General features: G+C 45.3%; 1 protein-coding gene across 2 annotated transcripts; it reads right to left on the bottom strand.

Annotated features, from left to right (window-relative positions):
- Positions 1-39,029: 39,029 nt before the first annotated feature.
- KAT6A (lysine acetyltransferase 6A) lies at positions 39,030-116,626 on the bottom strand. Of its 2 annotated transcripts, XM_065399808.1 has the most exons (18): positions 116,536-116,626; positions 114,903-114,951; positions 114,018-114,787; positions 82,015-82,123; positions 79,460-79,575; positions 79,176-79,257; positions 78,198-78,333; positions 75,975-76,291; positions 72,972-73,090; positions 65,587-65,702; positions 63,975-64,116; positions 63,351-63,512; positions 62,169-62,262; positions 59,882-60,113; positions 57,263-57,458; positions 55,441-56,130; positions 54,152-54,452; positions 39,030-44,207 (listed from the first exon to the last, which is right to left on the bottom strand). In XM_065399808.1, the coding sequence occupies exons 3-18, from the start codon at positions 114,618-114,620 to the stop codon at positions 41,608-41,610; spliced, it is 6,015 nt and encodes a 2,004-aa protein (XP_065255880.1). In that variant the 5' UTR covers positions 114,621-114,787; positions 114,903-114,951; positions 116,536-116,626; the 3' UTR covers positions 39,030-41,607. The 2 variants fall into 2 exon arrangements, with proteins under 2 accessions (XP_065255880.1, XP_065255879.1); XM_065399807.1 differs by having other exon boundaries at positions 114,018-114,951.
- Between the last annotated feature and the right edge of the window lie 27,553 nt (positions 116,627-144,179).

The following is a 144,179-nucleotide window of genomic DNA, read 5'->3' as shown; positions in this document are numbered from 1 at the left end:
CCAGACAACGAGCTCCTTCGCTGACTTCCGTGAGAATGCTCAGTGCCTCCCATGAGGCACTGGGCAGTTTTCAGGCTCAGGCGCTGACCCCGTCAGTGTCATATACAGAGAGCAGTGCGCCACACGTGGCCTACTCTGCATGGAACTCCTGGCCCAGGCCTGCTGCAAAACTCCCATTGATCTCGCCATGGCCGCAGGATGTTTGTGGTAAAGCACCAGCCCTTCTCTCTGCACACTCGACAGTGCACAGACTGCTGGGAGCAGCATGAGACACGTGTGGAACCAGGCAGCTGCCAGCCCCAGGTGGCAAGAGGAGAGCGAGTCTGCTCCGAAGGAACGTGCATTGCACGTGTCTAGTGCCTCCAGCATAAGGCAAAGGGAATGCCAATTACACTGGCAGCTTCTGAGCACTCCGCAGCTGCCCTCAGACTGACATCACCCAGGTCTGAACTCAGGTGCTTGGAGCAATGCTAGATTGTGGCTGCCCAGAGCTCCCAGAACATGACTCTGCTTTGACCGAGATTCTGTCTCTCTGAGTCACGTGCTTGAGCTGCCTGGCCCTGTTCTCTTTTAGAGGTAGGTTATTTTGCTGTCATAGCTGCTGCTCAAGCTAGCTTGTCCCTTCAGCTCCTGTCCAGTCCTCTCTCTCCAGGATGAGTGTAGTGCTAGCAAATGATACCTAGCATCCTCCCTGAAATCCTCTATTACCCATAGAGCAGGTAGCAGCACTGGGAGTGGCAGAATCAGTTCCCTCACTCTGCCCCATGTACTGCTGACCTAAGATCCCTTGGCAGGTGCTGGTAGAAAGATGGTGAGAACACCTGCCACCATGCTGCTGTGCTAACAGCACTGGCTGGGGGGAATCCTTGTTCATTCCATGTTCCAGAAATGAAAAAAAAGCAGGTAACCATATTAAAGTCAAACGTCTTAGCAATAAGGTGGGTTGCTCCCTTGCTTACATGCCTTTGAACCTGCCCTTCCCTATCAAGTCGCTGCTGTCTTGAAGGCACTGGTTTGGTACATTTGAGAAGCGTACTCTTGCTGTTCATGGGGATAAGTCCCAGGTGTATCTGGGTTCCAATGCCCAGCAGGCATTTTACACCTTCCCTCATCCTGCGATACTGCAGCTGTTCTTCCTACAAACTCAGTGCTGCAGAAGTCTGAAAGTGGTGGTAACAATCTGCATGTTCCACCAGCCCACACAGAAAACAGCTCACTCTGTTGACCACCATGTTGTTGCTTTATGGGAATGCTGTGTTATGGGCCAGCCTGGAGAGGAGTCCAATCAGCTTGTGGAGAAAGCAGCCACACCAGGCATCAGTGAGAAGTTATGGCTTGAACCAGCAAGCCAGTGTCACCGCTGGCCGGACTGAGCCGACTAGGAAGAATCTGAAAGACTTGCTTAGGGGATTACGGACCATGGGCCAAATCCAGTCCTGATGCAGGCAGCATGACTCCTACTTGTTCTCTTGAGCCACTTACTCCAGAGCTCCATTAAGACCCACGTCAAAGATGCTAACACAGAGACAGCTCAGTATGGAGGGCTGGGAAGCAGAGCACAGTCCTGGCCAATATCTCCACTGGATCTAAGCAAAGGCCTGCTTACATTGGGCATTTGGGCTACCCCTCATCAGCTACACAGGATGCCCTTCCAGCATCAGCAGCACGGAAAGGCAGGAGCTCAGACTAGTGCTTGCTGCAGCTCCTGTTCTGCAAGGATGTCCTCTAGGGAACCAGGAGAGTTCAGTCTCTGTGGCCAATGAAGCATCTGGCCTATGTGTGGCAATTAGTGCCAGTTGTTTGGATGCTGGTGCCGTGGTCACTGGCACGAGAGGGGATTCTTGTCTGTGCAACAGCCTACATGGAGCCCCTCTTCCTTATGGTCTGGCAGGATGGGCAGTGACGCTGCAGTTCACTCACTTATTTCTCTTTATCACATCCCCATCTGTAAGAACATCTCCCCATGATTTTGACAGGCTTCGTAGCCATCCAAACTCTGCAGCCCACCCGTACAGCCCCAAACTTACCTATCCACTATAGAAAACGTTCCTCTAACCCCCTTTCTCTCCGAGGGAAAGCCTGGGAAGATGAGCCTTGCAAAAGGGACTGATGGGCAGAAAGACTAGCTCTGTCGCCCCATGGGAGCTCTCTCTAGAGTGGCACTAGAGTGACCAGACAGCAAGTGTGAAAAATCGGGATGGGGGTGGGGGGTAATAGGCACCTATATAAGAGAGAGACCCAAATATCAGGACTGTCCCTATAAAATCGGGACATCTGGTCACTCTAAGTGGCACCCTGCCACTGGCCCCACCCAGTTAAACTGGAGTACTTTGCCTTACCATGAGGTTCATCAGGCAGAGACAAGAATGAGCAGACGGGGAGAAACTGAATGACGGAGTTCTGCAAGCTCAGCTAACAGTACTGTTCAAGTTTTGCACCCCAACTAAACCCATGGAACTCACTGCAGAAGGATATTACTGAGGCAAATAATACAGCATGAACCTAGAAAGGGCTTAGATGTGTATAAGCACAAGACTCTGCAATGCCCTTAGCCTGAATACAGCCAGAGCTTTCAGTCACCAGGCGGCAGGCACCACTGATCCCCAGCGAGGCTGAGAAAGTACACTCCCCATACACTCATAAATAGATGGGTTATAGGGTTTTCCCTGCTCTCTTCAGAAGCATCTGACAAAAACTACTGATAGACGTATGACACAGCCCAGGCCAGCCCATTAGTCTGCCCCATCATTGTAATCCCTATGTCAGATCTGCAAGAGGAAGCACATCTCAGTTGTAGGAATTTGCCTCATGTTGGAACCTGTTCTCACTGTCTTAGCCTGGTGGAAATTGTGTTTCTAGACATCATTTCCCCCAACCAGTTTAGTCTCTCTCAGGTGTCCAAAAGACTAGTCATTTCTGAGACTTTGGAACTTGAGTAATTCAGAAACAGCTTCATTTTGCACACTGTTGTAAAGGACAACAGGACCAAATGGGAACTAGCGCATGTTCAGGGCTCTGCATTTTAAACATCTGTGTGATGCTGGCAGACCAGGCGCCAGCTCATGACAAGGCCCCTAGGCCTCACTGAACACTGACACATGCACAGCTGGAAGCCAGTCTGGCTCACGTGTGTGTTAGTATTGGTAAAATAGGGATCAGAGTTAGATAGATGTGTTCAGTGTTTGGACTTTAGGAAATCTTTGTGAGTTGCTGCTGGCATCAATCACACTTATAATTTCTGTGCCCCATGTGATAAGGTGTTTAAGTGTTTGCGATAAAACTGGCAATCCCCACAGTCAGGAGAGAAGCATTGCCAAGTGTGGAATCCTACTTTACCACAAGAGCTGTCATTTCCTGCCCAACAAAAGAAGGCCTATAGACTCCTGACAAACCATTGTGCAACATAAATGGAAAAAAGACTTTGTTGATTGTTTTCCCCACGCCCCCACAGCTTGAAGTCTGGGGGAAGGGAATAAAAATCCCTGTGAAGAAGAAATTGTCATCACTATGCTACTTGGAATCTGGAGAGGGAAGTACTTCTAAGCATAAGCAAGGGATCCCCAGACGCTTAACTTGGGTTAGCCCTAAAGACATATACAGCTTGCTCATTACAGAAGCTTCTGTTGTCTTTTAGAACCTCAGACTGTCTCTCATTGGTTAGTGAATCTTTAGTTATTACAGGATTGGCTACAAACACTGTCTTTGGTGTGTGATATGAAGTGCAATTGACCTGGGGTAAGTGACTGGTCCTTTGGATTGGGAGTTACCTGAATAGCACCGTGATTTTTGGTGTAAGGGACCATCTGTCGAAAAGGCAGGCTCACCTGGGTGGAAAGACAGTGCCCAAGGGGCCTGTCTGTAACGCCATATTAAGGCTGTTCTAGTGCGTGAGGAGTTCACACTTGACACTTGGCTGGTGAAATCTAATTAAAGAACAACAGCCAGTTTGGAGTTTGTGCCCTCATTTGTAACAGTCTGCCCTAAAGTTGGCACCCATGTGCGTGAGCCACTCCAGACAGCCTGGCAAGCTGAGTCAGTCAAGTTTTATATATGGCCACAGCAGCCCCCCAAGAACGTATTTCTATGCAAACACCAATATTGCCACGAGAACAGGCCATGCTGCAGAGCAATAGGCTGCCTGTTCCAGTAGCACGGCCAAGGGTTAGCTCGGAAAGTGATAACACAGTCACTCCAAGAGTGCCTCACTAGAGCGTTACCTGATCGTTCAGAAGGAGCCAGCATCATCTTGCAGGTGAACAACACACTTTAAAAACTGTCCAGCGCCTCCTGCGTTAGCACAATGGACTCCAAAGGCTCCATCCCACCAGGCAAATAACAGGACTCAGAGCAACACACTAGCAAGGGAAGGACCCAGTGTGCCTCATGAACCACCAATCCTCCTTCCCCTCCCCTTCCCGCTCCCAGCACAGCACACTGGCTCGAGGCCATCACTGGACAGACTGCAGCACTTCTGAAGAAGGACAGCTTGCTGCAGGCTGTTTGTTTTAAACAGCAATGCATGTGGGCTCAGACTATTATCCTCAACCTCTGAAGAGCGCACTGCTATCAGCAGAGCCCTCCAGGTCTGCCTCTTCTAGGCCAAGATGTCAGGAGACCTTGTGTGGTGATAGGAGGTGTCAGCCAGTATGGGAGCTAGGGAGAACCACAGGGCCTGCGTGTCTACACAACTTCCCTGAAGTGAGAATGCAGAGGGGATCCCACCCTAGTGAATCACCCAGATAGCTGGCCATGCCTGGGGCCACATCCCATAGAAGGACACACTGAATCCAGGCATTTGTTCTGCTGGGTTGAAGGCCTCAAATACCATGGAACACCCAGATACCATGGGATAAATGTGGTATAAGAACCTAGAGATACTAATCACAAAACTCTCTGATGTCCAGAGCCATTAGTGACACGTGCATGGCAGAGGGAAGCTGTGCTGCCTCACAGCATGTATGTCACACAAAGTTCTTAGGGAAGGACGATATATTTTCTTTATAGATCTCCACCATGTCCTTAGCTCACCCCACCATGCCTGCCAACAGATTTGCACTGGGATTTATCCTATTCTTCATTGCTTGTTCTAATCTGCAGGTGCTGAGAAAGATGCATTGTGCTCCTACCCAGACGTGGCTGCATGAAAGAAATAAAATGACCCCTGGATACACAAATTATCTGAAAAATACCTTAGGGTCCCATTCTTCTGGATGAGAGCCACTGAATAGATGCAAGATTATTTCTTCTTATTATTATATTGTAGGAACTGCAGAGCAGTGGGCAACCTAACACAGCCCATACAGCAATACGCAAGCACAGGAGGTTTCAGCCTTCTGCACTCTGCATTTCCTGGCTAGCATGCGCGTGCAACCCCTCCCCCGCCAGGTCCTGTGCAAGGCCTGTCACCACACTGCAGCAAAGGACAGAACCTGCATGCCCACTCACTGCCTTGCTGCAGTACCTTTCTGCTGAAACAGGAGCCTTTTCAATGACCTGGACACATACGTGCGCACACACACACTCACTCTCCCCCCCCCCCCCCCCCCAATCTCTCTGTATAAATATAGAAACCTTGGCTGTTGTCTAAAGGTTCCCCTGCTGCTAAGTTCTCTCCCTCCACCTCCCAAGACTCTTTGCTCAATACCTGGTGTTTTGGTTCTATTGTCGATTGTGTTTCACTAACAATCCCAGGAACTGGACTGTTCGGAAACCCCAAATTTACTAGGTCGTTCCCCTACTCTCCCAGCCTCTGCACAGGCAGAGACAATGAGATTTATGGGTCTTGCATGCATATTTCTGCCACTCAGCAAAATCCACCAGCATCCTGGCCCCTGAATGGAAAGGGAGTTAGAATTCTGCTGCTCCCAGCTGCATTATGGCTGAAAACACTATGTGGCTTAGCGGCAGAAAGGGAGCGTGAATCTGCACAAGGTTCTGGAGCTTTGTGCAGTCCCATTATACCGAGGTGTTTGTCAGACACTCCCCAGCCCTCAGGATGCCGTGAGCTCCATGGCGAGCGTTGAAGCGCTGCAGCTCTGTGCCCACATGAGCTTCTCACATCAATGATCTTCTTACCCAGGGCAGGACGTTATCAGGGTCTTGTCAAGAGCTGCAGGCAAGGGCTGCTGCCTAGATGTAAATGGGGCAGTGAGCCCAGAAGCCTGTCTAATAACTGACCCATTCCTGCACCAAGCTCTCTGTGGGGCTCCAGGCTGGCAGAGCGGGTCGGTTTCTGAAGAACCTTGACATACTTAGGCAATTAAACCAAAGTAGCATAATTCAAACAAAACTTCTAATTTTAGCATTCTGTAAATGCTTCCTCTGAGCTGTACTCCGGCTGCTGTGTCTCTGCAGCAGCAGCAGTGACCTGCAGCCAGCTTTCTACGGCAAACGCAGAGCCCTGCACATGCACACATGGGTCCTTCAGAGCCCAGCATTTCCCTTTGTCCCCCTTGCAGCATGAGACACCAGGGTCTGCGGGTAGGGCTGGGCTGGTATCCTGGCCCTGCTGACTGGTGTGCAGGATAGGGGCAATCACCTGGCTGGGATGGGTGCTGCGCAGGGACCAGGAGTTACTCCGCAATCAGATTCCTGAACTCTGCAAGGTTTTAGACATTTCCCCCCTCGCTGTCCAATCCCCTCATCTCTGGCAGGCTCACCAGGCGCATACTGGAGCCCAGTATTACCTGAATAATTGAACAGCCTGCATAGCAGCAATGCAGATTGGCATCACTACCCCTCCTTGGGCCCCCTCCTCCCAAACACTGGCTAAGTCCCGCAGGGTGGGGGTCAGGTGTGAGCCGACATCCCTCCCAGCCAGACCACCTATTTTCTGCTCCGGCTTTACCCACCAGCTGGTTCCTCTCTCCCCTCACACCATCCTGTGCACTCTGGCTCACTGCTGACTGAAAATGTCAGGATGAAAAGGGCAAAGAAGCAGGCTCCTAGTCCGTTACTGCTCTCAAATGCCTGGCGAGCGAAGCACGGGACAAGCTGCTCTCCACTCAGAACACACCTCAGCATTTGCAGACAACTGGTTACAAGGAGAGAGACTGAGCTCCTGAGTAAAACGTAGCCCTTATACCTGTAGTTTGCATTGTGAGAGAGGTGATGGCTCCAATGGGAACTTCCCAGGCACCACCCGTGCTCTGAAGAGCAGGGAAAGGATGGAGGAGAAAGCAGGCAAACAGCAGTGAGGTTTTTGCTACTACGTAATTGTCCAGAAGCTGTGTTAATCTTCTGAACAAACGGAGTCTCTGAAAGAGGCCAGTGTCCCATGCGCAGTGCAATATTCACAGCACCACGCACGTGTCCTGAATACCTACGAGCCTCCTTAACCAACGGCTGCCGAGGAGGACCGAGCGTGGTCTAGTTTCTGCACTGCTCTCCCGCCCTGCAATCCCATTCTTGGCCATCCACCCCCCACCCCCGTACTTAACGCAGTCACTGGATATAATACAGACCTTGGGAGCACAGATGCTTCCATTATAACCAGCATTGCAGCCTAATGGGAATGGCCAGAGGGTGACTGTGAACAGCAGTGTGTGAAATCGGACAAAGAGTTTAGTTGAGGGTGAGTTTGAATGAGTCTCCTCCTGCAAGCCCTGCATGCTAGAGAGAGAGCTGGAGACCAGCTGGCTTGGGGAGGCAGGAACCCTTTATAGGCCCCAGCCTGCAGTGGCAGGTAATAAAACTGAGCACTGATGCTAGCTTTACTCCTGACAGAGTAAAGACAGAGTACAGGACTCGGCAGATAAACTGCATCACAGCAAGTCGTCATTCCTCACAGAACACAGAGCCCCTTCGCGCCCCAGCCCAGCCTGAAACGTAGACTGCATATTTACTGAGCCTCCCCAGTCAGAGGGGCTGACCCTTCCTGCTGTGCACCAGCCTACGTCATCCTCAGGAACCCTGATGGGACTCACTTCATCCGGCAGTGTAAGAGAGGAGCCTGGAGTGTTACCATCACCTTGCATTACTCCTTTGCGTGCCCTGTCCACCTGAGACAAGGGCTCACTTCTCCCCGCAGCCCCTCCACCTCTGCATAGCAGCAAGCTCATCCCGCTGCAGCACATGCACTACGGCTCACACCCCCTCACCCCTGTTCACCAACACTCCTGTGGTTGAAGCGACAGTCAGTCACCTACAGCCAAGTGCTCACCATTCCAGGGACTGCGTGGTGCTAGCAGCAGGTTGCACTGCTTGGTGCTGGTGCTCACACCTAGGTTAGCCAGAAATGATTAAGGATTTGCAAAGTCCTTTTGAGAATCCAGCTAATGCCTGCGCTCTATCCAAGCTTACCCATGATCCCTACTCTGCACAGGGTCTGAGCAAGATCTGGTCTGGCAGGTTCTGTGCTAGCCCGTGCTGCATCTCCCCCAGCCCCGCCTCTCCACAGCAGGGTCGTGGCAGACACCTCATCCTGCCCTCAGAGGTTACCAGGTCCCTCTGTGATATAGAGCTTGCCACGTCCCCGACACTCGTCACGTCGCACTCACACACAGCTGACACCAGGAGCCTTTCTGGGAATGCACCGAGCCCAGAGTGCCCAGCTCAGTCCCCTCCTCGCATCACACTAGCAGGTGCCCATCACAGAACTACCCCTTTCCACAGCCATGGCCGCTGGTGCTGCCTCAGAAGATATGGTATCAACCCCGCCCTGAGCCTGGGCTGCACTTAGCACCTCCCAGGCCCATGCCTAGCTCTCACTGGGGTTGTCTCAAGAAGCAGCCCCCAGCCCTGCCCTCCCTGGGGCAGCCAGCTGGTCCCACTCCCCTTCCAGCTTGCTCTCAGAAGCCAGGCTGCTCTCAAGTGCATGCCAGGAAGGCCTCAACCTCAGCTGCAGGCACATGCTGATCCCTGTGCCAAAGGAGGCAGCCGAACCCAAGAGCCAAGGTGGGAAGAACCAGCAAAGGGGAGGCGAAGTGCTAGGCCTTGGTGCAGGCAGGGGTCTCTTTCCAGCAGCCCTGGACCCACTACCTTCTCCAGCACCTTATCCTCCTGGGTGCTTGCTAGTTTCTAATTCCTAAGGAAACAAGGACTGTAGCCCTTAGTCTTGTATTTGCTGACAGCAGAGCAATCACGGGAGCTGTGCTGCTCCCCAGGTGGAAATCACTTTCCTCCAGGGATGGAGGCAGAAGCTGCTTAATTCACCAGGTAACTGTAGACCAGGGCCAAGAACAGCCCTTCCACTAGGTCTTTGTCTGGAGCATCTGCAGCTGAGCAACCCCACAGTAGTGAGTGAATGCCATCGGTGCCCCAGAGTGGCTGAATACTGAGCCACATCCACTCCCTCCTCACGCCGCTGCTTATCCCACTTGGCTCCTGCTCACCTAGGTTTGGATCACTCCATGTGCCCTGCTTTGCCCCCCAGTACTGTAGTTTAAACCCTTTGAAAGAAATGTTACTTAAAACAAACCCAAGACTCTTGCAGTTACCTGCCAGGACCGGAACGTTCACCCTGCTGCAGGTGACTGGCCTCACTAGCACCTGCAGTACAAAGACGCCTTGACCTGTTTGGGAAACATCGCGCCACGGCACTGCCACGGGTGGAGCAAAGTCTAGTGCCTCCTGGGCACCGGCTGCTCCCAGACGGGGAAATACATAGCCCTGAGCATGGGTCTCGGCAGGGAAAAGCCTTTTCACAGCAACCGTCAAAGAAGGAAGGATGAAGCAAAAAGTAAATATCCAGCCAGTCGGTTACTGCCACCATCCACAAAGGCAGCTTAGGGAACAGTGGCTCATTCGTTCACTGGCTGCCACAGTACTTCTTGCACTGTCTTCAGATTCCTCCACTACAGACACAAGTCAGAGCGAGGAGACTGGGAAGACAGGCTGCTGTTTGGATCCAGCGTGGCAGCTCCTGTTCACCTCAGGAACATACAGCCCTCGTCAGGTCGTAGACATGTCAAGAAACTGCAACCCCGGCAGCAGCCGGAGACTGGCCCTGGGCGATGCTCAGTCCGCTCAGGCCTGCAGAGCCTGGGGCAGGTCATCCTTCCTGTCCCCCGCTCAGAGTCAGGCTGACTGTTCTCCTATGGGGTCGAGCACGGAGGAGTTTGACTGGCAGCTGGACAGAGGGGAAAGGCAGGGTGGGAGGAAACAGGAGAAAGTGTAAGAAGTTCAGTTCTTTGGACTATTTGCTGTGCGTGTCAGTCTTGTCTAGCCCCAAGTGGCAGGGCACATCCTGTCCTGTGCCGGTACAGCGCCTAGCACACGGGAGCCTGTAATACAATGAATGACAACAATACCGCTACACTCCCCTCTGCCCTCCTGAGTGCCCTCTGCCTCCGGTGGGGCATTTCACAGAGAACAGAAAATCTCTCCTACCTCTCCGGTGCATAAGCAGAGTTAAAAGCCAGAGTTGGCATCTGTCCTCACAGCCGCCACGCAGCTGCAGTTCACAAGAGGCCTTGTGCATGGAGGGAGTGTTGTGGTTTTGCAGGGCCAGGCACAGGGACTCCAGAGCTGGGTCCCAGTCTGGGCCCTGGCTCTGCACTGGGGGAGTGCTCCTGAATAGTACGTTTGTTGTGTGGTGGCGGTGGGGGTTGCTGGCAGGAACCCCAGGGCCCTGGCACCCACACTGCTACATCATCATCTCAGAGAGGCCTCTCCTGACCTCATCTGCCTCACTATCTGCAGCATTCGATGGTGTCCCATTGGTGCCAGGCCAGAACGAGTGCAGGAAGGAGTTTAGCTGATGGGAATCTGCAGATCTCAGCCATGGCCCCATGGCAGGAGCAGAGGAGAAGGAAGCAAAGCAGCTGCACTCTCTGAAACACACCAGGGAAAGCAGCCCCGCCAACCATCACAGCCCCAAACCTGGCATCAGCACCAGGTGCCTGCAAATAAGGTCTTCTTCGTGGCAGGATCCGCTGCCACTCAGCGCAAGAACCCAGCCCAGGGGCCGTCTTCACTAGGCCCAACATCCACTGAGGAACATGTAAACTGTTGAAGGCCCAGCCGCGCTCTGGGACAGCAGGGTGTGTTCTGAGCAGGCTGCAACCCCAGCTTGGCCATTCCCTCTGGCTTTGGCCACTGCAGATGCTTCCTCCACGGCTTTCTCAGCCCCAGCACACGCTGACTGCCCTGGGAGATGTCAATCCAGGCACACACAGGAACAGGTCCAATGTCATTTTATTGGCAGAGCTCCAGCTGCCAGCTTCACGCTCCAGCAGCTCGTGCACTCACCAAGTGATCCTGTCGGGGTGTCTGGCTTCTCCTGTTACAGCTGTATGATGGCCTGAAAGGACACCCCCCGCCCCCCGCAGCTTCTTACATATGCAAAGAATGAGCACTTCTGCCTCCCCCTTGGCCTCACAGCTCTGAACTACTGCCTACACCCCTGGCCTCGTCCCAACTTACCTCTCACACCGTTTGACCCCTCGGGGCTTTAACAGCGTCACTACACAAGAGGAAAACCATCAGCCCAGTCTCTCTCCCCTCTGCCCTTTTCACTTCATTCATCGAAGACTGGGCTCTGTTCCTTCCCATAGTCTCATCCTTGGTTGTGGAAGAGGCTTCTCCTCCCACATGGAACAGACTCTATCTCTGCCGATTTCAGATCCCAGCTGACAATCTCTCGTCCCCCTTTTCCGCTGCGTCCCTCTTTGTTTCTCCTGCTGTGATTTCTTCCAGGTTGTAACTGCATCAGCCACTCTTGAAAGCATTTATTGCTGCAGCCTGGACAAAGGACATGACACAAAATATGGGGCGAGCGTAGCGTGTGCTCAGAAGGCGGCCCCAGGCCCCCAAGCTGCACTGCTTGTCTCCAGGAAGCAGAAAAGTAGGAGCGTGGGTGCCGTAGAATTTTGTGCAGTGAGCTTCTTTGGGGGATTTATTAGTAGTAGCTTGACCTTTGCATCTAGAGCTGCACTGAGACCCCATTGGACTGGGGGCTGTACAAATCCCTGGTCACAGACAGACACTCCCTGCACTGAAGAATTTACCATCTAAGTAGATAAGACAAAGAGCGGGAGGAGAAACAGAGGCAGAGAGGAGAAGTGACTGGCCCAAGGTCACACAGCAGGTTAGTGGCCAATATAGGAACAGAACCCAGGGCAATGTCCTATCCATTGGCCCATGCTGCGTCCCTTTATGTTCTAAGGGTGGTGTATCTAGCAGCGATTCCTGGGAATTGCCCGTTTCAAAACAGGCAGAAGAGTCTCAGATACCAAGGAGGAATTGTTTGTGTTAACTATCAACTCCTCGCTAACTGGGGGCAAACTTGAAAGCAAACGGGAGAGACAGGGCTGAGGGAATTGCAGGTACAGGATCTTAAATAGAAACTAGGCCAAGCGGGGCAAAATGCAGCCGGATGTTACTGAAGTTCCACGGACTTCAAGAGAGCTGTGAGTGCTCAGCACCTCTAAAAAGCAGTCCACTTAGTTAGGGGCCTAGTTTTAGGCACCCACGTTTTAAAGCCTCTTTCTAGTTGGAAAAGAAGGTGGGTTGTGTTGCAGAAAGACTCACAGAGGAACAGGTGATAAAATCAGGGTTTGGATAAGGAGGAAATTACAAAATCCCTTTCTGGAGCCCTTGCTCAGGAGCATATTTTACTGCCCAGTATCAGAGTGTATGCAGGATACTGGCCAGTAATGGCTAGCCTAATCTTTGTTTCCCACTTTAAGAAAAAAAATTGAGTCAGTTCCACGTTCGGAGAGATTTCAGAATTCCCTCAGCTCCCTCTGCTTGACCTCAATAACCTTGTTGAGCACTTACTGTTACTTGACTGGTAAAGAAAGGCTCACGAGGGGGACCTGGGAGTCAAAAGGGATCGCTCTTAAATATAGTGATTAAAACAATAATATTTTCTTTGATCTTGTACATTTTACGTAGACACTTCGATCAGAATTTTTGTCTCTGAGGGTGTCATTTCTTTTTCTAGCTACATTTTCTGTGGCTACTGAGCAGAAAGTCATCCTTGAAACATTTTGGCAGCACTAAATTCTCTGTAGACTTATTTTAACATAGTAAGGGGAATAGATGTGGTAACATGTCAACTTCAAACAAGCAAAAATTCACTCTGAACGTACTGGGTGAATGAAGAAGGTCTTTTACAGTCACCTCCCAGCTGCTAATAATGGAGATCATTTAAATGTTGATAAAGATTCTCTGGGCAATTCTGTTTTTCCTGATTTCTCCTAGTACAGGGGTTTTCTGCACGTTATTGGCATTGCTGCCCTTACTTTGAAGTGCTATGATTATTCGTTATTTTATAACACTCAGATGGGCACCAGGTGCTTCACGGAAACTGCATCAAGGGCAGGTTCCTGCCCCAAGGAGCTTACAGGCTCAGCAGCACAATTACTCTCCGTCTTCAGACAAAGCCGCTTCTTTTTGCTCTTTGGATTGAGGCCTCGGCTCCCTCCCCTCAGCAATATGGGACTCTGGTGCCAGCAGCATCAGGAACTTTTAATGGGGAGAACAATTTGTTGAAAATTTAAATGGAATATTTTAAAAACGAGTCTCAGTCCAAGAAACCCAGAACCATTTAACCATCGGCATGAGGTGCAGGCGAAGCTGGCCCTCCGCCTCCCTGTCATGTGTTTGATCACATCACAGCTCATTCGCAGAGACACACTTAGATAAAGGGCTGACATGCACATCTGGGTCCCAATCTGATTGGAAGAGTTAGTGCAGGAGTCATATTACATCATTTGTACCTTTTTACGCACCTAGTTTGCTGAGCACCACATCACCTCTGGGGTGCCCTTGAAAAGGGGGCCTGCTCCATTTGTTCTCTTTTTGACATACAGCCACAATAATAAGCCATGCTTGATAACAGTCTGTCGGTACTACGGGTATGGACTCAACCCACAGAGATACCAGACTCTGACTTACCAACCATTTCAAAACATTACATTGATTCCACTCTTACAAATGGGTGATTTAAAACGGGCTGCCTTTGGGTCATGAGCTATCTCCCACGAGTCACTGGCAGAGGCAGGAGATCTACAAGAGCTATCCCGTATCTCCTAAATGCTGTGGTGATTCCATATTTAGAGCTGTTTACCTCTCACGGCATCTCTCCCCGCTGGACACAGTGAAAATGCCATGAAAGGAAGGGGTCTTTCCATTCACCTTTACCATGGCCCACTCAGAACCCTTGAAAATCACTTGTAGAACTGAGTGCATTGCTGAGAATGCAAATCTGCCTGTTAACCCCTTGCCCCATGGCGATAGCCACCCAAATACAGAAAACACCCACACGGCCCAGCCACCAGAATCTGACAGACATTTATCTCGATATTCCAGCCCTCCCAATGAGTTTTTCAAATACAGAATTGTCGGAAATCTGGAGCTGGGGTACAATGACAGGAGCAGTAGAAAGCTGTCCCAACCCGCCTGATCAATCAGTGCTTGGTGACTTCTCCAATGGCGATTGATATTTAATTGGTACCTTCCCTTGCTCACAGTCGCTCTGTGTCACACCTGGCTGGCTGTCAGCAAAGCCGGCAGAAAAGCCACTGGCACATTGGCTGGACATCAACATGCCTTGTGGTTCAACACGTCAGCTAAATGTGTGAATGGAACAGGGTGCTTGGAAATCCAGCTCCCCAGGGCCATACTCAGACTCCCACGAAGATACCAACCTAAATCCCAAGTCACCAGCTCTGGAATCACCCTCTCAGAGCAGCCGAGCTGTTTAGCAGACAGCTCAGCTAAAACCTCTGCTCAGTGCACAGCGGTGGTCAGGGTGTATACAGAATGGGACAGAGAATAATAGTGAGAACGTTAGAATGCCATTGTATAAATCCCTGGTACACCCTCCACAGGAATCACGTGCTCGGAAATAGTCACCCTAACTCCAAAAGGATGTGGAGAGGAGAGGAGGGAGGGAATCCAGGCGGGGTGACAACATTATTAGAGTTCTGGAGCGACTTCGTCATGAGAAGAAATTTAAAACATTGGTGGGGCTTTTGGCTTATTGAGGAGATGAATGAGGGGGTGACACAAGAGAGGTATCCAAAATGATGAATGGGATAGAGCAGATCAGTTGGGCACGCCTATTTGCCCTCTCATAATACAAAAAGCAAGGAGATAGACAATGAAACTGAAAGGAAACAAATGTACTGAGAAAAGGAAAAGCTTTTTTCAGACAATGCATGATTGGCTTGTGGAACTCATTGCCACTGGATATCAGTGAGGCCAAGACCTTAGCAGGATTCAAACAGGATTAGACACTCATATGGCTAATGAAAATATTCACCAATACATCAGAGAAGGTAAAGAAATTCTAAAGGATTTAAAACCCTCCTGGCCCCAGAGCTTAAAGCAACTTCTGAGAGGGGATCGGAAGAAACTTCTCCATGGGACATCTGCACCTTCCTCTGAAGTATCAAATGCTTGTCGCTGTCAGAACAGTACTGAAATAGACAAACTATTGGTCTGCTCCGCTTTGTCAGTTCCTGTGTTTCCAGTTTGGCCTCTCAATTACTAATGCTAACATTAATAACCATGTGTGTATCATGGGAGCCAGAGACTAAGGCACCACTGCTAGGCCCTGTACAAACACAGAACAAGACAGTCCCCACCCCAAAGGGCTTATAACGCCAGAGACAAGTGGATACAGAGACCGGTGAGCAAAAGGACATCAAGAGATGATACTGGTCAGCATAACTGGCTCTGGTCACAGGACATCCAGTTGTCAACTGTTTTGTAGGCATAGCTGCAGAAGTGAGTTTGAAGGAGGGCAATGAGGTGGCCTTGCAGAGCGAGAGGCTGGAATCCAAGACTCCCAGAAAGCAGGGCCGGCTTTAGGAAGTGCGGGGCCCAATTCGAATAGTTTCGACGGGGCCCCGGCAGGGATGACTAAAAAAAAAAAAACACGTAAAAAAACACGTGCGGCTTGTACTCACCGGGCGGCGCTCCTAGTCTTCGGCGGTGGGTCCTTCACTCGCTCCGGGTCTTCGGCGGCACTGAAGGATCTGCCACCGAAGTGCCGCCGAAGACCTGGAGCGCCGCCGGGTGAGTAAAAATTAAAAAGGAGCCTCTAGCCAGGGAAGGGATTCTCGGCCACTTCTTCCCCCCTGCCCCCTGGCAGCCCTGCCACTGGGTGCGGGGCCCTCTTAGGCGCGAGGCCCGATTCGGGGGAATTGGTGGAATTGGCCTAAAGCCGGCCCTGCCAGAAAGCCCAGTACAGACTCAAAAGGCAGGAACCTGACACCCAGACAGACACTGCAAAAACCCCAAGCACAAACCAGAAACCCAGAATGACCCCAGGAGCCTCCAGCCCAGCTCCACAGAGCAGGAATCGGACACCAGGACCTGTGTCTCTGTTCACGCTGCTGCTACAAGAGGCACAGTCCTAGTGATGGGGCTGATGGAGGTGGTAACAACTGTTATATCAGAATCACCTGGCTCCAATTCTCATTTGCACCAAGGCCCCCCTCACAGCCCTCCAGCAACGTAAACTGCACTGCCATCGTGCCATAGAGACCTTGCTGCAAATGAGACTCAGGCCTCCTGTCTATGCACCAAGCAGTTACCACTTAAAAGGGCACAGTCCCAGAGAGACACCCCCTACCAACCATAGGGCCCTCGGGTCTCCAGACTGCAAAGATCACTGCTATAAAATCCTCCATTGACCTCGTAAAAGCCAAGTGCTCCCAGCAGAGAGACAGCTGCCCAGGGCTGCCATTCACTGCTTGGCAGATGGACTTGCATTAAGTCCTGCACAGAGAACATCCTTGCACCTGGCCTGGTCTCCAAGGGGACCTAGTGAAGGGAACCAGGGAAGCCATTCAGAGGCCTAGCACAGGACTGTAATCACAGATCCGCAGGCCAAGCAGTTCCCACCCGCCCGACAGGCATGCACTAGAACTACTGCCTATAGACTGGTACTTGGAGAGCCCTTTAGCTTCCTGGGCAATGCCAGCTGCTGCAGGGAGCCTCTCCCATGATGCTCCAGTACCAGGACTCTGCTGCTTACTCAGAGTGGACCCTGCTCGCTGCTTCCCGGGCTGCGCAGGTCTCAAGCAGCCCATTACAAGGCTCTTTTGGAGCCATAGGATCTGGCCTGCCCATGGAGCAGAGCTCCTCTGCCTACACCTTGCTTGTGTTTATCTAGCAACCTGCTCCAGCTCCTCACCCCACTCCCACAGTCTCTCCCTGCAGCCAGGGAGCTCGTCTCTCTCACAGGGAACTAACAACAAGGGTGCTTTGCTCTCGGCTGGCACCTGAGGAGCCCCAGGCATTTTACCGACCTGAGCAGCCCCTGCTGAATCCGTCAGGCAGGGCCAAGCAACTTGCCCCATTACAATGGGCAGTGCACGGGGGAAGCGCACAATTTACCCAAAGCCACAAGTGAGTCAGTGGCAGATGCAGAAGCAGAACCCAGGAGTCCCAATTCCCAGCTCCCTGCGCTAGCCCCTAGGCAACCCCATGCTGCTCATCCAGAGTGGGATGTAGGCTGCCCAGCTGGGAGGCCTTTGAAGTCAAGCAGCAGCGCAGCGGAGAGCAGGTTAGCCCAGGCTGCCCCTTTCATCTCAGCAGGATAATGGTCAGGAACTGTTGCCTTTCTGGGAGCAGCTATTGACAAGCTGCCAGCTGTGGCTCCTCTCAAGGGGGGCACAGGGACGTCTCTGAGCCCCGACCTCACACGGCACAGGAACTCTCCCTGGGATTCCCCGCCTCGGTTTACCTCTCTCCACACTGCTGCTCTCTGCGGTTGTGCAGTGTGGACACCCCAGGGCCCTGCTTTAAAAGCTCTGTGCGGCCCCCGAAGTATCCCATTTAAATACACTTCCAAGGGGCAGCACAGTGCTCGGGCCACATTCCCTCTCCCGCAAGAGGCAGGCAGCAAGCAGATTCAGGCAGGCAACTTTTCAAAGAGAAGCTGCATCCAGGCACATCTCCAGGGCGTGCCTGGTGGAGGCAAAGCTAGATAGTCTGCACTGATCTATGGTCCCATGCACCCCATTGTGCCTGAGGCCAGCGGGTGATGGACCCTTGGTGTGGGATTCCCCCTCCCTCCCCTCGGGTGGTGCGAGAAGGAACCCAGCCATACGTGTCACCATCCCTCTCCATCCTTTTCTCCTGGTTTTAGCCATGGCCCCCTTTTGTTTCTGTCTGGTTGCAGAATGCTGGCAGCACCCGGAGAACGGGGGGAAGGTGGGGATTGGCAGGTTATACATACAGTGCTTACATTGGGAGGGGTGCACGTCTCCAGCTCTCTCTGTTCTGCCAACAGACAGCAGTTTTCAGGCACCTGCATGAAGCTACAAGCCAGAGTTTCTGCCCTGGAGAGTAAATCTGTCACTGGCAGATCATGAAAGCCTTGACTTGGAATGAGACTGAGTGTAAACCCCCTGAATTCTCAGGGCAAACAGCAAATACCTGCCCTTGAAAGTTGCTCTGTGTCTTGGCTGCTGACAACACAGGGATCTGTGCAGAGAGCTGCTTACCCCAGCCCCACTCACCTTTTTCTTCCGGTCCCGGGAGCGATTCCTGCGCTTGCGGTTGGATTCTTCCTTCTCCTTTTGCTCCTGCTGAGCCTGAGCCTCGATATCTTTAATCTTCTTCAGCTGCTTGGCTGCCTGAGCCATGGTGGGTCACGGCTGGAATCCTCCCCAGCGCTCACACCGGCCCTTCCTGCCAGACACCCTCCACTCCCGGACAGAGAAAGTCCCTTCACCTGGCTGGAATGCTGACGACCCAGATGAGAGCAGCACCAGTAATGACGGGAAGGTGAAGAGCAGACTGCAAGCCCCAAAGGGCAGCTGATGCCTCCAGCTAGTTGCTAGATGAAGTCCAGGGCACCTTTATGAAGCATTAATAATCCTAAATCCAGCTGTTCCAGAGGTTCTGTGCACCATTGCAGCAGAGCCTGACTGTACTGGCACATCATTCATAGTCCTTCTTGTGGGACAGGAAACCTGGCTGGTGCTGTGCTCTCTCCCCCCTCACAGTCTCTCCTGCAGCACAAGGGGAGATGCAGACAGCTGGCTACAGGAAGGAAAATAACTCTCAGCAATTAATGCATGATGACAATAGAAAGGCAGTGAGAAGAGGAGGCTGGTGCGTTTCATCTTGACTCCTCGGCTCCCTGGAGCAGTGCATTGCGAGCACTAACATGCATATAGCCAGTCGATGGCTTTACCACTGCAATGCTGCTGATGCAGGCACATTTTCCCATCTCTCCCATTCTCTCCCTCTCAGTCACTCTCTGTGCAGCAGCAGCATTGCTCACTCTCTAGGTTAGATTCTAGCTCTTTTCAAGGAGAGCAATGGGGAAATCACTGCACACGCTCAGGAGACAGGCAGCATCTCTGCCTGGAAAACAGAGGAGACTGCAAGGGACGTGCCAAGTACCGGAGCAGAGTGCGGCTCAGCAGCATCCTTCTTGAGCGGCAAGGGGAGGGGAGGGATCTTGGCTGTGAATGGAAGAGAGAAACCATGGTTTCTATCTGCCTTTGGTTACACAGCCTCAGAAAAGTAAAACGCAGTCCCCGGCTGGCTCCTGCCCTGCCAGGTGCCACCCAGCAGAGCATGAGCCCTGGCAATAAGTGCCGCTGGGAATTTTCCGGGATCCCCATTGAGCGCCAAATGGGTCAGCCCCCTTCACACCATTCATAGATTCCAAGGCCAGGAAGGTCCATTGTGACCAGCGAGGAGTTTGACCTCCCGCACAACACAGGCCAGAGAACTGCCCCATAATAATTCCTGCAGCAGACCTTTGAGATAAACATCCACTCGTGACTTCAAAATGATCAGTGAGGGAGAATCCACCGCGGCTCTCGGGAAAATGTTCCGTGTGCAGGTTTCATCTCTGTTCACCTGCGAAAGCTCGCAGCTGCGAGCATCCCCATGTAGGGAGCTGGGTCCCCAAACCAATCAGCCCCAGGACCTGGGAGCCCCTTAACTCAAGGCCTTGCAAACTTTTCCACAGTCTGGACTCACTTCTTAACAGAGAAAGTGTCTCACGGACACCTCTGCTCCCAGTCACCTGTCACTCCTCCACTCAAAGCTTCCCCATCAGCTCCCCCTTGCTTCTCTACCGGTTCCGCCATTGCCTCCCCCTCCCTCTATCTCCCCATCCATCATGTGCCACCCACCCCACTCCTGGCCTCTGCACCCCATTGCCTGGGCCCCCCCACTACCACTTCTCCTCCTGTTCTCATCTGCCTGCCTGCCCTCTGTTCACTATCACGCGGGTCATGGAAGAGTTGATGGAATGGAAAGATGCATAGCTAGGAGTTTTCCAGATGGTCTCTGCACTGCATGGGTATCTAGAGTGCACCCACTGACCTCCCAAAGTCCTGCCCCAGCCTGCACAAGGATCAGTGTAAAACTTGGGATGGACCTTTTGGGGCAGCCTCTTGGGTTACAAACATGGCGGTGATATTGCGATTAAACCAGGGGCCAGCTTCTATCTTTGTCCATCCAGCAGGGGCTTTTCAGGGTCCCTGCTCATTAACCAAGGTAAAAGTGACAAATTAACCCTTCCCGGAACAGATCCTTCGCTGCGACTCCTGGACTCGAGCCCCTTTATCCAGTAGGCCTGGGCTCCGCTCTTCAGAAGCAGCTCCCCCTCCTGGCTGCTCCCCATGTAGTCGATGCCTGTTTGCATGCCCCCTCCCCATGCTCTGGGATGCAGAGGGGCATCGTGGAATGCTCTGAGCCACGGGGTCTGCATGTACTGCGCTGAGAGAGGAGGGATCAAGCCCTGCAGTCCCTGCACCTGTCTCCTCATTACACTTGGGCACTTCACAGACAAATGACAGGCCCCAGCCCAACCAGGAAACCTCATTCCTGGAGCCCACTGCCACCAGAGCCAGAGAAAATCCACTGTTCCCCAGGCTAACCCTCCCTCCAACCTGGGTGTTGCCTGGCACCTTTCCCTACCGTCAGGGCACGGGTCACGTGTCCGCAACCTCACAGCCACTGCCCATGGAGTAGGGTTACCAGACAGCAACTGTGAAAAAATGGGACAGGGGTGGGGGGTAATAGGCGCCTATATAAGAAAAAGCCCCCAAAACAGGACTGTGCCTTTAAAAATGGGAAATCTGGTCACCCTACCCCGGTGCAGTCCTGGCCTCTGCAAGCCAGGAACCCATTCACCAGGATGGGTAGAGTGGAGCCTCCATAGCAGCAGTGAAATCACCATGCAGGGCTCAAGCTCAGAGAGGGGAAACATCTGCATGTGACTGTAGCTACTAGCAGCTGCAGGAGCAGGATGCTGCAAAGGATGATTTAGGAGCCTTCTGAAGAAGGCAAAGCAGAGCTGATCAATCCCAGACTGATTCACAGCTTCTGTGTGTGCTGCAAATGGGCTCTGGCACTGTCCCTGCATTAGCAGCGGCCGCTTTCTGATAACTGTTTTAATGAGAGAGAAAGTGAAATTGCCGCTGCAGCAGTCACCATCCCCTAGGCCCTGCAGCGTGAAGCTGGAGCAGCAGCTGCACCATTTAGCTGCATTCTCACTTGCTCCCATCTCCTGCAGCAGCTGCCGTTAGCCTATACAGAGCCCAGGACAGGACTCCCTGAGCAGACAGATGTTAACAGCGTGGCTGCAAAAGGACAAATGGCCCCAGTGAGGCACCTGCAAGGCTGAATTCCACAGTCCCTCTTCCCCATTAAACGCAAGCTGCAATTTGGAGGGTTGCATTGGTTACAGAACAATCCCACAATGCATCATTCCACAATAACAGAAAGAGAAAGTCACCTGAGGCCAGTTCAGGTGGAAACCTCTGAATGCTGGCACTGGGGGCTGGGCTCTTTGCACGTTCAGAGGTGGCCGGGTGAATCGGGGCAGTGGGGGGTTGAGACTGGACAAGGACAGAAATAGAATTCTGGAGACTCAGCAGGCGTCAGGGCTCAAACTGCTGAGGTCAGATGCCTGAAACTCAAGATTTGTTCTCTGTAGCGCTTGCCCTAGGTTTTTCCTTAACTGGCAAATAGCCAACGAATGATGTGCGGCCTGCCTGCTGCTCCCTCGTTCACACTCAGAGCCTCTCCTGGGGCTGGCTCATTATGCACACTCATCACATCCCAACAGCTGCAGAACTGGCTCCCCTGTCTTGTGATGTGCTCCCTGGGCTGCTCCAGAGGAAAAGCCCAATGAAGAAGAGCACCCTCGCCCCTTAACTTGGGACAGAATGGGAAGGAGGCCCCCAGCTCCAGACATGGGCTGCAGGCTCTGTATAACCGTGAGAATGGGATCAAAGCGAAACCGGGCTCAGCTTGATGCTCCTGCCACAGCGAGATGGCCGAGCCTCAGAGAAAGTTGCAGCAGGAGAGCTGAGAACAACCCTGGTCACAAGCCGTTTGCTGAGACTGGAAAATGTCCCGAAACACTTTTTATGTTTGCGTTTTGTAAGTCTGCTGGCCCCTGGCTGGCTCTTGCACCTCGTCCCTGGGGCACCAGAACTGTCTTGCTCCCTCAGTCTGTGTCACAACAGATGTTTGTATGGGAAAGCCACCCTGCTCCTCAGCCAGTCCGCTGCTCTGCTCCCCGCTCAGCAGTCACACCACGCTCGCTGCAGGATCCAGAACGCTCACGGCATTGCAATTAGCGTTATAGCAACCCAGCATGACCCGAGAGGTGCTGAGCACCTGGAGCTCTCTTACACCTTCCCAGCCCCAGGGCTCAGCTCCGGTAAACCTGCCTCTCTCTCTTCTCTGTCCCACCAGAACTCCGGCTCTTGACTCCCTGCCCCTTCATACTGCCCCCACCCCATCACCCGCCTGCCTCTCTGCCAATTGGCCTGTTAGAGACAGCTCTTAGCCTCCCTCTCTTCCTGTTCTTGGCATCCTACTGCCTGCCTAAGGTGCCAGCCACCTTCTCCCAGCACAGCCCACAGCTTCTTCTCCAACCCTGTTCTTCCCACTCCCCCTGCTGTATTCAGTGCTGACAGGTCTCCTCCCCAATTCCCATGACTCCAGGAGCTCCTGATTCTCACCCCCACCATGCTGTCTTCTTCCTGAGGGGCTCCTCACCTCCACTCACTCAGAGCCCCGTCCCTCTTCACTCTCTGCCTTGGCAGCTTTATGCATGCCTCGGGCACCAGCAACCGGCTCTGTGTAGCGAACATCAAACCCTGCCTCTCAGCCCAGCCTGAGATGAGTGGGGCTGTTCGGTGCATCGATGTGACAGAGGTACAGAGAATAGGCACTGGGCCAGGGAAGGTCTCATGATAGATGAACAACAGGGACAGCTAATGCACTTAACACTGAACTTCAAAGGCAACACATTTAAAACAGATTAAAGGAAGCATTTTAAACTCACCAGTTACTCTGTGGAACTCATTGCCACAAAATACCACGGAGGCCCAGAGCTCTGTAGGTTCAAGAGCGGACTGGATGTTCATATGGACAATGAGATCACCCTGGGGGGACATAACAGGATATTTTATAGAACAGATTAAAAAGCCTCTTGCTTCAGGGCAGGATTAAATCACTAAGTGACATGGGCTACTGACCTTATGGGCAGGTTCCACCAGCATTCAGAGCGTGGGGCATCTTGCACCTGCTCCTGGCCACGGTTAGAGACAAGACCGGCCTGGATGCATCCCTGGTCTGACTGGGATAGCAGCTCCTATATTTTTGTGCACCTCTGCCCTTTCTCCAGTGTTTCACCTGCAGAGGCCGCCGGCCACCTCTTCCTTCGAGGCTCAGCTTCCATCACACTGTCCAAAGGAGAATAAAACATTAACCAAAATAGAAAACAGGAAAGAATTAAACAAATTAAAAGAGAGTTAAAATAGAGCCAGGCAAGGGAAGCCCCCACACACACACACACGTAGGGGCTAACACACGGGTACACATGGGATGAGGCCTATAAGCCAATATGAGATAACGTACTGAAAGGCAAAGGATAATAAAAATAAATGGGAAAAACAGGCATGAAAAGGGGAGAAAGCAGCACTGGAGCAGCTGGAAGCCTGACTGAGGAGGTACAGGAATACAGCCGCAGCTCACAGGGCACCACCCCGCACCCTGGCAGCTGAGCAAGGGGCGCAGGTTAAGGAGCTGTCCCCTGACCAGCAGTGTCATCAGAACCCTACCTACTTCTGTCAATGGGCTGAAGCCTTGGGCATGCCCAAGCATGTGAATGCACAAACCACCGCGTACATCTACACTGCAGAAAGAGGGATGCTCATAACTTGGGTCATAAATGGCAATGAAGACACAGCAGCTCAGCTTTTACTTTGGGTTAGCCCCTTGAGTTCAACCCCAGGCCCAAGTAGGCCTTAACTGGAGCCCCTAACTCAAGTCAAAAGCTGAGCTGCTGTGTCTTCCTTGATACCTTAACCTGAGCTAGCTAAGCTGAGTTGGGAACACACCTTTTTTTGCAGGGAGACGTATCCACGGCAGGGTTTCCATCCACTGTGCATTTCAACCACGCTGTCCTTGCCTTTGTCCTGGAGTCAGCCATGTTGTAGCCAGTGCCCCCCCCCAGCTGCAGTGGTAGGATGCACTTGGATCAGCGATTAGCACCGGCCAAGCCATTGCTAGCAAAAGAGTGAAGCAGCTAGAGCATCTCATTTGCTCCGTGTCCGGATCCTGACAGTCCCTGCTGGGAAGGAGAGAGACTCAGGGGCCCTGCTGGGAGCTTTTCAACAGCACTGATTAACCTGAATATGAAAGAGAAGGTGCCACAGGTGGGGAAGCATTATAGAAATCTTCCTGAGTGTGCACCATGGGGACAGGCCTGGTGTTAGAGGAAGCATGTGGGTGAGAGTTAGAATGCTGGAGCAGAAGTTGTGAGATCAGGTTTCTCGGCTCTTGATTGCGCTATGTGATCTGGGCTAACTTACTTTCCCCTTTCTGTGCCTCAGTTTCCCATCTGTGAACTGGTAACAGCACTGGTCCACCCCACTGAGGTGGCAGGGAGAGGGGGATTGGATACATATTTATTAGATGTTTGTAAAGTGCTTTGAGCTTGCTCCTCACAGGGGCAAGGTTAGCAAAGGGTGACGTATTTATGGTTAGTTATTGTCCCAGAGGGACCCCTTGAGGCTGGTAGGTCCCCAGCTGAGCTCACGTAGAAGGCGGATTACTCTAATGCAACTGACTGAGAGGAGTCTTCTTCCTTACCAGCCCCAAGGTCTCTGACACCCAAAGCCCCAACCAGGAACATCATCAACTAATTTGAGGGGAGGAAAATCAGTCTGTCCAGATTCACCCCAGCAAACTAGGCATGACCAAGAGAGGGCAGATTCCTCTGGTGGCACTTGACTGTAAAAGCCATTAGCATTGCACGGTTCCTTATGAAGGTCTGTGTGACCCACACTAGGAAACCAGGGGCTTGCACACTACAGCAGCCAGCCATTTGCTTATGAGCATTCAGAGACGTGGCCTGCAGGGTGACGCTGGATCAGCCAAGCACCTGTCATTTCCCATAGGAGAGAGACCAGGTGGGTGAGGCAATATCATGCATTGCACCCACCTCTGCTGGTGGGCGAGAGGAGCTTTCGCACTGCACAGCACTCTCCTTCAGACGCCTGCTCCCTGGGGGAGCCAGAAAGAGAGAGCAGTGGAACCAGCAGCCGGAGAAGCCCACGCTCTCAGAACCATGATGTCAGTGGAACTGTTAATTGCACCCAATAGCGACCTGGCCTGGGGGATTGGGAGCAGCAGCCTGGGCGCATGCGGTGCGGAAGAGGGAGGTAACAGGAATCAACACGCTCGCTGGTGCTGATGAAATGAGGGAGGGGGGTAGGGCACAAGGGGGCATGTGAGGTCAGTTGCAAAGATCTGACCTTGCAGATGTGCCGTCTGTCCGGCCAGCATATTTAAATTGTAGGTTCCTCCAGGCTGGAGCCACGTCTCCCTGTGCATTAGTGCCATGTGGTGCCTGATTGAGCCTATGGCACTGCTGGAATAAAAATGACAAACCACCCCTGCTCCCGGCCTGCTCCAAAAGCAGGTGTCAAGACTCCCATGGAGCCAAGCCTGAGCTGGCATCTAGTGAGGCCCCAGGTAGAGACAGAGAATGCACCAGCTAATGGCAGTGCACAGACTCTCGCACTGGCCCTGCCCTATTGGGGGATTCTGGGAAGGTGCAAGCTGGCTCTCCCTGATCTGGCTGGCTCTACAGGGCCATGGTACCTCCTGCGCCTTGGGCAGGACTCACCTCATGAGCCCCAGGAGGCTTCACTCCCTGGGCACAGAGACAGCTGTTGTGCCTGGTCCTTGTGTGGCATGTGCAAAATGTGAGCGAGAGGGGTTCCTCGTGCTCCTACAAAGACCTCCTGCCCCTGGGGCCTGGTCCAGTTGGGCCCCTCCCCCAAAAGATTCCCCCCACCTCCACCCAGCCCAGTCAGGCTCCTCCCCAAAGAGACCCACTCTGCAGCTGAGCCCAGGACCAGACTCAAACCCCTACCCCCAGAATCCCCCCGCGGGGGCACAGACCCAGTCAGGCCCTTCACTGTTAAATTAAGAGGAGAAATATCTCAAGGCCCAGCGTCCCCCTTGCATGCTGGTTTGTCAGCGCTGAGGACAGAGTATTGACCTCATACCCCTGCTGGATTGCAGCTGTGGGTATAGGGACTATGAGGCCATCTAGGCAGCCTGTCTCTCTGCCTGAGCCTCACCTGCTCTGGGGGCAGGGACCGTGTCCTTCCCTTGTGCGACATGCCCGGCCTTGCATGCGAGAGCAGAGACACTGTCCCGACAGTGCAGCGCTGGCTTCGTTCCTCCCTCCCATGGGCTCTGCCCTCTCTCTCAAGGCGCTTCCTGGAGGCCGCGTTCTCCGTGATCCTAAGCGTTCCCTGACACAAGCACAAGCCCCTGGGGGGGACGCTCGCTGTGGTAACCGGCTCTCCTCGGGGCTCAGGATCCGTGGCCCCATGCAGCCGCGAGACCTCCTTGCCAACCCCCTCCTGGCGCTGGCTAAGGTGGCCGGCCATTGCACAGGAGAGAGGCTGGACGCGGAGGTGCTCTGCGATTGTGGGCCCATTTTGCTGCTCCCTTCGCTCACGCGGCCGGGCCGAGCACCTCTAGGCCACAGCCGCTGGCTCCCTAGACACCTTGCAGCAGCAGTGGGCGCAGCCGGGGTTCTCTGCTCGTTGTCCCCATTGGGGCCCCTGATTCGGCCTCTGACCTCATGCCTGTCCCTGTTCTTCCTCTGTTGTCCCTTGAACTCGCTTGAGCTGCAGGTCCAGTAGCTCCTCCCGTTTAGCTGGGGGAGGGGCCCTGAGATGTGGGCGGGCTTGTGCCCCCTCCCGCCCCGCCCCCGGATGTCAATGGGGCCTGGCTCAGTGTCAAAAAACAAACTGTGAAGCTAAGAGGCTGCAAAGTGGCAGGCAACAGGTGACGGGCGACACTTTCTGTCCCACCAGCCCTATTCTCCTGTGGCCAGACAGTCCTGCTCCCACGGGGGGTAGCTGGGCTTGGAAATGGGCCATCAGGCATTCCCTCACACAAGCCCCAGAAGGACAGCGGGGCTCAGACCATGCCAGAGACGCCTGTATCCGCCGGCGAAGCCATGGTGGCTTGGAACAGCCGTTCTGCTGGGGAACCGGCCCCTCGCGGGCACAGTGGGCTGGAGCTCCAGGTGAGGAAATCGGCCGAGTGTTCACAGCTTAGCCCCTCTCAGGTAGAGCTGAGCAGGGTTTCAAGTATGTACAACTGCAGCGCTCTGGGGCCAACGGGCCCACACACGCACCCCACCCCTCCCAGTGCTCTGAGTCCAACGGGCCCACGCAGGTGCCCTCCTCCCTCCCAACGCTCTGGGTCCACACATGCGACCCCGCCCGGGTGCTCCGAGTCCAACGGGCCTGCACACACACACACCCAGCACTACAGGTCCAACTGGCCAGGGTATGTGCGCGTCTCCACAATACTCCGGGTCCAACAGGCTCACGCACATGCCCCCCCAATGCTCCAGGTCCAGCAGGCCTGTGCACGCACATGCCTGCAGTGCTCCAGGTCCAACGGGCCCAAACAAACACACACGTGTGCCCCCACAGTGCTCCAGGTCCAACAGGCCCGCACATCCACGTCCCCGCAGCACTCTGGGCCCACACACAGTCCCACAGGGCTCCAGGTTCAACAAGCCCGTGCACGTGCCCCCATAGCGCTCTGGGTCCAACAGGCCTGTGCTGTGGAGCTTGGAGGCCAGTGATGCATTTGCCGATGGCTCTTTTGGGTCACAGACACTGAAGTGTGTTTCTGGAACATCAGGTTTGCATTTTCACACCAAGACTCAAGTGTCTGTTGTTAGGTGTATCTCTCCATGTCACTGGACAGGGCATTTCCAGACTCTCTGATGCTGAGGGTTTATGAAATGCAACACCCCGACATGAAGTAGTGGATAACTGAAATTGGGTTTCTTTTGTGCTTCGGCCTCCTGGTCTGGGAGAAGTGGGCCACAGGGGCTGCTGTATGTGAGGGAAAAGAAACCTCCGCAGTCCTTACTACAACAGCATGGCAAGGATTGAGGAGGGAAAAGGGGTAGGACTTGCAAAGTGTGCTTCCTAAGAGTTCTGTTTGTCAGTCAGCTCACCTTCCTGTGCCCTGCCCTGCCCCAGTAACTCCTCTGCTCAGAAGGCATTTAGACTGATGAAAAGCAGGCTGGAGTAAGGACTTAGGCAGTGGATGGCTCATAGCTTTTTGCTGCTTGCTGTGACACAGAGACCCCTTGGCAAAGGACCCCCTGTTCTTTGCAAACAACTCTCATCTCATAAAGAATACCATGTAAGTATATCTACAGAAAGCTAATCACTTGTCAAACTTGACAATCATTGCGAGATGTATGTACAGGTAATATCTCAGGAATAATGTATTTACATTGAGAGTACGCTACATGGATTTGGAAGTAAAAAGTAAAGATTAGTCAGCAGGAGGTCTCAATAATGGGACATTCAGGCAACGGGAGTTGTCACTCGGCCCTGTCGGGCCTGTGATGCAGAGCAGGGCACAGTTGTTTGGCCTGGGACACTACAAAAACTTTGAATGGGAAACCAACAGAGGCAACAACAAACAGTCAAAACCACGTAAAGTAAAAAATAAACTGTACAACAGGACAGTTGTTTGCCTCATCTATAATCAAAACCAAAGACTGTTTTCAGTGTAACAGTGTGGGGAATGATGCTGCGCCCCGTCACAGAGGAGACCCCGGGAGGAGCAGGGGAGCATTCATGAATGCTTGGATCCTAGTTAGTCTGAACCCAACCAGTTCTTCAAGAGACTGAACTTTTGGTGAAAAAGATCTACTCCATTAGACAAGAAAAGTAACCATCAATAAGTGTCCACCCAGGTTTGCATGTTAGATTTTCTTTTGTATAATAACCATTTGCTTCCACCACTCTCGCTCTTCTAGTCAGTCATTTTTCTTTCTTAAATAAACCTATTTTTGCTGTATCATAAGTGCTCACAAAGGGCTGTGGAGTTTACGGTAGAATTGGTAAGTTGGGGTACACTGCACTTTTGGGTGCAGAGGCTCTGGAAATGTTGTGAGAAGCAGTGCCAGGGGCTGGATACCACAGGCAGGGAGCTCAAGGATCAGGGTGCACCTACTGTTAACCTACAAAGCATAAGAGGAGATTGTTTGAGTGGCCAAAGGGCTGGCAGTGTCTGGGAGTTGGCACCCAGCCACCACAAGAATGAATCTCTCTTGCTGGAGGTAGGAGGTAACAGTTCTCACCGTCCTGGGTACCCTGAGACCCATCACACCTGTTTCCTAGTGAGCAGAGATAAGAGCAGGCTAAAGTGCAGGCTGGAGGGAGGGGAGTTCGGAGAAATGAGGCAAACGTGCTTCTCTCCCTGGCCCAAACACACAATGTGCAAAAAAAGCAACCTGTGGGTGGCAGTAGGAAATTGTTATTTTACAGGAACATTTTGGGCTCTAATTCAGAATAAAAAACTTTTACCGTTTCCCCCCCAAAATACAAAGTTTTAGGATTTGTATTGCAGTGACACCTAGGGACCCTAATCAGAGGTCACCAGGATCTCAGTGTGCCAGGCCCGGGACAAAGACAAGACAATGGTGTAAGCAGCTCCACTCACTGCTGTAGCACTTCTGTGCCCTGTGCTAAACCTCTCTCTAGCTACATCTTGGGTGGCCCAGCCCTTCATCCAGGTCTCCCTTTTTGTTCAGTCCCCTTTTGGAGTAACGATTCCAACTAAAGAATCCACACCAACGTCCAAACAGAGGAACCTTCTGCCCCTGGGGAGCTACATGGAAATTCCCTGCTCTTCACCACTACTCCCAGGGACTGTAGCATTCCTTCTTTGCTCCTTCTGCTCAGCACTGCCTCCCTGCTTCTTACAGCCTCTATCCCAGAGCCTCCCACAGGAGCCTATCCTACTCCCTGTGGTTCTCTCCAGCCTGCCTCAGCTCCGGCCCTTCTCAGAGAGCAGAAACTCACCTTGTCCCACGCTCATGGGTCTCCCCCTCACAGAGTTCTCGCCCCTCCCCACTGATCTTTCTGACCCTTTCACAGCTGGGAACTGTAACTGTAACTGAGTGCAGATCAGGATCAACAGGGTTTAGCTGCAGGGTCACAGGCAAGGCTGAGCGCATCTCCCCTTAAAGAGCCAGCCAGCCTGGGATGGATGGCCTTGAATAGAAATAGACAAGGGAGTACAAAGAAACACAGACAAAAATGAGAAAGCCCAACGGGTGCTGCCACATACACTGATCTCCTCTGTGGACAAGAGCTCCTCTACTGGAAGAGGGAGAGGAGGAGGAAATTGTGCTTTGTGTGTTCAAGGTGCTGTGCAAATATTTAATTAATTTTGCAACTTGTGAGAGGGAAGCTGTAGCCTTAGCCCTGCCCTACCCGGGAGGGAGCTAGCTCATTCAATTAAATTGCTAGGGTGCCCTGTGTCAGGGCAAGAGGCTTTTACAGTCTAAAGCTCAATTTCAAGCTGTTATTTTTAGCCTAAATTATTCTGGCTGACATGTTCTGAAGATAAAAGATGCTGCAGGCCAAACCTTAGCTGCTGTAGGCTTAGCCGGCCTCGATCTGTCTGCATTGCCCAATTACTGCAGTGGCAGGACCTTGGTGAGGAGAGCTCTCTCCCTGAGTTGGGAACCTAATTAAGATGGTTCTATTCTTTTTAGCCTTTCCATAATTATCTCACTGATGAGATTTGAGAGCTGTCAGCCCCCTTTAAGATCATTCTTCCTTTCTATTAGCCTCTTTCAAAGCCACACTATTGATATCCTGGGTGGAAGTTCATACATTGCTGCCGGGTTGCACTGCAGCTCCTCCCTGCATATTGAAAGAGTTGAGTGGTGATGGTTTTGGTCCATGTATCAAAGTGATTGAGAGAAAACCTGCTGACATCAAAGACCCCCCACAGAGTGCACGTTTTAAACGCACAGCAATACACAGACTGCAGTGGCAGCTGATCAGGCCAATGCTGCAAGATACTTACAGTCTTTTACTTTATTGCTGTCCAGTTTCAGCTCCAGTGCAGCTCTGGGTCCTGTGTGCAGTTCTGAAAAGCCTCCTTGATCTTGCTCTCACTGAAAGGTTTGATAATAGTTTGTACAATAAGATTCTAAAAGAAAAGGTCACCTGATAGAATCATAGAAATGTGGGATTGGAAGGTACCTCAATAGGTCATCTAGGCCAGTCCCCTGCAGTGAGGCAGGACTAAGTGTTATCTAGACCAGTGCTTCTCAAGCTATCTGATGTGGGGGACCGGCAATTTTTTCCCCCAGTGTGCCAGGGACCGGTGCCATATTATTATCCTATTCGACGCTCTTATGAGGAAACTCGCCGCGGACCGGCAGCCGATGGCTCGTGGACCGGCACCGGACTGCGGACCACCACTTTGAGAAGCACTGATCTAGACCATCCCTGACAGGTGTTTGTCTAACCTGTTCTTAAAAATCCCCAATGATGGAGATTCCACAGCATCCCTACAACACAGCCATTTGTTCCAGTGCTTAGCCACCCTGACAGTTAGGAAGTTTTTCCTAACGTCTCACCTAAATCTCCCTAGCTGCAATTTAAGCCCATTGCTTCTTGTCCTGGCCTCAGAGATTAAAGAGAACAATTCATCACTCTCCTCTCTGTAACAATCTTTTATGTACTTGAAGACTGTTATCATGTCCTCCCCTTAGTCTTCTCTCCTTCAAACTAAACAAACCCCGTTTTTTTCAATCTTTCCACATAGGTCGTTTTCTAGACCTTTATTAAAGTTTGTTGCTCTCCTGTTGACATTCTCCAATTTGTCCACATCTTTCCTGAAGTATGGTGCCCAGAACTGGACACAATACTCCAGCTGAGGCCTCATCAGTGCTGTGTCGAGTTGAAGAATTATTTCTCATGTCTTGCTTACAACATTCCTGCTAATACATCCCAGAATGATGTTCGCTCTTTTTGCAGCAGGTTTATATTGTTGACTCATATTTAGTTTGTGATTCACTATACCCTCACATCCTTTGATGCAGTACTCCTTCCTAGGCAGTCATTTCCCATTTTGTATTTGTGCAGCTGATTATTCCTTCCCAGGTGTAGTATTTTGCATTTGTCCTTATTGAATTTCCTCCTGTTTATTTCAGACCAGTTCTCCAGTTTAAGATAATTTTGAATTCTAATTCTGTCCTCCAAAGGCTTGCAACCCCTCCCAGTTTGGTATTGTCCACACACTTTATAGGTAAAAAGCAACAGAGGGTCCTGTGGCACCTTTAAGACTAACAGAAGAATTGGGAGCATAAGCTTTCGTGGGTAAGAACCTCACTTGCATCTGAAGAAGTGAGGTTCTTACCCACGAAAGCTTATGCTCCCAATACTTCTGTTAGTCTTAAAGGTGCCACAGGACCCTCTGTTGCTTTTTACAGATTCAGACTAACACGGCTACCCCTCTGATACTTGACACTTTATAGGTGTAATCTCTATGCCATTATCCAAATAATGTATGAAGATATTTAATAAAATTGGACCCAGGCCAGATCCTTGTGGGACCCATTCACTATGCCCTTCCAGCTTGACTGTGAACCATTGGTAACTACTCTATGAATATGGTTTTCCAACCTACCTTATAGTAGGCTCATCTAGGGTATATTTCCCTAGTTTGCTTATGAGGTCCTGTTAGACTAGATAATACTTAGGCCTGCCATGAGTGCAGGGGACTGGACTAGATGATCTCTCGAGGTTCCTTCCAGTCCTACGATATGATAGGTTTCTATGAAGACAATATCAAAAGCCTTGGGAAGCCTCCAGTCCTTGCTCCCAGGATCACCCACTCCCATGCCCCTGAATGTGGAAATCATCAAGTTAACAAGAAGCAGCCCCCTCAACTGAGGGTCCATTATAACAACAGATTGACAGAGCCAGAAGGGTACCCAGAAGTCACCTACTACAAGACAGGCCCAACAAAGAAAGTAACAGAACGCCACTAGCCGTCACCTACAGCTCCCAACTAAAACCTCTCCAGCGCATCATCAAGGATCTACAACCTATCCTGAAGGACGATCCCTCACTCTCACAGACCTTGGGAGACAGGCCAGTCCTTGCTTCCAGACAGGCCCCCAACCTGAAGCAAATACTCACCAGCAACTACATACCACACAAGAAAAACACCAACCCAGGAACCAAACCCTGCAACAAACCCCGGTGCCAACTCTGTCCGCATATTTATTCAAGGGGCACCATCATGGGACCTAACCACATCAGCCACACCCTCAGGGGCTCGTTCACCTGCACATTTACCAATGTGATATATGCCATCATGTGCCGGCATTGCCCCTCTGCCGTGTACATTGGCCAAACTGGACAGTCTCCACGCAAAAGAATAAATGGACACAAATCTGACATCAGGAATTATAACATTCAAAAACCAGTAGAAGAACACTTCAGTCTCCCTGGTCACTCAATAACAGACCTAAAAGTGGCAATTCTTCAACAAAAAACCTTCAAAAACAGACTCCAACGTGAAACTGCAGAACTGAAATTAATTTGCAAACTGGACACCATCAAATTAGGCCTAAATAAAGACTGGGAGTGGATGGGTCATTACAAAACCTAATTTCCCCCTACTGCTACTTACGCCTTCTTGTCAACTGTTTGAAATGGGCCACTCTCATTACCACTACAGAAGTGATTTTTCCTCCCTTGGGATCCTACTGAATTGTCTTAATTGAATTGTCTCATTAGACTGACTTCATACTTGGTAAGGCAACTCCCATCTTTTCATGTATTTATACCTGCTCCTGTATTTTCCACTCCATGCATCTGATGAAGTGGGCTGTAGCCCATGAAAGCTTATGCCCAAATAAATTTGTTAGTCTCTAAGGTGCCACAAGGACTCCTTGTTTTTATTATAACAACTGACACTGCTGTTTATAGAAAGAAGCCACTGCAGCCTATTGGAGCAAAGAATGCCCTTTTAAAACATTTCAAAGTAGGAGTTATTGTTATCAGCTCATTAACTCTGGAAATACAAATTTCTATAATCCAATACAAAGATATCCATAAACACTTATTTTTTGTATTGGGGGCCCACAAAGCTGGAGGGGAAGTTGTTACAAACTATTATGTCAAATACAGAGATTTGCTTTTCTTTTTAGAATTGATTGAACCACCTGGAGAACTGGGAAAACACAGAAGCAGCTGAATTTAAATTCACCATTAGCAGTGACTCTACTCATTTCTGACCTGTTTCTGATTAAGTACTGAACGGATCTCATAAAATGAGGTGAGAGGTGTTGTGTACCAGTGCATGTAGTAATACACCTAGACACAAGGAAAGTAGGGAAGGACTTGGAATGTCTTTACGCTTATCGTTTTTCGTTACAAACTTGTTACTTAAAAGTAACTGCACATCTGACTTGCAAAAAGTGATGACTTTACAAAGGAGACGCTAATCTTGGCCATTTTAATTTAAAATACCCACAGCAATTGGACCATGTTTTGGCCTAATCGCTCATCATATTTAATTATTGAAGAAAAAGCCATTGAGAGTCGCTGGAAGGCAGGTAAGTGTCCTCAATTGATAATTATTTTATTTTTAGATTTTATATTGTACCTTTAAAATGAATGATGGCTTTGAAAATTGATAAATAAAAGAGCTCCCAGGCAGTTATTTGCAAACAACCGTTCAACCCAAAACACATTTTAATGGTCAAATTATAAACCCTATGAATTCACATGATGCTTGGTACACAATGCAAAAACATGCAACCAAATAAACAAACATTTTTAAAAACAGTCTTGTGTGCTTCTCTCAAAAGGTCCTGAACCAGTTTTGTTTAAAAAATGGGGCTGAGACAAAGACCGAGAAGTTTTCTATAAGGAACATTTTTTGAGAAAGTGATGAACAGAGGCGTAGTGAGCGCCCTCCGTACCCTCCGACCGGAGGGGGCCCCGCAAGGAAGGGGGCCCCTAAAAATGGCAAAATAAATACTGCATTCCAGTTTCTGCATTGTAAGGGGCCCCGCCCGGACATATGTTCGGAGGGGGCCACCGTTCGGAGGGGGCCACGTTCTTTGTTGCTACGGCCCTGGTGATGAAAGACAGAAAAGATTGCTTGATAATATAATGGCTCTTTCAACCTGAACGCTTGCATTGATACTGGGACACTAAATATATAGCTGTATAGGCGCACACACAATATCAGTAGAAATCCTGACAGCCGTTAGCTGTTACATTACTGGAGCACCTTGCTAAGTACAAGCAGTTACTGAAAGCTGCAGTGAGAACCTTTAACTCAGGTTACCCTATTTCTCTCAAATCTACTTCATGTTTGACTAACCTAAAAAGAGTCTGGAAAAAATTGAACAAATCTGTGTCCTGTAAGATTAATTTTTAATCTAGATCTTTATTAATGTGTATTTTACAATCATAGTAACAAGTTTAAGGAGACAGTCTGTGACTTCAAGGGCTAGCAGCACCCTGTGTAATTCAGTGTTTGTTCTTATCAGATCTTCGCAGACACTGGAAAGTTTTATTTGAACAGTTTGAATAAAACTCACAAAATCACTTTACTGACCCTCCAAGTCCTTTTTGTTAATGTTCCACAAATATTCACAAGAGGTTTTGTTTTTTGTTTTGGGTTGTGGAAAAATCATTCAAATACTTGTGCAAATGTGTCTGTGGAAAGGTTGGGGGTGGAAGTGTCTGAACTTTCAGATTTCCCTCTACTTCCTATTTATGAAAGATTGGCATCCAATTAGGGCACAGAATCCATAAATCATGCCATACATGACCAGTCACACAAGTAATTAATAGCAGAGCACTGCAGTACTGTAAATAGCGAACAGCTCATCAGAAATCTGTTCACATAGGATGTTCCAACAATTTGGAGTAATGAATAAAAGTTTGTGGATAAAATTAACAAATATAAAAAGAGGCCTAAATTAATAAAATTATTTTCTACAAAATTTGCACCTGGGTGAAATTTTCATTATAATCACAAAGACGGTTATTGAAACTTTGCCTCCATCTAGTGTAGGGGTCTCAAACTCAATTTATTTTAGGGCCAGTGCCAGTCTTCAAATCCTCCCAGCGGGCCAATAATGTCACTTATGCTACCCAGAACCCGCCCCCCCAAACTCTGCCCCCCACCTGCCTAAGGCTCTGGGAGGGAGTTTGGGTGGGGGAGGAGGTCTGGGGTAGGGGATTGGGGTGCAGGCTCTGGGAGGGAGTTTGGGTGCTGGGTGCAGGCTCTGGGCTGGGGCAGAAGGTGGGGGTGCGGGAGAAGGGGGAGGGGTTGCGGGCTTTGGGAGGAAGGAAGGGGAGGGGTGCAGGCTCTCGGAGGGAGTTTGGGAGTGGGAGGGGGTGTGGGTGAAGAGGGAGGGGATGCAGGCTCTGGGAGGCGGGGGCAGGAGTTTGGGGGTGGGAAGGGGTATGTGGGGAGGGGATGGGGGTGCAGTCTCTAGGAAGGGGTTGGGGGGTGAGGTGCTTACCTGGGGCTCCAAGGCACCTCCGTGCGCTTCTGCCCCCAAGCACCACCCCCGCAGCTTCCCATTGGCCGCAGGGGGCCTCAGGGTGGGGGCAGCGCGCGGAGGCACAGCCCCGTCCCGGGGCCGAAGGGAGGGGCCAGCAGCCATGTTTAGCGAGCAAGCAGGAAGCCGCTCAGCTCTGCTGCGCTGCCAGTGGTGGGCAGGGCCCCGGGCCATTTAAAATCACCCAGGGGATGCACGGGGGGTGGCAGGCAGGGCCAAGGGAGAAACCCAGCCCCAAAATTGCTGGAGCCCCACGGGCCACATTGGGGAGGTTACCGGGCTGCAGATGGCCCCTGGGCTGGGCGTTTGAGACCCCTGATCTAGTGCTTTAAAAGCTCTTTAGGTCTGCAGGATGCTCATGCCCAGAGCTCTTCTTATATGGCCACCAAATCTAGTAATAGGCAAGCAGGGACAGACACTTGTTGAAGGCTCAGCACTCTTGAACTGATCTAATTCTGTCTTAATGTGTTAGGGTCTTTGTGCACAGCACATGTACAGTGCCAGTGATTGCTTGGACAGGATTTCTGGTTTTCATATCCAAATATTGTCTGTTTTTAATCACCAAAGGAAACGTGGAACTTCATGAAAAGCTTGGATCACAGGAATTAAATTATTTCTCTCTATACTGAGACTATTTTTCTTTTTTCCTCTTTTCTTTAAGCACAAATCAAACACCTCAAGATGATTTTACCATTGAAAACTGATCCTTGACCTCATTTTTAAACCCATTATATGCAAGCTTGTTTGTATCCTCAACAAAATCTGCTTGTTCTTACAAAACCCCAACAAAGCTCTGAGTTTAAAATCAACAGTACCCAGGGAGCTGAGAGGGGAGTCAGTCAAGAACCAGGGACTGTTAATTGAATGTTGCATTACAGCTCAGGCCAGAAACTGGGTTCCTACTGATACACTAATTTTTAACTTGTTAACTTTTAGTAATGGTCTGAAAATCCCAGAGGCCATCATTATAGTGGAGGTACCTTCCCCATCTTTCCAGAGTTTACCAAGGTCTCACTGCAGTGCTGACCAGAGACAGAAAGCATTTCCCAAGCTGTAAAAAGGTCTAAACACAAAGTACAAAAACTGGCAAAGTGTCAGTCAGGAGGTTGTTCTCTCCAGATAACCTTCCTGAAGAGGGAGCACTAGGCCCAGTCTGCACAAGAGAGTCAGATTTAATACACTTGTAAAAATATGGTCAAGTGGCAGAAGAGTATGGTCTTGTGGCTAAGACACCGTAGGGTGATCTGATAGCTAGTGTGAAAAATTGGGACAGGGTGATAGGCGCCTATATATGATAAAGCCCCATATATCAGGGCTGTCCCTATAAAATCAGGACATCTGGTCACTCTAAGGCACTGGGCTGTGACTCGGCTGATTTGGGTTCAGCTCTTGGCTCTGTTTCAGATGCCCTGTGTATAATCTCTGTGCTTCAACTCCCACTTCTGCAAAATGGGGGATAAACAAAGCAGGGAAGTGTTACCCCCATTTTGCAGAAGTGCTCAGATACTCTGCTGATGGGGGCTATGGAAGCAGAGATAGGTCTGACTGGTTTATAATTAGTTCATATATTTGGACAGAAAAAACATTATAGAGTTAAAACATGGTTTCCAACATTGGTTTTTCTGTTCACACAGGCAACAGAAAACATGTTGTAACTCAGAGGGGCCACACCCATATTTTCAAACTGTGTGTAATCATTGGTATTTTGTAGCTGAGACATACCAATACCAGGCAGCTTGCAGTGCCAGGGAACCAACAGGCAGTTTTGTTCTCAATTTTATCACCTGTAGTGAAGCAAGTGATTGTGGCTGACAACAAATATTTCTCCACCCCTCTCCTGATTTTTCATGCTTGCTGTCTGGTCACCCTACTCCAAACCATCCCTTTGGGCAGGAAGAAAGAAGCTGACGATTTAGTCAAATGATTTTCTAGAGCAGGCCTTACACTCTTGAGAGAAAGGTTCAGTTTTCTTTGGTGTGCAGCTTCTACTCAGAGGAGGTAACATTATGGGCAGAGATTGTTCTTGGATTTAGGTGCACAGTCTCCCTAAGGTACTGTACCTCTTCTGGATCAACAGTCATACAAGAGGGAATTAAATCCACAGACCCCTGGCAACAGTTACAGGATTAAATTCTCAAATGCTCTGGAGGAAGAAAATTCCACATGCACAACAGACATCCAAAATGGCTCAACATAATTTATTTTTTTATGTTAAAATGTACAGAGTTCTTTTGAAAGTACTTGCTAGAAAGGGAAAAAAAAGTGATATTACATACAAGGAGAGGAAGGGAGGCCAGCGGGCCAGGAGCGCATGACATGGAGAATTACAAAGGCATCTAGGCCCCCCTTCCCCTTAGCTTACAAGTCACCATGAACAAAGTACAAAGAGGTTACAAAACAGGAAAAGCAAATATAAACAGACAGGAATAGACTTAGCTTCATTTGTACATGCGGCTTTTAGAGGCATCTGGAGCTCTATTCACACACTCTAGAGATCTCTTTAAAGAGAATTTTTATCTTTCTTAAAATAGTTTTTAATATTCTACAACAAAGATAAAAAATTTTAAAGATGGAATGAAATGAAAAAGCTCTTATTTTAAAAGGCATCAAAGTCACTAACAGTGATTTTTTTTAAATTTCTTTTAGAAGATTACCCAAGTTATCTTGCTAAAAATACATTTTTTTTAAACAGAAGTGAAAAAATGGTAGGTACCAATATTACTTGTGTTGGATAATTTCTTTTTATAATATAGAAAAGAACTTTTTTTTTCTACAATAGTTCTACAGTCACAAAGGCTTGTGGAAAAGGGAGCTGCCCAATTGATTAAAAAAACATACAAAAACCAAACCAAACATAACAGCAAACAAACTAAATTCACAGCCCTCATTTCAACAGTTTCTCCTCCTGTCTTTAACCCTCTCTCTCCCTGCTCCCCTGCCCTCCCTCCCGCAACCACGAAGCAATGACACAGCTGAAGATCTAGGAAGGAGAGGGCAGCACAGTGCGCTTTCTACATGGATGAGTTAAAACCGGAATAGTATATACAGAGAAACGGGATCCTACACAGCCTCGCACATGCTCAAAACAAAGAAATAAGGAGTGGAAGTCCTTGGAATTCTGCCTTTTTATATTTGGCAGTTATTGAAGAAAGGTCCGTTTTAGTGCATCTGAAGAAACCTCAAATCTTCATTTGGATGTTTTTGTTTTGTTTTGTTTACAACTAATTGTTTTTATTATTGTCTGTATCTCTACAGAATATACAATAAAAGAGAGAGTTTTACACTAAAGGGTAAATAATGGCCCTTCTTTGTATATTTGATGGCATGCCAACAGGTGCAGTCACTCTCTTTTATGATACACAGTTGAGTAGCAGAAAGAGAATAGGAACAGTGGGAATAGCGTGGAACAAGCACACTACAAAATCCTGCTGACTAGGTCCCACTGCTGTTGCTGACTGTCCCACTCCCATTTTCTCCCTTGAGAGGAGCTGAAATTTCCTTCACTTCCCACACACAGACTCAAAGGTGATGAATTTCTTAGGCAATGATCTCAAAAGAAACTGGGAAAGCAGGAATGTGCCTGTTTTAACACCATGACTCCCCTGGAAGAAGGACACACCCAGCAGTTTCCCCCCACATGCAGAGGAATGGAATAGTGACAAAGACTCTGTAGGTTTCTTGTCAAGTCACTTAAACGTACGCTTCATCTTCCAAGATTATGTGAGTAAAGGAACATAGACGCAGATCACTGGCAATGGCTGCTCGTGAGCTCAGTCAGACTCCAAGGCTCAGAACCAAGACCCTTAGCATTTCAAAGCAGATATTAAAGAGGAGTTTGGGATCTCAGAGTTATGGCTGATTTGCAGGTTGTCAAAACAAGACCCTGTAGCCATTTTCTTCTCTTTCTGATGCACAGTAACCATCTCTTATCCTTCTAGTGGCTGCATTAGGGTTCCATACAGTTCTCCTTTGAGATGCTAATGCTAATTCAGACTGACAGTGTGTGTGTGCTGGAGAACATTTTAAAGTGACATTATACTTTCAGAATGAAACATACAGACTGTATTTCAATTAATCAATCTATGGAGACATCAGTGTGAGAAGAATTTATGTTTACATATAATTCCAAATTGTACTGAGGGGTGAGAGGGTCAGAAAGGGTTAAGAGGAGAAATTTTCCTGCCTCATTGGAATAAAGAGTTAGTTTGTCCTCCATGTCTGGTTCTGAGTCTCCCATAAGTGCCTCCTGCTGGACTTAAGTAGGAAATGCAAGGTGGGGACTAGAGGGATGGGTTTTGTTGCTCTTGGAGATGTCTGACATTTTAATGACTGCAGCATTGGGAGCTGCACACAGAGGGACATACGGGAGGAAGAGGAAGGGGTGGGGAACATACACTTGAAAATAAAATTTAAAAAGATGATTCACTGTTAAAGATATTCTGTCTGTGTGGTCAGCAAAGTAAGGCTCTTTTTAAATTATGAAAAGATTTTTGTGCACGTTTTCCCCCTAAAACCATTTTAAAATGACTTCAGCTGTAAAATGTTTCAGGATTCTGAAGGAAACAAAAACCCAAAATGAACGAACGAAAAAAGAATAAAGACCAGGCTTCCTAAAAAATAAAATAAACCAAAGAAAAACCCTCTAAATCTACAGCAATATTTTTAACTGGAAAAAGGTCCATTTTCTCTGGTTCGTCAGTATAAAAGGTTCCTTTATTTATATATATTTAAGTTTTTAGGTTGCAAGTTCATCTCGCTCATCTTCTCATGTATGGTCCGTTGAGCGACTGCTTGGGCACCCCAGCAGCATTCATGTAACTGTGATGGGAGGGGCCAGTATACATCATGTTTCCATGAGGGTTTGGCTGCATAGGCTGCTGGGTATAGGCCTGGCTCCCCATCATTCCCATCTGCATCTGCATAGGATACTGTGCTGTCTGGTTCATGTATGCAGGGTTACTATGGTAACTGCTGTTCATCATGGGCTGTGTCATTCTGTAGCTGTTCATGGCATTCAGAGTGTTCATATTCATGGAATTGACATTGTAGGGGGGAGTTGGCATCAAGTTAACCCCCATGTTCATACCTCGCTGAACAGCTAGTGCACGAGGGCCAGCCTGCATGGCAACTGCCGGTGGGCTGCGGCCATAGAGCTGCTGCTGGTGTGCAGTTGCAGAGGGCAGTGGTGCTGATTTAGAACGAATGGAAATATGCCCCTTAACGGGCATTTGCCCCTGCAACCTTTGTGTGTGGGGGATACCAATGTTGGTAGCAGACATGTTACATTGAAGCAGAGGTGATGTGAGGTTCATGGTGGTGGATGCCAAGTTTGGTGGGGGTGTCATGGTGGCTTGTGCTTGCGGTGTCCCAGCTAATGGATGAGATGGAGCTAGCTGAGCCAATCCTGTGTTGGACAGAGAAACACTGGTTGCATAGGACGTCACAGCAGGAGAATGGCTATAAGGCATGGCATGAGGGTCCATAATGGTGTTTGTCAGCTGCTGCAACTTGGCTAAACTGAATGTGGCTGATGGCTGAGAGTAGCTCCCAGCACCAAAATCTCCCGGAATCCTCTCATAGATACTTATGTTGCCAGTGCCTCCTGATTCAGGTATTTCCATGATCATAGGTGCTGGGGTGAAACTATTATTCATGCTACACTGAGACAGTGGAGGTTGCTGCTGGGGTGGAGGTGGGGGTTGAGGCTGTTGTGACTGAGGCTGCTGCTGTTGCTGCTGCTGCGGCTGTGTTGCTGGTTGCTGGTTGCTTGGAGGCCTTTCTACCACACAGCTCTGAGGTGACTTAATGTTGCAGTTTGCAGCAGGCTGGACAGTGCTCTGTTGCATCATGCTGCAGCTGTTGCCAATGTTTGCCATTTGCTGAGTGACAACACAACTGTTCTGAGTTAGGCTACTAGAGGAGGACAATCCCCCATAGGAGCAGCTGCTCTGGGAAGAGTTATTTCCACAAATGCTGCCTCCCATAGTGGAGTCATAACTGCTGGGGTTTTCGTAGTTCTCTGTGGTGCTCTCAATGCTGCCAAGGTCACTGAAGCCACTATCCACCACCTGCTGAGAGTGGTCTGATACAGAAGGCACATCCATCATGGGGCTGGTCTCCATGTTCTGCATAGAAGGTGCGGACAGGGATCCTTGTTCAGGGCTTATCTGGGTGTAACCACTCTCCAGAGCAGGCACGTTGGGACTGCTGACAGAACGCACAGATTGGCTAGGATGGGACTGAACAGAGGATATTGGACTGTTGTGTTCTGAGGCATGGCAATCTTCAACCATTGATATTTGAGGGTCCTCATCAGCTTGAGTGTAACTCTGCAGAGTCTGACAAGCTGCAAGAGTTTCCTCACAGTCCTGGTACGCTACATCATGTTCATTACTTTCCTCCTGCGTCAAGGACTGGACTGCTTGGACAGTTTCTAGATCTAGTTCACTATGAGGAATCTCTTCCTCTTCTTTTAATTCAATTAACCTTTCTTTAGTATTTTGCTCTTCTTCATGATCGTCTTCAGAGCCAGGGACATGTTCTGAGCCCACTGATGTCTCATGGGAAGCCTGCTCTTCCTCAGAATCTGCCTCTGCTTCATTTTTGCCCTTTACCTCTTCTCTACTGCTCTGTATACTTGTTTCTAAAAAAGACTCCTGGACATCAGGCTCCTCCTTTACTTCTTCTCTAATTGGCAGTTCCTCCATTTCTTTCTTCTTTGCAGATTCCAGATGACCATCATCTTCATCATCTGCATCATGGTCTTCATTTTGGTTTATAACTACTGCAACCTCATCCTCTTCTTCCTCATGGTCATGCTCAGGTTCTTCTAATTCTTGCTGTTCTTCTTCTGATTGCCTTTGCTCTTCTAATACCCGTGGCTTCTCCTCTACTTCCTCCTCTACCTCAGGCTCCTTAACATCTGCTGCTGGACTGCTGCTGCTGTCCATAGGAGAAACTGCTCTCACTTCACTGCTGGTTGTATCTTCCTCTTCTCCCTCTCCCACCTCCTCTGTTTCCATTTGCACATCTTCCTCCTTCTTTTCCTCAGCGAGGGGCTGCTCTTCTTTCTTCTCAAGAGGCTCTTCTTTCTCCTGCATTTTGGGTTTACGCCCTGGTTTTGAATTAGTTACCATGGCATCAACTCCCTCATCCTGAGCAGATACTGGCACCTTTTCCCGGTTCAGTTTAAACCCTGGTTTTCTACCAGGTCTTTTCTTCCAGTGGATTGGTTTGCGACTTTTGCCTTTTGGCCATCCCTTTTTCTTTTTCATGGGTGTGGAAGTATCTGGCTCAAATGGAGAAACCTTTGCTTCACATTTTCTGAGCACAGACACTGGCTTCAAGGTAGGGGTGCCTGGAAACACAAAACAAAAATATTGCTTAAACTTTTCATAATTACTTGAATGTTTCCTTCTCCCTGCCTTCAAAGGAATCCTCCCCGCATTTCAAAGTCCCAAGCATTCCACCCCATTTATTAATTCAATGTTTATGAACAATAAAACAGAACAGATAATTTTTAACCCTTTCCCTCATTTTAATATTTTCTCATTAATAACACATGAAATGAATTGCATTTGCAAAGAACATATTTTTAGAGTTTTGAGCCTTTAATATAGAATCCAAATTCAGTGACATACTATACGTTGGAAGAACTAGAAAGGACCACCATAACTTTGCAAGTACAATTAATGTAATGTGTTTTTAATAGGAAAATATTCCACTTGAGCAAGATACTTCCCACACCTATGAACATACATTGCACATGTGTTTACATTTAGTTCTGTTCTTCAGAAGAGATCTAAGATCCAGAACTATTTCCCTTTCCAGTCATTTCTAAAATTGATTAAAAATCGAAGTAATTATATAGATCCAGTAGAACACCAGAGTTACGAATTCACCAGTCAACCACACACCTCATTTGGAACCGGAAGTCAGCAATCAGGCAGCAGAGACAAAAAAAGCAAATACTATACAGTACAGTACTGTGTTAAACATAAAGTACTAAAAAAAAATAAAGGGAAAGTCTAAAAAAAAAAAAAAAAAATTTGACAAGGTAAGGAAACTGTTTCTGTGCTTGTTTCATTTAAATTAAGATGGTTAAAAAAGCAGCATTTTTCTTCTGCAAAATAAAATTTAAAAGCTGTATTAAGTCAATGTTCAGTTGTAAACTTTTGAAAAAACAACCATAACATTTTTTCTGAGTTACAAACAACCTCCATTCCCAAGGTGTTCATAACTCTGAGATTCTACTGTAATTTAATTTGGCAGCTGAAGAACACTTTGTTTCTGCATAAATAATAAAAGGAAGCCAATTTTTTCTCTCTTTTGTCTATTTTTTGGTGGATCAATTTTCACATTTAAGCTACTTTCCAAATGTTATTATAGATTCATCGATATAAGGCCAGAAAGGACCATTGTGATCATCTAGTCTGACCACTGGTATAGCACAGGCCCTAGGACTTCCTTGAATTAATTCTTGTTTGAACTAGAGCATTTCTCTTACAAAAATATCCAGTCCTGATTTAAAGTTTTGAGTGATGAAGAATCCAACACAGCCCTTGATAAATTGTTCCAATAGTTACAAATTTGCATCTTATTTCTAGTTTGAATGTATCAAGCTTCAACTTCCAGCTACTGGATCGCATTATACCTTTCTCTGCTAGACTGAAGAGCCCTCTATTTCTGCTCCCTATGTTGGTACTTATAAATTGAGATCACGTCACTCTTAACCTTCTCTTTATTAACTTAAACAGTCTAAGCTCCTTGAGTCTCACCATGAGGCATGTTTTCCAATCCTTTAATAATTCTTGTCTAACTGAGCACCGTATTTGAGGTCGGGAAGGAATTTTCCCCCGGGTCAGATTGGCGGAGACCTTGGGTTTTTTTTGCCTGCCTCTGCAGCATGGGGCACGAATCACTTGAAGGTTTTAACTAGAGTAAATGGTGAATTATCTGTAACTTGAAGTCTTTAAACCATGATTTGAGGACTTCAGTAACTCAGCCAGAGGTTAGGGGTCTAATACAGGAGTGGGTGGGTGAGGTTCTGTGGCCTGCAATGTGCAGGTGGTCACACTAGATGATCATGATGGTCCCTTCTGACATTAAGGTCTATAAATCTTGTGGACATCAGACCTGGACAGAATACTCCAGTAGTGGTCGCAGTACCAAATACAGAGGTAATGTAACCTGCCTATTCCTACTCAAGACTCCCCTGTCTATACATACCAGGATCACATTAGCTCTTTTTGCCACAGCATCACACTGGGAGCTCATGTTCAGGTGATTATCTACCTGAAGTACTTTTCAGTCACAGCTTTCCACGACAGACTTCCCCATGCTGGAACTATGGCCTACATTTTTTGTTCCTACAGCATAATTTTATATTTGGCTGTATTAGCACACATATTGTTAGCTTAAACGCAGCTAACCCAGAGATCTAGATTGCTCTGTATCAGTAGCCTGTAGTCTTCATCGTTTACCACAGACATTCTTGCTCTTTATGGACCTGTTCCTACAAGATGCTGAGCACTGTCAAGTAGAGTTTGTGAAGTCAAGGGGAAGTTGGAAGTTTATGACACTTCTATTAGTCTCTCAGCACCGTGTAGGACTCAGTCCTACCCGCAGTAAATCGTTGAAAAATTATTAGTTCCTATATGTTTTCATACTTTGAGTTTAAACCAATGGAGTCACTCTAAACAATTTCTCTCTCTCTCTTTAGTGTTAAATACTACAAAATTATTTGAAAGGTGTTGTCCTACTTCCCATTCAATTGACATTTAGTCATGCTGCCCCATTTGGTTCTTTAAAAAAACGGTTACTAACCTTCCATAACTACTGTTCTTCGAGATGTGTTGTTCATGTCCATTCCATGTTAGGTGTGTGTGTTTGCCACATGCACTGGTGCCAGAAGTTTTTCCTGTAGTGGTATCCATAGGGGACTGGCTCTGGTGCCCTCAGGAATGGTGTGCATATGCGCTGATATAAGGGGCACCGCCGGCTCCCCCCTTCCTCAGTTCCTTCTTGCCGAAACTCCAACAGAGGAGAAGGAGGGCGGTTCATGGAATGGACATGAGCAACATATCTCGAAGAACAACAGTCACGGTGATGAGTAACCGTTTTTTCTTCTTCTTCAAGTGCTTGCTCATGTCCATTCCATGTCAGGTGACTCCCAAGCAGTATCTGTGGAGGTGGGTAGGAGTTCATAGACGTGTTGATTGCAACACAGCTCTGCCAAAGCCAGTGTCATCTTTGGCCTGCTGGGTGATGGTGTAGTGGATTGTGAAGGTGTGCACCAAATACCACATTGCGGCCCTGCAGATATCCTTGATAGGGACTTGTGCTAGGAAGGCTGCTGACGATGCCTGAGCTCTCATTGAATGTGCCATCACTATCGGTGGAGGTACAACCTGCGCCAAATCGTAGCAAGTACAGATGCAGGTAGTAATCCAAGACGAAAGCCTTTAAGAAGACACTGGGAGGCCTTTCATCCTGCCAGCCACCGCAACAGAGTTGAGTCGATCTACAGAAGGGGTTGGTATGCTCTAAGTAGAAAGCCAGAGCCCGCCTGACATCTAGAGTGTGCAAACGCCTCTCCTCGTTGGACGCATGAGGCTTTGGGCAGAACATCGGGAGGAAAATGTCCTGGTTAACATGAAAAGGCAACACCACCTTTGGAAGGAAAGTAGGATGGGGACGCAACTGAGCCTTGTTCTTGTAGAACACAGTGTATAGGGGCTCCGAGGTGAGGGCTTTAATCTCGGAGACTCACCTCGCTGAAGTGATAGCCACAAGGAAAGCAACCTTCCACGACAGATGCGCAAGAGAACAGAAGGCTAGAGGTTCGAAGAGAGGGCCAGTGAGCCTAGAGAGGACTAGGTTGAGGTCCCATTGGGGCACCAGGTCCCGGACTGGGGGAAAAAGCCTTTCAAGGCCCTTAAGAAACCTGATCGTCATTTCATGTGAGAACACCAATCTGCCCCAGACGTGGGGATGGAAAGCCAAAATGGCTGCCAGGTGCACCTTGATCGAGGAGAAGGCGGGGCCTTGATGTTTTAGGTGAAGCAGATAGTTCAGAATGGACTGCAGAGAAGACTGGGTCAGGGAGATCCTCTGCGCCGACGGCCAGCAGGAGAAGCACTTCCACTATGCCAGGTAAGTTGTTCTAGTGAAGGGTTTTCTACTCTCCAACAGAATGTGCTGGACTTGACTAGAGCAGGCCTGCTCCTTTGGGTTCAGCCACACAGCATCCACACTGTGAGGTGGAGAGAGGCGAGGTTCGGGTGCAGCAACCTCCCGTGATCATGAGAGCAGGTCTGGGCAGTTGGGAAGCGTCCATGGGGACTCTGTTGCCAAATCCACGAGCATGCCGAACCAATGCTGGGGCGATCATGATGACTTTGGCCCGGTCCCTCTTGATTGTCAGGAGAGTCCTGCTGAGAAGCGGGATCAGCAGGAAGGTGTACATCAGGTCATTTGTCCAAGACAGGAGGAAAGCATCTGAGAGCGATCCGCTGTCAAGCCCTTGAAGGGAGCAGAACTGGTGGGACTTCCTGTTCCGCCTGGTGGCAAACAGGTCCACTTGGGGAGTTCCCCAGCTCTGTAAAATCATTCTGATGACCTCCGAGTGGAGGGACCACTCGTGGTGAGAAAAAAACGACCTGCTAAGGCAACCAGCCAGCATGTTTCGGACACCAGGAGATGTAGAGCCTTGATTTATATGGGGTGCCAGATAAAGAAATCCCACAGCCGGAGGGCTTCTTGACAGAGGACCAAGCTCCTCCTTGCCTGTTGACATAAAACATGGAGGCCATATTGTCCGTCAACACCTGTGCCACCTGATGGGATAATTGGGGAAGAAACAATTTGCAAGCCAAACGGATGGCCCTGAACTCCCTGACACTGACGTGCAATACCAGCTCTTCCTGGGATCACAACCTCTGGGTCTTTAGTGATCCAAATTGGCTTCCCACGTGTCCAACACTAGCACCATTGTGGGTTTCGGGGTCGCGAAGGGTACTTCTTCGGGCATATTTACTGGGTTGGACCACCATTCCAGAGCACTAAGTACTCATTGTGAAATTGTGAGGACTCTGTCCAGGTGGTGCCTGGCTGGGGTGTAGACTTACGCCAGCCACATCTGGAGGGGTCTGAGATGTAGTTGTGCATGTCGAATTGCATACATGCATGCCGCCATGTGCCCTAGCAACCTGATGCATACCATGGCCGTGGTGATTGCGTGACTGGTGAGTTGAGTGATTAGGCCTGACATTGCCTTGAATCTGGGTTCTGGGAGAAAGGCCCTGGCTCAGATAAGAGTCCAGAACTGCCCCAATGAAATCTATTCTCTGCACTGGAACCAATGTGGATTTTTGTTCGTTTATCAATAGACCCAAGGCTCAGCAAGTGACTTGGACCAACTCGATGCTGCGATGAACTTGTACCCTCGAACGACCCTTGATGAGCCAACTGTCGAGGTAAGGGTAGATTTGAACGCCCTGGCGCCTCAGATAAGCTGCGACCACCCATGCATTTTGTGACCACCGTTGGCGCTGTAGCCAGGCCAAATGGAAGCACTACCAACTGGTAGCGAGCTCGTCCCACTACAAACCGCAGGAACCTTCTGTGTCCGTGGAAAACTGAAATATGAAAATACGTGTCCTTCAAGTCGAGAGCGGTGTACCAGTCTCCAGGATCCATGGAGGGGATAATGGAGGCCAAGGAGACCATGCAGAACTTCAACTTTTTGAGATATTTGTTGAGGCCTCACAGGTCCAATACGGGACACAGACCCCTTTTGGCCTTCGGTATCAGAAAGTACTGAAAGTAGAAACTTTTCCTTCTTAGATGCATGGGGTCTTCCTCTACGGCCCCTACTCACAGGAGGGCTTGCACCTCTTGAGTGAGAAGTTGCTTGTGAGAAGGGTCCCTGAAGAGGGATGAGGTTGCCGTTAGGCGCACCCTCAAAATACCCGCTTGCTTCCTGGCGGGTAGTGGGGAAGAGCCCAAGTGGGAGGAAGGAGCTAATTGTTGGCCTTGACGGTGCTTGTAGCCCTCGCCCTTCTTACCGTAGGGCTCCGGTCAGGCCTGACCACTTGGTCTTTGAGGTTGCTGCGGCTTAAACCTCTTTCTAGCAGAGGCCGGTGTATAGAGACCAAGGGAACGTAGAGTAGACCATGAGTCCTTAAGCCCATGTAACCATGTCTGTTTGTTCTGCAAATAGGGTTAGGCCATCGAAAGGGAGGTCCTGAATTGACTGTTGAGCCTCTGTCGACAGCTGTAGTGATGGACCTGGCCGCTGAGTCCACCATGTCAGAGGCGGCCTGAAGGGAGGACTTTGCCACATTTCTCCCTTCATCTAAAATGGCCAGGAACTCCTGCCTGGAGTCCTCTGGCAGTGAGTCTGCGAAGTTGGCCACAGACTGCCACACATCAAAATCATACCTACCGAGTAAGGCCTGATGGTTTGCCACTCATAATTGGAGGCTGGCAGATGAATAAACTTTTCTGCCAAATAAGTCTAGCCTCTTGCCGTCTTTGTTTTTGGGAGTTGGCCCAGGTTGTCCCTGCCTGTCTCTCTCGTTGGCCGCAAAGACCACTAGAGAGTTCGGAGCCGGGTGGGAATATAAATACTCAAAGCCCTTCGCAAGGAGATAATACTTCCTCTCTGCCCATTTGGAGATAGGCGGGAGAGAGGACGGGGTCTGCCATAAAGCTTTTACCAGCTTTACCACTCCTTCATGGATTGGGAATGCAACCCTAGACAGGGCCACCGGGGCCAAAATGTCAAATAAAGTATCAGAGGGTTCTGCCAGCTCCTCTGCTTCCCATTCCTGGTTTGCAGCCACCTGCTTTAGCAGCTCCTGGTGTGCCTTGGCATTGTCCTGTGGCACTGTTTGGGACGGTCCCGCCACTGCCTTGTCAGGCGAGGGTGGGAGGAGGGGCTGGCTCAGCGTCCCCCGCACTGCATGGGTGGCCTCCACCAAGGTCAGAGGATGCTCCTGGGCACCTTGCTCAGACCCTTCCTCTGAGTCCGGAGGGGGGTGGGAGACTGCCACTGACCTCCTCTCTGACGCCCCCGACACTGAACGCTGCATCTGGGTTTAAATAAATAAATAAATATATGGAGATATTCCTATCTCATAGAACTGGAAGGGACCTTGAAAGGTCATTGAGTCCAGTCCCCTGCCTTCACTAGCAGGACCAAGTACTGTCCCTGACAGATTCCATCCCTCCCATCCTTAAATGGCCCCCTCAAGGATTGAACTCACAACCCTGGGTTTAGCAGGCCAATGCTCAAACCACTGAGTTATTCCTCCCCCACAATGCCATGAGTTCCAAAAGTGCCACGAGGTAGGCCACTGGCCCTGGGGCCATGCACCGGCTGGTAGCCCTGTTGGAACCCCCCCAGATATGGCTGGGTGTGCCTGGCTTGAGGAACCCACCATCTCCTCAGCTTCCGAGCCTGAGGAAGAAAGTTCCTCCCTTGGGGACCGGGCGGCACTGACACCACGTCCATGTCCCCTCCGCGCCTACCATCCCGGCATCTGCGGCTGGGGCAGAAGTTCTGGGGCTCAGGGTCCAAGTGCTGCCTGTCCAGAGACCGGTGGCAGAGCTCGGCGGATCGGCAACGGTACACCAGCGACTGACGCCTTGTGCTCTGGGAACGACACCAGGAGTCTGGCGATCGACAATCGGGCAACAGAGAACAAAGTCTCGACTCCAGAGATTGGTGCAGCAAGTCTGGCAATCTGCGTCTCAGCTCCAGGGACCATTCACGTGGTTCTGGGGATCGGCGTTGTGGTCCTGATGATCTCCGTTGCCCCGAGGAGTGGGTGGGACCGGTGCCATGATCCCGGGGACCAGTGGCATGCTTCGACTCTGCGTCGACTGTTCGGTGAGTGATGCCACACCTCGGGGGACCAATGCCAATAGTCCGGCAAATGGTGCCAGGAGCTCCGGTTATGGGCAGGTTGGAAGTGCGTCCCCGGGAATCGCTGCTTCAACGCCGACCGCCGTGGTGCCAGGGAATGATGCTGTGCTGATGGAGACCGTTGGCCAGGCTTCAGTGCCGGCTTCCCTCTGGAGATGACGACGTCTTGACGGGGCATTGGTGGCACCAGCAAAGACATGATGTCTTTTGCAGCCTGAAAGGCTTCTGGCCTGGATGGAATCTCCTGGTGGCGGGGACCTCTGCCACTACCTGGGGTGGCTGGTGGGTCCCTAGGAAGGCTGGATAGCCTAGCCAGCGATGCAGGTGCCTGGCTGAGCTCCGGAGATGTGCCGTCCCGCATGGGCCTATGCTCCTCTCCGGACTTTCCCTTCCCAGTACAGGATGTCGAGGAGCGCCCTCTCCTGGGGTGCTTTCTCTGCTTTTTAGCAGGTACTGGGGACCAGTGCTGGCAGTGCACTTCGCACGGATGCCACGGTGCTTGGTGAGGAGTCCAATCTTGGTGGCTCAGAGACCAGTGCAAGGGCCAACTCCATGAGGAGCGCTCTTAGTCTTATGTTCCACTCTATTTTAGTTCTTGGCTTGAAACTTTTGCTGATGGGACACTTTTCAGTAATGTGAGTTTCCCCCAAACGCATCAAGCAGCTTTGATGAGGGTCACTGACGAGCATCGGCTTTTTGCGGTGACCACAAGGCTTGAAGCCCGGGACCGGGGCATGCCACATCCCTGGGCTAAGTCCCTTAGGGGATTATCTAACTTATCTACAGTATTATTTAGCTAACTATTAAGAGAACAATGAAAACTACTTATCTAAGAATTATTTACACAATGAGTGATAGGGAAAAAAAACACTTCCCAAAGCAAGGAGACCCTCCAGCACCATCACTGGTGGTAAGAAAGAGCTGAGGGGGGGGGAGCCGGTGGCATACCTTGTACCGGCGCATATGCGCACCACTCCAGAAGGCGCCAGAGCCGGTCCCCTACAGATACCACTGAGGGAAAAACTTCTTGCACCAGTGCATGTGGTGAGCACACACCCCTAACATGGAATGGACATGAGCAACCGCTCTAAGAAGAACTTAAATTTTCCATAACTAGGAGACGTGATAAAATTAAGAGAAGAAAAATGTAGGTCAAACATCAGGGAAAACCTGGAAATGTGATGTATTAGTTTATATAATAGTTTCCCAGGGAAAGTACTGGAAGTCTCATAGCTTAAAATGGACCGGATAGATCTTTTCTCATCTCTAATTTCTACCATCACAAAACAATGTTCAAGCTGTAAAATGAATTCCCTAAAACATATGTGATGTGCAACATGCTCAAGTTATTTTTTTCAATCTTAACTATTGCATGTTATGACATTTTGTTATTCTTTCTGCCCAATCCATGTTGCATTAACACTTTTTTTCGCATTTAATTTTAATGTAAGTGGGGATTAACACCATAGGAACACAATGGTGATTGGTGCTATATAAATAGCAAAGATAGACAGAATTGCATCATTACCTCTTCAGCATTTAAGTCCTTTAGGGATGATTCTCCTCTGCTAATGAGAGGCCAGTTGAGTACTATGAATTACTTAGGAAGTTCCAGTAAGAATCATTGAAGGTGGGATGAGAACAGCAAACATCTCTTTCTTATGGTCCTTTATTTTTATTTGGCTGTTTGCCCTCATATAATGTAGGCAATCAAAGAGCTCCCACAGGGTACATGCAATGTATTAGGCAATAATGGAGCATATAACAACTGTGAATTAGGTTATTAGTGAAATACTTGAATGAGAGATGCTACGTCTATAGTGTTACAGCACACTAAATGCCACAGTTCAGACCAAATTTATTTTTCTTGTCTGTATTAAAGGTTTAGGACCAGAGCACTTTGGGGAAGGATGAGAAATTGAGGGCAAGTATACCCAATATAAATGAGGAATAGATCCCAAATAGACCCTTTACTGTCTATTCCTCCTACTTTATTTAGTCACTGTAAGGGGATGCTGAGTAAGAGGTCGCTGAGATTTGCTTTGCTTTTATTTCTCTAAGTGACACCTTTGCGTAACCATTACTGCAGCCACATATATTTCCTTCACTAAGGAAGTGGAACAGATGAAATGTGAAGATGACCTGTTATCTCTTCACATGCTGAGATGATATTTAAATATAAAAATACATTTTTCATATGAGTTATAAATATCAGAGGTTGGTTTGATTGGTAATCTGTGCCTAGTTAGATATTTTGTCTGGAAATTTCAGGGCAGTGTATACCACTTCCTGAGGGATTAAGGCTATCACTCACTCAACACCCTTAACTATATCAAGGTGCCAATTCACAGCTTGCTCATGAAACATACCGTTAGTGTCATCAGACTCCTCTTCATCTTTGGACTTCCTCTTAGAGGAGGGTCTGCGCCTGAGGGTATCCTGGGGGGGTAAGTGGCGAAAGTAGCCCCGGGTGAACAGTTCACTCTCATCCTCTTCCTCTTCCTCCTCGATCTCAAAGGTAGGCTCTAATCGGGGCATTGGTCTCTCAGAGTCCGAGTCCTCAAAAGGTTCATCCAGTACCTCTGTGGTCTCAGAGATTGTTTCAGTGACAACACTGCTGTTGTGGTGCTTGCGCTTACGGACTCGCCTCTTCCGATGGAGAATTGGTTTCTGGGTGGAGGGGGGAAAAAGGCATTTGATCACATACAGCAAAAATAAACCACTGAAAAATGGAAAAAACAAACTTCTGAACTCAACAGTCTGCGTGGGCTCAGGATAGCCTCCCCTCCAGAATCTAGACCAGGGGTCGGCAACCTTTCAGAAGTGGTGTGCCGAGTCTTCATTTATTCACTCTAATTTAAGGTTTCACGTGCCAGTAATACATTTTAACGTTTTTAGGTCTCTTTCTATATGTTTTATTCACTCGGCCACACTTCTATGAAGTTAACTGGATTTACACCAGTGTAACAGAACAGAAACTGTTTGTAAGAGCTGAGGATCAACAATCCATCCATGACCTGCTATATAACTGTTCAGCAGGTTTACTGTCCAACAGGATCACAGCTAACTAACATCATTTCAGCACATCTGTATGTGAATTAAAACCAACTACACAGATCATGCAGAAAAGATGATTTCTACTTTTTGTTTGCAGCATCCTGCCACTAAACACAAGGTTTTCTTGGTCATGTTTATAGAATTCATATCTCCAAAGTCAGGCATGGTGAAGCCCTCACATTGCAATTTATTTTAAACTTGCTGATTAGTTAACGTTGTTTTGTGAAGCTTCTTTTCCAATGAATGCTATTTCCATGTTTATTGCATTGTATATGACATGACATAGATGTATTTTATAACAGAAGGGAGTGAAAAATAAAAAGCCTAGGGGAACATGGGAAAGCGTAACTTCCTGATACAATAGAAGGTGTCTACTAAAAGAATTAGCAAAAGTGTTCTCCACACATTGCCTTCTCTACACATTCGAGAAACAAGGACAGTCTCTCAGATTCTTTGAAAAGAGGCAGATCAGATGCTATATTGTAACTTGTGTAGCTTTAAACCAAGTCTCTTCAGCAATGGACCCCAAGATGGTACCAATCCAGGGAGAACACGTACTGCAGCATGCAGCCAGAGATGAAGGAGCACAAGAAGCACATACCTTTCGTTTTAATGTTGGCTTGGTGAGAACGGGTGGAGAGTTTGAACGAGGACTCACAGGCTCATCCTCCTCCTCTTCGCTACTCTCACTAAAGCACCTCAGGAGAGTCCTATCCCCATCACTATAGCGCCGGGGTAATCTGTCACACTCCTCTGTGAATCTGCATTTCAGGGGCTCGGTGCTGTTCTTTAGCTGCCCCCTCCACATTTCCATGCCGTCGCTGTATCGCCTCCGGGGGGCTGATGACTTTTCAGCTTTGCTATACTGTCCCTGAGGGACTGCAGACTTTTCCTCATCTTCACCATAGCGCCCCCGTGCGGCTGGAGATTTCTCCTCACATTCTCCACATCGCCCCTGGGAGACTGCTGACTTCTCCTCGCATTCACCACATCGCCCCCGCGAGGCTGCTGACTTCTCCTCGCATTCACTACATCGCCCACTGGGGACTGCTGACTTTTCCTCCATGAGCAGTTTCTGTTCCTTCTCACTAAAGGGCTCCTGCAGCTTTTTGCCTTTTCGGCTCCATCGGCCTCTCCGTGATGTCTGGCTGTTTGCAGGAAGACTATCCAGGGGAAGAACTTGCTTATTTGGCCGTGTAGAATTGTCTGGAATTACGTTTGGCTTTTTTTCACTCTCTGTAGGAGAATAAGGCTCTTGCTCCTTCTTCTCCCACAATACAGATTTTACCACCTGAATTAAATAAAAACAAATAAATTTTACATATTTTATTTAAATTATGTTTCCATCCTGAACCCCACCCTAAAAAAGCTCTTGACAAGACAAGGCACAGTACTGGAAACTGAAGGACTCAGAACAAGGTATCAGGGATGACTCCTGGGAGCTGCAGAATGGCAAATGGATAGCTCTCAAAGGGCTGCAAAGGGGTTCCAAAATCCCAGTTTGATAATGTTCTCCCACAAGCTGCCTGACAGTTTATTTCTACCACCAGTGGCCATTAGTTTACTGATACTTGCTGGAATGAAAATATAATAATCTTACACCAAAGCCCAGTATCTGTTAAACCTTGGAGGAAGTGGGATATAAAAGCCCTTTTTCCAGCTATTGTATATGGTCAAAGACAACAGAAGTAATTTTCTATAGCAATGTAGAGTCAAGTGCATTTCACGGTTTAAATGCTATAGCAGTGTGCAATCAGCTTGTCAACAAGAGTAAGGTAATCTATTTGGGTCACTCCTCAATGCTGTTACTGACGTGACAAAGTGCACTGCTTGAGGATATGATGGCCTCCTAGTTTCCCATTGCTTTGTGGGCAATGATACAAGGGCAGAGTTACACTGGTTTGGTGCTCTTCACTGTGTATTTTCATACTGGCTAATGTCTTCTGCATTTTTAAGTGTAAACTTAACTTTGAATATATCTAGGTTCTCTAATGTTTTTGAAAAACCAAATATTATTTAAGGAAAAAAAATCCATAGGAGAATTTCTAAATTACAACAACCTTGGTTCCATTTTTACAGGGTGTGGTCTGGGCATTTCTGTAGGTTAAAAAAAATTAGTAATTGTTTAGTGACAGCAGTCCCTTTGTAATTTCCAACCACACTACACCAGGATGGGCTCTACTTCCCTCCAGACTATGCCCCCTTTGGATTTCACTTTTCTGGTTTCTGATCTGAAAATAGACAAGCAACCTAACCAAAATTCTGATGTCTTCTACCATTAAATAAAACCCCATAGCTTCCCATTTAAACTTCTAGACTGGAAACAAAACACCTGTATTGTCTAGGGAGGTACAAGAGCTGACTGAGTAGGACTCAAATGGCTATGGTCTACATAAAGAGAACAGATTCACTCTTACACTGACTTCTCTTTCCTTCTGCTGCTGCTCTTCATTTTCTCCTTCCTCAGTCTCTTCCTCTTCATCCTCAGAGACAACAGTGTTGGAAACTATAACAGGTGTCCAACGCAGACATTCTGGATCTACATCTACAGGCCGGAGATTCACCTGGAGCTTTGCCATATGATCCTGGATAAGTTTCTCCCGACGAACAATAACAAATCTGGGAATAGAGAAAAATCCTTCAGTCTGCCATACGTGTGGAGCACACTGTAGACACAGACAGAGAGAAACCGACACAAAGCAAGATATGATAGAAGGACTCTGTACCCTCAATCGACGCCCATCATGTCAGGATTCAGGAAGGAAAGGTAGCAGAGGACAGTCTGACAGGACAATATTCTATCATCTGAGATATCCTAAGACTGGGAGGGAGGGCACCTTCAGTCTTTAGAGCAGTGGTTCTCAACTTATTTATCATTGTGGGCCGCATATGCGGCCCACAAAGTATTAGCTGGGCCGCAGGTTGAGAACCACAGTGCACCCCAGCTAACTTCCCCACCCACCTAACCCCCTATGCTCAGAGCCCTCTGCCAGAGACCCCTCCACAGAGTGGGGCCAAGAGCGGAGAGCTGGTCGTGCGGCAGGGACCCTGACCCCAGACCCTGCTGCCTGGACCCCAGAGCCCACCCTGCGGCAGGATTGCCTGGAACCCGTCCCGCAGTAGGGCTGCCCAGAGCCCACCCTGAGGCAGGGCAGCACGGAACATGGATCCCGCTGCACAGCAGGGCAGCCGGGAGCCGGCAGCCCGGAGCCTTTAGCACACACCTGAGTTGGGCTGCAGCTATGTGCTAATTGGGCCACATGTTCAGAGCCGCTGCTTTAGAGAGACAGCACTAATGTCTTTCCATTCCTTGCCACTGGTAACAATGATATTGTTAGCTACAGAGCAAACTGCAAGTTGAACATTACAACCTCATTTGATTTTAGCGGTAAATAGTGAGGTGGCAAAGTTTGCAGATGATACAAAATTACTCAAAATAGTCAAGTCCAAAGCTGACTGCAAAGAGTTACAAAGGGATTTCACAAAACTGGGTGACCAGACAACAAAATGGCAGGTGAAATTCAATGGTGATAAGTACAAAGGAATGCACATTGGAAAACATAATCCCAACTATACACACAAAATTATGGGGGTCTAAGTTAGCTGTTTCCACTCAGGAAAGAGATCTTGGAGTCACTGTGGATAGTCCTCTGAAAACATCTGCTCAATGTGCAGTGACAGAAAGAAAAGCTAACAAAATGTTAGGAACCATTAGGAAAGGGATAGATAATAAGACACAAAATATCATATGATACTATATAAATCCATGGTATGCCCACACCTTGAATACTGCTTGCAGTTCTTGTTGCCCCATCTCAAAAAATATATATTATAATTGGAAAAAGTAAAGAGAAGGGCACCAATGATTAGGAGTATGGAACAGCATCCATAGGAGGAGAGACTAAAATGACTTGGACTGTTAATCTTAGAAAAGAGACAACTGAGCTAAGATATGATAGAGGTCTGTAAAATCATGAATGGTGAGGAAAAAGTGAATAAGGAAGTGCTATTTATCCCTTCACTTAACACAAGAACCAGGGGTCATCCAATGAAATTAATAGTCAGCAGGTTTAAAACAAAGAAAAGGATGTACATCACACAATGCACAGTCAACCTATGGAACTTGTTGCCAGGGGATGTTGTGAAGGCTAAAAATATAACTGGGTTAAAAAAAAAAAAATTAGATAAGTTTATGGAAGATAGGTGCATTAATGGCTATTAGCCAAGATGGTCAGGGATGCAACTCCATGCTCTGGGTGTCCCAAAGCCTCTGACTGCCAGAAGCTGGAACTGGATGACTAGATGGATCACTTGTCCTTTTCTGTTCATTACCTCTAAAGCATCTGACACTGGCCACTGTTGGAAGACAGGATACTGGGCTAGATGGACCATTGGTCTGACCCAGTATGGCCATTCTTATGTTCTTAGGTGAGGGTATTAAGACTGTGGGATTGGGTGTATATAAACTGGGGGAGAGGCAGCCTAAAATGAAGGGAAGGAAAGGGTGAGAGAGAGACACTCATTACTTAGGGTACATATCAAAGACTTAATGCTACTCAAGAACACAGTCAAAAGGCTAAGTCCCAACTACAAAAATATGCTTTAACTGTGTTCGGGGACATGAGTGTTATAACCTGAGCAGCTGACCTGGTCACTTTTATAATGTAAACAAGACCTTTGTTGCGGGACAAAGAGTACCTTTGCTCATGTGATTTTGAATGACACCGTACCATACCGCCTCCCCAAAGAAATAGGAAAAGTAAAAAAAAAAAAAACCACATCACTGCTATTGTGTAAGAGCTGATGGTATTTTACTTGGCTTTGATGTTCAGATTATATATTTGCCCTTCTCAACATTCACCCTGATTACTGGCATATTACTGTGTGATCTGTCCTGCTAGTGCTGTCTGAACAGTCAGAGCTGGCCCCTGGGGAGCAGGAGAGATGTTACACCACCCAAGTCTATGAATGTGATCCCTCCCCCAACTCTATACAGCTGTATCTGGATCCCAGCTGGGAAGCAGTGGGATTGCTATACTCACTGGTCCTTGCGGAAGTCAAGCATTCGCAGGTGATGCAGAGTGGAAGTGATGTCTTGAGGGCAGATTCCAGTGAGTTTGCTTAACTTTTTGATGCTGATTTGCTTGTCATTTTGATGATAAAGGCACTCCAATATTACACTTTTCCAATAAGCCATGTATGAGAGACGGCCCAGATCAGACAATGGCTTCTCTGGGGACCCTGCTTGGCCCTCACGCTTTGATAGCAGATAGCCTAAGGAAACACAAAGCAACTTCTCACAAATACTGGCATACGTAGATACCAACTATTACATCCTATCCCAGTGCCAACATTATACTGAAGTTTGTACAGTGGCATTCTTCCAAAAAAGGAATGGAAAGTGTTTGAAAACCAAGACTATATCCTGCATCTACAGGAGACACCGAATAATCTGTCAGATCTTTTCCATCTCTAACCTCCATTATTCTATAGTGCATTCAGAGATTTATAAACTGCATCCTGCTTTGATTACAGATTATGGGGGGAGGGATAGCTCAGTGGTTTGAGCACTGGCCTGCTAAACCCAGGGTTGTGAGTTCAATCCTTGAGGGAGCCACTTAGGGATCTGGGGCAAAATCAGTACTTGGTCCTGCTAGTGAAGGCAGGGGGCTGGACTTGATGACCTTCCAGTTCTATGAGATAGGTATATCTCCGTATATTTATTTATGAGCTATTACCACTAGATGGCACAATCTGCCTATTTTGAACCTAGAGAGACAAGATGGGTGAGATATCTTTTATTGGACTAACTTCTGTTGGTGAGAGAGACAAGCTTTTGAGCTTACATTGAACTCTTCTTCACGTCAAGAAGAAGAATATAATGAGAAAGTGCCTTGGAACTGGTCTCTGGATATTGAGCATGCAGTTAAAGTGCAGAAAGCCTTCTAAATATCCTTTTCAAATTTATTTTAGAGTACACTAATATAGCAATTACAAAACAGTGAACTGTTACTCTATTGTCTTTCATTAATGATTAAAAACAAGAGGGAAAAGAAATATTTCATAACTGACTTCAGCCTAAAACAGTAGCAACCTTCTCCTCAGAGCACACCCAAATATTTTTGTGCTTGTGAAATTGAATATTCAGGCACAAAACTTGATTAAAATGATGACTGAGGATTTCAAGGGGAAGCACGTATTTCCACCACTTGGCTGAACTAAAAAAACCCAAAACTTTTCTTAAAAATATTATGTTGGGAAACTTCAGTTAGAGCCCTGAGCGTCTCATATTCTGGTACTGACCTAGAGAGCTCTAATGGGCCTAAGACTGCCTATCTTCCTGTGATATACTGCCATAGTTGTGATCAGAGAAGGCGAGGATGCTAGATATAACAAAGGCAGTGGCTGGCAGACAAGTCATTCCCTACCAGAGCCAGGGGCTCCCACTCCTAGTCTGAAATAAGCCAGATTTGTTGACTTTCAGGGCATTTTGTATGGCCCATGTGTTTCACCTGGTCCTTGAAGAGAGTTAGGACTGGTCTACCCAGGGAAATTTATTGGCAGAACTATTCCAGTATAGTTGTACCACTATAACAACCTGTGTGGACACTAATTCCAGAATAAGAGTGGCCATACAGGGAGTTACCTCAGTAGAACTAGAGTGGTATAATTATACCAGTATCGTTGTTCTGGTAAGTGCAGACAAGCTGACAGTGGAGACTGAGGGACTGACCAATGTAATGGGATGTTATTGTTTGTATTTAGAGCCGCTGGTCAGTAAGAGGAGCTGAATGAAATTTGTTTTGAGTTCATAATTTTATATAATTGACAGAATGCTCAGAGCCTGTGTATAGGTGGTTTTGATTACTCTAAATCAAAAGATAAAATGAACAAACTATTATTAGCATCTGCTTGAGAAACTATAAGTCACTTAGTTTAGCTGCTGACAGTTTCAACAAGCAATGTAGTTTTAGGGTTTACTTTATTTCAGAAAGAACTACTAAAGTAGGGTAAGCTTTTGCCAGAAACTCTGCACTGAGCATCTCTACAGCTTTTGGCATAAGGCACTTATGTGGTAAACATGGGAATCAGAGGGAGAATGATGTATTTGTTTTCAGCATTTAGCTTTCCACCAGTTTAAAGAGCAGAGCCCAGAAGTCTGAATGTTTTTTTGTGCTCTCAGAACAGAGCTAATTCTGGAGAAGGTATTTCACCCAAGAAAGTTCCTGGATACCTGTACATCTTCCCCGTCTAGTCCCGTCTAAAAATATGAAAGGCCAAACAAATATGAAAAGATGAAAAAAATATGAATGTGAAAGTGATCCTTACTGAAGTCAATGAGGAATCTGCCATAGCCCTTACGCTGGTACTGGGGAAGAATCATTATACAGGAAACATTGTACTTCTGTTGGCAGTGCTTCTCCTAATAGAGAAAAGAGAAAGAAACTTGAAAAACAATGGTTTAGTGAGATAGAAAAGAAGCTGCGGTGTGTGAACTAGTAATTAATCCTGAACTAAAGGCTAAGAATGAAAGCCCCAGTCACAGCTCCTTGGGGACAGCAATGCGCATCAGCAAAGCACAGTCCCCAATGAGTTAAGATGGAACCGTACCAAGTCATTGTCATTACTACTGAAACAACCACCCCAGGAGGGTGAAAAGACTGAGACAGTGACATCTGCTACTTTCTTCAGCTTAGAAACAAAGATAAAAATGACGGTCAGTGTAGGAATTTAAGTCCCCACCAGTCACTCAAGTGCACCAAAATGGAGGTGCTAAACACATTGGGATAGATTCGAATATCCAAGTAACATTGGTGTAAATCTAAAGTGACCCAAGATTCACACCACTGTAACTGAAATCAAAATCCAAGTCACTGTGTGCTGGTCTAGAAGTTGAAAGATGACCATTGATTACAGCCACTGGGGGTTTTTTGTTTGGTTTTTGCATTGTTGCTCTGATGGCTAGGATTGCAAGCAAAACAACTACTGCTGGGACAAAGAGACTTGAAAATGTAGCTATTTGAAATCTTATGTTTGGCTTCCTATGCTTGGCTTCTATATGGGGAACACTAAGATATTTTCAGCATCAGTGGAGTCTCCGCATTCCCAGCATACAAAATAAAAGGTTTGAAATGAGGTTCAAATTGCAGACCAAGAAAAGACTTTATCTGCTGAGGAAGAGCTTAGATAGCTTTATGTGGGTAACAATGTTTACTTCACAAGCCGTTCTACCTATCACCATCAAGGGAATAGGAAGTCATTTAAAAACTTCTCCCTTTGAGCTGCTAAGTGCTGTACTAGTTTCCTTTGAGGATATGCTCTGTTCAACAATATTAAGAGGAAATTTGGCTTTATTAGTTGCTACATGTCCCTGAATTCTTCATACACAATCTAAGGCCAGGACTGCCACAACTAACGAAAGATGCTTTGACAACACTATATCTCAAACTGACTCAGAACAGGTCCAGCTCCAAGTCCAAATCCAAAATTACTCCATGCTAAAATACTTACTTTTGAGAAATAGCCTACAAGGTGGCAGCCCTTGACATCATTCTGTGTCAGCACATAAAAAAGAAATGGCTCCACATCATAATAGAGTGTCTTATGGTCCAGGAAGAGTTTTGCCAGCAAGCACAGGTTCTGGCAGTAAATGGTACTGACATTGCCATCAACCTTACAGAAATAGAGAACAAATGAAGTCATTACACTTATCACCATACAATTATCTGATTCTGTTGGATATCTCAATTTATTCTAACCCTCAAACATTAAAAAAAGGATTTCCAGATAATGCACAGTGGCTCAGATGATTCTCAAAGTGGTAGGGTACACTTTGGGGGCACTGATCACTCTGTTATATTAATATATCAGCTTGAAGGATAAATTAAACCCCATTTATGGCTTTTAACATATTTTGAGGTTACTGATCTACCCATGAACTTAGCACTATGACACTCAGGGCTATCATTCACACCTTCATTCTTTATAGAGCTGAATGATTTAAGGACAAAGAGAGGGCAAGATTTTTAAGGGTATATGAAACCCACATGATCTATATGAATGTTGTAAAGGCATCAGTGTCACATTTTAAATGACACAGGAAAGCAGCAGTTATCACTCATTTTCCTAACTTACCTCAAAGACTGAAATATTGTTCTTTCTGTAAATTTCATTAGCTGGAGGATGAAACCAGCCACATTTCCTCATGTGCTGCTGGAGGATAGTTCTACTTTTCATATACTTTAGACAGAATTCACAAAGGTACAATTTAGGTAGCCTGTAAGTAAAGGTAAAGAAAATCAAAATCTATAAATACATTGTATGCTTTTGCTTATTAACTATAACAAAAGTACTAAATTCCTCAGTCCTGCTAATACAGAACTTTAGGGAAAAGAAAATGATAAAAGCAGTCTCACTAACCAAACAACTTAACCAATATCTGTTTCAGCCAAAAATATAAAATATACCTCAAGCCACCCCATTCCCTTATTCTATTGAATACACATTTTACATATATTCAGTGTTCCACGTACTGAGCTCTGCTAAAGTATGAAACAGTATCCAATAGAAGTGGTGAAGGTCCCATTGTGTGTGTCAGCTAAAACTCTGGAGAAATACTGTACTGTAAGGAACAGTTCAGCATCAGGGGGTGGGTGGGGGCGCTAGATGAGGGCTTTGTAATTTTCTTTCCTTTCAATCTCTAATTTCTATGAAGCTTTTCTCTGTTCAAGTCATTCACTGTGATGGGGTCGATGGTGAGCCTGCTATTATTGACTTGACTCCAATTACTCTCTCCAGCTACAGTGTTAATTACAGTTATTTTAACTAATCCCACAGCATTTGGAAGAGTAAGAATGATTTTTTATAGTGATCCCCGAGCCGCATGACTGGGTGAGAGAGGGTGTTTTGTGGTTTCAATCTTTCCCCTCTACGGACCTATTTAAAGCTGGTCCACATTCTGAACTGACTTTTTTTCTGAAGGTTGGACAGCTTGTGGTTTAGACAGTTTGCAAAGTTTTCACCAAATAGAAAACAATATAAAAGCGACCAAATAAATTTTACTGTCTCCTACATGGTAGTCTCCTAGGTCAGGAAACAGAGAGATTTACCATATTTGTGTTTGATAAATGTGAGACATTATGCTGATAACAACTGTAAATAAATATCTAGAAACAAAAATAATTTAGCTACAGTTCATACAGTGTAATTTTAAACAAATTATTCTTAACAACTTTTCTACTTATTTCTTTTTCCATCTCCTTCAAGAATACATACATACTATTTTGCAGCTCTAAATCAGATTATTTCAAAGTTCACCTCAGCACAAACTTTAACAGTTTATATTGTAATGTAAAACTAAAACTAAAGAACTGATGAGACCTCAAACTCAGCTTCTCCAGTCATCTACATGTTTAGTAACAATGTATTGCCAGATCACTTAGCTTGGGAGTGCTCTCTCCCCTGGGAACACAGCATCTCAACTCTCTGCATATCCATCTTATGATACCTTTCAAAAGCATTTCTAATACTTGCAGTATATAGGGATGTGAGAGAATTTATCAATGTTTTGATTAGGCCTAAACAGACCCCAAGACACTCGTTTCATTATTTATCATAAACCACATACATTTAAATACTCTTTATATGTTAAAATTCCAGTTCACCAGCCTGGGATTTCTGCATCTGCCAGAGTAACTATCACACAATTTGTAAACACCAATGACGGTGAAGAGTTTGCACACTGTACCTTGAGTATTCCTGTGGGTATGGGGAGGAGTACCAGGTGTGGATTTCATACTTCCCAAACTCGATAACCGAAGGGCAGCGGACTTGTGGATCGGGGGGCCCCGTCACCCCTACTTTCTGTTCAAGAAAAAATATTTTTGTAAATTAGCAAATCAAATACTTATCAGTTTCAGGAATACAGTGGTGATGGGGGGGGCGGGGGGGGGGGGAGAAATATGTTTATATCCATCTAGTCTGTCTTCCTCTACATGGCTCCATAGAGAAACAGAAAGATGCTGACATCCGCTTTTAAAGCCAGCAGCAATACCACTTACTCTTTATGTATGGCACCCAATCCAGAGACGGGAGGGCTAGCAAACATCTTCATGCCAATCAGATGCATTTAATATTACCCATATTTGCTGCAGGTCACAGCCCCAGATATAGCCAGCACACAACAAACACTCTTATAAATCACTCAATCTAATCTTCTTTCAGTCTAGGTGCTCCTGTGTCCCCATCACTGCAATATCTAAGCAGAGAAATAGATAACTGCTGATGGTGTTCGGACATACACATACATATATCCAGTGATAATGTATACCCACACACACCACATGCACTGCTGAGAGTTACAACAGTGGCAAACAAATCTCTATTTAGGGTGTGGTCACTGGTTTAGGATGTTACCCAAACTCCTATTTACAGTTCCTTGTCTGAGTTTGTTAGCAAACATTCTCCAGGATATAAGCCTTGGAATCCGGGAATTGCACACCCTCTCAATTTTTTTTCAACTTGTCAGTCCATGGCCACATTACTTCAAAAGGCTCCAACACTCACATGGTTAAAATCCAAAGGTTTTCAGTGACTTTGCATTGTCACATGTCTCAGCCTGGACTGCACAGCTATTAATAAATGAGACCTCTTACCAGTAGGTTGTCAGATATTAATGTGAAGAGTGTCAGTGAAATGCCTATAAATAAATATCTTCCAGTAGAATGAAATAGCTAAAAAGATCCTTGGCAATTGGGTTATGGCATCAGATGCTACCATCCCAAATCCAGATTTTTCCATTTAGTATAACTCTATCTGTTAAGGACTAATGCAGAAGGAAGGAAGCTCAGATTATTATTCATTCAGCTCCCCTAGGCATACACATTTGAACAAAATACCTCAAGATACAGAAAAGAGCAAAAGCCTCCTGTCCTAGAGTTTTATCTAAAAGCACCACATGGATTAATCAGTAATGGAGGTACTCGGTTCATATTTCCTTCCATTCTTACCAAGGCTAAGTTTTTTCAGAGGTCGACCAAAAAAATTTCAAAAATTACAGTTTGGTATCTGTGTATGATCAAAAGTTCCTCTACTTGAAAAAATGCCTTTTCCCCTCAGCTTATTGATTCCATAGGCCCTTCCCTTTTAGGAAAAGCCCTGGGGGGTTGTCCCTAATAGGAAGGGAGCTAAATGAAGGAGTGACTTTACCTTCCTGTGGACAGTAAAAAGATTTTACTGAAAGACAAAAAAACCTGCGCTAGCTGGATTAAAACAACCTTTGGTGCTAAAAGCTAACACTAGTGCTAGGCTAGTATTTGGATCCCATGGTGAAATGAAAGTGCAATCACCCAACACATTTCAGAATGGGATATATGCAACGTGAGAATTACACCTGTTGACAAAAGCTAAATTTATGAAGAAAGGAGTAGGGAGCTTTTTATATCTACGCAAATCCAGTGAAGAATCTCCAACACTGTATTCTGATAAGAATCTCTATTCTTGTCTAGTCGAACAGTACTGCATACTCTTCCTTCACTGCTCCTGAGAGCAACAATGCAGAGTTGGCAGTCAGTCCCAACACAATCATCCCAGGCATCACCAGGCATATTTCAAGGAAGAAGAACAAAGAGTAATGTGCACCTGTGGCAATGTCTCCTGCGTCTGTGCCCTCGCATCAGCAATCAACCTCTCTTCCAAATGAATGCCCAGTGTAAATGTGGAGACCCAGCTCCAGTACAGCTGCTTGCACATTGCAGTGGTCAGGAGAAAGCTCCCACCAAGAGACGTACTGAACAACTCGCAGGCTTGCTGCGGTCTGCCCCTACACTACTTCCGCCTCACGCACTTACAGATTCAGTCTCTTCCCTGTGCTACTTTATTCAGCTTGTGCATTTCCGTTTGCTCAGGTGCAGCATTTAGCTCAGCTCTACACAGGCACTCGCATCAACTGCATCTCAACCACTGTTTAACCCAATCCCTGCCAAAACCAATCCACAAGCTACTTCACTTTAAAATTACATTTGCCTTCACCAGATTATTTGCAATATCAAATACATTACATCTAAAGTTTGTTTTTCCAAAACTTGTTCCTTTTCTGGCCAGCAACTGTTTGACAATGGCATCTATTTACTAAATTTCTGTCCAGACTCCTGGAAGATTAGTTTCAGATTTTCATTTACTTTTCTAAGCCAAAATTCTCTGACTGAAAAAGCTAGTCATTATGGCACTTTATTATGGGGTTGGATTTTTTGTTGTTTTTTTTCAAGTCACCCATGTAATAGGATCAGAAATAAGCAATTCTGTACAGTACTGCTGCATTTGTGCTGGGATCTGAAGGGTTAATGGCTCTCATATTAGTTTGGTTTATCTCACTGCTGTGGTTTAGTGCAGACTTATCACAACTCATTATTCATTAACGCTCTTTGTATATAGTGACTATATTTAGGTTGGGTTCATTCCAATTACTATGGAATAACAAAAGATAAACAAACAGAAGCCCAAATATCTGGAGTAAGAGGAACAACCTGCATACGGATAGTTATACTTAAGGAAAGAGCAAAACTTGTAGTTTTAGAAGGAGCAGATCATTCAAGACTGTGAAAACTATAAAAATGGACAGAATAACACTGAGGCCCCAGCCAGATGGTGATTTTATATAGGCTAATGCAATTTTTATATAGGAAAACAGAGTTCGGAGAGCTGGCAATTTCTCAAGGAGACAATATTGAAAGCACAAGTACAAACTTTCCCCATGCAAAGGAAAACTAGAAAGAATAGTAAGAAGCCAATATGGCTCCATTAGGAGCTCTTTAATGACCTGAAAATCAAAAAGGAATCCTACAAAAAGTGGAAACATGGATGAACTGCTAAGGAAGAGCACAAAAGCATAGCAAAAGTATGTAGAGACAAAATCAGAAAGATTAAAGCACAAAATGAGTTATACCTAAACAAGAGAGATAAAAGGCAATATGAAGAGGTTCTTTAAATACATTAAGAGCAGGAGAAAGACAAAGGAAAGTACAGATCCTCTGCTTAACAGGGAAGGAGAGCTAATAACCTATGACATTAGGAAGGCTGAGGTGTTTACTGTCTATTTTGCTTCAGTCTTCACTAAAAAAGTGAATGATGACCACATACTTAACACAATCAATATTAACAACAGGGGGAAGGAACAAAAGCCAAAGTAGGAAAACAACAGGTTAAATAATATTTAGATAAGATAGATGTATTCAAGTCGGTAAGGCCTGATAAAATTCATCATAGGATACTTAAGGAACTAGCTGAAGCAATTTTAGAACTGTTCAAGAATCCATGGAGGATGGATGACGGCTAAGAGGATGGGAGACGGGCAAACATAGTACGTATCTTTAAAAAGGGGAACAAAGAGGACCCAGGGAATTATATAACAGTCAGCATAACTTTGAAAGTTACTGGAACAAATTATTAAACAATCAATTTGTAAGCACGTGTAGGATACCAAGGTTATAAGGAATAGCCAGCATGGACTTGGCTAGAGCAAATCATGTCAAATCAACTTAATTTCCTTCTTTGACAAGGTTACTGGCCCACTGAATAGCGGGGAAAGCAGTAGATGTGATACATCTTGATTTTAGTAAGGTTTTTGACACAGTCCCACGTGACATTCTCATAAGCAAACTAGGGAAATGTAGTCTAGATGAAATTACTATAAAGTGGGTACACAACTGGTTTAAAGACTGTACTGAAAAAGTAGTTATCAACTATTCATTGTCAAACTGGGAGGGCGTATTTAGTGGAGTCCCACCACAAGGGTAAGTCCTGGGTCCAATATTATTCAATTAATTAATTAATTACTGGGATAATGGAATGGAGAGTATGCTTATGACATTTTCAGATAAGATGGGAGGGGTTGCAAGCAGTTTGAAAGACAGGATTAGAATTCAAAACAACCTTGACAAATTGGAGAATTGATCTGAAATCAACAAGATGAAATTCAATACAGACAAGTTCAAAGTACTTCACTTAGGAAGGAAAAATCATATGCACAACTACAAAATGGGGAATAACTGGCATGACAGTACTACTGAAAAGGATCAGGGGGTTACAGTGAATATAAGTTAATGTGATGCAGTTGTGAAAAAGGCTAATATTTTGGGAAGCATTAACAGGAATAAACGTAAGACACAGGAGGTAATTGTCCTGCTCTACTTGGCACTGGTGAGGCCTCAGTTGGAGTACTGGGTCCAATACCAGGCACCACACTTTAGGAAAGATATGGACAAACTGGAGAGAGTCCAGAGGAGAGCAACAAAAACTATAAAAGGCTTAGAAAACCTGACCTATAAGGAAAGCTTAAAAAAAATTAGGCATATTTATTCTTGAGAAAAGATGACTGAAGTGGACCTGATAACAGTCTATGGGTATGTTAAGGGCTGTTATAAGAGAGTGGGGATCAATTGTTCTCCATGTCCACTGAAGGTAGGACAAGAACTAATGGGCTGAATCTGCAGTGAGGGTGATTTAGGTTAGATATTAGGCAAAACTTTTTAACTGTAAGGGTAGTTAATCTCTGGAACAGGTTTCCAAAGAAGGTTGCAGAATCCCCATCATTGGAGGGTTTTTAAGAACAAGTTGGACAAACACCAGTCAGGGATGGTGTAGGTGTACTTGGTCCTGCCTCCGCGCCAGGGGCTAGATTGGTTGACTTCTCAAGGTCCCTTTCAGCCCTTCAGTTCTATGATTCTATCATCACCCTGGGCCAGAAATAGAGGAGTTACTTAAAGAATACCATTCTAAGTAGGCTAGAGGCTCCATACAATACACTTCCTACTATTTAGGCTCTGAATTGCTACTATTTAGGCAGTCCAAATATACAACAGCTCCCATCAGCCAATCCTGCTCTACTCTGACCCTTCTAATGCAACACCCTTCAAGGCTCTCCACAGCTCTATTGTTACCTACTGCTCATCTTGTTCTCCAGTATTCTTATGTTCTTGTCCTATGACCTGCCAATTCAGTGCATTTTTAGTTCCCTCAAACATGAAACAAAAAATATAAACAACAAGAGATGTATGTATCAAAAGCATTTTATAATCTTTTACTGCAGCTCTCACCTTCCCTATTTTGTTTGCTGCCTCCATCTGACCTTTGTCTAACAGACTGTAAGCTACTCATGGCAAGGATCTGTCCTTTCAGTTTACCTGTAAAATGCTATGCATGCCTAATGATTAAGGCTGTGAGTCTGTCACGGAGGTCACAGATTCCGTGACTTTCTGGGACCTCCAGGACTGCTACAGCGGCCGGTGCGGCTTGGGCAGCCCCTGGGCCAGACGCACCGGCCACGCTCCCTGAGCAGCAACAGGAGTTTGGCTGTGGGAGGGGGCTCAGGGCTGGGTCAGTGGATTGGGGCACAGGAGGGGATGAGGGCTCCAGGCGGCGCTTACCTCGGGGGGCTCCCCGGAAGCGGCGACATGTCCCTCGGCTCCTAGACAGAGGGGCAGCCAGGCAGCTCCGTGTGCTGCCTACGTCCGCAGGTGCCATCCCCGCAGCACTCCCAGGAACCACGGCCAATGGGAGCTGCGGAGCCGGCACTCAGGGCGGGGGCAATGTGCTGAGGCCCCCTGGCCACGCCTCCACCTTGGAGCTGATGGGCATGACGCTGCTTCCAGGGAGCCGTGCGGAGCCAGGTAGGGAGCCTGCCGTCCCTGCCAACCCTCCTCTGTCCCCCCCCCACCACCACCACCAATAGGAGTACCCCTGGGCCGCTCCCCCCGAGAGTACTCAAGATTTAGTCAGGGGTATATAGTTCAAGTCATGGACAGGTCATGGGCTATGAATTTTTGTTTACTGCCCGTGACCTGTCCATGACTTTTACTAAAAATACCCATGACTAAAACATAGCCTTACTAATGATGCTATAGGAATAACTGCACTACATTCTGTTACAGACAAACTGCATATATGGACAGAGGTACTGAACTAATCAGATGGGGCAGGGCAGTGCCAGACAGATACAAACCCCCAAAGCACTTAAGTATAAATTTTCTATTTCCTTAGGCCCAGATCTCTGAAACTTTGCAAAGAATGATTAAGGGGACATGCAGGAAAAAAATACTACTAAAATGTTCACAGATATTCCACACAAAGATAGTTTTACAGAATAAAACAGACATTGCTTATTTTTTTTTAGATCAGTGTCACTCTCACTCTGCATGGGATCTTTCTCAGTTTGACCAAAAATACCTAAAAATATAATTGGAGAGACAAGGTGGGTGAGGTAATATCTTTTATTGGACCAACTTCTGTTGGTGAGAGGAACAAGCTTTTGAGCTTACACACAAACTTTTCTTCAGAAGCTCTGTGTAAGCACGAAAGCTTGGCTCTCTCACTAACAAAAGTCGGTCCAATACAAGACATTATCTCATCCACCTTGTCTCTCTCATATCCTGAGACCAACATGGCTACAACTACACTACATACAACAATAAAAATGTAATGATTTTTAAATCCAATATCTCAAAATCTTCCAAAGCTAGAAGCTATGATGATCTCTCCTTTTCAATGCCAAAACATTTCAGATTCCTGCACTGCAAGATCTGAAATATCAGATTTTATCAAAAATGTGGTCACTGGACAACAGCTGAATCCTGACCATGTTGGGCTTCAGGCAGAGGCTTTTTTGTTTTGTTTTCTGTGGGTGTTTTGTTGTTTGCTTTGGGGGGGGGAGTGTTTGAGTGGAAGGGAGGGTTTCCTTATTTGGGGAAGAGAACATTTACCTTGCAGGTGATTGTTGGTTTTTTTTTAATGATTGCTGGATCTTAGAATGTTAGAATAAGTCTCAGGGGGTGTGCATTAGTGACTGGACAGAGGGCATGTAAGATGGTCAAAGGTGCATGATAAACAATAGTAGAACTATAACTTATTTTAGAACATAAACCTCTTCTTCTCATGAATTTTTTGCAGTTTGTGAAGCTAATCAGCCACAGCTTTCATCCTCCTTGAATCAACTACCCATTACTATACATTCTCTCAGAAAGGGGGATTGGGCAATTAGCTGCTCTGACAGACTGATTCAGCAGTAGGAGTTCTTTTTCTCTCTGTTTTTATTTATAGCACAGGTTTAAGATTTCCCAGACACTAATAATTTGACTTTACCTGCAGCGCTTGCTCCTGAATATCTCGGAACAACTCCATATCTTTTTCGGTCATGACATCCTGGCTCCCAAGAAGCCGCTCCTCATTTTCCTGTTTTCCATCCCAGCCATCCTGATTGTCTGTGAATAAGAGAGAAATTTCTCACTGATCATTAGCAAAGCTATAAGTGCATTCTTTTCCTCTAGTAAGAAGAGACTCAACTGCATTTAGGCTATGTCTACACTAGCACTTTTGTCAGTAAAACTTATGTCGCTCAGGGATGTGAAAAAAGACACCCCTGACCAATGTAAGTTACACTGACAGAAGCACTGACATGGACAGAGCTAAGTTGACAGGAGATGCTCTCCCGCTGATATAGTTACCGCCGCTCGTTGGGGGTGGTTTAATTATGCCGACCAGAGAGCTCTCTCCGGTTGGCTTAGGGCGGCTACACGGGAGACCTTACAGTGGCGCAGCTGCAGCGGTACAGCTGTGCTGCTGTAAGGTTTCTAGTGTAGACATAGCCTTAGTCTCTTTGCCACGTTTCTGATGGGTATGTTTTTGTTTGAGACCATACCAGAATAGATAGTTCTGGATTGATGGCCCTGAAAGAGATAATGCAAACATACTGGACCTGGTTAAATAGCTGGTCTCTTAAGCTTTCATGTTATTATAGTGACGTGCACACAATGAGAATTTAGAAACAAAGGAAATTACATATGGCTTACTGCCTATTTCTGGTAAGCAGGGATCCAGTCAGCCAAACATGGGCTTTCTCCGCGCCTCCCAAAACAGACTGAGCTATACACCCCTCAACCACCAGAAACAATATTTCACTACATGAAAAATCTGAGTGAAAGCTGTAAGGCTTGCATTTTGAAGAAAGCACCTTTTCCCATCTTTTCACCAGCACCAGAGAAGGCATTTGAACTCCACAGAGCCACAACATTCTCAGTTCAATATTCAAGTAACTGTCTCTGCAGCCACATCAGCAATTTAAATCTGCTTGCTGGGGATTATTTGAGAGTGGTGGAGATTACTGCACTCATCCCATCCCACAACCATCAAGTGCCCATTTTACACTTCCAAAGTCAACCAGTCTGATGTTCATAATTAAGGATACAATTTGGTCACAGAGGTCACGAATTCCATGACTTTAACAGATTTCCATAACTTTTTCAGCTCCGGCTGTCAGCCCCGTGCATGGTGAGGCTCTGGCTTCGTCTTCAGCCCTGCTGGGACCATACCCTGATTTTGTGTTCCCCCCCCCCCATGATTGTTCTGTGAATTTTGCTTAATTTTACTGTGACAAAACTGTATCCATATTAATAATTATTGCTAAAGAGAGATTTCCTGCATGGCATTGCTGAATATTATCTACTGGTTGTACAAGGGTAGTTAAAGTAAAGTAATCAATGACTAAGTGATTAATCATCTTATTGGTTTCTGGTGCTTTGGAAAAGGGGATATTACTTGACATATAATATAGGAAATTACACAAGACTGAAAAGAGCATAAAAACTGTCACTTGATTTGCAATCCAGACTGCATTCTTTAGCTGAAAAAAGTGCTTGAAACTTGGAGACAGAGTGAGGGGAGTTAATGCCCTCCAGAGTGCCATCTAGTGGCATATAATAATGTGTCCAGGACTGCTCAAAGCAGGACCTCTCACATTCCAGAACAGTACAGACCTTCTACAGGTGGCCTATGCCACACAAAAGAAACTCACAAGGGTTCTTTCTATCATACAGGTTTGTTTTTAGTTGCTCTGTTTCATACTTCCACCTCCCTATTTATAAGAAAACTTCTATTAAGTTAGTCCCTGCCTCCGAATCACTCACTCTTCCCAAACAATATTTGACATTACTTTACAGATTTCTCAGGCCACCCTTAGCCCCTTCCTTTTGGACTGGAACTGTATCTATCTAAGTACTTCTTTGCTTATATATATATATATATATATATATATATATATATATATAGGAAGCCAAGGTCTCCAGCTCACTTCCATTCTCCAACCTGCTATTCTATCATGACATCTATGCAATGTTGTTGTAGCTGTGTTGGCCCCAGGATATTAGAGACAGAAGATGGGTGAGGTAATATATTTTATTGGACCAACCCCTGTTGGTGAGAGAGGCAAGCTTTCAAGCTTATACAGAGCTCTTCTTCAGGTTTGGGAAATGTACTCGGTGTCACAGCTAAGTACAAGGTGGAACAGATTGTTTAGCATAAGCAAGTATCGGGGGTAGCCGTGTTAGTCTGTATCCACAAAAACAACAAGGAGTCCGGTGGCACCTTAAAGACTAACAGATAATCTGTTAGTCTTTAAGGTGCCACCAGACTCCTTGTTGTTTTTTTTAGCATAAGCAGTTAACAAACACTCCAAGGGACCATTCAAGGTGAAGTGGCCCATTAATACCTCTCCAATCATAGGAGGGAAAGGAAAACAAAAACAAAAAGCAAACAAAAAAACTGGGGGAACCTGCGTAACACCTTCAAAAGACAAGCCTGGGAGCTTAAATTCATAACATTGCTAGATACTAAAAATAATGGACTGAACAGAGACACTGGATTTATGGTTTACTACAACAATCTATAACCCACTTAACCCCCCCTCCCCACTTCCTCCCCCGTCCCCTCTATGACTGGAAAGGTGTTAACTGGCCACTTTGCCTTGAACAGTCCCTTTAAATATGTCTTAACTACATATGCTAAACAATCTGTTCCATCTTGTATTTAGCTGTGACACGGAGTACATTTCCCAAACCTGAAGAAGAGCTCTGTGTAAGCTCAAAAGCTTGGCTCTCTCACCAACAGAAACTGGTCCAATAAAAGATATTACCTCACCTACCTTGTCACTCTATTATGATGTCTAATTGATTTTTGCACATGAATCTGTTACTCTCTAGATCAAATTTCCACCATCTACCAGCTCTTATCTGTTCAATATCTTCTACCTCAGTGAACCCTTTCCTGGCTTAAAAGAGGCTGCCTTCACTGGCAAGGGGACAGATCCTTTACCTGTGGGCCAGTCTGAAGTGCTAGATCTTCTGGTGCCCTTTTTCCTGATCCTATATTGCTGAGAATAGTCCACCATTTCCCCGCGAGCTTTCCGCCCATCAGGGGAGGGGGTGAAGAATTTGGTAAGGCCATCAATGAGCCCTTTGGTTTTCTTGTTAAATTTCAAGGTGGTGCTGCCGTCTCTGCAGAAGTCCAGGGCCTCTATCCGTTCCAGGTATCCTCCTTCTGCTGATGACGCTGACTGGCTGGATAGAGTGATCTTGCGCTTCCGGCCCCGACCAGGGCCAGTTCGAACTTTACTGAAGGGACCTTTCGATCTAAAGAACCAGTAGGCGAAAAAAGGGCCGGTCAGTAGATGTGGCAGAGAGAGAGAGATTTAGGTAAGGTAATAAACTGGTTTAACATCTATGTACCATGCCAATCACCATGGTATATAGACATCAACTGCACAATTCAATAAGTGGTAATCACAGCCCTGTTTACTGCATGACAGTCTGGGCCTAAGTTGCACAGCAAAATTCCTAGACTATTCCTGCTTACTGGAAATTCTCTAGCTGATTCATTTAAATATAAAAATGTAGGTTTTTACTGAATGAAAAATGAAATTGAATTATACAATCTGTACAGTAGCCACAGTATTAGTAATATTCATGTTAAAGTCAGTTTATTTATGCTGTCCCCACATCTTCATTTTTTGATATGCCAAAGATTTTATATTGTCAGCACAACTGCATTGTAGAAACCATCAGGAAGAAGCTGAAGGCTTTGACAGCTGAGCAAACAATTAAGGACTGTGGGGTATGCACATTAGCTGGCTGTTTCTGCTAAAACAATTACCAGTGAAAAAATTAAGAGTGTTGAGATTTAAACTGTCATCTTTTAGGTTTTAGACTTAAAAACCCATTGAAATGGATAAGGCAGTTCATGCTTCTCAGAGCTATTGCTTCAGAATGTCTGTTGACTCAGGCAGACATCAATGAAACAACCGCTATTTTCTTCACAGGTTTACTTTGCAACCTAACGTTATGTCTACACAGCAAAGAAAAACTCGTAGCTGGCCTGTGCCAGCCAACTCAGGCTCACGGGACTCTGGCTGCAGGGCTATTTCATTTACCTCCCCCCCATCCTGTCCCCTCCTCCAAGGTCCCAGAACCTGGGCTCCAGCCCAAGCCTGGAAGCCTACACAGCTATGAAACCTCCCCACAGCCCAAGCCAGAGGTGGCTGGCATGGGTCAACCGCAGGTTTTTCTTTGCTGTGTGGACATACCCATAGGGGCTAAAAACATGTTTTTTTAAATGCAAGCTTGATATCTAAATTTTGCAGCTAAGTTTGCAGTCATGAAATTGTGAAATACACATGACCTGCCTTTCTTGTACTCTATTAGGTTTTAGAGTGGTCTCATCTAAGCCCATTATGTTGTAGGACTCCCCACTACAATGAAGGAACAAAAGAGAATGCTCCCTCACTGACCTAAGCATCAGTGCCCCTTTAAGACCCTCACAAAATATCACCTCGATGGGATGCTCATATTCATCCGCTTCTGTTTCAGATTTCTCATTAATTGTGGCAATGTATGTAACCTACAACTTTTCTAACTCCCAGCAATATTTCCAGAGGACTATAGAGTGCAGCTAGCCTATGTTGACAGGAGCAGTGCCATACTGCAATAGAGTCCTGCTGTAAACCAGCAAAGCTAGTCTGAAGTAACAATCTAAATACTTTAAATCTAAACATCTAGTTACGGCAAAGGGAGAAAGAAGAACTGAACAAATGCCCCAACACTCCTTGACTGTACACAGTAGTCTGAGAAATTAAATTCTGTGTAAAACAGTTAATATTAGTACTGTGGAAAAATTATGTACTAAGGGTATGCCTACACTTAAAATGTTACCGTGGCACAACTGCTTCACTGTAGACACTACCTACACGGATGGGAGGGATTCTCCTGTCAATGTAGGTAATTCACCTCCCTGAGAGGTTGTAGCTAGTTTGACAGAAGAATTCTTCCATCAATTTAGCGCAGGGGTTAGGTTGGAATAACTATATCTCTCAGGGGTATGGATTTTTCACACCCCTGAGACATAGCTATACCAATATAAGTCCCTAGTGTAGACCAGGGCTAAGAGATATTCACCCTAGGTAGGACACTAAGCCCCCCACAGAAGGCCCATTTATTCCCCCTCCCCTGCCCTCACTTTCCTTTTCTCCTTAAAGCAACTTACGTTGTGTTTTGGTTCTTTAACCTGTTTTTGGGACGTCCTATTGGGTTGGCATAGCGTCGTTTTATCTGTGCTGCCTTCTTGTGTAGAAGTTTTCTTCCTTTCTTCCGTGGCCGGCATATCTGACATATCCACATACCTGTAAGACACAAAGCCTCATCACAGGATGGAAGGAAAAAATTGAGGCAAGAAAGAGTACAGGTCCCTTCCAACTGGAGGGAAGAACAGTCTGACAGACCCCCATTACTATTAGATTGTAAGAAAACTTTCTGTCCTAGCAACCTAAACTCAAATCCTGCCTTGGTGGAAGCACTCACTCCAGAAAGGCTCTATAGGTAAGTTTTTAAGCATGCTTCCTGCAAGTATAGAGGAGCCCAGGCATCAGATTATTAGAAGAATAGTACAGAAGGACATCCATTTAATGAGTCCTACTGTACTTAAGGATAGTGCCTCCAAACTAGGTGGAGACATCACCACACCACGTGGGAAGACTTCGACACAGACTTCCCTTATACATGGCTTTTGAGTTACGAGAAGAACAGAATAAATTGATCTTATGCTCCAGGAGCTACTAACTACACAAACAGAAATATCTGCTGCCACTTCAAGGACCACATATCAGTTTCTTTCTTCTACACAAAGCTACTCACTCACCCAAAGAAGTTGATAATGATAATCTGCTACCATAACCTCCATCCCCTCAGACCTCTGAAAACTTTTAAACCAGGAATTTAACATTTTGATTCTTTCTATTGAAAGCAGGAGAGGAAGAGAATAAAGGATTCTCATCTGCAGGTTACATGAAGTACAGACTCTCCTCGCGCTATGGCTTTTAATACCTGAAAAGCGGTGCAATGAGTGAGATAAAGATGGGTAAGGAGGAGAGGGGAATTCTCTTATTTTCTGATATGCCAATACTTTCAATTCACCTCTCCCCCAACATCTCTTTTAATTCCCACATTTGTTACACAGAGTCCTCACCTTTCGGCATCCTGGTGAGAGGTGGGTCACAGCACTCCATGTGAAAACCTCGGTCACATGAGTCACAAAATAGCATATTATCCTGTGGAAGAGACAGACAGCTCTGGTTAGCTTCACACCAGAGGACTAGACCAGGTCCAGCTCTCAGTTACCACTGATCCCAGACAGGCTATGTCAAGTTCCCAACCATAAATGTATACAGTACTGGTTAGTTCGGAGTCTCACTAGGTAACCAAAGATAAGCCAAGCAGAAGCTGTAAATGTTTGGTTCCAGAAGTACTCACTGCATTTTTGCCCTGATCTCGACAGGAACTGCAAGTTTTGCACTCAATGCACTGCCATCGTAAGGCCTTCACTCGAACTGTTAGCTCTGGAGAGAACTTCAAACAGGACGGATGACCTATGAAAAAAGGATAGATAACCCCAAGGAAGCAATTCTGCTGCTGTCACTGCTCTGGGACACACATAAGGAGGTCTAATTAGTCATATCTTTCACATACAGTTTCAGATACCCAGAAGCTCCTTCTATTTCAACACAGATCTCACCAGGACTTGGTACTCCAGCTCATACTTACTTACAGCTCAAAATCAGATACATTGCATGAAATTTGGCAGCCCCATTCCTAGTTGAATACATTTGGACTTAACTGAAGAAATTTTTGTGCACTGATTTACTCTCTTTTTTAAAGCTAAATTGTCCTTTGTATATCATTTTGAACACATGAGCAGATGACTCATGTGAGGTTTCTGTCTAAAGTGAACTTCTAACTTGATATTTTTTGTAGTCGTTTGTAACTAATTTTAGATCAGAGCCAGACTGCAGGCACTTTATAACTACATAACAAAAAGGCTGTCCCTACTGCCAACAATTTAAAATCTAAGTACAGGACAAGGTACAACAGACGGATACAAAGAGAGAGGGAGCACAAGGAAACAATGAGACAGTAATGGTTGCTAAGTTAAGCAGTGGTCACAGTACATCAGCTACCTAGCCACTGTCAAGTTTTTTGCAGGCATCATGGCAGAACAGTTTTAAGGAGGGATTGGCAAGGGGACAATGAGGTGGCTTTGTAGAGGTTTATTGGGAAGTTCGCCCAGGCATATGGTGCAGCATGAAAGAAAAATTTTCATGGCATCATTGGTGGTAGAGGAGATAGATTATAGGCGGTGAAGTGAAGATAAGTAGTTTGCATTTGATGTGGTGTAGAGAAGAAATAGCAGTGAGTCTGAAAATTGATGTTTGCAGCAAGCGTCCTGAATGGATATATATGAGGCAAGATAGGATTAGTCAAACTCAGAGAGGAGGAGGTTGCAATAGACAAGATACGAGATGAGGAGAACTTGGATAAGAATTTTTACTGTGTGGATGGAGAGGAAAGGTTGGATCTTAGAGAAGTTATGCAAGAAAAAGTGGCAAGATTTAGAGTGGCCATTATGGTCAATGAGAGAGCTGATCCAGTGCTGCAGGTAAAATGAGGTGAGGGCAAGGAGATGAGCAGCTAAAGGATCAAGTGAGTCATCAACATGGAACAAAGGCACAGAGGATGACTGTGGGATACTAAGATGAGAGACAGAGACAGATTTTGGAGAAGTCCTACAGCATGTGTTATACAGGAGGTTGGACCAGATGATCACAATGGTCCCTTCTGGTCCTGGAATCGATGAAGAGACCACTGTGATCATCTAGGCAGACTTCCTGTGTAACACTGGCCATAGAACTTCCCCAAAATAATTCCCAAAGCAGATCTTTTAAAAAAATATCCAGGTCTTGATTTAAAAATTGCCAGTGATGGAGAATCCACCATGAGTCTTGGTAAATTGTTCCACTAGTTAATTACTCTCATCGTTAAAAATTTACACCTTCGGGAGGTCTTGGATAAGTGTGGTATAAATGTCTCAGTTAGCAAAGCACTTAAGTACCTACTTAAATGCCTACGTGCTTTGCTGAACTGGGGTCAAAGAGATGACAAAACTGGCCATACAGAAGACAGCTGTTTAAAAAGTTTACTAAGGGCTTACTGAACTAGTTATGTGGCAGTTAAATGCAACTGTCCCCCAAACTGAAGGAGCATAAAGATCAGCTAGCCAAACCCTATTGTTCCCCATCCAGGACAGTTATGTGGGGACATCATACTAGATTAGAGGTTCTCAGGACAAAATTTTTGGTGGCCTCAGAATACGGCCACCAACTCTTGCTGGTGGCTGTTCTCACGCTTTTTCCTAAAATACTTAATTAGCTTTAGGAAAACCAAATAAATATGCACAAATTATAATGATCTGGATGTGTATATATTTACTGATAGCTAGTAAGTCTGTTGTGAAAAGTGATCTTAACAAACATACAGGTATCACTTTTCACAGCAGACTTACTCAGCCCTGGCAAGCCTGGAGACAAATTAATCCCTGGATGGGAGGGTCGGGGGAGGCAGTGTGGGCCAGGGGAGATGGGGTTTGAGGGAGGTAGCAGGGGGCTGGAGCCTGAAGCCTCATGTCCAGAGCCTGCCACTGCGCCACCCCAAGGCTGAAGCCCAAAGTCTGAGCCCCAACACTCCTGAGAAGGCGGGGAACTCATTGGCTGCCTGCTTCTACAGCATTGTGCCCCAGGTGACTCCAGAGGGGGGCAGGGCCCAATCCCTACTGGTAGCCCCAGCAATCAACACCAAGGTGGTGCATCCAGGAGCAACAGGGAGGGGAAACGGGTGCGACTTTGCCCGCCCCCCCTCCCTCCCGCCCCCACCTCCCCATCACATTCCAGGAGGCTGTGGCCGCAAGAAAGGCCCCTGGTGGCCGCATTTGAGAGATACAGTTGTTTCCAGGAGCACTATAAGTGGTCACCTACCACTGTTGCCACAATCAGCACACGAGATGAGCTCCTCAGGTTTTTTCTCACGATTCTGTTCTTTTGTACCAAGGCAGAAACTGCAGATTGGGATTGGTTCAGCAACCGGCTGTGAGGGAAAAGCAGAGATTGAAGTGCTCAATCATTGATCAATCTATAACCCGTTGAACAAATTTTCAACTAATTATACAACTTACATAGCATGCAGAGGAAAAATTACATAGAATTATATTCAACTTAGTGCTAACCCCATGATACAACATACATTGTATGGACGTGTCTGGGAATTGTAGCTTTAAGAGCAAATTAACACACACATAAAAACCATTAAAAAACTGTATCAAGAGAACACTAAGGTTGCAGGTTAAGCACTCAGCCTTAATTTTGGCATTTCCCAACTTTAATTCTGTTCTTTCAGTATGCCCTCCTTTGTACATCTGCATTATGATACAGTTTTTAATTACACAATGACACACTAAGTGCTCCAATATATTATACAATCTTAGATGTTCATCACATCTACTACTGGATGCAACTCTATGCCAGAAAGAGATGCACAGATCTCATTTATATACAAGATGCTTCAATGTGGCTGGACCAATCCAACAGTGGTCTTATTGCAAGCAAAAGACTGATTTTATGTAGCAGTAATACAACCTGGAGGATTCAGTTGCTATGTCACTTCTCTCTACCAGTGCAGACTTCAGTGCACACCACACACCAGACAGAGACTGAGCTGTGTTTTCTACAGTGTCCACAAGATGGAAACACTCAAGACAAATGTTGTAGAAAATTACTACAGTGTGTATCTTGGGGCTAGATGCTAACTGCACAGCAGGACCTGGAAAGGCATGATTACTTGGGAAAAAACAACAACAACAAAAGTATGGATAAGATCAGAAGTTTTAACCCGCACCCTCAGGTTAAGGAGATTTACAGAATAACCTACTGATAAATCTCCAAGTGCTTATCCCACTGGTTCTGTATCTAATTATATCCCTGGGATGAATTAGCTAAGGGATTCCGTTCCATTTCCAGTTAGAATTCTGGATAAGAGACCAAACAACACAAGAATAGATGGACACAACACACAGACACTTTCTTCTTTTGTTTGAAGGAAGAAACTAGGCAGGATCTGACATGTTTCTTGTTGGAAGGGAAAACCAGGTAGGATGAGCCAGGTGTAAATATCTCCCTCCACAGTTAGGATGGTGATGTGCATGGATCCCTTGTCTTCATTTAAAATTGGGAGAGGAGAGGATAATACTAGGCACCCACAAACCTTATCTTTTCATTCCTGGTTAGGCTTAGGAACCAGACAGTTAGTTGTTCAAGGTTAGTTCTGGGAACTATGTGATCTGCTGGTGCAGGGGTCAGCAACGTTTGGCACGCGGCTCGCCAGGGTAAGCACCCTAGCGGGCCAGGCCAGTTTATTTACCTGCTGACGCGGCAGGTTCGGCCGATCGTGGCCCCCACTCGCCGCGGTTCGCCGTCCCGGGCCAATGGGGGCGGCGGGAAGCGGCGCGGGCCGAGGGATGTGCTGGCCGCGGCTTTCCCCCGCCCCCATTGGCCCGGGACGGCGAACCGCGGCCAGTGGGGGCCGCGATCGGCCGAACCTGCCGCGTCAGCAGGTAAATAAACTGGCCTGGCCCGCTAGGGTGCTTACCCTGGTGAGCCACGTGCTGAACGTTGCCAACCCCTGTGCTGGTGCACTGATGTTATGTTATGTGAATTGAGATATTTTAGGAAATTGCCTTTACTCTCTTCCTTTTGTAATCTCCTGTCAGGTGTTTTTATCCCACTGCCTCTCCTTAGCTGCAGTGTCCTCTTTCTATGCAGCACTTATTCCTCTAAGTGCAAATTACCTTATTATTAAACAAACATGATCTCTGCCATAACATTACCACCTCTCTCTTACATAGCTATTTTCATCAGAAGATCTCATAGCACTTTACAGAGGAGGCAAAGTATCATTATCTGCATTTTACAAATGGGGATACATAGGCACAGAGAGATGAAGTGACTTGCTCAAGGTCACCTAGCAGGCCAGTGGCAGAGCTGGAAACAGAACACCCATCCCTCCAGTCCTAGTCTTGTACTCTATCCTCTGGGCCACTGCAGCTCCAACTCAATAAGAATCCCAACAAGAACAGCTGTCCTCCTCTTTCAAAGCAATGGTACATGCAGTACAATCATTTTAAGGTTTAAACTCAAACTCAAAACAACCATTACTGACATTTTTAATTCATTATTTATAATCAGTGATAGATTAGATCAATCATTAACATTTTTTAAATCAGAAAATATTTCTCATTCATGAACTTCTTTTAAACCTAGTATGTTAATTTGTTTTGAATTCTGCCTGTCTAATTCTGCCAGCAACCTGCTCACTAAATAAGACCATCTCACATCTTGGATTTCATTGTGCCCCTTCTCTCATCTCCCCTCCAAAGCGAGATTTTGTTTCAGACTGAAGTCCTATAGTCCATTTGCATAATGAATCTGAACTATATCAGAATAAGCTTTCAGACACAAGTTAGTATATGAAACAATAAATGCTGTTGCTAACAGAAAATTATTTTACATAACTGACCATTAGACAATAAATAATGATATCTTTATGCTAACATCTGAAATTGTATAGATTTCCAATTCAGTCAGAATTAAGGGCTAACATGATGCTAATGTTCCTTTTGTTAAGTTCTATTTGACAGAAGCAATGTAATCAGAAGAGAGCTCTACAATGACATCCAAGTTGTGATTTTATATTATGCTACCTTGTTTCAAAGGTGGCAAAACACCACCAACTCAGAAAGCAGAATTTAAGCAATTAAGGGTACTTACATATTTGCTTTGGACATAAAAGCTCTGTTCTGTTATAACAGAATAACTCAATATAAACAATAAACTTCATTGTTTTAGGACTGAATTCTGTGTCAGATCCTAATCTCAGTCACTCACATATCTCAAGGAAAACTTTACAGGCTACTGTTTAGTGAAGCCTCATCATCTTTAAAGGACTGTAGGATGATAAAATTACTCCATACATTCAAATAAGCCTGAAGGATTTCTGATCTACTCTTCAAAGCCACATGAGTGTTCAAGTCTCACACTAAGCTGTCATCTGGAAATATGAATTGCTAATGCAAATTACATAGAAAGAAGTCACCACTACACATACAACGTCAAAAGAATGCAGAGCTGTAATTAAACTACTAGCAGCCTGCTCTCCCACTCGTATGTATATGTGCGTCACAGAGGCACCAGAAGACTGCAGGTACATACATCACACCAGTACCCAGCACACACAAGATAAAGAGAAAGGAAATCACAACTGGAACTTTGTCCTCACCCACAACTATTTCACATTTGGGGACAATATATACCTTCAAGTCAGTGGCACTGCTATGGGTACCCGCATGGCCCCACAGTATGCCAACATTTTTATGGCTGACTTAGAACAACGCTTCCTTAGCTCTCGTCCCCTAATGCCCCTACTCTACTTGCGCTACATTGATGACATCTTCATCATCTGGACCCATGGAAAAGAAGCCCTTGAGGAATTCCACCATGATTTCAATAATTTCCATCCCACCATCAACCTCAGCCTAAATCAATCCACACAAGCGGTCCATTTCCTGGACACTACTGTGCTAATAAGCGATGGTCACATAAATACCACCCTATACCGGAAACCTACTGACCGCTACACTTACTTACATGCCTCCAGCTTCCATCCAGGACACACCACACGATCCATTGTCTACAGCCAAGCTCTAAGATATAACCGCATTTGCTCCAATCCCTCAGATAGAGACAAGCATCTACAAGATCTCTATCAAGCATTCTTAAAACTACAATACCCACCTGCTGAAGTGAAAAAACAGAGTGACAGAGCCAGACGAGTACCCAGAAGTCACCTCCTACAAGACAGGCCCAACAAAGAAAATAACAGAACACCACTAGCTGACACCTTCAGCCCCCAACTAAAACCTCTCCAGCGCATCATCAGAGATCTACAACCTATCCTGAAAGATGATCCTTTACTCTCACAGATCTTGGAGACAGACCTGTCCTCGCTTACAGACAACCCCCCAACCTAAAGCAAATACTCACCAGCAACCACACATCACTGAACAAAAACACTGACCCAGGAACCTATCCTTGTAACAAAGCCCGATGCCAACTCTGTCCACATATCTATTCAAGTGACATCATCATAGGACCTAATCACATCAGCCATACCATCAGGGGCTCGTTCACCTGCACATCTACCAATGTGATATATGCCATCATGTGCCAGCAATGCCCCTCTGCCATGTACATTGGCCAAACTGGACAGTCTCTACGCAAAAGAATTAATGGACACAAATCTGACATCAGGAATCATAATACTCAAAAACCAGTGGGAGAACACTTTAACCTGTCTGGCCATTCAATGACAGACCTGTGGGTGGCTATCTTACAACAGAAAAACTTCAAAAACAGACTCCAACGAGAGACTGCTGAGCTGGAATTGATATGCAAACTAGATACAATCAACTCAGGATTGAATAAGGACTGGGAATGGCTGAGCCATCTCCCCTTGTAAGTATTCTCACACTTCTTATCAAACTGTCTGTACTGAGCTATCTTGATTATCACTTCAAAAGTTTTTTTTCCTCTTACTTAATTGGCCTCTCAGAGTTGGTAAGACAACTCCCACCTGTTCTCTGTATGTGTGTATATATATCTCCTCAATATATGTTCCACTCTATATGCATCTGAAGAAGTGGGCTGTAGCCCACGAAAGCTTATGCTCCAATAAATTTGTTAGTCTCTAAGGTGCCACAAGTACTCCTGTTCTTTTAACTGGAACACTGTGCACAGTTCTGGTGATTACAGTAAAAATCCATGTACTACCCCTGACATTCAAGAGTTACATCAGGGATGTATTTGGCCCAGGCTCTAAAGCGGTGATCTAATGGACTAAACACCTGGCTGAGAGTCAGAAGACCTGTGTTGTATTCCCATCTTTGCTACCAACCCATAGTATGACCTCAAACAAGTCATTTAACCTGCTGGTACATTAGTTAGCCCATCTGTAAAATTGGGATGCCACCACTCACTTTTAGAAAGAGCTCTGAGATGTATGAATTTAAAGAACTATACTCACAATATATTGTTAAAGCAATATCCAAAAAGTTTCACTAGTAATAATAATCTTATTTTCTCCTCAGTTCTAACTTGTCCTATTTCCATAAATTTACAATGGAATGATTCAATCACTTTGATCAGAGATATAAATTATATTATACAACTGGAATATTAGCTTTGAATTCATATGTATATACAATAGTTTGAGAGAGAGGTATTTTTACAAATAATACAGCACCAAGAGTGCTAAGTGATTTACAGACAAAAGAGAGAATTCCAACCTGAAGAAATTACTCTCTAAAGAGACAACATAGACAAGGGAACAAAAGCAACAAACAGGTGATGGAGTGACACATCATGCCACAGCTCTGATATCAGATACACCAGCATGAACCCCTGCAGATGTGCAATGCCTCACTCAAGTCAAATCAGGCTTAGCATATGCACAAAGGTCCTGGTACACAAAGCTAATTGCAGAACTGAGATCTATGTTAGTTTACTCTTTCCCATGTATTATAACACTATGCACAGAAGTGGACTAAAAATTTACTGCTATTGCTTCGTTGTACTGATGACTGGTTGCAAAACCGTTTCAAATAAAGACCTCTGCTGCTTTAATACACAAAAAACTTCTTAACACTGTAACCTTGAATCAAATTTTCTGTACTTGATCTCTGCCTAAAACTGCACTTTTTTGCTGCTGCTGAAGGTCTGAGCAATATCCCTTCAAACTTTCACCATGAAAAAAAAAAATCCCATTTCAAAAAAATTCTCATCACACTTAAGATAGGTCTTCAGCCAAACAGCTAAATTTGAAACATGAAACTAAGGAGATAATCCTCAATGAAAACCAGCAATCTGGATTGATTTTGTTTTAATCAAGGTATGGCTATTTGAAAACTACAAACTCAGCCTATACAGCAGAAAACTACCTTAAACCTACCTGTGGCACATTTAAACAGATCCACTGCACATGCACAACTAGTTAAGTGCACATACGTTAGTTTCAAGAATTTTCAAGCACCTCTGGTGAAGCTCAAAGAGAACGTAAGCAGTGGTGAACTGGAGCCGGTTCGCGGGAACCGGTTGTTAAATTTAGAAGCCCTTTTAGAACCGGTTGTCCCGCGTGGGACACCAGTTCTAAAAGGGCCTCTAAATTTAACAACCGGTAAGTTGAAGTGACAGAAGCGTAGCTAGGAGGGGAGCAGGGGAAGCGGCTGCTCCCCCAGGCCGCCCAGAGGATTCAGGGGGCCTGGGGCAAAGCAATTTTGGGGGCCCCTTCCATAAAAAAAAGTTGGAATACTATATTCTCGTGGGGGCCCCTGTGGGGCCCAGGGCAAATTGCCCCACTTGCCTCCCCCCTCTGGGCGGCCCTGTGCTCCGCCTGCTCCCCCCCTAGCTATGCTCACCTAGGAGCCAGAGGGACCTGCCGGATGCTTCCCAGGAGCTGCCCCAGGTAAGCACCGCCAGGACTCCCCACCTCACCCCCCGGCAGGTCCCTCTGGCTCTTAGGGGCGGGGCGGGTGGGCACCCACTCCGGTGGCCCACGAGACCCTCCTGCCCGGCCCCTGAGCTCCCGGCCGGGGAGGCTAGTCCCCAGCTGTTCCCCCACCCCTGCAGCTTCAGCTCGCCCTGCTGAAGTTAAATTTAAGTTAAATGTACCTATGATGCAACTCCACTGTAACCCATAATTTCAGTAGCTAGGGCACTCACCTGAGAGGTAGGAAACCCCTGTTCAAATCCCTTCTCCTCATCATGCAGAGAAATTGAATCAGGGTACCCACATCCTGGATAAGTTCCCTAACTACTGGGCTAAAGGTTATAGGGAGTCTTCTTTCTCCTTCCCCCTGCCATTTTTTGAATCTAGTTCTCCTTTGTTTTTGTCAAATTGCCCAAAATTGAAACAAAAAATTTTGAGTCGGGTCACCTTCCTCTGCAGCATGTGGGTGTGGCTCACTTGCCAAGATTATCTGGGTGGGTATATCTCACTTAATTTCCCTGCCATTGCAGGGCCTTGAGCACTTTGCATCGTAGTCCCTCCTATTCTCTGCCTGTAGCACATAATAGTTAGACGAGAGGAAGAACAGTCCCCGCCTTTTTCACTTCACCCCATTCTAGAGCCTCCTGGTGGGAGGCCAGTGTACATCTGGTGTACATGTCATTGCTACAATACTTCTCCAAAGTGAACAGCTCCAGGGTCAGTCTCTGCTGCTGCTCAATTTTCTCAAGCTACACAAGTTTTGAAACTGACTTCATTCTTGTCAGTTTCCATACCAGCTACTTAGAAACCTGTAGGTGACAGTGATACTGGCAAGATTAGGTCAGTTTACCCTCTACTGCAGCTTGGGAAAACTCAAAAATAGCACAGGCACTGAGGGCTAGTCTACACTGGCAACGCTAAAGCGCTACCACAGCAGCGCTTTAATGTGCCTTGTGCGGTTGCGGCGCAGTGCTGGGAGAGAGCTCTCCCAGAGCTCTAAAAAAACCCCACCTCAACAAGGGGCATGGCTCCCAGCGCTGGGGCACTGTTTACACTGGCACTTTACAGCGCTGCAACTTGCTGTGCTTAGGGGGGTGTTTTTTCACACCTCTAAGCAAGGAAGTTGCAGCGCTTTTAATTGCCAGTGTAGACAAGCCCTGAGAAAATTTGTCTACAGACTTAGGAAGATAGCATTGCACTGGTTTACATTCTGTTTGTATTGGAAAGATTACCTCCACCTCTAGATATGGCTCCCACAACAGCTCATCAATGGTGGTCTTTCATACAGCCAAAGGGCAACATGAAGCACTCAAGCCTAATCTTTGATATGTTGCCTCTAAAGTACCAAACCAATTTCCTTCCATTTTTGTCCTCCCTTCCACCTTGTGATCCTGTTTGATGAGCACCCCACAGTGAAGGTTCAACCCGTGCCAGCAGGAATGGCAGAGGGAAACTGATGAGAATCATCAGTTTTATAGGGTTGCTGCTAGCAACATTGGGGAAATGCTATGTGTAACAGCAGCACACAATCTCCTGTAGGTTTCTCCTGCTTGCTTTAAGTTATTTTCATTTCTAAAACACTGTTTAATCATGGTATCTGGTCTCTTCCCCCGCCCACGGCTTGTTTGTATATGGGTTGTTTGTATAAGGGTTGTTTAAGTATAACAGAAGCATAGCTCTCCTACCAGATCTCTTCAACAGGCTCCTGTCAGAAGGACCAGATTCTGTAGAGCAAGTGAGCCTGCTCTTCCACTGGAAAAAAATTGAACTAAAGCGACATCTTGCAATTTGCTCTTAACATGGTAAGACTGGCTCAGAGCTGGATATGCAGCCCATCTAGATCACAAAAGATCAGTGTGATACATTCAGTTGATTGTATTGATTAGTATGCAGTGTTGTTGTAGCTGTGTTGGTCCCAGGAAATGAGAGAGAAAAGGTAGGTTAGGTAATATTGTTTATTGGTCCAATAAAAGATATCACCAGACCCACCTTTCATTGTATCGGTTAGTAAGCATGCTGCATGAGCTTTAACGTTTGGGAGACCTTTAAGGCCAGCCCCTGGTATGATATGTCACAACAGTAAGAGACTAGATACGGTGGTGAAAAGTCCTTTAGGAAAGCTCTCAGGTAGACAATACATTCTGGAGGTGACAGAAGCTTATCATCATGGCTACCACCTCATTTGACTAAGGCTACATCTACGCTTAAAATGCTACAGTGGCACAGCTGCAGCTGCTCGGCTGTAGCACTTCAGTGTAGACACTCACTACAGCAATGGGAGTGGCTGTCCTATCACTGTAGTTGATCCACTCCCTAAGAGATAGTAACTAGGTCCATGGAAGAGTTCTTCTATCGACCTAGCACCGTCTACAGCCGGGATTAGGTCAGTGTAGCTTCTTCACTCAGGGGTGTGGATTTATCACATCCCTGACAGACATAGCTATGTAAGTTTTCAGTGTAGACCATCCCTAAGAAGTTCTCAATTTTGAGGGTGAGAGGAGCATTTTTGGCTGCCACTCTCAGGGATTCAAGGAGTGAAGAATCTGGGTACCATAAAGGTGTGCACCACTTGGACAGAAAGAGTAGAGTTTCTGGGATGCTGCACACAATATAAACACTGAAGATTATGCAAGAAAAGTCATCTTTGAATTGAATACCTGAAGTATGATGATCCTATTAACCTATCTACTAAATTAGTAATAAACAATCTTGACCCTGGAGTCCAATCTTGTTTGTGTATCGGGTAGAGGGGAGGCAGACAGTTTTCATTTAGCGGTGCAAAGACAGAAGGACAAAAAACCTTCTGTGGGCCAGGAATCGCATGATTCTAAACTACGTGGAAAAGGAGCTCATGGCAATTGCCATGGGTTTCATACTCTTAATATGTAGATATCTCCCAAACACAAGAATACTATTTCACTCTCTGATGAAGATCACAGATTCTGAACGCAGTCGTGGATCATGTAAGTTCTGCTACAAGCAAGTTTAATAGTCACTGGAGAATAAATGCCAATTTGCTAGAAACAATGACCCTTTCTGGCAGGAAAAGCTTGTAGCAAGGGAATCTTCAGCTTTCCATTCTTTCTAAAGCAATCAGCTCTAACTAAAATAACAAGGGGGAGTTGAATATACGTTTGTGAAATAGCCTAGATCACTGGTGTCAAACACCAACCCCACAGGCCAGATCCAACCTTTAATTTAAAAATTAAAAAAATCATTTTTAATACCAAATTTATTTTAAAAATAATAAGGTATATTTCTAGCTCTTCTTGTTGCAGTTTGAACCTTCCAAAAATGAATGTGACCAATGTAAAACCAACACAGAGTTGTCCTCCAAAGCCCACAGAAAACCTGAAAAGAGAGCTGAGAGGTATGAACTTTTATTGTCTCATTGTTTCTCTCTGTTTCCTTCTCTGTTTGTTTCACTCACCTTTTATTTTATCTTATATTCAAGTTCTCTGGCAGAAGGGACTATCTTGGTGTTAAGTGTTTGTAGGGACCTGAGCTGGCACCCTGGACACTTACCGTCATACAAATAATAAAATAATAAGCATTAATAAAATGAACTTCCTCCATTCATCTCAATGGGGAGTTAAATCTTAAGGCTAATGATGACACTCAAAAAGCCAGACTTTCCAATAATTTAGGTGTGCATTTAAGCACCTAATTTACACTGTTACCACAGCTGTGCCCCTAAAATAAGTAACTGCAAATCCCAGTAAAAAGTGTCTTAAAGATTTTTTGCATCATCTTCCCACTAAGTAATGCACAATGCAACAGTAATTTACCTAAAAGTTTAGTTTTCACATAAGGGCCATATTGTAATGCAAAGTGGGAGATCCACCACAGGCCAAGGGTGGTATATATGCTTTATATTTGTAGCTCACAGAAAATAATTAAAACTGTAATTTGATGTATCTGAAGAACAAGTTTGACACCACTGGTCTACGCTGAACTGTCATCTCTCCTAAATGTGTGATATTGCATAATGGAGCCCACCCTTCTGCACATGCCATGACAGTGGCATTCTCTTAGAGGAACTTAACTGGCAGAGCTCACAACACTGTACATGTAGGGAGCCCAGACAGCCTGAGCTAAGGACAGAGGACCTGCCATGTGGAAAGGTATGTAACCTAAACATCCCCCCACCCCCCGCTAGCAGTAGCAGATGTAGCCGAAGGTCCTCTACATACATGCTATCTCTGAGTCATCTGGAGGCTAAATAGTTTTCTTTAAAAAAAGAAAAATTCCTGTGTTAAAATAAAAATCTCTATAGAAGCCATCAGTAGATATTTGGAATTGGGATTTCCCAAACTGTATTCTGCACTTCATTACTAGGCTGATGTGAGGAGATAAAAGTGAAAATTTAGTATGGTAGGAACATTGAAAAGTGTCCTCTTAATTCAGCCATGTGAATGGAATCACACCAAACCCACAGGAACAAGGATGCTAAAAGAACATTAACATACCCTGCAAATAGATTAAATGAAAATGACGGTCCCCTGCATAGGATATCTCCTCAACAACTGTAGCTGGTGGGAGGCATTTTTTATTTAAGTCCAAACAAATATATGTAATCACGTGGCCAAAAACGGAGTTAGTCTGTAAGAGTAAAGCTAAACGGAAAGGAGTTCAATTAGGAACACAAGGAATTAAGATAGTGAATCAGACCCATAACCCATTTAGTCCAAAATCTTGTCACTGACAGCGGCCAGTACCAATTACTACAGAGGAAGGTGCAGGAGCTCTGAAGTGGGGTAGTTATGGGACAATCTGACACCAGGAAAATTTCCTCCTAATCCACAATAGCTAGAGGTTGGTGCATGCCCTGAAACAGGAGGGTTTATAACCCTTTTAAACGGTTCCCTGCCCCCTCTCCCCAATAACTTTGGATATTCATGTTACCTGTATGTATGTGTATATATATATATATGTCCCCTCTTATTTGTCTCCTCTCCAAGGTAAACAGTTCCAACCTTTTCAATCTCCCTTAATATAAGAGTATTCCCATGATCCTAACCATTCTTGTTGTCAGACTCTGAACCCTCTCTAATTCTGTTATCTCCTTTTTTGAGATGCGATGACCGGAATAGGGATGTAAATATCGTTTTAAAAGTTAACAGTTTAAACAATTAAAATTATATAGTTTAAATGGTTAACTGATTAAAAGGAGAGGGACTGGGGCCACTCCCGCTGACCGGGCTGGGGTCAGCCAGCGTGGGACTACTGGAGTCGGCCAGCTGGCCTGGGGGTGAACTGGTAAGACTAATGCTTATCGGCTAACGTTTTACATCCCTAGACCAGAACTGAACAATTAATTTAGAACCCAGTAAGGTGTATGAGAAGTTCAAATAATTCCCTCCAATATGTATTATTTTGCATTTATCCATACTGACTTTCGTATGTCATTGTGCAACCATTTTACTTAGCTTAGTTAGAACTTTTTTTAAGTTCTTCAATCTTCTCCGGTCTTAATTAATCCCAATAACTTGTGTCACCTGCACATTTTGCCACCTGACATCTCATCTCCCTTTTCATATCATTAATAAATATATTTAACATCACGCCACTATTAACTTTCTGCCCTGGTGAAAACTAAACATTTAGTCCTATTTTTTGGTTTTTGTCTCAGTCAAGTTTCTGATCCATACAGTACTTTGCCTCTCACCTGACCCCTTAGTTTCTTTAGGAATCCCTTGTAAAAGACTTTTTCCGAGGTCTTTTCAAAAATCTAAATAAATGTCAAATAGTTCCCGTCTATCTACCAATATCTTGACACATTGAAAGAATTCTAGTAGATTAGTGAGGCATGATTTTCCACTGCAGAATCTGTGCTGGTTAGACCCTATCATATCATGATTTAAGTACTTTATAATTCTATTTTTAATTGTAAATTCAACTGGTTTATCAGGTACAGCAGTAAGATTTACTTGTATAATCCCTGGGTCACCCCTACTGTCTTTTTTAAATATAGGTACAACAGCTGCTACTCTCCAATCCTTCAGTATTGTAGCTGATTTTAATGAGACTGGCTATTTTAGCTGGCAGCTTTACCACTTCATACCAAAGGGATGTGTGTATTTCCTGCTCCTTTATTTCTCTGTCCTCTCACCTCCCACAAAAAAATGCTGACACCCAGGAAGAGAGCCAAAGCATAAAGAAAATGCAAAAAGCACACAGTATTTTTTTTTAAGTTGAAATTAAAGCCTTGTTTTAAATAAAAATCCCTCACATATTTTAATACAAGAAGTCAGCAGCAGTGCATTCTAGAACTCATCCCTGCAAGAGGTCTGCCAGAACCCAAAACAGGTAAGCAAAATAACAGAATAAAGAGTGATTCTCTTTAACGGTAAGTGCTCGAATCACTAGAGTACACTCCCAGAAGGCATGCACTGTTTTTCTGGAACAGAAAGTGAATTCCCTCCTACTTACTAATGGGAAAGATGGCAAGTAATTTCACTAGTCTCTGGTTCAGTTTATTAATACATAAAATGGGGATAACACTTACCATAAAAATGTGCAGCATTCTTCAGCAATTGTCCAGACTTACAGTGTTACGACATTTTAGATTAGAGTAGTGCGTAAGCTCGAAAGCTTGTCTCTTTCACCAACAGAAGTTGAGCCAATAAAAGATATTACCTTACCCACCTTGTGTGTCTATCTTTTTGATTGCTAAATATGACACTTTTATGATATAAAGAACACAAGGTCCAGATTTTTAGAAAAGCTGAGCACCCAGTACTCCAACTAAAGGCAACGTGAGCTACAGGCACTGAAAATCAAACATCTCTGAAAATCAAGCCCACAGTTACTAGGATGATGGATGCCTCAGACATGCATGTAATTCATTGCGGGGTAATTCACAAAACTGGGTGACTCTGACAAAACTGGGTGACAAGGCAACAAAATGACAGCTGAAATTCAATGCTGATAAATGCAAAGTAATGCATATTGGGAAACAATCCCAATTACACATACAAAATGATGGGGTCTAAATTAGCTGTTACCACTCAAAGATGTTGGTGTCATTGTGAAGAGGTCTCTGCAAAAATCTGCTCAATGTGCAGTGGCAATCAAAAAAGCTAACACAGTGTTAGGAACTATTAGGAAAGGGGTAGATAATAAGACAGTAAATATCATAATGCCATTATATAAATCCATGGTACGCCCACAGTTTGAATACTGTGCGCAGTTCTGGTCACCCCATCTCAAAAAAACATACATTAGAAATGGAAAAGGTACAGAGAAGGGCAACAAAAATTATTAAGGGTATGGAACAGCTTCCGTGTAAGGAGAGATTAAAAAGACAGACTGTTCAGCTTGGAAAACATACAACTAAGGTGAGATATGATAGAGGTCTATGAAATCATGAATGGTGTGAAGAAACTGAAAAAGGAAGTGTTATTTACTCCTTCACATAGCACAAGAACCAGAGGTTGCCCAATTAAATTAATATGTAGCAGATTTAAGACAAACAAAAGGAAGTACTATTCACACAATGCACAATCTGTGGAACACGTTACCAGGGGATGTTGTGAAAGCCAAAACTATAGCTGGGCTCAAGAAAGATTTAGATAAGTTCATGGATGATGGATCTATCAGTAGTTATTAGCCAAGAAGGTCAGGGATGCAACCATGCTCTGGGTGTCCCTAAGCCTATGACTGCTAGATGCTGGGACTGGATCACTTGATAACTGCCATGTTCTATTCATTCCCTTTGAAGCATCTGAAAAGTTCTCCTTTTCCAACAATTTTGTTGTTGTTGTTGTAAATTTCCATGGATAAGTATATCTGACTAAGTGGCCTCTTCCCATTCAACATTTATGTATTAATGATAATACAGTATTCCAAAACTCCTGTGATGTATACTACATTAACACCATTCAGATGCTGTGCCTTATACCTCCTTACACAGTGGGATGACTAATATCTAACACAACATGGAAAATATTTCCTTGTCAAGGGCCCTATGCCCAATAGTATTTTCATTCACAGAATTACATTTCCACCTCATAACTCTTGTTTTATCTAGGTATGAAAAATATGTTACCTTAAAATTTCACATTACGCATATTGCTTTTTTCGTAAGGCATCTGGGGAGGCAATATTTAAAATCAGCAAGGGCCTGTGGAAGTCCTGCCTTTCTGTAATTTTAAAATCCTACATAGGAGAGAACTGTACTCATTCCTCTGCACTGCCCACCCACCTGGTGCTCCAGGGCTGGAGGACAGGGGCCATGCCGCCCAGCCAGCGTACTGGGGGTGGGACGTGCTCGAGTGGCCCAGGGCTGGGAGCAGGGGGACCTGGTGGCTGCGCAGGGAAGGCGGTACCCCTGGGCTTCAGTGGGAGGGGAGGGGCCTCGGGCAGAAGGGGCAAGCCAGACCAGGAGGCAAGCCTCCCCGAGCCTGGGGTTCACCCGCCACCCATGTCTAGAACTTAAATTTTTGTAGCCTTCATGGTTGAGACAAAAAAGACTAAAATCTGAATCTCTGACCTAAGGCAAAATTTCTTTTCTAAGGGCTCTACCCATACAGTGCATCTGGTGAAGACACTCTATCCCAACGGGAGAGTTCTCCTGTTGGCATAATAAAACCACCTCCATGAGAGGCAGTAGCTATGTCGGCAGGAGAGGCTCTCTCACTGACATAGCGCTGCCCACACCAGGGTGTTTATGTTGGTGTAACTTATGTCACTCGGAGGGGGGGGGGGCTATTCACACCCCTGCATGACATAAGTTCTGCTGACATAAGCTGAACTGTAGATATAGTCTAAGTATGCAAACAGTCTGTCTGAAGCAATCACTGACAGGTGAAATGTGCCAATTCATTTCAGTATAGTTTTTATGCTGAAACCCATTGACAGTTTAAAGGCCATCATTGCTATTTCACTGTTCGATCATTTTAGCAGAAACAAGCAGTTAATGTTTATCCACCATTGCTGAATGCAATAGTGGCATGGGGATAGTTGGTTTATGCCAAGGGTTTCAGGGGCAGATAGCTCAAGCCACCACTCAAGTTTCTAGTCCTCTATGCTCCTACTCCAGGGCAAGGAAAGATGGATATGCATGTCCTCTCCAGTGTAAGAAGCTCAAGCACATTCTAAGTGCTAAAATCCCAAGCCACTTCTCCAAGTATCCCCAACTAGCCCTTTATCCAGTAGCCAAAAGCTACATCTTTCGTCGGACAAATTCCTGTGTTTCCTGACTGCTTTCCCCTACCAGGAACGTTGCCAATACAAGTCCAGTGGCACATCATCAAGTGAATATTGGAAGCAGCGGTGGAAACATTCATAAAAACATTATAAAAACTGATCTGAGATTAATTTAACATTAAAATAAACACATGGAATACTAAATTGATTGTAGTATTTGTTTTCATTTTTAAATAAAAACCGGTTTCTGAATTTACTTGAAGTTGTCAAAATGTCATGATATCTAGTACAGTTGACCATAAGAAATTGAGGGTGGTTACTGAAGAATTTAGAGCCAGCAGGCTACCCTATGGCACTCAGCAAGCAGGAGCAAACAAGATAGGTACAATCTAATGAGCAAGGGTCCAATTAATTAAACAGGTGGGTGTGAGAGGCATGTTGCAGTGAGTGTACTTCATTACATTGTTTATCCCAGCATCCTCCTCCCAAGGAACTAACTTCCAAGATCACCTCCACAGAAGAGAACACCCACTTTACATGTGCTTTTCTCATACTTTACCCATCTACAGAGATCACTTCTCAGTGATTGGTAACCCTGCCTTTATCTCTGCCAGGGAAGCCACTTTGTTTTAAAATATTTCAGAATACTAAAGTTTTGGGGTGAAATCCTGCCCCTATTGCAGTCAACGGGAGTTTTGCCATTGACCTCAATGGGGATTTCATCCATGGATGAAATATAGGTGAAACTTCCTGTCAGAGAGCCAGAGACAACGGGAGTTTCCTGAGAAGCTGAAAAGGGCCAAACCTCATGTAGAGGACAAACTTTTCTCCTACAGTATCTTGCTATCCCCTATATTACAATTGAATCTAAAACCACTCATTACCATTAAAATGTGCATATGCAACATGCTTCTGTTTATCTCCTGCAAGAACTCTCAGACAGATGAAACATAGTGTAAGGTGACAGCCTGAAGCAACCCAGCATGTTATTAAAGATGAACTGCAAAACTAAAATAAAAATTGAATCCCAGATGTGTACTAAATACAACTAATCAGGTTTTAAGGGGCATTCCACAATAACTAACCTAAAATATTAACTAAATTTTCATTTAGTTTTGCAGTTCACTTTTGAATGGTTTCAGACAGTCCCATTAACAGTTTCTGTTTCATATAAAAATATGCATGTCAGATTTTCAGCTACTCTATTCAAGTTCTTATACCATGCCTATCAAAGGGGTATCTGCATGCTTTCCAGTGGTGCATGAAGTGACATGAAGCTTCTGTCACATGTGTTTTTCTCTTTCCTTCTCTCTCTTCCTCGCATGTTTGGGACAGGGCAGGAGGACAACTGGCAAAGCTTAAGAGTTGGTTGCACTAACTAGCTTGCAAATTGTTGGGGTTTTTTTGTCCTTAAATACAATTTTTTTTCTGCAGCCTGAAGTGGAGGAACTAAGTGTATATCCCTCCACTGAAAACAAGTTCACTCAGGATAGTTGTGCTCAACCAGCAGCCACTGCCCTTTGTGGATAATCCAATTTGGCAACCACGCCATGCCATTTATTAAAGCAACCCACTAGTACAGCAGGCGAAAGCGTTATGGTACTTCCTTTGGGAATAAGCATTGGTCTATTTCATGCAGCTGATGCCTGCAGAGAGTTCACATAGAACTCACTTATCCTAAGAGAATTTTAAGAAGTCTCAGTACAATTAAAAACCTGAGTTATCTCTTTCTTGATCTTCTGTGCTGTTCTTATCACTGATTCTTTCACTTTCTTGCGCAGTCTTGTAAAGTAAGGGATTTTGTAAATGTAGCACTCTTTCAAAAAGAACAGAAAGAAAAATCTTTTCCTTCACAACTAGAAGACTTCCTGTTTTCATCAATTCTGAGACTCAAACAAGACACTAAAAGCAAACACTTTTACATGTCCAATCAGCTCCAATTTTTGTATTTAATATCCCACCCTATCAAACATTGTTATTATTAGGATAATTATAATAAGGCTGAATGGAGATGGGAGCCTCGGGAGAGAATCCCTTTATCAGAGAAAGCAAAATTGTAAGAATGGAGAGATCTCACTGCTGGTCTGTTTGCTCAGCAAAGAAAATCCTGGCAAGTGAAGAATACAAGCACACAATAAGAGATCCGGGAAAACAAGATGAGAAGCAGCCAGCTTAGTGCTGCAGATTTTTGGCAGACATTCAACTCCTTCTGCTGTTTTTCTTGCAAGCACATCTATCTGTGTAATGTCATCAGATCCAGAGAGGGAGGGAGGCAGAGAGAGAGTGACAGTGTTTTATAGGCTGCCAACCTCTCAGCACACGCTGTTACTATACAAAGGATGTCTAGAAAATCAATGTGCTGTACAGATTCAGAGACTGCACCCCCTCTAAAAACATCTGCAGGAAGAGAACTGCCTATGGAAAGGAGAAAAGCCTTTAATTAAAAAGACTGTTTTCAGCCAGTGAGACAAGGTGGGCAAGGTAACATCTTTTATTGGAACAACTTCTGTTGATAAGAGAGACAAGCTTTTGAGCTTACACAGAGCTCTTCTCCAGACCTGAAGAAGGTGTTACCTCCCCCACTTTGTTTCTCTAACATCCTGGGACCAATATGGCTACAAAAACACTGCATTCTGCCAGTTGCTCAGTTTTGCAACTCGCATAATTCTTGGAGAAAAAAAAAAATCTATCCTCTAAACCCACAGAAAAACCTCCTGGGTTACATCAGTGACTCATAAGATCAGTGCAAGTCATGGTCAACAACTTGAATGCGTTATGCTTCCTACGGATATTTCAGTGCTGTCAGATGCTCATCAGATATCAGCACCACCTCTACTGCACATACGTCCACATACACCAGAAGGTTTAGAACACAATCCTGCTTTGGGGAAGAAGGACCAACATAGTCATGTGGTTGGGAAATAGAAGTACTGAAACCTTGCTGGCACAGAATTAAAATCACATTGTACAAACATACATTTAGGTGTATACGTTGCTCTTGTAAGAGAATGTATAATCTACCACATAGTGACTATTAAGAGAACTGCAACAGCTATAGTATATTAAATTTACCAGATAGGACTAAGCCACAACCCATTTATTCTGGTTCAAAATACTCAAAGCTATTTCAAAAGGTACTTGCTGCTCAAATTGACCCAAAATCTGCCTCATGTGACAGCAACTGCAAGAAGAGGGGAAAGACTGGAACCAGAGAAGTAAATTCATGATTCCAGCTATTTAAATCTGAAATTTCACAGTGTTGTAATTGTAGGGGTCCTGACCCAAAAAGGAGTTGGGGGGTTCCACATGGTTATTTGGGGGGGAGGGGGGATTGCAGTACTGCTATCCTTATTTCTGCACTGCTGTTGGCGGTGGGGCTGCCTTCAGAGCTGGGCAGCTGGAAAGTAGCGGCTGCTGGCGGGGAGCCGAGCTCTGAAAGCAGAGCCAATGCCAGCAGCAGTGCAGAAGTAAGGGTGGTAATACCATACCATGCCACCCTTACCTTCTGCACTGCTGCCTGCGGAGCTGGGCCCTCAGTCAGAAGCCGCCACTCTCTGGCCGGCCAGCTCTGAAGGCAGCAGCGCAGAAGTAAGCGTGGCATGGTATGGTATTGCCACCCTTACTTCTGCGCTGCTGCTGGCAGGGTGCCGCCTTCAGAGCTGGGTGCCCGGCCAACAACCGCTGCTCTCCAGACACTCAACTCTGAAGGCAGCGGAGAAGGCTGGCAATACCGCTACCCCACTGCAACTCCCTTTTGGGTCAGGACCCCCAATTTGAGAAACACTGGTCTCCCCCGTGAAATCTGTATAGTATAGGGTAAAAGCACACAAAAGACCAGATTTCATGGGAGGAAACCAGATTTCACGGTCCATGACATGTTTTTCATGGCCGTGAATTTGATAGGGCCCTAGTGATGACACAGCCTAGTCACCTGAGCACAGACCTAGGGTCTTAGGGTATTGGGCAGGCTTGCATTCAGGCGGCTAGCCCATGCCACAAAGTATACTAAAAGCAGCAGCACAGACAAACTTGAGCAAAGCTAGCGCATATATGTCTACGTGGCCTGGGAAGCACTCTCCCAGCTGCAGCGCAGACATTCTTATGGAGGACAAATTATTACACTGCACTACAAAGAAGATAAAAGAAAATACGACATTTATCTTTATGGCATTATACAAATAGACAACACATCCTGACCTTGAATACAGTGATCAAGTTTGGTCACCTCATCTCAAGAACTACATCAGAAAAAGTAGAGGTCCAAAGAAGGACAACGAAAACAATTTAGTGGCAGGAAGCGAGGACAGGGATTACATACAAGAAAAAGGAGAGATGACGATAGAAAAATAAAATAATGGTCACACAAGCTCTTTTAATTTATCCCTTCTCCTAATGGAAATGTAAGAGGCATCTGAAGCTAAAAGGCAAAACAATACAAATACCTGCTCTTTTTATTTTTATGAAGGGGGGCTTATGTCACACTGGAGGGGACACCTGAAAGAGTGCCATATTTGTGGGGCTGAGGTGACATGGGGAAGTTAATTGCTCAGATTTTAGCACGGTACATCGAGGCTGAACTCATGGCAGCTATGTCATCATATGAAAAGCCAACTGAAAAAATGGCAAAAAAGGTGTCAGGGAATGAAATTTCAAACATATAACAAAGAGAAATAATTTTTTATTTTGAAATTAAAAAATTATTAGATAGTCATCACAAAGGAACTTTATAGCATGAAAGATATTCAGATGCTATAATGATGGGGACAAAATAAATATCTAAGTAAATAGAAAATCTTTTTTCATTTGCAATTCACCTTTGAAACACACCAATTCTAAACCCACGACATGAGGCAGAGGTGCTTGGAGTGCTTGTTAATAATGGGCCTTTGTCTCATATGACTGGGACTCCTAAATTACCATCAGCACTATATAGCTCTGGATACATCTCTTGAACCATTCCAGAACCAATAAAACATCTGCTCAAATGCTGACAATCTTGTAGAGTAGTATGCCTAACAGAGGAGAAAATCCCAGGCTCATGCAAGTAGAACTTCTCCCAGGACCAGCATGTCCTTGATTTAATTCTGAGAATCGGGCACTTTGTTTGCAGAGGTCAGATTCACCTGGGAGAATTTTCCATCTCCAAGTTATCAGCCAATGAAGTATGGAGTTGGGTTCCAATTCCCCAATCTGCAGATCATATCTGGCCCTTTGATTCAGGACTCTAACAATACTAGTTACTGATAATGATATGAAGTTTTTCTCTACCCAAAGCAGCATTCTGCAAATATCCCCTGCCTTGCTCTTGTTGCAGGTACTTCCCCAATTTTTCAGGAAAGCTATTGTTTCATCTTTACGTGCGAGGAGTCTGAAAATTGTAGCTGGTCATAACACTCTTTTTCAGATAGTGAGATTTTTCGCCAAGAGTCCATAGCCTTATACAAACAATAGTAGAGAAATACACCAACCAAACCAGCAGAATTATGTTGGTTCCAAATCCCAATCCCTGCTGAACACCAGTAAATAAATGTCTTTTTATCATTTCTAACAATAACAAGTTTTTTTTTCTGATCATTATACAAATAATTTCCACAAGCAAAGTGACTCTTTCTAGCTTTGGGTACTATTAGAGCTTCACACCATGATTAGTCATTCCTGTCACAGGTAAGAAACAACACCTTGATCAGAGTCTGAATCTGAACTGCCATTAACACAGAAGCATCCAATATGATACAAAGCCCTACACAAAAACACTGCCTGACATAAAGACAGAGTGGTTATAAAGGGATTAAAAAGACATTAGAATTCACTGCCTGGTGAAAAATTTGAACTCACGAATTCTATTTCCAATTTACTCAGCCCTACCACACAGGTGAAACTATGTGATCCAGCCTCACAACTATAGTTAAGCTCTGTTTACCTAATTATGCAATGCTATGAACTAACTCTGCATATACCCCTTCTCTACCAAAAGCCACTACAAACAGCTTTCTAAGGCCTCCCTTCACAGCAAGATTTAACAAAGTCTCATGTCCTTGAGCCATAGTCCTCATTAAGATGTCCAACACAGAAAAAAAGAAAAAAATCCCACAACAAACAAGTTCACAACCCTCAACAGTGGGTGCTGTGCAAAAGACTTGAGACTTTTAAAACCAGACTAGACCAAACACTAGAAAGCAAGGGCAAAGAGATAGAATGGGTGACCCTTCCTATGATTTGTTGCACCTCTGCAATTTTCAGCAATATCCATTTATAGATAAGTAAACAGAGTGGTGGATTAAATTGCCCAGGGTTCAGTAAGGGAACTAACAAGTCAGGAGAGTCCAAACTCCCAGTCCCACGTTTAAGTAACAATACTCTATGTACGTAGCAGTACGGTGAGATATGGAATTTGTTCTGTCCAATTAATTCTTAAAAATGTGCTGAACTGATAAGGGAGTATGGACAGTTAAGAAAGCATAGTTGATTCAGAAGAATTCCAACATGTGTAGTAATCTAACACTGCCTATGCTACCTACAGTGAAACTTCTTAAGCAGTCTACAGGCTTTATTGTATTATGGAGGTAGGGGTCCCTAAATACTGCTGGATCTCTGGATAATGAACAGGCTTTAAACTAACACCATTCCTACAGTATCCCACCTGATATGGGAAGCAGTACTGGCATCTGCTCCACAGAAAGGTGTTCACATATTCTGCAAGATCCCTTAGGACAGGGGTAGGCAACCTATGGCACGCGTGCCGAAGGCGGCACACGAGCTGATTTTCAGTGGCACACACACTGCCTGGATCCTGGCCATCGATCCGGGGGCTGTGCATTTTAATTTAATTTTAAATGAAGCTTCTTAAACATTTTAAAAACCTTATTTACTTTACATACAACAATAGTTTCGTTATATATTCTAGACTTATAGAAAGAGACCTTCTAAAAATGTTAAAATGTATTACTGGCATGCGAAACCTTAAATTAGAGTGAATAAATGAAGACTCGGCACAGCACTTCTGAAAGGTTGCTGACCCCTGCCTTAGGAGATAAGGATTCTCACTGTAGTCCTCAGATTTGGAAAATAAAGGGACAAAGCGCTCTGCTAAATAAAACAGAATGGAGATTAACACTACTTATAACAGCTCTCCAGGTCAAATTTAGTTCATGATCCTTTGGAAATGCAAACAGCAATACACACCCACCTACCATCTCTGCAGAGAGAGCAGAGGTCAAAGGAATCAGCAGTCTTCTGTCACACACAGGATTTGTATTGCCAGATTTTCTATTGCTAGCATATCAAGTATTTCTTTTTAATAGGAATTCAGAATTTTCTTTTGGCTAGTAGGCAATTATTTTATCCAAAGTTTAAACCATTCTTAACCAGCTATTTCAACCACAGCAGCGACATTCAGGGAGTGGAAAAACAAAAGCAGTGCACCAACTCAGCCAGGAAACTGGAGGAGAGTCAGTGACCTGCTGTCATTCTCAGTGCTGTTTGTTCTCCTTACATAACAGAGCTTTAACACCAGAATCAAGCTCTTGTGTACTTAGCAACGTACTCCAGCATGCACCCTCCCAGTCTGTCCATATTTTAAAGCTCTCTGTGATAAATAAGGTTCCTTTATTAACTGCACTTCAGGGATGTGTCATTCCACATCCGCCAACAGTCTCCTGGACAGAAAGTACTAACACGAGGGTTCCAGCCAACATGCTGGGCCAATTTCATTTAATTAAAGACCGGTATCCTGTATTCAACTCCTATTGAAATTGTGTCAGAATATTCTGTTTAGAACCCAGTTTTTCTAACGTGCACAGCTGAGACAACCGTATCACCACAACACTCCAATGTCTTTCCACAGGCTCACCAACTTTTGGATTTTTTTTTAGTACCAATATTCTAGAGTTAGCTACTTCCTTTGACAAAGTCCCACACAGACTGTGCTGCCCTCATAGTGCATTGTCTCCTGTTACTATCAAGGAAACCCAAAAACGGAGTCCATTTCTGACACATTTGCTATAAGAACCTGCTTCACCTGTTCATTAAATCAAGCAAATCAAGTTCAGAGTAATTTTACGACACTTGGGTTTCCAGAATTACACATAGTGCAGATGGAGGCCATCTGTTAGAAGCCATGACTTTCCTGTCAGAGGAGAACGGTCTCCCCTTTCCAAGGAACAAGCTGGAACAGAGCAAATCCTAATCCTGCTCCAGCTGGGAGCCAATGCCAGCACAACTAGACTCTGAGTCTAATTACATCACTCTAGCTGCTGCAGATCCTTTGTGCACAGACTCCAGCAGAAAACCAATCCACAAACAACTTTACTTACTAGCAATGGACTTGTGCCTCAAGACCCAGAATAGGCATTTATTTTAAAAGGTTCTACAGTACAGCAAGGGCAACATTAGTTATCATGTTAATAAAGTCCCCTCTCCCCCCCAAGACCATCCACCGTGCATATCTGCCTTTGACAAGTGAATTTTCTTCTTGGATAAATGAAGTTTAGCTTCAACTTTGACAATCATAGTACAGTGGCCTAGAGCTGCCTCTGTGCTGTTTGCGATGGGGCAGGAGAGCCCCACAAGAACAAGACCTTAAGGATGCTGTGTCCATTATATTCTCCAATCAAGTGACAATCCTATAGTGCAATAAATATAGACATTTTGCACAGCCATATCAGCTATGTTCCTTATGGCAAACAGATAACTACAGCACTAAAGTAAACACTTCTCCCATGACACTATTCAGTGATAGAAACTCTCCTACTCTTCAGTGCCAGAATTGCTTCTGCATAGTTCTGTGATTATAGGGAGATCTCCTGCAGGTCAGTGTTTAAATATTTGCAGAATAACACAGCCCTCTCTACTTTTAACTGACATAATAAAAATTCCAAGGAAAGTAGAAATGAGAATCAATTAACACAAGGGGTACAGATCCTTCCAGATTATTTTAAAAAGACTGTCCCACTCTCATTCATGACGGAAATGCCAAGCTTTCTCACTAATAGGTTGATAAATTCAAAGTAATACATATTGGGAAACAATCCCAATTACACATACAACGTTATGGGGTCTAAATTAACTGTTACCACTCAAGAAAGAGATGTTGGAGTCATTGTGAATAAGTCTCTGCAAACATCTGCTCCATGTGCAGTGGCAGTCAAAAAAGGTAACATGATGTTAGGAACCATTAGGAAAGGGGTAGATAATAAGACTGTAAATATCATAATGCCACTATATAAATCCATGGTACGCCCACACTTTGAAACCCACTGAGTGGGTTTTCGTCGCCCCATCTCGAAAACATATATTAGAAATGGAAGAGGTACAGAGAAGGGCAACAAAAATTATTAAGGGTATGGAACAGCTTCCATATGACTGGGACTGTTCAGCTTGGAAAACACACAACTAAGGTGGGATATGATAGAGGTCTATAAAATCATGAATGGTGTGGAGAAAGTGAATAAGGAAGTGCTATCTACCCCTTTACATAACACAAGAACCAGAAGTTGCCCAATGCAAACAACATGCAGCAGGTTTAAGACAAACAAAAGGAAGTATCTCTTTACACAACGCACAGTCAACCTGTGGAACACATTGCCAGGGGATGTTGTGAAGGCCAGAACTATAACTGGACTCAAAAAAGATTTAGATAAATTCATGGAGGATAGGTCCATCAATGGCTATTAGTCAAGATGGTCAGGGATGTAACTGCATGCTCTGGGTGCCCCAAGCCTATGACTGCCAGATGCTGGGACTGGAAGATAGGGGATGAATCACTTGATAATTGTCCTGTTCTGTTCCCTTTGAAGCATCTGGCATTGGCCACTGTTGGAAGACAGGATACTATGCTAGATGGACCATTGGTCTGACCCAGTATGGCCATTCTTACATTCTAACTGCTCATAAGAACATAAGGACAGCCATACTGGGTCAGACCTTTCTAACTATAAGACAATTGGACAATACTGTCAGGAACAGTCTAGGTTTTCTTGGTCCTACAATAGCACAGGAGGCTGGACTTGATGACTTCTCAAGGTCCCTTCCACCCCTACATTTCTATGATTCTGTGATTTCATAGTACAGTTTAATTCCTGAACACAGGCCATCAGGACAGGGGACACACTCTCTCCACTAAGCAATATCATTCATCAGGACAAATTAAAAGTTAACCTTGAAAACATTATTCAGTCAAGTCAAATAGCAATGCTGGTTGAAAATAAGGCAGTCTGCGATTTCTTTATGACTTTTGGAGAATCCTGAATTTTGGGAATCAGGACTTCGGGGTTCTATAGGAACTTTGCCACTAATGTGCAGTGTAACCCTGGGCATCAGTTCACCTGTCTATAAAACAGGGATAACACCTACTGGATCATAAAGAGACTTACAGTAACAGTCCACAGCACCACCTACAATTATATTGCAACCTTTTGCACCATTAGGGTAGAATATTGTATCTTATTAATGAAAAAAAACCTACATTAATGGAATCTTAAAGTTACAGTTAAAATCAGGGTCATACAGCAAAAATAACTCACATGTTGCATATGAGATGAGTACATTTGATTCCTGTTGCTTGTTAAACATTTCTGTTATGTTTAGTAAATACAATAAAATATGCAACATCTGCCATGTGGCCAACTCATAGTTGCTGTAATAAGATTATCTTCTACACTTGACTTTTTTTAAACTATGCAACCTTAACACTACATTAATAAAGTAATGCAATACACAATATACTGTTCTCCCCTCACCCTTATTAGCTGCTGACTGCAGTCTTGTGCAGACCAGGTACTGTGTTTGAGCTATAGTTCAATTATTCCCTCTAGCTCAGTGGTTTTCAACCTGTGGACCACGGACCCTGGTGGTCCGCAGACTGTGTCTAAGATTTCCAAAAGGGTCTGCATCTCCATTTGAAATTTTTTAGGGGTCTGCAAATGAAAAAAGGTTGAAAACCACTGCACTAGTTCAACCTCCATCCTTACTCCCAAATCCCTCAATCACACACTAGGCAACTTACAGATCATGCCAAACAGCCCTCACAGAGGCCTAGGCTTCACTTTCTGTTAGGCTCAATCATGATAGTATACGTCTGCTATGTGTTTTGAGATCTTGGAACTATGGATGTAGCGTTTTGCTCCCACTGTTGCTAGGACAGAGTAGTGTCTATCAGCTATGACTAGGTAGCTAGTGTGCTGTGAAGGATGATTTTAACACACAGATCAGAACAATCTTACTGATACCTTGTGCTTCCCCCCATATTTGTTGTAACCAACTGTTCTATACTTAAATTGTAAGCTTTTTGGAGAAGGGACCTTATTTATGTGTTTTTACAGTGCCTAGCACAGTGAGTCTTGGGCCTGCAGGAGCTACCACACTATAAGTAATTAATAATAAGCAGGTCTCCTGTGACAAATGTTATCAGTTGATGAAGGGCCTTTAAACCAGAAACCTGTAGTCAGATGTGCAGATTTAACAGGTTCTTAGAATACAATGCAGTACCTTGGCAAGAAAAATTAGAAATCCCTGCTTTTTGATGCAAAGTTGCTTATTTTGAGATTTTCAATACCCAGGGAAGACTTTCTTTTGAAATACTGCAATTCCCTCTTCAAACATCCAAAAGCTAGTGCATCTCTAGGAAATTTCCCAGAATTAAACACGGTACATAACACATACTTCATATATGCAAACTTACTTAAATATGAATTACTGTTTACGTTTCACAATTCAATCAAACAAACCACAGAGCTCAAACACAAGTAATCTTATGAGAAATTAACCTTTATTGCTAGACAATTGCAAACTTTTGTACCTGAAGTTAAGCAAAGGGGAGGGATAGCTCAGTGGTTTGAGCATTAGCCTGCTAAACCCAGGGTTGTGAGTTCAATCCTTGAGGGGGCCATTTAGGGATTGGGGCAAAAATCTGACTGGGATTGGTCCTGCTTTGAGCAGGGGGTTGGACTAGATGACCTCTTGAGGTCCCTTCCAACCCTGATATTTTATGATTCTAAATAAAAGTATTACTGCACAGATATGAGGTAAAGAAATAGCAGGTAGGACAGAAACTCATAATGTAATAACTAAAACAATCTTAAAACTGCCATGTCAACCAAGCCCCAGTTATCCCAGAATATTTCAGCCTGCTGCTCTCCAAATTCCTTTCTCTGCACTTTACCGTACAAGCCTACCCCAACAGAAAATAGGGCCAATAGAAGCTACAGATTAAAGCATAGAGAAGTGAACAATAACGAAAAAGACAATTCTTTCCACCTACCAGAGAACAGAAATGAGGGCAAGCACAGAACTTTAGAACTTAAAGGTGTCTATCATTAACTATCATAATATACAGATAACCAAACCTCAATGCTGAATTCTGCACCGAAAACCCATTTCAAAATCTAGATAATGTTTCTGGGAGACTTCAGACTTAGCAGTTAAAAGGGTGTTTCTATTACATTAATCTCTGAAGCCAAAGTTTATGTTTTGGATTTTTCCTTGCATTGAATGCTGCCATGTGGTATTAAAAGTACACACCGCTAAAATTTGGCATAAAAATTATATTTTATAAAAAGAGGTTTTCTTTACATGTCAATAGAAACATTTTTAAATAAACATTCCCCTGGAGTGTTTGCCACCCAAACATAACTGTGCACTTAACATGAGAACCTGAACGTGAAATTGACTAGAAACTAGTTATAGACAATTGATACTTGGTTTTCAGTTTCATTGTTCAAGCTAAGAGAAATGCATATACTAAATTGCATAAGATGTAAATTAGATTTGTCAAGTGTTCTGTTTCTAACTTAAAGCATTATCAATAGTATAGCAAAGAAGTTAATTGAAAAATTCCTGGGTAAAATTTTCTAAATCAAGTGCCTACACTTGGCTCCTAAATCCACATTTAAGCAACTAAATAAGTATGGCACATTCATCAAAGATGCTGAGTACCTGCAGCGTTTACTGACTTCAGAGGAAGCTCTTATTGCTCAGCATCTCTGGAAGTCAGGCCAGCGTTATTTAGACGACTAAACATTACTTTAGGATCCTAAATTTGAACCATATGATTCTTTAAACTGGCAACATCCCTTTAACAGTTATTTAAATACAATGAACAGTTAAGAGAAAGTGGCAGTGAGGAAACCCAAATGACCTCTTTTATTCATAGTTTTTCTAGACTGACCGAGGTTCATCTGTTGCAAATAAATGTTAGAATTATACAATTATCACTCTTCTAAAAACATAGGTGGGATGAACAGCTCAGGGGATTGATTATAGTATATTGAGCCTTTCACATCTGGATTGCTAGTTCAAATCCAGCCCAGAACAGCAGTGGGTGAAAGTTATCACCAACTAATGGCTATTCCACACACAGTCTACAAAGGAAATAAACTGTGTCTCAGGTCATTTCCTACTAGACAGTTCTTCACACTCAAAGGGTATGATTACACTGAAATTAAACACCCACGGCTGGCCCATGTCAGATGACTCAGGCTCGGGCTATGGAGCCATTTAATTGCAGCGTAGATATTCGGGCTTGGGTTGGAACCTGGGCCCTGAGACCATGCTCCCTCGCAGAACCCCTGAGCTCGGGCTCCAGCCTGAGCCCAAACGTCTACACACAAATAAATGGCCCCAGAGTCCAAGTCAGCTGACACGGGTCAGCTGTGGGTTTTTAATTGCAGTGTCGACATAGTCTCAGTTATGGTCTTTGGGTAATTAACTACCTTGTTGATAGTTTCAGCAGCAAATCCATGCCCTGAATTGGGTATGGAGACTGAGCTCTCCTCTCAACCTGAGTGGTCTCACTAGGTCAAAGTTAAAGGCTATGAGGTGAACGCTGCACTACCATTACTCGTACTGTATTTATTCTGTGGATAAAGGAACTAAAGTCTCCAGTGCTGACAATAAACATCAGATCAATTAAAACAAAAGGGCAACAGAAACAAAGAGTATCTTTCTCAACCTTTAACATTCAAATAAATTTATTTAAGGTTTGCCATGCTGGCATCTATTGTAACTGTTACTATATCAGACAAAAAGTTGGATGCCCTGCCTTTGTCACATCACAGGTACATCCCTCCCAGTTACCCAAATGCCTGTGGCTTTAACTATGTCATGACCATGACCTGCAGACCAATTAGAACTGGCAGAACTTTGAAGGCATGCTAACAAGACAACACACCTTGACAGGCAGTAATGACCTTAGTGAAGCTAGTTAGAAACTCAGCATGGGTTATGCAGTGTACGCCAAGAGTATTTGAAGAGAAACATAGTGGAGTTCAAGAAGGAGCATGGTTAAAGTCAGCAGGATTAGTCATTATAGTTTTCTTCAGTACATGGCCAGATGAACTTTCTGTCATAGCTCCAATGCAAAGGTTACAGAAGAAATCCCAGATCTGAGCAGGAAGTGCATGTTTGTAATTCTAGAGGGGATTGGGCATTTTGAAACATCTTTATTGAAATTTTCATTAACGTTTTACTGGGGGATATACTTGGGGAACAAAACAAAAAAAATAAGACACAGGATTTGTGGTATTCCATATTTTCCTTCACTGCATTTAGACAACCTCATTTTAAGACACTGCCATGGAATAATTCCACTGAAGGATCATACTGATGCCACAGTATTAATACACAACCAGCTTCAGAGCCTAGACATTCTCTCTCAGACAGCTGACACTAAGATGTGCTACAGTTTCCCACTGTTACTACTATCGGTTCAGCTGCTACTGGTTTTACTGCTTGTGTACACACAGTTTCCATACTGCTGAAACTATTTTGGTTTAGTAACTGATATTGTTAAAGTAGTACAAAAAACTGTAGACCAGTCTTTACTAGTAGTAAGAACATTAGCTTAGACTAGAGTAGCCAGAGCTCCAGGAAACCACAGGGATTAAGTATACTGTTCTCTAATTCTACTCAGTGCAGGTCTATGTCCCACAGTGCTGAAAGTAACAGTGCTCCGTTTACAATAGTGTTCTCACCTGTAGAGTCATTGATGGGTTTTTACTAGTGGTAGCAGTAGTTGGAAATTTTAGAAAAGAAACTTCCTAATGCCATCAAGGCCTCAAAGCTTGTAAAGACCATAGGAAAGAACCCTGCCTGGAGTGTGAAGCTGATTAGAGAGGCATTGAGATCTCGTCAGTAACAAAAGGATGTCAGCAACAAGACCCCCTCTCACCCCCATCAGAGTTGAAAATAATTTAGCCAGTAGCGTGGATGGGACAAAGTCACTTTCAGCACTGTTGCAGAAGGCATTACAGACTTGCAGTGCAAAGGGACCCTTTGTTGGCAACTTTTGTCTTTACTTGAAAACAAACTCATTGACCTAACATCCCCAGTGGTAAAACAGGGGCAAGAAAGAACTGAACTGGGTGTCAATTTCACTCTGCCAACTCGAACTTGAAGTTGGAGAGGTCAAAAATCTTATACAGGGAGAGGGATAGAAAGAAACAGGCCAAAAATATGCACAGAATAGGAGACACTAAAACACAGAAGATAAGTGTTTCATTTTACAATGAGTCTATACCTGAGTTTCTTTATGATACAATATAAATAACTTGGTTTCATTAAGATACATTAAAAGTGTTCATTCCACTATTACCTTCCATGTACTCCATCCCTTCCCCCATTTGCTCTATCCATCCGTTGACTTTTCAGAAGCTAAAACTTAATTCTTTGAGGCAAGAACTGTCATTCATTATGTGCGTGCGTTGAAAGCACTTAGCACAATAGGGCTCAGATAGCATCTAGAAGTCCTAATCAGCTATCAGAATACACATAAATAATAAAATAATAGGTCCGAAATAGTGAATTGGGCTGGTAGCTAAATGAAAAAAATAAAACCTTGAATTTTTTTTCTTTTTTATAATCCATCCAATTTGAATGCGTGTGAGGATAATTCCCTGCTTTTCCTGTTGATATAAATGGAGTTAAACATATCAGACAAACACAACCTTGTATTCTGGAGAGTCTCCAACCAACCCTTTGATTCAACACCATGAATATTGGGGAGGGAAATTTGTCATTTGCAGTTTCCAAGCGGCAGGCACAAATTACCAACCATGAGGTTTTCTCTGCTCATGCTCAGAAACTGGGAAGAAACAGAACTATTCATTTGCTGCAGACTTCTCAAAGCCTCCTGCCCATTTTCAACTTACCAGTTACATATTAAAGAGAGTGACCTCAAATTTTGAGCCTGTATCACCATGTTTCATCAGCTCCAAGGAAATGTTGGTGTATACTTGGCTCTTACCTTATCCTTTTCATGAGGAAGGAGCGACACTGGAGGCAGACAGGAAAGAGACTCACAACTCTCTTTCCCATCAGCATTGATGGCTGCTTTAGTGTTGAGTTGGTACAAAGGTCCATCTTTAAGGAGTCTGCCATGGCCAACAGCACGCTTGACAGCCAGTCGCAATTGCTGGTGAAAGATGGAAGTGCCACTACCTCCAAACAATGCAGACACATCCTTCTGACCTTTCAAAAAGCGTTCAATATTCTTCAAGGATGAACCACTGGACTCTGCCAAGCCCTCAATTGCCCGTTTGATCAGTTTATTCCAGTCCACGTTTGGTTTACCATCCAACTTTCCATGGTTTCGAGGTTTAGGAAGTGCTATTCTCCCAGGATTATCAGGATCCTTGTAGGAATTGAGACCTTTGTTGGAGACTTTTAATATAGTTCCATCTTTAACACTCAATTCTAGTTGTTCCAGAACAGTTTTACGGTCCAAACCATGGGATGAAGACACTGCATTGCATATCCTCTCCTCTGAAGGGCGTTGTTTTTGCTTCTTCACCTTTTTGATTGCCTCCAAAATCCACTCCGTATACAGCGGGTTAGCGAGTTTTACCATGGTGAAGAATTCTGTATATCCATAGAGTCGTTATCCTTTATCCCGATGCTGAATAAGCTTCACACCATGGGAAAACAGATTTTTGGAGGATGGGAACCAGTTAACCATAGCATACACGTTTTTGGAGCTGAATTACTCTCTGTTTCTCAAACATTAATATTTTTAAACTGAAAGTAGAAAAATGATATATTCTGTTAGGAATTTCTTCATGCTTTCAATAAATCCATCAACAGCTCCAGAGCAAGGTTTTCACAAAGTTGTAAAGAACTCAGCACATCTCACCTCAACTTTGGATTTCCAATCTCACATCAGGAAAACTGGAACATTAAATCTGAAAGAAAATGAGAAAATAGTCACGCCCACAAAGAAAGTCACAAGTGTCCCATTCTAGTTTGTATAGTCACAAATATACAAGAATATTGTAAATTCGTCTAATCTATCACTGAAGTTTTGAAGCACATTTTGTAACAATGCTGAAGTAACACTTATGCTATGTCTTCACTTAAAAACAAAGTTTGGATTTTACATCGAGACAGCTAACAATGTAAAATCCTACTGGAGACAAAGCACTGTAGTTTCTGCCTGGATGTAGCTAGTCAACGTAACTCCCAGGTGGGAGATATAGGGTTGACCTCAGTTAGCTACATCAAGGTAAAAACTACCTGGTGCCTTATCTCCATTACAATTTTACATCGTGACAGCTATCCTGATGCAATAAACACACCTAATTTGGCAGTGAAGACATAGCCTTAGCCTGAAACTTCAATACAAAGTAACTAAAGGATTCCGAATGCCACAGTACGTTTTGCCTCTTGCATTGACATTCAAGGAGTTGTAAACAGTTTATTGAAATCTTCACCATTTTTATAGGAGAGATTTTGTAAGTTCCAAGTTAGTCAACCTAGTACCTCTAGCTCTTCCGTCCAGTATCCTGCTTTCTAGTAACTGTTAGAGAATCTGCCAATAACAAAGGATTTTAAAACATGAAAATTAGATCATCTACACTGTCCCCCACATACAGGTTTAAGTTTAATAATTAGGTAGAAGTTTAGAACCTCTGCTTAAAACAAAATCTACACAGAAGGACAACAGTATTTAAACAGGGGTTGTATTACCACTATAACAGACGTAAGGGTAGGTATGACCACACAGACATCTGTCTGCACCTTTCTATTTAAACTGTAACTGACAGGGGATGCCTCTGAGTCACCCCATACCTGGACCCCGGGGAAGGGGACCCTGCGATCTCCCATCAGGGCATTTCACTGTCCTACAACATTCTTAATAGTGAGGCCAGGCTGAGGCTGGTGTCACACGGGGGTGATGGCCCCTCACTCATTCTCCAGCTGCATGACAAGTACCCCTGCACCTGTCACAGCCGGTCCCCACCCGTGCTATAGGATAGCCCACAGCACAGAAGAGCTCGCGGGATGGCGCCCCCGGCCGGACCCCCTGGACCCTGCTCGGGCGCAGGGACTCCGCTCCCGGGGAATCAGGGCACCGGCCCCAGCGGCAGAGGGCACCCCAGGGGGCACCGCGCTGCCTCTCCCTGGGAATAGGCAGCCCAGCCCGGACCGGTGTTCCCGCATCGCCGGGCCCGCCTGAGCCGCGCTACCAGGAGCCGCAGTCGGAGGCCGACTCAGCCCGAGCGCCGCGGCCCGCGCCGCCGGCCTCATCCGCGGCCTCCCGTGGGCGCCGCCTCCTCGGTTGCTGGGCTCGAGCGCGCTGCAGGGGAGCGGGGCGGCCGGGCCCGGGCTTGGCGCAGAGCGGCGGCGGGGCCGGAACAGGCCGCGGGGCCTGGAGCACCCAACGGGCCTCCCGCTCCCTGGGGCGGCAGGGCCCGGCCAGCCGCCTGCCCTCGGCCCCCGCGGCGCCGGGCACCGGAGCCAAGAGCGGCCGAGACGACGCCACTTACCGGGGCCTGCGAGAGACGCAAACCGCGAGCCGGAGGCCGGACGGCGGCGAAGCCCCAAACTGACACGGCGGCCATCTTGGGTCCGGAGCGCTGCGGCGGGGGGAGGGGGCGATGGAGGGGAATAGCCTGCGGCGGGAGGGGGATTCGCCGAGAGAATAGCCCGGCTACGAGGGGTCGGGGAGCCGTCGGGGTGTCGTGCCGAGAGTAGCGCGCCTGAGGGGACCGAGAGGGCCGCCAGAGGAGGGAAGGAGTTGGGGGAGGGGTTGTGAGGGGCTGGGGAGTGGTCTGGGGGGATAGAGGGATTTGGGGAGGGGCACGGGGGGTTGGGGAGAAGGGTCTAGGGGAGGATAGAGGGGGATGGGGCGGGGAGGGGGTGTTTGGAGGGACTTTGGGGAGGGGGTTATTTATGGGGGATAGAAGGGTTGGGGAGGGGGTTATTTATGGGGGAATGGAGGAGGTTGGGGAGAGGATTGTGGGAGGGATGGAAAGGCTTGGGTGGGGATTGGGGGGATGGAAGAGTTTGGGGAGAGGATGAACAAGCAGGAGGAGTTATAGGGGTGGATGGGATTTGGGGAAGGGTTGGCAGGAATGGGACAGGGGATAATTGGAGAGAGGGATGGGGGGTTAGAGGAAGAGGGGATGAGGAATAATGTGTGATCAGATAATTAACAGGACTAGAGGAACCCCGCAATGATCTAGGCCCAGTACTAGGCAGGGATGGTAAAATGGACAAGTGTTCAATAAATATTTATGTCCTGTATTTGTAAAGAAGCGGCATGGCATATTCATGTCTTACAATATTAAAGAAATACTTTCTATTTCAACAGTAACTGTGGAGGATGATAAACAGCATCCGATAAACTTAGAGCTCAACTACACTTGATATGCTACAGTGGCACAGCTGCAGCGCTTCAGTGTAGACACTCACTTCTGCAACAGGAGAGGTTCTCCCATCACTATAGTTAATCCACTTCCCCCAGGAGATGGTTGCCAGGTCAACGGAAGAATCTTTCAATTGACTTAGCACTGGTCTACTCCGGGGGTTAGGTGAGCGACGTAGCTGGGTTGACTTAACTTTGTGTAGACCTGACCTTAAACTTTTTAAATATGTAGGAGTGGGGCCATGTTTACACTACAAACTTTGATCGACACAAGTGATGTTGGCATAAAACTGCCACAGTTAGTATAGCACTTGTACTCATGCATACTTGGCTTCTTGTGTCAGCGCTGCACATACTCACCAGGAGTGCTTGTGTCAATGCACAGTGCAGTGCACCATGGGTAGGTATCCCAGTGTGCAACCTGACACCATCCAGCACACTGTCTTTTGGAAAGTTTTGGCAATGCATTGTGGGGCAGAAAGGGGTTGTACAGGGGTGACTGGGAGCATGGGGTTAACCTCCCAGCATGCAACTGTCTCCGTCCCATAATGTCACATATATCCCATACTTTTCAGACCTTTTTTAAAAATCCCACAAACCCACGCAGCCATCCTCACTGTCAGTCATCTCTGACAGTTGCATGGAGCTCTCCACTATTGTCATAAGCATTACAAGCACAGGACACGCATTCCTCCAGTATTGGCAGAGCTGTAAGAAGAACTGAATGAGCAGGGAACATGATGAGTTATTGGAGGACAAATTGCTGAGGGACATAGAAAGAAACAATTCAAGGTTGTTGATGGCATTCACAGAGCAGCTGCTGATGGTGGAGCACTGCATCTGCATGGGATTGCATCATAATACAGGCTTGGGATGAGGAGCATTGGCTGTAGAACTTTCAAATGTGCAAGGTCCCATTTCTGGATGTGTGTGCCGAGCGCGCCCCAGACCTCCAGTTCAGGGACACCAAAATGAGAGTTGCACTGGCAGTAGAGAAGCTAGTGGCAATTGCACTGTGGAAACTCGCAGAGCCGGATTGCTACCAATCATTGGGAAGTCATTTTGGAGATGGAAAATCCACTGTGGGGTCTGTTGTCATGCAAGTGTGCAGGGCCATTAATCATCTCCTGCTATGCAGGACTATGACACTCAGCAATGTGCAGGACATAGTGGATGGATTTTCAGCGGTGGGGTTCCCAAACTGCGGTGGAGCAATAGACAGCACACACATCCCTATTTTAGTACCAGACCACCTTGCCACAGAGTTTATCAATAGAAACGGCTACTTTTTTATGGTTATGCAAGCATCGGTGGATTGCTGGGGATGCTTCACTGACATCAATTTTGGCTGGTCAGGGAAGGTCAATGATGCTTGCATCTTTAAGAACACAGGACTGTTCAGAAAGCTACAAACAGAGACTTTCTTGCCCAACTGGCAAATTAGCTATGGTGATGTTGAATTGCTAGTAGTGATCCTGGAGGACCCAGCCTACCCCTTGCCCCCGGCTCATGAAGCTGTAAACCAACCACCTCAATAGCACCAAGGAAAGAGTCGACTACCAGCTCAGGAGGTGCAGAATGACAGTTCAATGTGCTTTTGGTGGATTGAAGGTACACTGATGTTGTTTACTCACAAGAATGGATCTCAGTTAAAAAAAAAATCCCAATGGTTATAGCTTCCTGCTGTGTCCTGCATATTTATGAAGCAAAGGGGAAAAAGTTGCCACCAGGGTGGATGGTTGAGGTAGAGCGGCTCACTGCTGAGTTTGAACAGCCAGACACAAGGGCTGTTAGAAAAGCTCAACGCAGATCTATATGGCTCAGGGAGGCTTTGAAAGAGCTCTTTAATGGTAAGCCATAGTAATGTATTGTGTTGTACTGTGCTCTACCTGGCCCTGCTGTTTTGGGGCCTGTTAGGAATTATGTGGTGTACACTTATGAATATAGTGCTGTTAATTCACCTATGCATTTTTCGATGCTTGCTGTACATTTAGGATTTTTACACTGTTACTGGTCATATGAGTTGTGTCATACCTGTAAAGTAACAAGTGGGTGCTTTCAGAACTGCTCGGCACTCCGCAGCATATGCTGTGAACTAATAAAGATTAATTTCCAAATAATATAATTGTATTCAGTAACAATACCAGTGCAAAGAAAACTTTGTGCAGTTTAAAAACAAATACATTAAAAGCTTAATACATTAATGGGATGGACCTTAACAAAGGGAAAAAACATTCATGCCCTTTTACCTACACATATAGCAACCATGGCTTTCACAGGTCAGTGCCTGTGAAGCTGTGATTGTCCTTAAGGTCCCATGGGGTGGAATGGTGGGGTAGAGATGTGGCCCCTGATATCACGATGAATGTTGAGGGCGCTTTAGGGAGATGATCTAATAAAGTTCTCCATGGACTGCTATGGGAGGTGAGCCTATAACTGTTGAACATGTAGGTCCACAAGAGTCTGCAGCATCTGTGTTTGCTGCCGGAGAAGCCCCATAACATCCTGGTGCATCTCCCTCTCCTTTTACTGCTGAAATTCCTAGTCCTTCTGTTTGCTCTTTCCTTCTCCAGGCTGTTTGCAGTGTTCACCCTCCAGGCCCTGTGCTCAAGTCTGATGCAGCACCGGCTTGCAGGATCGCACTGAACATGTCATCCTGAGTCGTCATCTTTTTTCTCCTTATCTGACTCCCCTTCCCACAGGTGTGGAAGGGGAACCTCTTAAGGCTGCAACAGTAGCAGCTGCAGATAAAACACACAGAGGTAGCATTGTCAATATAGTCACAACAGAAAGTAAAAGTTAAGATTCAGAGCTCCCCTCCCTTGCTCCCCTAAAGATTTAAATAAGACATGCTTATTGACACTTCTGCTTCAGAGTGCTTGTGCATGGCCCCACTCACAGCACCAGTCTCGTGGTGAGTATAGCCTACCAGGAGTAAGGGAGATGAGGAGGGAATTGCTCAGTTGCATGCAACTATGAGTACTGAGCAATGGTACTGAATACTGGCACCATTTTCCACAGGCAGTGGTCATTTTAGCTGATATCTCACTCCTGAGTGTAACAAAGGCATAGAGAACACAGCTGCTGCTGGCATCCCGAAGCTGCCTGGGCCCATATACTGCTAGCCTGTGTACTATAATGGTGCCTGCCGAAGTTACAGCTGACTAACATGGGAAAGTGTCCTACCCTTGAGGAAGAAATAATGCTGCCATCCCTAGAAACCTTCAGGAGAGGACTGCAGAGTACCTCCATGAATGTTTCATCGAAATCTCTCAGGAGGATTCAAGGAACCACCCCTATGTACACAGGCAAGAGGGGGCCATGCAGAGCAGTTTGTTTGAATGAAGGAATGAAAAGCAGATAATGCTACATCTCTTTGTTGTACTACTATCTCTTCTAGTACAAGTAAATTAATGAAAAGTCGATAGCTGTGTCCAGTTTTGGGCAGGGCAGCGGGCATCAAAGTCAGGGGAAGGCTCAGCCTTCCAAACTGCCTGCATGGCCCCACCCACACTCCACCCCCAGGCTCTCTCCTGCTTCCCACTGCACTGTGCTGTGGCTCTTCCTTCCCCTGTGGCTGGGGCCCCAGGCCAGTGGCACCAGAACCAGCAGGTCATAGCCCTCCTACTTGTTGAAAGTGGAAGGGCCTGGTCCTCCCACTTTTCGCCCGGGCAGACCCCGCCCCCTTCTCCTCCTCTTCCCTTCGAGGCCCCACCCCATGGCCAAGCCAGTGTGGAGCCTGGCCGGGGAGCCCGGGCAGCTGTGGGGAGCCGCGGTGGACCCTCCACCTGCCCAGGGAGTGGGGGTCTGAAAGCAATCCCCGGCCCATGTCCCCACTCTCCGGCCACCCGGGGCAGGAGGAGGATCTGCAACTCCACGCTGGCTCCCCACAGCTGCCCACGCAGCTCTCCCCAACCTGGCTCTGGCCAGGGGGGCGGGCCTTGGAGCCGCAGCCTGGCCATGGTAAGAGTTGCGTGGGCAGCTGTGAGGAGCCATGGAGTCACGAACCCTCCATCTGCCCCAGGCAGGCGGGGAGCCCTGGGAGCAGGGACACGGGCCAGGGGCTGCTTGGGCCCCTTGCACCACAGGCAGGTAGAGAGTCCGCCGTGGCTCCCCACACCTTCCTGACTGGCTCTTATCCTCTCGTCTGTTATGAGGAGGAGTAATATTGCTCAGAACTGGAAGCCATGGGAGTGGAGTTGGATGCAGGGTGCCGGAGATGATACGCATGGCAGCATGTAACTGCGTATCAACCAGTTTGGTGTGTGATGATCGACTCCAAACTGGTGCACAGTACTCCACCACTGATTACGAGGTGGCAAGAGCTGACATCTGCAAAGTTGGAGCACGAGCACCTCATGATGAACCTGCAGTTTGCTAAGAAGATTGTAACTTTAGCTGCTGTCTTCTTCAGGTGAGCATGGTAACTCAGTGTGCAGTCTAAGGTCACACCTAGATAGACCAGTTCTACTTCATGCTTCACCTTCTGACCATTCAGATAAACATTCAGTTCTCGGGTTGCGCTGGCATGATGAAGATGGAACAAACTGGAGACTGTTTTTACCTCCCTGAGCAGTGGTAACTAGGTCGACAAAAGCATTCTTCCATTGCCCTAGCTGCATCTACACCGGGGGTGCACTCTGCATAGCTACGGTGCTCAGAAGTGTGGATTTTTCAGACCCTGAGCAGCCTTGCTGTGCCAGCCTAAGTTTTAAGTGCAGCCCAGGCCTCAGTCTTTTGTTGCAGAGGGTATAAAAGAGTAAGGCCTGATCTACAGTTAACTTTTAAGTCGACACAGGTAGAGTACTCAGAGGTGTGAAAAATTCACACCCTTAACATCATAGTTAAGCTGATCTACCCACCAATGTAGACATGGCTAGATCGACAGAAGAATTTCTCTGTCAATCTAGCTACCACTGCCCTGGGAAGTTGATTACCTACATTGATGGAAAAACCCTTTGCATTGCTGTAGGAAGCATCTACACTATGGCACTACAGTGGTGTAGTTGCAGCACCGTAGCACCCATAGTGTAGACATGGCCTAAGAGTCACAATAGAGAATGTTTGGGGGATGCTCTCTGATGTCACATCATCCTTTTATTTTTTTTCCCTGAAAAGGTAATACATTACAAGCTGATGTGTGTTACCAGAAAGACAAGCCTTCTGTCCTGGAAACAGGAGCGTAGCTGGGGGGGAGCAGGGGGAGCGGCCGCTCCCCCACTGACCACATTCTTCAAAAGTGGCGCCTTAGGCACTGACTCTCTGTGTGCTCTGGGGCTGGAGCACCCATGGGGAAAAATTGGTGGGTGCTGAGCACCCATCAGCAGCCCAGCTCCCCAGTCCCCACCCCCCTGCCCAGCTCACCTCCGCCTCCTCCCCTGAGGGCCTCCCGCCTTCTGCTTCTCCCCCTGGCTCCCAGCTCTTGCGCCGCAAAACAGCTGATTCGCGGCAAGCCTGGAAGGGGGGGGGAGGAGGGGAACGCAGTGTGCTGTGGAAGAGGCGGGGCCAGGGCGGGGATTTGGGGAGGGGTCCAATAGGGGCAGGGAGGGGGCGGAATTGGGGCGGGGCAGAGGGGCGGGGATTTGGAGAGGGGTCCAATAGAGGCAGGGAGGGGCGGGGCCGGGTGGAAACAAAACAGCAATCTGGTAGGAAAGAACATTGAATATTAGAAACATAAAGCCTTTTAAAAATCCATTTCACCTGTCACTATTTTTGTTGTTTGCTTTTTGCATTTCTCTCAATGCTGACAAGGGAAATAAATAAAGTCAGTTCCATCTTTGGTTACAGTCAGGTTCGCAGGGCTGTGAAGTTTGGGTTGCAAACACTGCAGGGTAACCTTTATTTGTTTGAAAACCCAAACTGTTTCAATTAGAATGCTCAGAAAAATGCATCCCAAATCTCTCTTCTGGCCTTGTTTTTACAAATCTAATCTTGGGTCAAAATTTGAGTTGTGTGGTGGATCACTGTTCTCTCCCACAAACAACCTTTGTTCTGTGTCATAGCTTTCAAAAGTTGGCACGTATTCCATAGTAATAAAGTCTGCACCTTTCTACCAGAGGATCTGAACCTGCAAACACTTACACACAAGCTTAATTTTACACAGGTGAGGAGTCCCATTGAGTTCAAAGTTATGTATGTGTGTATTTGCAGAAACTGGGTCAGAGTTCCCTCTGTCACAATTTCGATAACGTCAGGGCAAGCTACAAGGCAATGATTTGCTACCAATACTTCAAAACAGGGGTTCCCCAAAAAATCTCCTTAGCTTGTGAAAAAAGTAGGTGTGTGGGTGGTTGCTGAAAGGACATTTATTTGCTTCCTTCCTTATGGAAAGGTCTCAGAATTTAATAGGGATTAAACCAATACAGGGAAGACATTAAATAGATTTCTATAGAAATTGCTATAAAAACTTATAGCTAAGAATAAAAAACTAGAATGTTTTTTTGTAGATGGTTCAAACCATTGTAGCCCACAGAGCTAGCTTTACCATTTATTTTATTTAGTGATAATGCAAGTAACCTACAGGACTGTATCCTGTAAAACATTAGCTTAAGCAGTTAGGATGAGGCTTGAGGCCTATGAACTTCGTCCGCCACACTTAAGTTTTGGGGAACTGTGAATAGAGTGTTTATGGGGGAAGTTTATACACAACAACACCAGGCAACCACAGGAATATGAACTAACACAAGCTTTTGGATATTTAAAGTTTTTTGTTTTGTTTTTGTTTTTGTTTTGGACTAAATGGCGCACTGGAGAAAGGTGATGGATTGATGGCTCTGGTACCTAGAGTCACCTCTGTTCCTGTAGAACAGGAGAGCAGCAGGGCTAGCCAGCCAGCCAGCCCTCCCCCCCACCCCCCCATGATTCCCCAAGATAAATCTCTGATAATTTTCATATGACTTTACGCATTGTGCCTCTTCCTATAACCTTGTAGTGGGTCTACCCACGTTTGACCTCTGTTTTCATGAAACTTTGTATCAAAGCTTCATATAGAAACCTTGTACTGATGAGCCTAGGTATATGAAAACTTTGTATCAAAGCCTCATGTAGAAACTTTGCATTGCCCTTGGTATAATGTTATCGCCCCTAAGGATAGAATAAGATAGAAGAAAAATGTCTCTTTGCTAAGAATAGACTAAGATTTCCCCGCACCCCTTATTCAATTGCCCTGTTGAATGAATGAGGAAGGCGTGAAAGGCAAGCACCTCCAGACAGCTGCAACAATTGGAAAGGGGATGGAAGCCAGACCTAAGGACAATAAAACTTGTCAAGTGGGCTCACGTACTTGTAAAATAATATAATTCTTGTGTTTTTATTTTAAGTACAAAATAAATATGTATAACAAATTTAAAAGTATGTAATTAGTAATTTGATATGTCGGGTGGTGCCTTTTTTTATGTGTTCATTCCCCCTGATGTTAGAACCTGGCTACGCCACTGCCTGGAAAGACTCAGGATCTGTATACAAACTTAGGTCTCAAAGTCAGTGGGGCTCTGTGTGAGCACAAGGACTCTTCTTCATGGCTCTAATTGCAAGATTGGGACTTGGTTCTTATCTGTGCTGCACCTCTATGATGCTGAACCAGCACACGTAAGATTTGAGAAAATCTCATTTTCCAGGATTAAGGACATTCACGCTAGATAATGTCGTTTGCCTTTGCAAGTTTGATCTGCTTTTTTGTTTTGCGTTTCATGTACTGTATGCTCTCATTCCCTGTGTTATTCACAGTTCCTTAGAAAGTTTAGGTTTCAGAATAGCAGCTGTGTTAGTCTGTATCTGTAAAAAGAACAGGAGTACTTGTGGCACTTTAGAGACTAACAAATTTATTTGAGCATAAGCTTTCGTGGGCTACAGCATCCGATGAAGTGGGCTGTAGCCCATGAAAGCTTATGCTCAGATAAATTTGTTAGTCTCTAAGGCCTGGTCTACACTACGAGTTTAGGTCGAATTTAGCAGCGTTAAATCGAATTAAGCCTGGACACGTCCACACGACAAAGCCCTTTTTTTCGACTTAAAGGGCCCTTTAAACCGGTTTCTTTACTCCACCTCCGAAGAGGGGATTAGCGCTGAAATCGGCCTTTGCGGGTCGGATTTGGGGTAGTGTGGACGGAATTCGATGTTATTGGCCTCCGGGAGCTATCCCACAGTACTTCATTGTGACCGCTCTGGACAGCACTCTCAACTCAGATGCACTGACCAGGTAGACAGGAAAAGCCCCGCGAACTTTTGAATTTCATTTCCTGTTTGCCCAGCGTGGAGAGCACAGGTGACCACACAGAGCTCATCAGCACCGGTAACCATGATGGAGTCCCAGGATTGCAAAAGAGCTCCAGCATGGACCAAACGGGAGGTACGGGATCTGCTCGCCATATGGGGAGACGAATCAGTGCTAGCTGAACTCCGTAGCAGTAAACAAAATGGCAAAATATTAGAAAAAGTCTCAAAGGCCATGAAGGACAGAGGCCATAACAGGGACGCACAGCAGTGCCACGTGAAAATTAAGGAGCTAAGGCAAGCCTACCACAAAGCCAGAGAGGCAAACGAAAGGTCCGGTGCAGAGCCGCAAACATGCCGCTTCTACGCGGAGCTGCATGCCATGCTAGGGGGTGCAGCCACCACTACCCCAACCGTGTGCTTTGACTCCATCAATGGAGAATCACGCAACAGGGAAGCGGGTTCGGGGTACGAGGAAGATGATGATGAAGACAATGAAGATAGCTCACAGCAAGGAAGCGGAGAAACCGGTTTCCCCAACAGCCAGGATATGTTTATCACCCTGGACCTGGAACCAGTAACCCCCGAACTCACCCAAGGCGTGCTCCCAGACCCTGAGGGCGCACAAGGGACCTCTGGTGAGTGTACCTTTGTAAATATTACACATGGTTTAAAAGCAAGCGTGTTTAATGATTAATGATTAATTTGCCCTGGCAATCGCGGCCAGTACAGCTACTGGAAAAGTCTGTTAACGTGTATGGGGATGGAGCGGAAATCCTCCAGGGACATCTCCAGAAAGCTCTCCTGGATGTACTCCCAAAGCCTTTGCAAAAGGTTTCTGGGGAGGGCTGCCTTATCCCGTCCGCCATGGTAGGACACTTTACCATGCCAGGCCAGTAGCACGTAGTCTGGAATCATTGCATAACAAAGCATGGCAGCATATGGTCCCGGTGTTTGCTGGCATGCAGACAACATCCATTCCTTATCTCTCTTTGTTATCCTCAGGAGAGTGATATCATTCACGGTCACCTGGTTGAAATGGGGTGATTTTATTAAGGGGACATTCAGAGGTGCCCGTTCCTGCTCGGCTGAACAGAAATGTTCCCCGCTGTTAGCCACACGGTGGGGGGAGGGGTGAAGTGATCATCCCAGAGAATTGGGTGTGTGTGTGTGGGGGGGGGGGGTAGTTGGGTTTGTGCTGCATGTTAACCCGGAAACCGCAGCCCCTCCTTTTACATTGCAAACCCATTTTAAATGGCCAACCCAACGGGTGCTTGGTATGGGAAATGAGGGCGCTGCTGTTTGAAATCATTCCCACATGTTATGAAGGTTAAAAAAGCCAAAAGACTGTGGCTTACCATGGCTGCCTGCAAGCCGAATTCTGTTGCCTGGCACTGCGTGAGTGATCTCTCACACCAAACCGGCAGGCCCTCAATATAAGAGGAAAAATGCGACCTTGTAACGAAAGCACATGTGCTGTGTAATGTGAACAGCAAAATTTAACGTGAAAGAGTGTACCCATTGTTCTCTAAAATGTGTCTTTTTTTAACCACCTCTCCTCCACCAGCTGCAAATGTTTCTCCTTCGCAGAGGCTAGTGAAGATTAGAAGGAGAAAACGGCGGACTCGGGATGATATGTTCTCGGAGCTCCAGATGTCCTCCCATGCTGACAGAGCACAGCAGAATGCGTGGAGGCAGTCAATGTCAGAGTGCAAAAAAGGACAATATGAACGAGAGGAGAGGTGGCGGGCTGAATTGCGGGCTGAAGAGAGCAAGTGGCGGGCTGAAGAGGATAGGCGGCGTCAGATTGCTGACAGAAGGGAAGAGTCAATGCTCCGGCTGCTGGAGCACCAAACTGAAATACTCCAGCATACGGTTGAGCTGCAGGAAAGGCAGCAGGAGCAGAGACCGCCGCTACAGCCCCTGTGTAACCAACAGCCCTCCTCCCCAAGTTCCATAGCCTCCTCACCCAGACGCCCAAGAACATAGTGGGGGGACCTCCGGCCACCCAGCCACTCCACACCAGATGATTGCCCAAGTATCAGAAGGCTGGCCTTCAATAAGTGTTAACGTTTTAAAGTTTTAAAGTGCAGTGTGTCCTTTTCCTTCCCTCCTCCCCCACCCCTCCTGGGCTACCTTGGCAGTTATCCCCCTAGTTGTGTGATGAATTAATAAAGAATGCATGAATGTGAAGTAACAATGACTTTATTGCCTCTGCAAGCAGTGCTCGAAGGGGGGAGGGGAGGGTGGTTAGTTTACAGGGAAGTAGAGTGAACTGGGGGGGGGGGGGAGGGTTCATCAAGGAGAAACAAACAGAAGTTTCACACCGTAGCCTGGCCAGTCACAAAACTGGTTTTCAAAGCTTCTCTGATGCACACCGCGCCCTGCTGTACTCTTCTAACTGCCCTGGTGTCTGGCTGTGCGTAATCAGCGGCCAGGCGATTTGCCTCAACCTCCCACCCCGCCATAAATGTCTCCCCCTTACTCTCACAGATATTGTGGAGCGCACAGCAAGCAGCAATAACAATTGGAATATTGGCTTCGCTGAGGTCTATCCGAGTCAGTAAACTGCGCCAGCGCGCTTTTAAACGTCCAAATGCACATTCTACCACCATTCGGCACTTGCTCAGCCTATAGTTGAACAAGTCCTGACTACTGTCCAGGCTGCCTGTGTACGGCTTCATGAGCCATGGCATTAAGGGGTAGGCTGGGTCCCCAAGGATAACGATAGGCATTTCAACATCCCCAACGGTTATTTTCTGGTCCGGGAAGAAAGTCCCTTCCTCCAGCTTTTGAAACAGACCAGAGTTCCCGAAGACGCGAGCATCATGTACCTTTCCCGGCCATCCCACGTTGATGTTAGTGAAACGTCCCTTGTGATCCACCAGGGCTTGCAGCAGCATTGAAAAGTACCCCTTGCGGTTTATGTACTCGGTGGCTTGGTGCTCCGGTGACAAGATAGGGATATGGGTTCCGTCTATCGCCCCACCACAGTTTGGGAATCCCATTGCAGCAAAGCCATCCACTATGACCTGCACGTTTCCCAGAGTCACTACCCTTGATATCAGCAGGTCTTTGATTGCGTTGGCTACGTGGATCACAGCAGCCCCCACAGTAGATTTGCCCACTCCAAATTGATTCCCGACTGACTGGTAGCTGTCTGGCGTTGCAAGCTTCCACAGGGCTATCGCCACTCGCTTCTCAACTGTGAGGGCTGCTCTCCTCCTGGTATTCTGGCGCTTCAGGGCAGGGGAAAGCAAGTCACAAAGTTCCATGGAAGTGCCCTTACGCATGCGAAAGTTTCGCAGCCACTGGGAATCGTCCCACACCTGCAACACGATGCGGTCCCACCAGTCTGTGCTTGTTTCCCGGGCCCAGAATCGGCGTTCCACAGCATGAACCTGCCCCAGTAACGTCATGATTTGCACATTGCTGGGGCCTGTACTTTGTGAGAGGTCTATGTCCATGTCAATTTCCTCATCACTCTCGTTGCCGCGCTGCAATCGCCTCTTCACCTGGTTTTGCTTTGGCATGTTCTGGCTCTGCATATACTCCAGGACAATGCGCGTGGTGTTCATAGTTCTCATAATTGCCGCAGTGATCTGAGCGGGCTCCATGATCCCAGTGCTATGGCGTCTGGGCTGAAAAAAGGCGTGAAACTATTGTCTGACGGAGGGAGGGAGGGAGGGGCGAGTGACGACATGGCTTACAGGGAATTAAAATCAACAAATGTGGCTGTGCATCAGAGAGAAACACAAACAACTGTCACACAGAATGGCCCCCCCAAAGATTGAACTCAAAACCCTGGGTTTAGCAGGCCGTTGATTTCACGGAGGGAGGGGGAAGCAAATGAATACAGAACAAATCTGGTCCATCTGTTTTTTACATCTTAAGCTGGCAGCAGATGGTGCAGCATGACTGTTAGCCATCGGCATCTTCTGGGTGCTTGGCAGAAGATGCTGTATTACGACTGCTAGCCATCATCGTCAAGACGGTTCAATAGGACTGCCGGCAGGACTGAGTCTCCAGGAGACAAAACATGTCTGCCCAGGTGCCTCTGACCGAACTCACTGAGGAGTACGACGACGATGGATACCAGTCATAATACATCATCCACTGCCAAAAGGCAAGAAGCTGCTGCTGTATAGCAATGCAGCCTCATGTCTGCCAGCACCCAGATAGCTGATGACGGCTACCAGTAATACTGCACCGTCTACTGCCAAAAGGCAATTAGCTGCTGCTGTGTAGCAATGCAGTACCATGTCTGCCGGCACCCAGATGACATATGGTGACGGTGAGCTGAGCTGAGCTGAGCGGGCTCCATGTTTGCCGTGGTATGTTGACTGCACAGGTAACCCAGGTAAAAAGGCACGAATTGATTGTCTGCCGTTGCTCTGACGGAGGGGGAGGGGCCTGACGACATGTACCCAGAACCCCCCGCGACACTGTTTTTGCATCATCAGGCATTGGGATCTCAACCCAGAATTCCAATGGGCGGCGGAGACTGCGGGAACTGTGGGATAGCTACCCACAGTGCAACGCTCCGGAAGTCGACGCTAGCCTCGGTACTGTGGACACGGTCCGCCGACTTAATGCACTTAGAGCATTTTATGTGGGGACACACACAATCGACTGTATAAAACCGATTTCTATAAAACCGGCTTCTATAAATTCGACCTAATTTCGTAGTGTAGACATACCCTAAGGTGCCACAAGTACTCCTGTTCTTTTTAGAAAGTTTAGTTTGCTTTAGATCTGACTTTTGATTTGTAAATTCATGGAAGTACAATTTTATCTATACAGTGTTATAGGCAGTTTTATGATTTTGACCAATAACTTGCAGGACAGGGGTCTTCTGTAGTTTTGGATGGACCTTCTTGTATTTAAATATATATTTTAATAAAAGCAAGAATAGGTTTGTCCTATTATTGTAAGCTGTTTTGAGACAGGGAATTAGTAAAGTAAACTTGTGGCTTTTTCTAATTTTCTTTCCATTTAATGTCTTAAATTCAGAAACTTCTCTTTTGGGGCAAGAGGAACTTGTTTAACACTAACTACAATAATTTATCCAAGTTAAAAGGGACTGTTTGGATGAGTATTTATTATTTGCATTATGATACTGTCTGGGGAGCAACTGAGAACAAGGTCCCATTGTGCTAGGCACTGTACAGTGTAATAGACAGTCCCTGCCCTGAAGGGTTTTCAGTTTAAATTGACAGCACAGGCAAAGGTTAGGGGAAAAGACAGAACACACAAGCAGAATGATGGTTTGCAAATGTCATGCTGGTGTCAAGATTGTTTTGTGGGGATCTGATGGGTTGTTGTTTAATTCTTTGGGGGAATTGTTATGGGATTAGCTAAATGGAAACACAGTGGGCAGGCGAAGGCAGGGAGGGGAGCATTCAGGGCAGGCGGAAGAGACAGAAGGGGGGCAGCAGTTGTTGGAGTAAGCAGCTGAAAGGCAGAGTCCAAAAGCATAAAGGATTCTGACATCCGTGTCCACAAGTCCCTGTTCCAGCTACTTCTGCATCTGCTCTTGCAGGCTTAAGAATTTCTTGGCCTCCTCCCTTTCCTCTCCCCACCTCTCTCCAAGCTGGCTCCTTCCTACAGTGTCTTTTCCCCCCAAGCCCACATGACTCAGGTGTGGGGGTGCTGCACAGGTCCTGTGGTCCCAGAGCTGTGGTGCTGAATGTGAGAAAGATAATGCTGAGGTGAGGATAAGTTCTGGGAGTTGAAAGTAAGGAAAGTGAAACTGGGAGGATTGAACACACAAATGTGAAACTAAATGATGCTTTTCTCTGATTACATTAGGTTGGATTTATTAGTATCAAATTACAAAATGTTCAAAGTGATACAATTAAAATAAGGAATTTTTTCAGAAGTCAAATACTGCCTGTTCTCCCCTTCACCCTGCTTTCCATTTTCACAGCACAAACTGACAGTTACACCAGCAAGATCATTGCATATGGCATGCTGCAGATAATAAAAAGTTGTTTTACCCATCAAGATAATGTACACTTTGGCAACATAATTTCTCAAATGCCCAGTCCTTTGACTGTGGCTGCACCCATCTTTCACTGGGATATGCACTTCTTAACTCAGCTGTGGCTTTTTGCTGACCTTTGATTCCTCAGGCTCTTCCTATACTAACCAACAACACTCTGAATTCAGCGCTGGAAGCATCTTTCACTGGACTCTTCTCCTTTTAGTTTCCCCTTTAGGTTTATAGTAAAATCCCCAGCAATCCTGGGAAGAGCATTTATTTAGTTTAGAATGCAATATGGTCTCCACTTTGACAGCTCAGAAGCAGTCAAGCTGCATTTCTGCAGCAGTAAACAGTTGTGTAACTGCAAATTGCTCTCCACAGGTACTAGCAGGACACCAGAACATTCTTGGAAAAGTTTGAATTTCAGAGTAGTGTCCCAACTGATCCAGGTGTCTCTCAAAGGCCAGAAGAGCTAACAGGATCTTGTCAAGGTATCTTACATAATAATTTTATGATTATTTTTCCATAACTCATTGGAAACTTGAAATGGAAATCTATTTCCTTGACAAAAACTGTTCTGTTGTGTGCTCATTAATTTACTGTAGGGTTGCTCATGAGTTGGCATGAGAACTTTTGCAGATAAAAGATGTATAATTATTTGGGTTTTTTTGAAAAATGCAAAAAGAATAACAAGATTTTGGAAATAGGGTGACCAGACAGCAAATGTGACAAATCGGGACTGGGGTGGGGGCGGTAATAGGAGCCTATATAAGAAAAGACCCCAAAATTGGGACTGTCCCTATAAAATTGGGACATCTGGTCACCCTAGAAATAGATGAATAGAAAATAGTAATACTAACATTGCTTTTCTTTGCCTGGGCAGGGCTCTTTAATTATTTTATTGTTTAAAATAAAGTTACTTTGGGAAAGAAGTGTCCATGATTTTTCATGACAAAGTTATAGAGAAGAAAGACCTGTACAGAACTGTTTACAGAGTTTACTGCTGTATCTTCTGTTTGGCACAGCTCTATAGCCAATGCAGGAAAACTTGTTTCTTTTAAAAAGGGAAAAGTATTGTGATAACAAATATCCCATTTGTTTAGGGGTTTACCCAAAACCAAACAAATGGTATTTATTTAATAGTAATTTTTATAATAATAATATGTATGGCATCATTAATGCCACAAATATTATGGTGATTAAAAATAGCATGCATTACTATCCATTCCTTGCTGTTCTGTAGCCATTTTCACCTGGTAATAATGTTGCTTTTATTCACATAGATCCTTATGTTGAATATCAAATGTTTATGGTTTCTCCCTCAAATAAAATCTACTAGTATAAACATATTATCCATTAGGATCAATTAACATCCAACTCTCTCAAAATCCATGTAAAGGTGAGATCTGTGCAGACATAGAGTTCTCAACCCATTGACCCACAGCTGTGCTATATTAGAGGCATAATGATGATCTGGCATTTAAATTGGCTCTTTCTTGTTCTTACCCCTGAGAGCTCTTTTCAGCCAAGGATCCCAAATAGTTTACAGACTTAAACAGATACACAAGCTCTACTCAAGGATCACTTCACCCAAAACTGACGTGCATCTGCTTTGGGATCAAAGGCAGCAGCTGTCTGACAGTACACACTAACACTGCATAACAGTTTTGGAGAGGGAGTGAAGAGGAATCCTATATCCAACTGCAGAGGGGCATTTAGGAAGGCAGGATGTAGTTCCTAAGCTGGAATTTGGCCAGGACATCTGGGTTAATATCCATAATGTTATGAAAAGCATCACAGGATCTTTAATGTTCATGAGTGGTCAGGACCTTAATGTATAATAGAAAATATAAATATACTATAATAAATAATACATCTTTATTTTAAATCTCTCCTTGCTGAAGGATTCTGGCTGTTGTACAATGAATAAACTAAGAGCAATTAATAAACTTGAGGACATTGGTTAATCTTCATTGCTTCCAGACTGGCCAGTTCCTTAGGGGTTGGGGAGGCCTGTGTGCTCTTTGTACTAGGAAAGGGATGGGGGAGAACAGTTCATTTTGGTTCTCCTGGGCAAGGTTAGTTAGGTTACTGTGAAAATGTCAAAGTCTGGAAGGAAAGACTGAAACTTCTGACCATTCTAGAGATGAAAAACCACTGCAGAAAAGATGACCTTCTGCATTCAGCTCACAATCACAAAGTCTGTAGACCAACTCATAATATTTGGGGCAGACTTCATCAATACAGATCAGACCCTTTCAAACTGCAGGGACTCTCAATTTTATCCAATCGGGAGCAGAAGATAAAAGCCCTAATGATCCCAATTAGACACTGATTTAATTATGTTTGGGAAAAATCATGGACTTTTTACAGTTTGTTACAATGCGGTTATGTGGCCATGTCTGTGACATTTCATGCTTTATTCTAGAGTTCATTTACCTTTTGGCCTTTTATCATAGCAATGCCTCGGTATTCCCAAATGCCCAGCACTGCTGTTGACTTGTGCAGAAAATAGGGAATGGTTATAGCTACCAAGTTTTGTGCAGTTCCATGTGAGATGTTTTGTGCCAATGATTTAATTAGCTAATTTGTATACAACCTTTGGCTTTAAAAAATTGTGTAGATTTAGTGCTGGTGAAAGGCGTTGGCTTGGTCTTCTGTTTAGCTAAAGCAGAACAGCAGGGCAAGCTTTCCACAAACACTGACCATCTAGTATGCCTCACCCCTGATCTTGGGGAAGGGGAAAGGACTTTCCTGCAGAGATAGTAGGGATAGTTCTTAAAAGGGAGTCATATATGTATTCTCAGACAAAATAAAACCTACATGAAGGTGGAACTGAGTTTGAGAATACATATTAGTAAATTAAGGGTAAAAATATAACTAATAGGAATATTATAATTATCCCCAAATGAAGCATAATAAATCCACAAAATTCCTAGTTAAGGTTACACTTGAAAGAAATCCAAAGATGTCAAGATAAGAAATGTTGTGTGCAGTGTAGTTGTAGTTGTAGCCATGTCAGTCCCAGGATATTAGAGAGACAAGCTGTGTGAGGTCATATCTTTTATTGGACCAGATTCTCTCCCCAACAGAAGTTGGTCCAATAAAATATATTACCTCACTCACCTTGTCTCTCTCAGGTAAGAAATGCACAATTAAGGCCTGGTCTACATTAGGAATTTACAACGGTATAGCAATGTTTCTCAGGGAAATCCATACCCCTGAGAGACATCGCTATACCGACCTAACCCCGGTATAGACCAGCACTAGGTCAATGGAAGAATTCTTCTATCAACCTAGCTACTGCCTCTTGGGGAGGCCTACAGTGATGGGAGGACTTCTCCCATCAGCATAGGTAGTATTTATACTGAAGTGCTACAGCTGCAGCAGTGCCACTGCAGCATTTTAAGTGTAGACAAGCCCTCAGGAACTCAAACAGCATTAATTGTCAGACACATAGATGAACATAATTTGTTGGGGAAAACAACAACATGGTTTTTGTAAAGGGAAATCATGCCTCACCAATCTACTAGAATTCTTTGAGGGGGTCAACAAGCATGGACAAGGAGGATCCAGTGGACACAGTGTACTTAGATTTTCAGAAAGCCTTTGACAAGGTCCATCACCAAAGGCTCTTAAGCAAACTAAGCTGTCATGGGATAAGAGGGAAGGTCCTTTCATGGACTGGTAACTCGTTAAAAGATAGGAAACAGAGGGTAGGAATAAATGGTCCGTTTTCAGAATGGAGAGAGGTAAATAGTGGTGTCCCCCAGGGGTCTGTACTGGGACCAGTCCTATTCAACATATTCATAAATTATCTGGAAGAGGGGGTAAACAGTGAGGTGGCAAAATTTGCAGATGATACAAAACTACTCAAGATAGTTAAGTCCCAATCAGACTGCAAAGAGTTAGAAAAGGATCTCACAAAACTGGGTGACTGAGCAACAAAATGGCAGATGAAATTCAAGGTTGATAAATGCAAAGTAATGCACATTGGAAAACATAATCCCAACTATATATATAAAATGATGGTGTCTAAATTAGCTGTTACCATTAAAGAAAGAGATCTTGGAATCATTGTGAATAATTCTCTGAAGACATCCACTCAATGTGCAGCGAAGGTCAAAAAAGCGAACAGAATGTTGGGAATCATTAAGAAAGGTATAGATAATAAGACAGAAAATATCATATTGCCTCTATATAAATCCATGGTATGCACACATTTTGAATATTGCGTGCAGATGTGGTTGCCCCGTCTCAAAAAAGGTATATTGGACTTGGAAAAGGTTTAGAAAAGGGCAACAAAAATTATTAGTGGTATGGAACGACTTCTATATGAGGAGAGATTAATAAGACTGGGACTTTTCAGCTTGGAAAAGAGATGACTAAGGGGGGGATATGATAGAGGTCTATAAAATCATGACTGATGTGGAGAAAGTAAGTAAGGAAGTGTTATTTACTCCTCAGAACACGAGAGCTAGGAGTCACCAAATAAAATTAATAGGCAGCAGGTTTAAAACAAACAAAAGGAAGTATTTTTTCACACAACGCACAGTCAACTTGTGGAACTCCTTGCCAGAGGATGTTGTGAAGGCCAAGACTATACCACGGTTCAAAAAAGAACTAGATAAGTTCATGGAGGATAGGTCCATCAATGGCTATTAGTCAGGATGGGCAGGGATGGTGTCCCTAGCTTCTGTTTGCCAGAAGCTGGGAATGGGTGACAGGGGATGGATCATGTGGCATCATGTAGAGCTGTCAGAAAGTGGCCATAAACTACTGTAAATACCTCCCAATGGGTGTAGAGTTCCTATATCCTAGCTATCAGACTCAGAGGTCCATGTTTCTGCCATGTATACCTGGAATACACCTCTCATTAAGGAAGCCGCTGGGCATGTTGTTAAAATTTATTCTGCATGTTATTTGGAATGTATTTAAGGCCGAGTTAGGACACTGGTGATAAAACAGCAGTATAATAATGAGAAGCTTTTGTATAATAGCAGTATAATGATGAGAAGCTGCTCCTCAGGGCAGAGGCACATATTATCTACTGATCAGCTCCATATACATCTTTGGTGCTATATTAAGGATAATTAAATGTTATTGTGATACAGTAACAACTCCTTTCATTGATATAGTGCTCCAATAGCTCACCATGTGTGCATGTTGCATTGACAGAGGGTAACAGTCACTGAACTAATTTAGAAGGCTCATTAATAAAGGGTGATTTATATTCTGGATTTACAAAGGAAAAGAAAGAAATATTCCTGGCATCGCCAACTCTAGAGCCGAGATGGAAAAAAAAGCAGATGACATCACCATAAGGAGGGAGAAATGATCTTCAGATGGACAGGTAACAAAGAGCTGTTTGTGTTTATGTATAATTAACTGGCCTGCACAGTGAAGCAGGTAGGTGTTACTCTGCTGCATATATTGCATGTATGCAGCTCATTCAGGAGGCCAGAAAGGGTGCCCTTCTTAAACCAGTATGTTGTAAGAGAAAGACAGTACCCAGGGATTTCCAAAAGCGAAGGCATGTTTAACACACTTGATTAATTGCTTTTGGACAGTGACAATGAGAACAGACAGTAGTGAAGCAGCAAAATAAAAGGCTATCTAATATTAGCAACTGAAATCCTCAACTGCATAACAATTGACTTAGTAACAGAGATGAGAGAATTATAGTAAATGGTTACAGATCAGGTAGCAGAGGTGTGACAAGTAAAATGTTGCAGGCATTGCTGTTGGGCCCAGTTTTGCTCACAATATATCAATGACACAGAAAAGGGAATATGCAAAATGTGCAAATTTGCTGAAGACATAACTAGGAAGACCAGCTGGTACCATAGAGCAGGGCATTGGATTGAAAGGCACAGAACTAAATGGGGGCTGGAGCTGACAAGGGACTTTTGTGTTTTAATGTAGAAAAATATAATAAAATAATAGAGGTAGGACTGAAAAGGACAAAGTGGATTCTGTCCTAAATTATCCCCATCAGCAAGGCACTGATTAGAAGAAAGGTCTGGAGAACAATGATAACAGAAAACTAAACTTACCAGCTCAGCCAACAAGAAATCAAAGAGCAAAAAGGAGGTAGTGATAGAGGGATAAAGCAGGAATGAGAAGAAGAGAGACCAAACCTGGAGTGCTGGACGTAGTTCAGGGTTCCGTGTAGCAAAGAGGATATTGAAGGTTACTCGTTTCCAGTAGTGCTCACACTATGCTAGGCACACCCCAAAAAGGCACCAAAGAGGGCAATGAGGGTGCTAAAACTCTCAGAGGGTACATACCTAAGCCAAGGTTATAGGAAAGGGTTTGTATTCCCTAGAAGAGATGAGGGTATGACTGAGGGATATTCATTTTTAAAGGATGGAGGGAATGTGGGTGTCAGGAATGCATTTGCCAGGCTAACAGGCAGAGAAAGAAAAGGGCATAAACTGAAGCTAAGGCCTGGTCTACACTGGAGGGGGTGTCGATGTAAGATACGCAACTTCAGCTACGGGAATACCGTAGCTGAAGTCGACATATCTTATTCCAACTTACCTCCCGTCCTCACGGCACGGGATCGACGGCCGCGGCTCCCCCGTCAACTCCGCTGCCGCCGCTCGCTCCAATGGAGTTCCGGAGTCGACGGGGAGCCAGTTCGGGGATCGATATATCGCGTCTTAACGAGACGCGATATATCGATCCCTGATAAATCGATCGCTACCCGCCGATACGGCGGGTAGTCTGGACGTACCCTAAGAAATGTGTGAGTACGAGTTGCCAAAATCTATTTAATGAGCAGTAAAATTATGTGTTCCTTTCTGCTACTTGTCTCTGACTCCGAACTGATTAATTCAACACATATTTAAACATAGCATAATCAAATCATAGAAGAAAACACTTGAGTCATCATTTTCATTTCATCCATACCCCTTTTTCTATATTTCTGTTGTGTTGCCTGTACTAGAAACCCAATTGCTAATCTAGGGTCATTCAGATTTCACCATCAAGGGCCACGTTACCAATTTGCCAGGAGCATGAGAGAGGCAGGTAATTTGCATCTATATACTTTTGCAACTAAAAAGTAAATGTATTTCTCTTACAGGCTGGGAAGGAAGAGAGATTCTTCTTCTTCTTTCAGATTGGGAGGCAACAGATGCTAAGGTAATGGGGGTTAGAAAGTACCTAAATAGAAAGATAGATCTCCCAATCCAAGTGTGCATCCACACTAGGAAGAAAAGGTGTTTTACCATATATTAGTTAACATATGGTAACATCCTAGTGTGTACAGGGCAGTTTTAGTTTTCACATGTTAGCAGGTTGAGGTAAACACTAACTAGGGGGAAGCCTAAAGCTAATATGTGGCAAAATACTCCTTTTTTCCTAGTGAAGACAAAGCCTAAGATGAATTAAACTGGAGGGTGGCCAGAGCTGCGCTTACTCCACAGACTCCACATTTAGCCATTAGAGCACTCTTTTGGGACTCTTCTTCTAGCCCCTCTTCACCATAAATTGCTTTCTGTCTGTCCTGGTTCTCAGCTTTTGGTTATGGAGCAGGTTGGAAGATTATTTGTATTTAGAGTTTTTAACAGCTGAAGTCCAACCTAAGCCTCTCAGTTCAAGCCTTTACTGAATTTGAAAAGGGGAAGTAAAATCCCCCCCAAAAGTTCCTTGACATTGATAGGGAACGTGAAAACTTATAAATAACCAATTGCTTGGTACTAAGTCCATGGACGATCCCAGTAAGGACAGATGCTATGGTTACTGATTTATGGCTGTGAAGGACTTAAGAACAGTCCCAATGTCAATGGAGCTTCAGACATGCTAATAGCAGCTCTTTGCCGCTTGCTGCCCAGAAGCTGCTTGGCAGGGTCTCATTTCACATTATTTAATTTTCATCTGAAAATTGTGTTTTCGGGCCTAAATTGATGGTTATAATTATTATTCCTCTGAATTATTTCTAATATGAAATTCAGCAACTGTTTAATAGTTCACAGAAACAGTACACAGCAGTTTTAGACCAGAAGCAAAGGAAAAGCAGGCAGAGGACTTTAAGGAGGTGGATATCTTGATTCTCATTAAGTTTATTACATTACATGTTTTAATCTTGTCTTTAGTCCTTGAATTTGTACTTGTGTTATTGTAGACCACCCATGATACAGTAGCTGAAGGTTCTGTGGAGATAACATTACCATGTATTTTTGAGGTATGTATTGGTTTTTCAATTACTTTTCAAACCAAGTCAGAGACAGGACCTCATTCGCCAGGGTTAGCACCTTAAATTTGAAATATATATTGGTACATTTGTGTAAACATTACATGGGATACACAAGAAGAATTGTAGTCTTGCCATTTTTAAGACACAGTGAAAGACTCATCTTTTTGTGCAAACCTGTTAAAAAAACAGAGGTCTACAATGATCTGTATGTTCTCCAGATGAGGATTTAGCCTTTTTAGGGTTCTGGATAAATCAAGGGAGGAGTGGAGAGTTTAGGCCAATATAGGGAGAACCAGTGTGAATCTAATTTTTGTTACATGACACCTAGAGAGGTAGGGGAATTAGAAGTACACCTCTACTTCGATATAACGCTGTCCTCGGGAGCCAAAAAATCTTACCGCGTTATATTGAATTTGCTTTGATCCACCGGAGTGCGCAGCCGCCCCCCCCCCCCCCCCCCGGAGCGCTGCTTTACCACGTTATATCCGAATTCGTGTTATATCGGGTGGCGTTATATCGAGGTAGAGGTGTATAGACAGCAGACTTTCAGTGTCCTGCATGCAAATCTCAATGGTGCCCCCTACTGGTTTGGGTTGGTTTCAAAAGGTTTTGTTTAAGGCATCTTACATCTAGAGTTGGGTAAATAATTTATTTTTTGGTTCAACCTGCAAACCGAAAAATCAGAAACAATAGATAGATTCCGAAAATGTTCAGAATTTGTCAGCAAATATGTGTGTGACCTCTAGTGGTTAGGGCACTTGCTTGGGAAGGAGAAGACCAAGGTTTGAATCCACACACTGTCTCAGGGATTCAACTCAGAGCTGTACCCTCCTAGATGTACCCTCCCAGGCTTGTCTGGTTATGTGGACTCTCTCCTCAGACCCTACGCTACCAGCACTCCTAGCTATCTTCGAGATACTACTGACTTCCTGAGGAAACTAGAATCCATCGGTGATCTCCCAGAAAACACCATCCTGGCCACTATGGACGTAGAAGCCCTCTACACCAATATTCCACACACAGATGGACTACAAGCTATCAGGAACAGTATCCCCGATAATGTCACAGCTAACCTGGTGGCTGAACTCTGTGACTTTGTCCTCACCCACAACTATTTCACATTTGGGGACAATATATACCTTCAAGTCAGCGGCACTGCTATGGGTACCCGCATGGCCCCACAGTATGCCAACATTTTTATGGCTGACTTAGAACAACGCTTCCTTAGCTCTCGTCCCCTAACGCCCCTACTCTACTTGCGCTACATTGATGACATCTTCATCATCTGGACCCATGGAAAAGAAGCCCTTGAGGAATTCCACCATGATTTCAATAATTTCCATCCCACCATCAACCTCAGCCTAGATCAATCCACACAAGCGGTCCATTTCCTGGACACTACTGTGCTAATAAGCGATGGTCACATAAATACCACCCTGTACCGGAAACCTACTGACCGCTACACTTACCTACATGCCTCCAGCTTCCATCCAGGACACACCACACGATCCATTGTCTACAGCCAAGCTCTAAGATATAACCGCATTTGCTCCAATCCCTCAGATAGAGACAAGCACCTACAAGATCTCTATCAAGCATTCTTAAAACTACAATACCCACCTGCTGAAGTGAAAAAACAGATTGACAGAGCCAGACGAGTACCCAGAAGTCACCTCCTACAAGACAGGGCCAACAAAGAAAATAACAGAACACCACTAGCTGTCACCTTCAGCCCCCAACTAAAACCTCTCCAGCGCATCATCAGAGATCTACAACCTATCCTGAAAGATGACCCTTTACTCTCACAGATCTTGGGAGACAGACCTGTCCTTGCTTACAGACAACCCCCCAACCTAAAGCAAATACTCACCAGCAACCACACATCACTGAACAAAAACACTGACCCAGGAACCTATCCTTGTAACAAAGCCCGATGCCAACTCTGTCCACATATCTATTCAAGTGACACCATCATAGGGCCTAATCACATCAGCTATACCATCAGGGGCTCGTTCACCTGCACATCTACCAATGTGATATATGCCATCATGTGCCAGCAATGCCCCTCTGCCATGTACATTGGCCAAACCGGACAGTCTCTACGCAAAAGAATTAATGGACACAAATCTGACATCAGGAATCATAATACTCAAAAACCAGTGGGAGAACACTTTAACCTGTCTGGCCATTCTTTGACAGACCTGCGGGTGGCTATCTTAAAACAGAAAAACTTCAAAAACAGACTCCAACGAGAGACTGCTGAGCTGGAATTGATATGCAAACTAGACACAATCAACTCAGGGCTAAATAGGGATTGGGAATGGCTGAGCCATTACAAACATTGAATCTATCTCCCCTTGTAAGTATTCTCACACTTGCTTCTTATCAAACTGTCTGTACTGGGCTATCTTGATTATCACTTCAAAAGTTTTTTTTTTTTTTTTTTTTTTTTTTCTCTCTCTTACTTAATTGGCCTCTCATACTTGGTAAGACAACTCCCACCTGTTCATGCTCTCTGTATGTGTGTATATATATCTCCTCAATATATGTTTCACTCTATATGCATCCGAAGAAGTGGGTTGTAGCCCACGAAAGCTTATGCTCTAATAAATTTGTTAGTCTCTAAGGTGCCACAAGTACCCCTCCTAGATGAGCATTCTAACCACCAGACTATAGACAATTCTGAGATGAGTCACTCTCAGGTTCTCCTGTGAAAGGTATTTTACTTTGTATAAATACTTAAATATTCATTGGGCCAAAGAGAGAGAGAGTTAGTGAAAATGACAGTTCCCTGGTGATTAAGCCTCTCACTGTGAGGTAGGAGTTGTGGATTCAAATCTTCTGTCTGCCTGATTTAGAGGAGGGATTTGAATACACATCTCCCACATCCCAGGTAAGTGCTCTAACTGCTAGGCTGATAAATGGACAGACATGCTGTCTCTCACTTCTCTGAAGCTGGCCCAAACTAACTTGGTCAAATTTATGAATAGTTTCAGCTCAATCAAAAGTGTATTTTTGGCACATAACATATTTGTTGAAAAAATTTCATCCTACTTCACTCTGATGGAGGAAGGTGGGTTGCCCAGTGTGGCTGTCAAGAGACCAAGGATTGTTAATGCCTTCAGTGCTGCATTAGAACGGGGGAGACTACAAGGACTCACACTGTTGTCGCCTTCATTGCCATATATTCTGCGTTGTGGTGTACAGCATATTCAGTTATTTACAGTAAGGGTACCAAATTAATTCTATTGAGAAGACAAATTGCGGTTTAAAATTATTTGTTTTTTTGTGCACGCAATTAACTGATTTGTTGACAAAGTGGTAATAACCATGCAAGTTACATGCTCAGTCATGTACCTTTATTATTGTAAAATATGGCTCATGACGTGATTCAAGAGTTGCATCCCAATTAGATGACTAGTTCACATCTCTTAGAGCTGTTATTTCAGGCTGTGTACAGATTCAGGAAAACCACGCTGCCTCAGTTATGTATAGGCTACACATGTTTCATATTTTTAAGATTTTCTTTACAATAGTAAGGGCTAGAGATATGCTTCTTTTAATGAAAACTTGCATTCTGCAAAATCTGAATCTGTCATATAGGCTGAATAAATAACAGAAACAGACCATATCTGTCTCCTGGATCCTATGTTTAAAACCTGTTTGAGTGTCTTTTCACAGACCTATGTTACTAAAAGTTTTAAATTCAGAATAAATTAATAGTGTGAGAATGTATCTTAGTAATTAAACTGACTAAATAATAGGTAGATGACTGTTGCATCTAACAGTGATGTCATGGTGTCATGTGTGTTCTTATGTGGCTGTATAGTCCAATCCGTGAAGAGCAAGATCACAAACAGATATCACACAGGAATGTGCAGGCTCCCTCTTGATACTTGGCTGTCTTTTCGATCGATTTTTCACATCTGTCTTCCTCAAAGTGTTTACAACCTTTATGGATAGTTGCTTTCCATTCAGATCTGTCTGTGGCTCTGTCTTCAAAGTTATCAGTAGTTATGCTGCATGAGGTGAGATTCTGCTGAAGTGTGAAGGGCTTTCATTGACTACCCCTCTTGCATTTTCTGAGTTTCAGCTCACTATAGAAAAGTTTTGTTGGGAGTCTATCATTACCCATTCTTATACTATGACCTGCCTGTTTAAGCAGGGCTTTGATTACATTGCCTTGTTGCTAGTTGTTTTTTGCTTTTTCAAGGACTTTAATGTTTGAGACTTTGTCTCATCATTTTCAGAGTGGTAGCCGTGTTAATCTGTACCAGCAAAAACAACGAGGAGTACTTGTGGCACCTTAGAGACTAACAAATGTAATTGGGCATAAGCTTTTGTGGGCTAAAACCCACTTCAT

The sequence above is a fragment of the Emys orbicularis genome, chromosome 2 (genome assembly GCF_028017835.1).
Source record: "Emys orbicularis isolate rEmyOrb1 chromosome 2, rEmyOrb1.hap1, whole genome shotgun sequence".
Taxonomy (NCBI): domain Eukaryota; kingdom Metazoa; phylum Chordata; order Testudines; family Emydidae; genus Emys; species Emys orbicularis.
The sequence above is the reverse complement of the archived record's forward strand: the minus strand, read 5'-3'. Positions and strand labels throughout refer to the sequence as shown.

Coding starts and splice junctions, on each gene's coding strand:
- KAT6A (XM_065399807.1), bottom strand. CDS start 114,620: ATGGTAAAACTCGCTAACCCGCTGTATACGGAGTGGATTTTGGAGGCA. Junction 65,703..72,971: donor TTCAGGAGCAAGCGCTGCAG/GTAAAGTCAAAT, acceptor TTTCTTGAACAG/AAAGTAGGGGTGACGGGGCC. Junction 60,114..62,168: donor CAGATTCCTCATTGACTTCA/GTAAGGATCACT, acceptor GTGTTTCCTTAG/GCTATCTGCTATCAAAGCGT.